We start from the raw sequence: 137,685 nt of genomic DNA on the forward strand, positions 1-137,685 counted from the left end.
TTTATTATGTGTAGTATTGATTGAATTAATTGGCCTGATATTTAGTAACTCCCTACTTTAGTGCGGCTGTATAATGTTAAAAGTGCTACATCAATATTATCACTATTCAGTAAAGATGCATATTACTGAATAAAAGATCTCATATTGATATCGGAGAAAATCTAATTCCATAGCTAATATCTGGCCTGATAATTTATAAGTTGTGTTGCCATACTACCCGATATCCGAGATTGGTCATAGTTTGAGCAGAGCAAGGGTTCGTATCTACCTTAATCAATGTTAAGTTTATTGTGTATATCTCATAATTGTCGTCGGGACGCTTGTATAACATTTTTATGTTTGAAAAGTAATAAGGAACGCTGGTATTTGTGTTAGAGCCATCTAGTTGGAATTTAGGGCACTGCATATACCTGTGTATTATTGCATATTAAGTATTTTCCATTGATTAAGCTTTGATTGTATTTTAAGTTATTGTATAATAAATCATTTATATTTTTGCATAGATGCTTGTACCTTATTTTACTGATTGCACAATATAATTAAATTAATGATGATCTCTTTTTGAGGTGTTTTATATGTCCACCTCTAGGATCAATTCCCTTTGAAATTTTTCCGTTGATCCTTTCTTTTATATAAAGCATTTGCTTTATATCCCCGACAATGCCAGTGAAAATGAAATACAAAATGTTGTCCTTCTGTAGCCGTCAGCACAAATTATAAGGCCTTTTATATAGATGGGCAATCTTTTGTCAGTTTACCATTGCTGTGAGAAGATGTTATCTGACAGGTAATCCTCGTGATAATAGTAGGTAAAGAATTTGTATGACAGTATGACCGCTCTGTTGTTTTCTTGATAGGCTTAGATATTGATGCTCACAGAAGAGCATTGCATGGATCAGTGTAATGTGTAATACTCTTAAGGAGTCACTACAGTGATGGCCTCTGTGATGGTCTGACTGAGAGCGTTAAGTGAGACTGTCTGCCCTGCTAGAAATCTCCCCCAAAAAAGGGGACGTTGAGGAGCTAGGACAGGAAGGAGAATACATGGAGTGACTTAAAAAAATGATATTCACAAAACCATTTTTCAAAAAAAGAATTACATTGAATATTCACATATAGGCCTCATGCACACGACCGTTGTTGTGTTCTGTTCCGCAAAATGGGGTTCCGTTGTTCCGTGATCCGTTTCCGTTTCCGTGTGTCTTCCTTTATTTTTGGAGGATCACCAGACATGAAGGAAAGTAAAAAAAAAGTCTAAGTCAAGTTTGCCTTGCAAATGATAGGAAAAAAACGGACGCGCGGGCGCGGATGACAATCTTGTGTGCCTCCACGTTTTTTCACGGACCCATTGACTTGAATGGGTCCGCAAACCGTTTTCCATGAAAAAAATAGGACAGATTATATTTTTTTGACGGACTGGAACCACGGATCACGAACGGCGGATAACAAACGGTGCATTAGCCGAGTTTTTAACGTACCCATTGGAAGTCAATGGGTCCGCAGAAAATCACGAAAAACGGAACAACGGACACGGAATGAAACAACAGTCGTGTGCATGAGGCCATAGGCTGTTAAAATGTGATTAAAAATTATGGAATTATTTAAAGGGATATTAAAATCTCAGTCACTAAGGCTGAGATTCAAGTACCTGCCCTATGTGGTGGCAACGTTTACGGAAACAGCAGAGCAGACTGTCACCTTGGCCGCCACATAGGACATAGGGCATGAATGGCAAAGATAGGAATATCCCTTTAACCTTTTTCACTGTTCCCGGCCAGTGTATGTATGTACCAGAAAAATAATGTGAATCTCTCAGATGGAGACAAGGAGTAGATCCTCATCTTATAAGAGGGTGGGTTGACCGTCACAGTTATAGATTGACGCCGTATTTAGCTTATTTAATTAGTCCCTTTAAGAGGAGCAAGTAGAAATTAACCTCTATGGAGAGGAAGAGTCTATAGAGACCCTGGAGATGTGCATAACCGCAGAAATGACCCCGGGCTGGGATTTTACTTGTATGGTTAGCAGTTATGTGGTTTCCTTAGAGGGCATGTCCACCTACCGCACTATTTAAAAAAATGAGCAATACATATCTGGAACTCATCCTGTGGCTGTCGGGCATGCTGGGAGTAGTAATCTCACAACCGCTTTTGAAACCCAGGTTGGAAACTATTGCTTTGTGCATATTTGGCTCCCTTAATAGAAGGGAAAGCTTTCAGCTTAAAAAAAGCTACCAGTAGTCGCCACTAGAGGGAGCTTGCTGCATATATCTATATTACTTCTACTGACTTCTAGATGAGCTGGGTAAACTGCGTGCAGTGAGCGCCCCCTAGTGGCTGTCAAAGGCAGTCAGAATTTTATAATTAAAGGGACACTGACAGGCCCAATAAGCATATTTAGGTATACATATGACAGTACAGGTCTTCCAAAGTGTATTAAAATCATTTAAGTATACCCCCTGTCCACCTTATAAATGCAGTAAACTGAAGTTTTATAACCTGGTAGAATCGTCTTCATTCTGCCGAAGGGGCGGCGTTTCATCTCCACTTGCGCCCAGCCAGCCTCGCCCCCAACTGCCGTTTTGAAGCGCCGCCCAGCGTCATTAATATTCACTTCGCTAGGCGGCTACTACTGTCCCCGACTTCACAAGATCCGGCGCATGCCCAATACAATCCTATGGGCATCGGCCTCCGTCCCATCTTCAGCGCATGCGCCCGGCACCCTCGGCCTCTAAGATGCAGACTGTACGCAGGCGCGATGTGATCCCGGCCAGTGAGGGTGCCGGGCGCATGCGCTGAAGATGAGACGGAGGCCAATGCCCATAGGATTGTATTGGGCATGCGCCGGATCTTGTGAAGTCGGGGACAGTAGTAGCCGCCCAGCGAAGTGAATATTGATGACACTGGGCGGCGCTTCAAAACGGCAGTTGTGGCGAGGCTGGCTGGGCGCAAGTGGAGATGAAACGCCGCCCCTTGGGCAGAATGAAGACGATTCTACCAGGTTATAAAACTTCAGTTTACTGTATTTATAAGTTGGACAGGGGGGATACTTATATGATTTTAATACACTTTAGAAGACCTGTACTGTCATATATATATATATACCTAAATCTGCTTATTGGGCCTGTCAGTGTCCCTTTAAGTTTCTATGAGAAGCGCAAGATTTATCTGAGTTTATCCGATTCTGGCCAAGTATGACTTTGTCTCCACAGAATATATGCTGGGAGCTTTTGTCAGTGTACCTGGTGTCAGGGCCGGCATTAGGGGGGCAAACTAGGCTATTGCCCAGGGCCCCTATTGTCTAAGGGGCCCCCTGCTTTAGTGCTGCTGTTCAGCTGAACATCCGAGGAAGCAAACGGGCGGACAGCTGAACAGCTGCACTTTACAATGCAGTGTACGGTCTCCTCCCTCACATATAAGAGAAATCATTACCACAGTGCTGACAGGACCTGCGATAATGTCAGATGCAGGAGGCGGAGCTCAGCAGAGAAGAGGGGATGAAGGACCTGCGATGACCTTACCATCATGTGATCAGAACAGGAGGCGTAGCTCAGCAGAGAAGAGGGGATGAAGGCCCTGCGATGACCTCACCATCATGTGACCAGAACAGGAGGCGGAGCTCAGCAGAGAAGAGGGGATGAAGGCCCTGCGATGACCTCACCATCATGTGACCAGAACAGGAGGCGGAGCTCAGCAGTGCAGTAATGTAATGAAGAAGACCAGCCATGCATGTGAAGAAGTATGGATTCAATGTAAGTGCCAGGAAAATGCTGGGAGTTGTAGTCCTCTCCTCTTATACCTCCTGTTATGTAATAACAGAGTACATTACAAGAGGAGGTATGAGGAGAGGACTACAACTCCCAGCATTTCCAGCTTGTTATGTAACATCAGAGTACATTACAAGAGGAGGTATAAGAGGAGAGGACTACAACTCTCAGCATGTCCAGGCCATTATTATATAATATCAGGGTACATTACAACACCCTGGATATGCTGGGAGTTGTATACCTCCTCTTATAATGTACTCTGATATTACATAACTGCCTGGACATGCTGGGAGTTGTAGTCTTGTCTTATACCTCCTCTTATAATGTACCCTGATATTACATAATAACGGCATGGACATGCTGGGAGTTGTAGTCCCATCCTCTTTTATGTCCCCCTGTAATGTGCTCTGATATTAAATAATAGACATGCTGGGAGTTATAGTCCTCTCCTGTTATACCTCCTGCAGTAATGTGCTCTGAATTAGGGCCTGGACGATGGATAGGGGAGGCTAGTCATCCTCCTAGGGTGCCACTTCGCTACCCATAAAGGGGGGCACACTCATGGCGGCCCAACTTCACAAGCCTCAGACTGTGAGGCATTAGAACAGTGCAAGAAGCCGAAATGACATCACTGCAACCTCCTGCTCTGGGTCTCGCATAATGACATCATCATGTGAGACCCGGAGCAGGAGTGTTGATGTCATTGGGACCGCATGCATCAGGACGCAGCAACACAAGCCACAGATAAAATTGTGGTCTGCATAGCAGAAAGCGGCGGGGGGCGGGAGGGAGGCAGTTTTTTTTTTATACAAAATGTCCACTCTGATGGGGGCACCAGGGATGGGGGGAAGGACATCATTATATATACTTGGCACTACTGGGGAGGAATGGAAGAGCATTATATACATACTGGCACTACGGTGGAACATTATATATATATATTGGCACTATGGGGGGACATTAGAGCCACTGGGAGTATTATGGTTATATTATTACTACTAGAATACTGTAGGGGCGTTATTATTATTTGATACAATATGGAGGGCATTGCTATTAATGGGGGCTATCTTTCTTCGGGAGTATTATCACTATTGGGGACACCATTACTAATGAGGGCAGTCTGGGTGTATAGTATAGTGTTTGTGGGCATGGGTGGGGGCAGAACAGGCTCAGTATTGGGGGTAGCAGCTTCAAAAAGTTCTCCGGGTTTTTTCATATTGATGACCTATCCTTGGGATGGGTCATCAATATTAGATCGGCGGGGGTCTGACACCCGGCACCCCTGACGATCAGCTGTTTGAGGAGACGTTGTGCGCTGTGCCCACGTGCCGTCTGCCTTCTCTCTTCCGGCTCTGCTGCTGTATGTCTATGGGACAAACCAACAGAAACAATGGCGCGGTGTTAAACAGGCAGGACGTGCTCAAACCCATATGCAGTTGTGCATGTATATACAGGGGAGAAAATCCTGCACTTGTAGCCCGTTGCTAATGACGATACCCAGCAAAAATGCATACAGTGGAGGATGCCCGCAGCGGACCACAAGTACCACAATAGACATCCTACACAAGATAGCAATTATGTGGATGTGATAACCAAAATAACAATATAATAACATTTGCAAAGACAGGTGCACTCTGCGGTCGTACTAAACCCTCATACTGATGTTAAAATTGAGAGATTAGCCAACATATCCTACTGTGGAGGACATGTCTGAGCCCAGCACCGCACCAAGGTTTCTCAAGCAGCACTATGGAGTGTTAGGTCCCGAGCTACTTGCGAAACCTTGGCGCGGTGCTCAGGCTCAGACATGTCCTCCACAGTAGGATATGTTGGCTAATCTCTCAATTTTAACATCAGTATGAGGGTTTAGTACGACCGCAGAGTGCACCTGTCTTTGCAAATGTTATTATAATGTCTATGGGACTGCAGTGAAGCGCATGCGCTGTCTCTTCAAAGAGCTGATCTGCGGGGGTGTCGGACTGTGATTTTGGCACATTATTACAAGATGTGGGCCCCCTCTTTTAATTTTGCCCAGGGCCACATTTTGTCTAAAACCGGCCCTGCCTCGTGTCTTGCTCCATGCGTTCCTTCTCCTGTTGGAGCGCTCACGGCATACTATGCTCCTGTAAATGGGTTAAGTGCAGATTACTATGACTTCTATATAATCCACAGTGGAAAGATTGACATTATGCAATATCCATCTGCATATAAAACCGTTCTCATCAATCTCCTCCGGTTTAATGAGCAGCTTTTCTTAAAGGGAATGTATGATATTATATTTTTTTTTTAAAAGGTACCCAAGGCAGCATTTGTCCTCCCACCTGGCAGTGTTTGCTTGACTTTCCCGTATACTCCTTGTGACCACTGCAGCCAATTACTCTCTTCACTCGTCATATGCCAGTGACTGGATGGCTACCGTTGCTGATGATGTCATATGATCAGTAGGATGTGTGAAATGCGTTTTTTAATAACTCAGACAACCCCTTTAATACATATCTTCTTTTCCTGGGAGTAAAATGTGGCTGGTGGGACAAAGAGGTGGTAGAACTAATCTGCCAGGTGCAAGAGAGCAATTCACATGGAGAACCCATAGAGAAGAGCGGTCAGTCTTATTCAAGTATTGAAGCCAAAGGCAAGTGAATCGAGCTCAGCTGCAATACCAGACCGGGCCCAGGGGTGGCGCTGTGTCTTTTTTTTCTATTTTCACAGATGGTATACATAGCAATCACAGGGTCCCATAGGAAAAGTCTAATTTACTGCCACCCCCACTAGTCACAGACTGCGCCCCATCTACTGTGTTTGCTTCTCTCATCTCAGTGCTTGCCTTCAAGGGTATGTTTACACTCCAGGAAACAGAAAGAAGTCGGTACACAGGCTGCCTGAGCAATAGGTTCTACTTCACTAGTGTACAGGTGTACTGTTATGCATTTGTCTGTTTCCCACAGGGGAAAGATTTTGCATAACAGTACATGCGCCCTTTAAGAGCCGGAGGAGATTATTATTATTATTATTATTATTATTAAAGCGCTGTACATATGATAAGCGGTGCACATACATAATACAGACAATTGTACTAAGCATGAACAAGACGGGTTACAGACTGGTACAGAAGAAGAGAGCCCTGCCCGTGAGGGCTTACAATCTACAAGGTATGGGAAAAGGACACAGTAGGTGCGGGTGAAGCTGGTCATGGCGGTGTAGAGGCAGCAGGGTCACTGGTTGTAGGCTTATCTGAAGAGGTGGGTTTTCAGGTTTCTTTTGAAGGATTCCACTGTAGGTGAGAGTCTCATATGTTGGGGTAGCGAGTTCCAGAGTGTGGGGTCTGCACGGGAGAAATCCTGGAGTCGATTGTGGGAAGAGGCAATAAGAGGAGAGAAGAGAAGGAGGTCTTGTGAGGATCGGAGAGTGCGTGTGGGGGTGTATCGGGAAAGTAGCTCAGAGATGTAGGGAGGGGACAGGTTATGGACGGCCTTGTATGTATTTGTTAGTACTTTGAAGTGAATTCGCTGGGCAATGGGGAGCCAGTGAAGGGATTGGCAGAGGGGAGAGGCAGAGGAGTAATAGAGTGAGAGGGGGATTAGTCGGGCAGCAGAGTTGAGGATAGATTGGAGGGGTGCGAGACTGCTAGATGGAAGGCCACAGAGGAGAATGTTGCAGTAGTCTAGGCGGGAGATAATGAGGGCATGTGCAAGCATTTTCGCTGATTCAAAATTAAGGAAAGCGCGGATGCGGGAGATGTTTTTGAGTTGGAGGCGGCAGGTGGTGGAAAGGGCTTGGATGTGGGGTCGGAAGGAAAGGGCAGAATCCAAGGTCACTCCAAGGCAGCGGGCTTTGTTGACTGGGGAGAGTGTGCAGCCATTGATCATGATAGATAGGTCTGTTGGGGGGGTTGAACAAGATGGGGGAAAGATTATGAATTCTGTCTTATCCATGTTAAGTTTAAGAAAGCGAGAGGTGAAGAAAGATGATATAGAAGATAGACATTGTGGGATTCTTGATAGTAAGGTGGTGATGTCTGGACCAGAGAGGTAGATTTGTGTGTCGTCAGCGTAGGAGTGATACTGAAAGCCATGGGACTCTATGAGATGTTCCAGGCCGAGGGTGTAGATAGAGAAGAGCAGGGGTCCTAGGACAGAGCCTTGCGGGACACCAACAGAGAGGGAATGAGACGAGGAGGTGGTGCGAGAGTGGGAGACGCTAAATGTCCGGTCTGTGAGGTATGATGTGATCCAGGAGAGGGCCAGGTCAGTGATGCCAAGAGATGAGAGAGCTTGCAACAGAAGGGAGTGGTCAACAGTGTCGAAGGCAGAGGACAGGTCAAGGAGAAGGAGGACAGAGTATTGTTTCTTTTTTCACAAGTCCGGCGAGGCACAGGAAAGTCCTTACCTGTGCCTGTGCCGCGAGCCGGTCTGAAAACAAGTGCGGTCAGCGGGAGCAGGTAGTTCCGAGAACAGCCCGATGAAGGCCCCCCGGTGGCTGTTCTCGGAACTGCCTGCTCCCGCTGACCGCACTTGTTTTCAGACCGGCTCGCGCACAGGCACAGGTAAGGACTTACCTGTGCTTCGCCGGACTTGTGTAAAAAGATGTCAGCCAGCATATGTTCGCGGGCAAACAATGCAAACTGGCCATCACTGCTCAAGAGCTTATTCCCCCAAATTGGAGTAAGCATATTAATCATCTGATCCAAGAAAGCGCTTGAATCTCTGCCGTACATGGTAATTAGAGAAAAGAGTAAGGAATAATTTAACATGGACTTTATTCTTTTCAAGGGCCTCCATCAGATTATTTTTCCCAATAATATTCCTATCCGAATCCCAGTAATGTCACCTAGGATGCAATAAAATCCATCTGAAGAATAGGAACTTTCCATCCACCTTCATCAACTCTCTTCTAGAGGATATTCAACTTAAAGGGGATGTCCCATCTCACATTTTGGTGGCCTATTGCTAGGATATGCCTCCAATGTCCGATAGGTGCAGATCCCACCTCTGGGACCCTCATCTATTTCTAGAATTGGGTGCATGGCCCAAGTGGGGCCACCTTACATTCACTTCTATGGGTGTGCTGGTGCTGTTATTTCCGGAACTTCCATAGAAGTGAAGGGAGAGACGGCTATGTATACGTGGTGCGTTCACCCAGGGGTGCACCTAGCCTTTCTGCTGCCTGAGGTGAAAACTGAAACGCCCGGCTCAGGCAGCGTGATAATGATGACACCGGCCCCTGATAGGCTACAGGAACTAGGACTAAAGCCTATTAGAGGAAACTGTGGGCCAGGAAGACATCATTCCCGTGCCCCGTCGCAGAATTCAACTGTATTGCTGTCCTGATTACAGCGATGCAGTTGAATATTTAGAGATGAGCGTTTCCACAATGAAAGCACTCATTGCCCATGGCCCTTCTGCTGCCCCCTGCTTGCTCCTACCTGGTGCTGCCTGAGGTGATCGCCTCACCTGGCCTCATTGGTGGTGCACCCCTGCGTTCTTCTTCGCTTGGGGGGCCCTGTTCTAGGGATAGGTGCAGGTCACAGAGGTGGGACCCGCACCTATCAGATATTAGGTTAGCGATATGCCACCAAAATGCAAGATGGGCCAACCCCTTTAACACAATATTTTTTTTCCCCTCATGACTAGAGTTGAGCGAACACCTGGATGTTCGGGTTCGAGAAGTTCGGCCGAACTTCCCGGAAATGTTCGGGTTCGGGATCCGAACCCGATCCGAACTTCGTCCCGAACCCGAACCCCATTGAAGTCAATGGGGACCCGAACTTTTCGGTACTAAAAAGGCTGTAAAACAGCCCAGGAAAGGGCTAGAGGGCTGCAAAAGGCAGCAACATGTAGGTAAATCCCCTGCAAACAAATGTGGATAGGGAAATGAATTAAAATAAAAATTAAATAAATAAAAATTAACCAAAATCAATTGGAGAGAGGTCCCATAGCAGAGAATCTGGCTTCACGTCACCCACCACTGGAACAGTCCATTGTCAGATATTTAGGCCCCGGCACCCAGGCAGAGGAGAGAGGTCCCGTAACAGAGAATCTGTCTTCATGTCAGCAGAGAATCAGTCTGCATGTCATAGCAGAGAATCAGGCTTCACGTCAGCCACCACTGCAACAGTCCATTGTCATAAATTTAGGCCCAGCACCCAGGCAGAGGAGAGAGGTCCCGTAACAGACAATCTGGCTTCATGTCAGCAGAGAATCAGTCTTCATATCATAGCAGAGAATCAGGCTTCACGTCACCCACCACTGTAAGAGTCCATTTTCATAAATTTAGGCCCAGCACCCAGGCAGAGGAGAGAGGTCCCGTAACAGACAATCTGGCTTCATGTCAGCAGAGAATCAGTCTGCATGTCATAGCAGAGAATCAGGCTTCACGTCAGCCACCACTGCAACAGTCCATTGTCAGATATTTAGGCCCAGCACCCAGGCAGAGGAGAGAGGTCCCGTAACAGACAATCTGGCTTCATGTCAGCAGAGAATCAGTCTGCATGTCATAGCAGAGAATCAGGCTTCACGTCAGCCACCAATGCAACAGTCCATTGTCAGATATTTAGGCCCAGCACCCAGGCAGAGGAGAGAGGTCCCGTAACAGACAATCTGGCTTCATGTCAGCAGAGAATCAGTCTGCATGTCATAGCAGAGAATCAGGCTTCACGTCAGCCACCACTGTAAGAGTCCATTTTCATAAATTTAGGCCCAGCACCCAGGCAGAGGAGAGAGGTCCCGTAACAGACAATCTGGCTTCATGTCAGCAGAGAATCAGTCTTCATGTCATAGCAGAGAATCAGGCTTCACGTCACCCACCACTGTAAGAGTCCATTTTCATAAATTTAGGCCCAGCACCCAGGCAGAGGAGAGAGGTCCCGTAACAGACAATCTGGCTTCATGTCAGCAGAGAATCAGTCTTCATATCATAGCAGAGAATCAGGCTTCACGTCAGCCACCAATGCAACAGTCCATTGTCAAATATTTAGGCCCAGCACCCAGGCAGAGGAGAGAGGTCCCGTAACAGACAATCAGGCTTCACGTCAGCCACCAGTGCAACAGTCCATTGGCATATATTTAGGCCCAGCACCCAGGCAGAGGAGAGAGGTCCCGTAACAGACAATCTGGCTTCATGTCAGCAGAGAATCAGTCTGCATGTCATAGCAGAGAATCAGGCTTCACGTCACCCAACATTGGAACAGTCCATTGGCATATATTTAGGCCCCGGCACCCAGACAGAGGAGAGGTTCATTCAACTTTGGGTAGCCTCGCAATATAATGGTAAAATGAAAATAAAAATAGGATTGAATGAGGAAGTGCCCTGGAGTACAATAATATATGGTTAAGGGGAGGTAGTTAATGTCTAATCTGCACAAGGGATGGACAGGTCCTGTGGGATCCATGCCTGGTTCATTTTTATGAACGTCAGCTTGTCCACATTGGCTGTAGACAGGCGGCTGCGTTTGTCTGTAATGACGCCCCCTGCCGTGCTGAATACACGTTCAGACAAAACGCTGGCCGCCGGGCAGGCCAGCACCTCCAAGGCATAAAAGGCTAGCTCTGGCCACGTGGACAATTTAGAGACCCAGAAGTTGAATGGGGCCGAACCATCAGTCAGTACGTGGAGGGGTGTGCACACGTACTGTTTCACCATGTTAGTGAAATGTTGCCTCCTGCTAACACGTTGCGTATCAGGTGGTGGTGCAGTTAGCTGTGGCGTGTTGACAAAACTTTTCCACATCTCTGCCATGCTAACCCTGCCCTCAGAGGAGCTGGCCGTGACACAGCTGCCTTGGCGACCTCTTGCTCCTCCTCTGCCTTGGCCTTGGGCTTCCACTTGTTCCCCTGTGACATTTGGGAATTCTCTCAGTAGCGCGTCTACCAACGTGCGCTTGTACTCGCGCATCTTCCTATCACGCTCCAGTGCAGGAAGTAAGGTGGGCACATTGTCTTTGTAGCGTGGATCCAGCAGGGTGGCAACCCAGTAGTCCGCACACGTTAAAATGTGGGCAACTCTGCTGTCATTGCGCAGGCACTGCAGCATGTAGTCGCTCATGTGTGCCAGGCTGCCCAGGGGTAAGGACAAGCTGTCCTCTGTGGGAGGCGTATCGTCATCATCCTGCCTTTCCCCCCAGCCACGCACCAGTGATGGACCCGAGCTGCGTTGGGTGCCACCCCGCTGTGACCATGCTTCATCCTCATCCTCCTCCACCTCCTCCTCATCCTCGTCCTCCTCGTCCTCCAGTAGTGGGCCCTGGCTGGCCACATTTGTACCTGGCCTCTGCTGTTGCCAAAAACCTCCCTCTGAGTCACTTCGAAGAGACTGGCCTGAAAGTGCTAAAAATGACCCCTCTTCCTCCTCCTCCTCCTCCTGGGCCACCTCCTCTTCCATCATCGCCCTAAGTGTTTTCTCAAGGAGACATAGAAGTGGTATTGTAACTCTGATAACGGCGTCATCGCCACTGGCCATGTTGGTGGAGTACTCGAAACAGCGCAACAGGGCACACAGGTCTCGCATGGAGGCCCAGTCATTGGTGGTGAAGTGGTGCTGTTCTGTAGTGCGACTGACCCGTGCTTGCTGCAGCTGAAACTCCACTATGGCCTGCTGCTGCTCGCACAGTCTGTCCAGCATGTGCAAGGTGGAGTTCCACCTGGTGGGCACGTCGCATATGAGGCGGTGAGCGGGAAGGCCGAAGTTACGCTGTAGCGCAGACAGGCGAGCAGCAGCAGGATGTGAACGCCGAAAGCGCGAACAGACGGCCCGCACTTTATGCTGCAGCTCTGACATGTCGGGGTAGTTGTGAATGAACTTCTGCACCACCAAATTCAGCACATGCGCCAAGCAAGGGATGTGCGTCAAACCGGCTAGTCCCAGAGCTGCAACGAGATTTCGCCCATTATCACACACCACCAGGCCGGGCTTGAGGCTCACCGGCAGCAACCACTCGTCGGTCTGTTGTTCTATACCCCGCCACAACTCCTGTGCGGTGTGGGGCCTGTCCCCCAAACATATGAGTTTCAGAATGGCCTGCTGACGTTTACCCCGGGCTGTGCTGAAGTTGGTGGTGAAGGTGTGTGGCTGACTGGATGAGCAGGTGGAAGAAGAGGAGGAGGAAGCCGAGAAGGAGGAGGTGGCAACAGGAGGCAAAGAATGTTGCCCTGTGATCCTTGGCGGCGGAAGGACGTGCGCCAAACAGCTCTCCGCCTGGGGCCCAGCTGCCACTACATTTACCCAGTGTGCAGTTAGGGAGATATAGCGTCCCTGGCCGTGCTTACTGGTCCACGTATCTGTGGTTAGGTGGACCTTGCCACAGATGGCGTTGCGCAGTGCACACTTGATTTTATCGGATACTTGGTTGTGCAGGGAAGGCACGGCTCTCTTGGAGAAGTAGTGACGGCTGGGAACAACATACTGTGGGACAGCAAGCGACATGAGCTGTTTGAAGCTGTCTGTGTCCACCAACCTAAATGACAGCATTTCATAGGCCAGTAGTTTAGAAATGCTGGCATTCAGGGCCAGGGATCGAAGGTGCCTAGGTGGGAATTTACGCTTTCTCTCAAATGTTTGTGAGATGGAGAGCTGAACGCTGCCGTGTGACATGGTTGAGATGCTTGGTGACGGAGGTGGTGGTGGTGTTGGTGGTACATCCCCTGTTTGCTGGGCGGCAGGTGCCAACGTTCCTCCAGAGGCGGAGGAAGAGGCCGAGGCGGCAGCAGCAGAAGAGGCCGAGGCGGCAGCAGCAGAAGAGGTAGCAGGGGGAGCCTGAGTGACTTCCTTGGTTTTAAGGTGTTTACTCCACTGCAGTTCATGCTTTGCATGCAGGTGCCTGGTCATGCAGGTTGTGCTAAGGTTCAGAACGTTAATGCCTCGCTTCAGGCTCTGATGGCACAGCGTGCAAACCACTCGGGTCTTGTCGTCAGCACATTGTTTGAAGAAGTGCCATGCCAGGGAACTCCTTGAAGCTGCCTTTGGGGTGCTCGGTCCAAGATGGCGGCGGTCAGTAGCAGGCGGAGTCTCTTGGCGGCGGGTGTTCTGCTTTTGCCCACTGCTCCCTCTTTTGCTACGCTGTTGGCTCGGTCTCACCACTGCCTCTTCCTCCGAACTGTGAAAGTCAGTGGCACGACCTTCATTCCATGTGGGGTCTAGGACCTCATCGTCCCCTGCATCGTCTTCCATCCAGTCTTGATCCCTGACCTCCTGTTCAGTCTGCACACTGCAGAAAGACGCAGCAGTTGGCACCTGTGTTTCGTCATCATCAGAGACATGCTGAGGTGGTATTCCCATGTCCTCATCATCAGGAAACATAAGTGGTTGTGCGTCAGTGCATTCTATGTCTTTCACCGCTGGGGAAGGGCTAGGTGGATGCCCTTGGGAAACCCTGCCAGCGGAGTCTTCAAACAGCATAAGAGACTGCTGCATAACTTGAGGCTGAGACAGTTTCCCTGATATGCATGGGGGTGATGTGACAGACTGATGGGGTTGGTTTTCAGGCGCCATCTGTGCGCTTTCTGCAGAAGACTGGGTGGGAGATAATGTGAACGTGCTGGATCCACTGTCGGCCACCCAATTGACTAATGCCTGTACCTGCTCAGGCCTTACCATCCTTAGAACGGCATTGGGCCCCACCATATATCGCTGTAAATTCTGGCGGCTACTGGGACCTGAGGTAGTTGGTACACTAGGACGTGTGGATGTGGCAGAACGGCCACGTCCTCTCCCAGCACCAGAGGGTCCACTAACACCACCACGTCCGCGTCCCTTACTAGATGTTTTCCTCATTGTTATCGTTCACCACAACAACAAAAATATTATTTGGCCCAATGTATTGTATTCAAATTCAGCTGAATATAAATTTGAGGCCTAGTATTTAGGCGCTGGGTGACCGGTATGGATTTACTGACAGAATTAGACTTGGAAATGCACAGTAGCGTGTGTGTGAAGTTATTCTGAATGACCCTATGTGCACCTTGAATATTATATACCCTTTTAGGGATAGATTTCAAATAGCTCTGATACAGCAGAAACCACTAAATTATGAAATTGCTAAATTGGGAATTGTATTTCAACCCAGAACAAGAAATGTGCTTTGACGGACACTAAATAACTTGCTCAGCCACAACAGTACAGCGGTAACGAGAGATTTAGCGGGATATAAATTTGAGGCCTAGTATTTAGGCGCTGGGTGACCGGTATGGATTTACTGACAGAATTAGACTGGGATATGGCCAAAAAATAACCACACTATTGCTGGTTAAATGCACTTGGTGTGACAGCTTGACCAACCACACTACTGAGGGTTAAATGCACTTGGTGACGGGCGCAGCTTGCCCCTGATGTAGTATATGGCCAAAAAATAAACAGACTATTGCTGGTTAAATGCACTTGGTGTGACAGCTTCACCCTGATGTAGGCTTTAGCCAAAAAACAACCACACCATTGAGGGTTAAATGCACTTGGTCGCAGCTTGTGCTGGCGCACCACAAGACACAAAATGGCCGCCGATCACCCCAGAAAAAAGTGACTGACAAACGGTCTGGGCAGCCTAAAAACAGTGAGCAATTGAGTATCAGCAGCTCAATGACCCACAGCTGCAGATCGATCAATAATCAAGTCCTTTGGAGGAGTTAATCTGCCTAATCTCGCCCTACACTGATCAGAGCAGAGTGACGGGCGGCGCTATGTGACTCCAGCTTAAATAGAGGCTGGGTCACATGGTGCTCTGGCCAATCACAGCCATGCCAATAGTAGGCATGGCTGTGACGGCCTCTTGGGGCAAGTAGTATGACGCTTGTTGATTGGCTGCTTTGCAGCCTTTCAAAAAGCGCCAAGAAAGCGTCACAAAAGCGCCAAGAAAGGGACGAACACCGAACCCGAACCCGGACTTTTACGAAAATGTCCGGGTTCGGGTCCGTGTCACGGACACCCCAAAATTCGGTACGAACCCGAACTATACAGTTCGAGTTCGCTCATCCCTACTCATGACCCCATCTATAGTCTTTAAGACTATAGTCGGTTGGGCACTGTTCATATGAGGGCAGCAGGGAGTGTCTTGGAGGACCAAATGCATGGTATGCACCAGGAGTGGTGGTGGAAAAGCGGTGGAGCCATCTTGGATGGTAGAAGAGGAGCCTGGAAACCGATGGAAAGGATTTTTCTTGAACTGGAGGGTCACTTTAAGTCTAATGGTTTTAGTTTTCCACATTTTTAATAAACTCCATGATGGCATTTTTTATTTTTGTCAGTTTTCCGCTCGATCCTCACCATTTATCCTCGGGCTGTCGTGTGGAGGACCCTGGACCCGGGAGCACAGAGTTACATAACGGGGAAAGAAAAGCGCGCTGCGTGCCGATATTCAGCTGCGCTGTCACTTCTCAGTCTCGTCGGCATTAGAGGTATTGCAGAGAGGAAGGTCAATGGGGACAAGTGAGGAATGACAAAGCTGCAGTCAGGCGTGAACTCCGGGCCGGCGCTGCGTTTCAGGCCAGAGAGGATCACAGTGAAGAGTGAAATCAGGACGACAGTCTGACCTATATGTACTAAACACCGCGCATACAACTCCATGTCCTGGCAGCAGAGGTACAGAGCGTGCCGGCCCAAATGTGCTACTAAAGGGCTTCTCCAGGGAGTAATGACCCCCCTATTGACAGTCAGAATGGATAAAGGTTCACATTTTATTAAAGCGGATTTCTAGGTTCTACTGGATAGGTCGTCAATATCAGATCGTGGAGGTCCAACACTCGGCGCTACCACCAATCAGCTGTTTGCAGCTGGCGCCGGAAATAACACACAAAAAAACGGAGCTAGAAGCAGACTGCTCCGAGTAGTGGCCGCGCCGAGGTACTGCAGCTCAGCCCCCATAATTATATATAAGTTGATTATATTCCTTTCAGGGGTATTTGTTTAATGGGGGTGTTCCTTTAAGGTGGGTGTCCTCTAAGGGCTGGAAGTTCCATTCCGCAAAATGCAGAACACACACGGCCGGTATCCGTGTTTTGCGGATCGCAGAAATGGCTACGGCCATGTGCATGTGCCCTAAGGCTGATCTGATGGGACGCAAAGACAATATTTCTCTTTATATTTCTTGGTTTTTAATAAACTATGAGATTGGAGGAAATTAAGGATGAACGTGTTGGGATACGTTTTTTTTCTGAATTTGCTGTTCAGTGTGTCTTTAAAGAGCACCTATCAGCAGAATCAACCCCATTAAATCTGGTAGGGTTGATTCTATTGATTAATATGATACCTGTCTTGTAAAAATCGGTGGCAGCGTTCCTGAGAAAAATAGATTTTTATTCTCTATGCAACTGAGGTTTTAGGTGTACCAAGGGGCGGGGCCAGCACTAGAACGCTGCGGTGCTAGGCCTCGTCCCTCAGTGCACTGAAGCCCTCATTTGCATAAATAATAAAAGTCTTATTTCTTAGGAACGCCTCAACCGATTTACACAAGACTCGTATCATTTTAACCAGCAGGATCACATCAACCCTACCACGTGGTGTCCCTGGTGTAACAGGGTTGATCCTGCTGACAGCTGCTCTTTAAATCATGTTTACTGACCTGCTGATTGGTTGACGCTCAGTGATAATTCTGCACCTGTCTCTATTCAGGCTTTATCCGTATAACAAAGAAACCCGCTGAACGAGACGCAGACATCACCGCGTGTTGGTGTCAAGTAGATTTCAACACAGAATTGCAGTGTTAAAGGGTCTCAGCTGGCGAATGATTTCTCAGAACACGAGCTTCAGCAAACATATCACAGAAGTGTAAGAAAGAAGCGGAAATCTCTGAGCGCGAAGACGCCTGGGGTGGGATATCAGCTTCATACTTACCATCAAGCTGTCATAGCAGGGAGGCCGCCCCACGGGCCATGCTTTATAGGCTAAATGGAGAAAAGGCGTCAATCTAATCTGCGAGCTCAATATACACACTTATGTAAAACAATCCAAAATGTTGAAAAGAAAACACAAATTTGTCCTTGGCTCACTCCATCGCCGGCTGTAGACACGCAGTAGATGTAACGCAGTCAGTGTTTATATTGTCAGCATCAGGCCTCATGCACACGACCGTTGTTCGGGTCCGCAGTTTTTGCGGCTCGGGTGCGGACCCATTCACTTCAATGGGGCCACAAAAAAGGCGGAAAGCTCTCCATGGGCTGTCCGCATCCGTTGCTCCGTTCCAAAGCCCCGCAAAAAAAATATAACCTGTCCTATTCTTGTCCGTTTTGCGGACAAGAATAGGCATGTCTACAATGGAACGCCCGTTCCGTTCCGCAAATTGCGGAAGGCACACGGGCGGCTTCCGTTTTTTTTGCGGACCTCATAAAACGGAAAGGCCGCGTGCATGAGGCCTTACAGACAAGGATAGGACGGTTCTATCAGAGGCCGGCTGTTCTGTTCCGCATAATGTGGAATGCACACACCCGGTAGCCATGTTTTGCGGATACGCAATTTGCAGACTGCAAAACATCCAACGGTCGTGTTCATGAGCCCCTTACAGTGATAACAGAGATAATAAAGATGACGCATGATGGCCGACACTCACAGCAAAATGCACAAACACACATGTGGCAGAATTGACACATATAGGGATATCCTGCACATAAGACAGTCAGAAAGAAGACACACGCAGCGCACACCGATCACTCATTGGACACATGTGGCACACAAGACACTGATACGTGGCTCACATGCTGCACATACACCACTGATACATAGAACATATATAGCACACGCCAATCACACATAGGAAACACGCAATGCACACACCAAGACATTTATGCCTAACCCTATTAAGTGTAGCACACAAAGGGGTTAAAGGGGTCCTCTAACTTTAGCAATTGCCATTTATCATGTGGAGAAAGTTAATACAAGGCACTTAGGCTACTTTCACACTCTCGTTTGGGGCGGATCCGTTCAAATAATACAACTGCCTGCATCCGTTCAGAACGGATCCGTTTGTATTATCTTTAGCATAGCCAAGACGGATCCGTTTTCTATTGTGCCAGATTGTGTCAGAGAAAACGGATCCGTCCCCATTGACTTACATTGTGTGTCAGGACGGATCCGTTTGGCTCAGTTTCGTCAGACGGACACCAAAACGCTGCAAGCAGCCTCCAGAGCGGAATGGAGACGGAACTGAGGCAAACTGAGGCATTCTGAGCGGATCCTTTTCCATTCAGAATGCATTAGGGCAAAACTGATCCGTTTTGGACCGCGTGTGAGAGTCCTGAACGGATCTCACAAACAGAAAGCCAAAACGCCAGTGTGAAAGTAGCCTTACTAATGTATTGTGATTGTCCATATTGCCTCCTTTCCATCACATTATACACAGCACGTATCCGTGGTTACGACCACCGTGTAATCCAGCAGCGGTGGCCGCGCTTGCACACTATAGGTAAAGGTGTTGGCCTATGCGCACTTCCGGCCTTTCCCTATAGTGTGTAAGCACGGCCACCACTGCTGGATTACACGGTGGTCGTAACCACGGATAAGTGCTGTGTATAATGTGATGGAAAGGAGGCAATATGGACAATCACAATACATTAGTAAGTGCCTTGTATTAACTGCATGACAAATGCCATTTACTGAAGTGAGACAAACCCTTTAACCCCTTTAAACATAAATGTCTGGCATGAAATTCACCAAATCTTAACCTCCTCAGATTGTACATAATCTACATTATAATTAAAAGGGTTCTCCTACCATAATGACCTGTTGCCCATCTACAGGATCGGTGATAAATGTCGGATTGCTGGGGTCTGACTGCTGGGACACCCACTGATGAGGAAAAAAGGGGTCCTGAGACATTCAATTACATTACCGCCAATCTATGTACACAAGGGTCCTAAGACCACCTTTCCTTGATCATGGGGGGTCCCAGCAGTCAGACCCCCACCAATCAGACACATATGTCGTGTCATAGCTGTTGGACCTTTTCACATTCCCTGTCCTTAAAGGTTTTCTTTGGGTGTAAAATAAAAAAAAAATTTAAATCTGGCCCAAAATATGAGTCAAATTGAAATAGAAATGCTCGCCTGTTAAAGGGCCGGTGTCCACTTTTCTAGTTATCCTCTATCCACAGGATCGGGGATAACTAAGTGATAATGGGGTCTGAACACTGGAGCCCCCACTGATCCCCCTTCTTGACTGAGCAGCATATGCCCGGCCTCTCCATCCATTCTCTATGGGGTCGCTGGAGATGGCGGAGCACAGCGCTGGCTATTTCCATTGCTCCCAAAGAGAATGAATAGAGCAGCAGGGCGTATGTGTGGCCTGCCCGACCATCAATAAGGGGAACAGGACCCGTTCCTGGGATCAGTGGGGGGGTCGCAGAATCGGACCCCACTAATCATATAGTTATGCCCTATGGTGTGGAGAGGATAACTTGAAAACCTGGGTTACCCCTTTAAAGCCTCCACCACCAGTATCTCTTTACATGGCAGCAGTGATGCCTGTAAATACGGAATATCATCACTGCCGCCATGTAAACCGTACGTGTCAATACTGGAGAATGTGACGCACTGGGCAGAATTTTTCAGTCATAAGGTCAACCCCCTTTGCAGGTCACAACCTTTAACAAAGCCCAAGCAAAGGCGCTAGAGGAGCAACGTGAGCAAAGGGCGCAAACGGAGGGTCGTAACTGAAGCAAAGGCATTAGGGTCACCTGAGGCAGGGTAATAGTGGGGATCCTGGAGCAGAGGTATTAGGGGGGCCACTGGAGAAGAGGCAATATTAGGGGTGCATTTAGAGTGGGGGCATTAGGGGGCATCTGGAGCTGTGGCACTAATGGGGGTGCACCTAAAGCAGAGGCATTGGGGGGACCTAGGGCACAGTCTGTAGAGAGCAGAAGACATTCATAGATCTGAGTCTACTATAAACAAATCCCCTATTTCCCCCTTACAATCTCCTTCAGCTCACGGCTGTCACACACTGTCACGGCCACGGTTATGGTCGTGACTCCTTAACCGCATGCGGTTGCCTGCAGCTTGGTTTTGTTGTTCAATCACAGGTGAGGGCCGCTGGTTGTACCCTTACTTGTGGTTGCCGCGGGTAACTAGTTGTATGGTGTTGGTTTTCAGCAGAGCAGCCTGAGCGGTGCTGGGCAGCTTGCTGCTTGGCATGCGTTTGCACCTAACAACCTTCATGTTGGGTGTTGTGTTTGTTTGTCTGGTGTGCACTGCGTTTTGTGTTGTGTGTGCACTAGGACTCTTCCCTTCACTGTGGCTGCCCGTGGCAACGTTTGGTTGGATGTGTACATGTGGTGGCAGTGTCCCGGCCTTCGGGCTGACTTCCAGGACATGGTTGCCACCCATGTCGTTGCCTGCGGCAACAGCCACAGTGTGATCTTGGTTTGGACACTTCCCCTTAAGTGGTGTTTTCCCTTCCCTGGTGTTGGAAGGGTTAACTCCCTTTCTGTGTGTGTGAGACACTGGGTGTGTCTGTGTGGGTGTGGCCTCTTAGGCCTATAAAGCCTCAGTGTTTGGCATGTGTCAGTAGGTTGCTTCAGCCATGCTTAGCTGGAGCAGCCTCCTGTGTATATCATCTGCCAGTGGGGGCCACCCTTGTGGTCATAGGTTTATCTGTGAAGTTTATGTCTTGATGTTCAGTTGATGTTTTCCTTTGTCTCTGTTTATTTGCAACTACGGATGTCCTGGTTACCTGTGTGTTATGTGTGCTGTGTCCTCTAGTTGTTCTGCGGACATTAGTAGTGCATGCATGGGTTCCAGTCAGCGTGGCTGTGACAGGTACGTGTGGAACTAGTAGTTCGCCTGTCATATCTGTATGTTGTATGTGTTTCCCCATTCCTTGTAGCTTGGCCAGTGAGACCCCTGTTCCTCCGTGTCCAGAAGGAACAGGCCGTCTTACCTTGACTCCTAGTTCAGGGACCGGTCGGAGGGTGAGTTAGGGATCCGAGGTTCCTGAGTATGGGCCCTCCTACCTTCAAGGTCGGCCCATGCAGCTAGGAGTTAGGGTCAGGTTAGGGACGCTTTAGGAGGTGACCTGCTCCCTAATCCTGTCGTCCTAGCCGAGCAGCCTAACATCTTCTGGCATCGCACGCCGGAGGGTTTTCCCCATCCTCAGCCGTGACACACACCTGAGAAATCAGCCCAGTACAGCAGAGGAGTCCTTCTCTCCAGCAGCCACAGTTTTCTGACAGCAGGGAGGGCAGGAGGATGGCCAGACATGTTCTCTCCTCCTTCACTGCCAGCAGCCGGGAAGTTTAGAAGATACTGCGGGGCCTCCTGTACAATTTACACCAGTAGGAGGCTGTACAATAATTGTCTGAGAAACAAGAGAAATAATTACTCCTCTTATCTCCGGGCGCAGGAGACTGGGGGCCTACCGAGGAATCCCCCACCTCCCCGGTGGGCCAGTCCGAGCCTGAAAGGAGGAACTACAGGCAGCAGGAGGTTGAGCAAGATATCACTAATTCTTAAAAATATAGTACAGATTGCATATGTTCACAAATGTACGACTGATTTAGGTAACACAATTGTAATGATAATGTTCTTTAACAGCTATGAACACCTCTAACAGGGAAAAAAATCTATTTACTTATGTAAGTGTGTGTGGTTGCCTTGAGTTATTGATGACAGAATCTCTGTACTGTGTTTATTACCTCTGTACTGTGACATCACTGTGTTTATTATCCCTGTACTGTGACATCACTGTGTTTATTATCCCTGTACTGTGACATCACTGTGTTTGTTATCCCTGTACTGTGACATCACTGTGTTTATTATCCCTGTACTGTGACATCACTGTGTTTATTATCTCTGTACTGTGACGTCACTGTGTTTATTATCTCTGTACTGTGACATCACTGTGTTTTATCTCTTTACTGTGACATCACTGTGTTTTATCTCTTTACTGTGACATTACTGTGTTTTATCTCTTTACTGTGACGTCACTGTGTTTATTATCCCTGTGCTGTGACATCACTGTGTTTATTATCCCTGTACTGTGACATCACTGTGTTTATTATCCCTGTACTGTGACATCACTGTGTTTGTTATCCCTGTACTGTGACATCACTGTGTTTATTATCTCTGTACTGTGACATCACTGTGTGTATTATCTCTATACCGTGACATCACTGTGTTTATTATCCCTGTACTGTGACATCACTGTGATTGTTATCTCTGTACTGTGACATCACTGTGTTTGTTATCCCTGTACTGTGACATCACTGTGTTTATTATCCCTGTACTGTGACATCACTGTGTTTATTATCTCTGTACTGTGACGTCACTGTGTTTATTATCTCTGTACTGTGACATCACTGTGTTTTATCTCTTTACTGTGACATCACTGTGTTTTATCTCTTTACTGTGACATTACTGTGTTTTATCTCTTTACTGTGACGTCACTGTGTTTATTATCCCTGTGCTGTGACATCACTGTGTTTATTATCCCTGTACTGTGACATTACTGTGTTTGTTATCCCTGTACTGTGACATCACTGTGTTTATTATCTCTGTACTGTGACATCACTGTGTGTATTATCCCTGTACTGTGACATCACTGTGTTTATTATCCCTGTACTGTGACATCACTGTGTTTATTATCCCTGTACTGTGACATCACTGTGTTTATTATCTCTTTACTGTGACGTCACTGTGTTTATTATCCCTGTGCTGTGACATCACTGTGTTTATTATCTCTGTACTGTGACATCACTGTTTATTATCCCTGTACTGTGACATCACTGTTTATTATCTCTGTACTGTGACATCACTGTGTGTATTATCTCTATACCGTGACATCACTGTGTTTATTATCTCTGTACTGTGACATCACTGTGTTTATTATCCCTGTACTGTGACATCACTGTGTTTATTATCCCTGTACTGTGACGTCACTGTGTTTATTATCTCTGTACTGTGAGATCACTGTGTTTATTATCTCTGTACTGTGACATCACTGTGTTTATTATCCCTGTACTGTGACATCACTGTGTTTATTATCCCTGTACTGTGACAGCACTGTGTTTATTATCCCTGTACTGTGACATCACTGTGTTTATTATCTCTGTACTGTGACATCACTGTGATTGTTATCCCTGTGCTGTGACATCACTGTGTTTATTATCCCTGTACTGTGACATCACTGTGTTTATAACCCCTGTACTGTGACATCACTGTGTTTATTATCCTGTACTGTGACATCACTGTGTTTATTATCTCTGTACTGTGACATCACTGTGTTTATTATCCCTATACTGTGACATCACTGTGTTTATTATCTCTGTACTCTGACATCACTGTGTTTATTATCTCTGTAATGTGACATCACTGTGTTTATTACCCCTGTACTGTGACATCACTGTGTTTATTATCTCTGTACTGTGACATCACTGTGTTTATTATTCCTGTACTGTGACATCACTGTGTTTATTATCTCTGTACTGTGACATCACTGTGTGTATTATCCCTGTACTGTGACATCACTGTGTTTATTATCTCTGTACTGTGACATCACTGTGTTTATTATCCCTGTACTGTGACATCACTGTGTGTATTATCCCTGTACTGTGACATCACTGTGTTTATTATCCTGTACTGTGACATAGTGGCAGCTGCAGGAAGCCATTTTGACAATGTCATGGCAAGCAGGGAAGGCAAATCAATGCCGAGCCCTTTGCCCCGCAGTCACATGCCCAGTCTGCATGGCACTGAATTTAGCATCATGTTTCTTGTCCTGGAGACAATGCCAGCGTACAGTAGATGATAGGCAGCCCGCTGTGTTGAAGATTTTCAGATACACCACTCTGGTTTTATAACATTGTTTGCATCACACCTTTCCTCATTATTGGCCCCAGACTTGCATTGCGTGTGCCAACAGCTCTGAACATCTGAGCCCGGCCGTGTAAGACGCGGTATAATCTGCTCTTTCATTTATTTTTCTTCTCAGCTTCTGTTGTGTCCGTTCGTCGCACTCTCCAGACACCTGGTGACACTGCTGATTGTGTTCATCATTTATATTACGGCGAGGTCTGGACAGTAATGGGCTTTGCCGGGTAGATAATGGGCACTGGAACCTACAGCAGACCTATTCATTAAATCTGCATTTTACAGCATTTTGCATTGAGCCACTCTTATTATACTTTGCTTTACTGTACTCATTTTTTATCATCTTGTGTTTTCTTCTCTGTTCACATCCAAAGCGGTGCCAAACTTTTAGTCTTGCTAAATATTTGGAATTTGTTCCGCTTATCTCCACCCCCTGAAAGTCATGTGATCCAATAGCGGAGTTCTAACTGGGCAACCGGCCAGCAGGATTGTGGAGTAAGCTTTGGATGTGAACAGAGATGAATATGTCCTAAAACAAAATCTTCAAATGTAAATTTGTCTTTGACATGTCTCCTCATATCTAGTGTTATCATAGGGTTGTGAGGGGGACTGACTGGGAACTTACTGAGCACTATATTTACAGCTGCCAGGGGGGGAAGAAGACTAACTGGGAATTTACTGGGTATTACACTTACTGCTCCTAAAAGAGGAAGGGGACTGGGGGAAGAAGGAGAAGATAACTGCCTGGGAACCTACTGGACTATATTTACTGCTGGCAGAGAGGGAAGAAGACTGAGTGAGAACTTACTGGGACTATATTTACAGCAGCCAGAAGGGGAAGGCAACTGACTGGGAACCTACTGGGGACTATATTTACTGCTGCCTTAAATCGAAGGGGACGGACTGGGAAACTGCTTGGGACTATATTTACTGCTGTCTGAGGGGGAACGCGACTGACTGGGAACTTACTGAGCACTATATTTACAGCTGCCAGGGGGAGAAGAAGACTAACTGGGAATTTACTGGGTATTACACTTACTGCTCCTAAAAGAGGAAGGGGACTGGGAGAAGAAGAAGATAACTGCCTGGGAACCTACTGGGCTATATTTACTGCTGGCAGAGAGGGAAGAAGACTAAGTGGGAACTTACTGGGACTATATTTACAGCAGCCAGAAGGGGAAGGCAACTGACTGGGAACCTACTGGAGACTATATTTACAGCTCCAAACTGGGAAGCTACTGGAGACTATATTTACAGCTCTAAACTGGGAACCTACTGGAGACTATATTTATAGCTCCCTTAAGGAGGGGAGCCAGACTGGGAACCTACTTGGGACTATATGTACAGCTGCCTGAGGGAAGAGGGGAATAACTTGAAACTTACTAGGGACTATATTTACTGCTGGCAGAGGGGGAAGAGGACTGAGCGGGAACTTACTGGGGACTATATTTACAGCAGCCAGAAGGGGAAGGCAACTGACTGGGAACCTACTGGGATCTATATTTACTGACTAGGATCCTATTGGGGCTATATTTACTGCTGGCAGAGGGGGAAGAGGACTGAGCGGGAACTTACTGGGACTATATTTACAGCAGCCAGAAGGGGAAGGCAACTGACTGGGAACCTACTAGAGACTATATTTACAGCTCTAAACTGGGAACCTACTGGAGACTGAATTTACAGCTCCCTTAAGGAGGGGAGCAGGACTGGGAACCTACTTGGGACTATATGTACAGCTGTCTGAGGGAAGAGGGGAATAACTTGAAACTTACTAGGGACTATATTTACTGCTGACAGAGGGGGAAGAGGACTGAGCGGGAACTTACTGGGGACTATATTTACAGCAGCCAGAAGGGGAAGGCAAATGTCTGAGAACCTAGTGGGATCTATATTTACAGCTGCCTTAAGAGGGAGGGGACTGACTAGGATCCTACTGGGGCTATATTTACAGCTGCCAGAGGGGGAAGGAGACTATTGGTGATGATGTGAAGCAAGGGGAGTGAAAGACACACAAAGTTCATGAGAAGGATTTTGGTAGATGTAGGTACAAAACTGAGAAATGGGTTATGTCAACCACAGGAAGTAGGTGTACCAGATAGCAGACAGACAACAAAGTACAAAGAAAAACATAGCCTTAGGGTCGAAATCAGAGGTAGTTATGTGTGAAGTGCAACAGATCGGAGCTAGAGACTGGCGAAAGACACCGGCAGTGCAGGTCAGGATCTCAGGGATTAAAGGGGTCTCCCCACGGCCGATTCTTTGGACTAATGGAGTTCTGACCTTTGGGACCTCTGCTGGCCAGCACAGTGAAGGTCTGCAGTGTGGCTTCCCCTTCATTGTTTACACAGGAAAAGCGCCATGCATATGAGTGTGTCTGTGTCTGGTAATGCAGATCAGTCCAGTCCATGCCCATGAATGAGCTGCAGTACCAGGGACAGTCACCTGCCTGAACGAGCCGCTGTACCTGTGTAAACAGGGTCCTAGAGGTTGGGCACCTGCCAATCAAATATTGATAGCGTATCCTAAGTCTTGCAAAATCTCTTCAATGATGTCATCAGTAACTGCAGCAGCGGTAGAGCCAGGGCTAGAGGAGGGGAGATCAGTGTCAGATCAGGGAGAGATGAGCAACGCTCTTATATTCCAATACACGCCTGAAGAATGAGAAAAGATTGTATCATCCATTAAATACTATTATCTCCTATGTGCAGCCTTCTCCCTAGAGTTCCCACGATGCAGTTCTGCTCCCGTGTAATAGAGATAATGTCCAATGTGACGGGCGCAGTAATGAGCCGCAGCTCCTCTTCTTGTTTTACAGTCTCACTTCAAATTTATTGTGGTCGGAAATGAATTGCTCTGGAACGTAATGTATTGTTCCCGCCGTACGCTGGCCTCCTCCACGGAATTACCAGTGTAAATGAATGCATGGAATATAAAGAGATCCTGTGCTACTATTTCAGTGCCGTACAGCAAGGGGGCAATTGTTTTTCCTATTTTTTTTGTTTTTAATCTAAAAAGATTCAAATTTCTCTGCTGATTTTTTGATAATGTATCTTTATCAGGGTCGGAACCCCATTTTTTATGCTGCAGAGCTCCAAATACTTTGCATTGTAAACTGATAAAAGTCTGCATTGCTGCCACCAGTAGAGGGAGCTAGCTGCATAGGGATTGATACAGCTCCCATTAAACTCAATATTAACACAGTATGTATTGAGCTCCCTCTAGTGGTGGCCTCAGGTAGGCAGAATTGTATCATTCAACTCTATAGGTATATCGGGAATTTGGAGCTCTGTATCAAGAAAAAGGAGCCTTGTGAGATCCATTATGAAATTATTCAGCACCCAATTATGAACCTATGTATTATCCCTGTGAATATGAATGGTATAGCCCATAGGGGGTTGTAGTTTTAAAATAGCTGGAAAGGCATAAGGTGGCAGGCACTGGTCTATGTAACATTGCAGAAGGGGTTAATAATTACTTTTACCTTCTCTAACATCATGAAAAGCTATGCATTTAACTTACCACAAGATACTGTACATAGGGATGGGGGGTGATTTCAAGATGTAGCTCCACCTTTGGATGCATATATCAAAAATGTAAAGGAAGGAAGCCATCAGCAATCTGTTATTGATGCATCTCAGTGTTCATGTTAACTGTGTCTATGGAAACCATCAGCAAGCTGCTATTCATGTGCATATTATATGTAGCTTTGTATTTAAGTCTTATCTGTATCTTATGATCTTAAAGAAGCTGGGTCACCTTCCTGCTTCTACCAAGAGGCCCCCTAGAAGGCTTTAAAGAGCACCTGTCAGCAGGATTAATCCTAATAAACCAGGCATACTGCCTGGTAGGGTTGAAGCTGCTGATTAAAATGATACCTGACTTGTGAAAATCGGATGCATCGTTCCTGAGAAAAAAAAGACATTATGCATTATGTATTATTTGCATTATGTATTATTTATGCAAATGAGAGCTTCAGTGCCGGCCACGCCCCACAGTACACTAAAGCTCTGAATTGCCCAAAACATAAAAATATTTTTTCTCAGGAATGCCACAGCCGATTTTCATAAGACAGCTATCATTTTAACCAGAAAGATCTAGCCTACTAGGCAGTATGCCCAATTTAATAGGGTTTATTCTTCTGACTGTTGCCCTTTAAGAATATTTCTAAGCCATACCAGGTTCACTATTGAACTTTGCATTAAGACCTCAGTCCGGCTTTTTCCTCTGAAACAAATCATTCAGATCTCGTGGATCAATTAACTCCTGCAGTGTGGCTCAAACTGCGGGGAGAACTTTAATTGTGTTGCAGTGTTGCAGGTAGGCAGAAAATCCATAACCCCCCTGGTAGATCATTGACTTGAATGGTTGGGATTTCTGTTCTATGCCTCCCCCAAGGCCTCTTCAGTCTGACTTCATTCAAATATTGCACATAGCGGAGAAGGTAATATAGGAGGGCAGATTTATGACCCGGGAAGGGCACTCAAAATGAGCATCTTTTATTTAGTGCTCTGTTCAATATTATCACTTAAGGAAAACTGCTGAGATATGTCAAGGAGGCTTCTACGATTTCTACATAATTAGGTGTGACATTATTCATCTGTAGACTCCATGGTAGAGTCACCTTGGGTGTTTCGATGCCTTCTATTAATCATGGTGCTAAAGAAATGTTGTATTCTAGATTCTGTTGTATTCTTCCATATTCTGTTCTAGATTCTGTTGTCGCAGCCTTCACCGGTCCTCGCATGTCAATGTAATATTGGCTTACACAGGCTGAATGACCTGAGCAGAAGGTTATATACCGTCTCAAGGTCAGATTTTTGATTGAAAAATGCCTTTATTACAATCAAATCGTCAACCCCACATACTTAGTACTGCGACGCAGCGCAGGCAACGGGGCAGCACTTAATAAATACTTACAATCGTCTTTTCCTAGCATGGTATTGTTATGTAAAGCACAGGCTAACCTACACTATACATCACAATGCATGCTACACTAGCATTCATATTCAATCACAAATGAACACAAACCTTCCAACAAAGCATTTAGACAATGATGACGGGTGGTGGATGGGAAGGAGGGGGTAGGGAGGGTAAATCACATGCCTGAAGGTTTATTGAAAGGACAGACACAAACGGCGGTTGAGGGGTTTAGTCCTCTGCTTCTTCGTCGACGTCCATGATGTTGTAGTCCCGCAACAGGCTGTGGATAATCCTGCGGCAGTCTAGGACAGACATGCTCTCCCTCCTGAGGATAAGCCGGTTCTTTAAAACAGTTCATAAGGGGCCAGGCCTCCTGGATGGCTTCAACAGAAAATAGTTCGTACAACACCGAGGTGTGTTGCAGGCTGTTCCTGGGCACAGAGTCTTTGAGTTCCTGTTCCAGGGCATTCAACAGGCCCTGCGCAAAGGGGCACTGCGAAAACAGGTGATAAGATGTTTCCTCCATGAAAGGGCACCTGGGGCAGTACCGGGTTTTGCACAGGTTTCGGGCGTGCATGAATGGCCAGATGGGTAAGCCTCCCTGGATGGCCATCCATGACAAGTCCTTGTGCCCATTGGTTAACTTGTCTGAAGACACATTAGTCTATACCGTCTCTGCAGTGTCATCAGGCAGCCTTGGAATTGACTCCACCAAGTCGTTTGCTCTGATTAGCTTGTGAATCGTCTTGGGTTTCCACAAGTCGGGCTTGAGGCCCTCCAGTTGATGTTCCCTCACAAACCTGACGACATCTCCGTAATACTAGGGAGCGTGCCAGTTGTAAGGGATAGAGCTGTCCCACTTGTCCCAGCATAGACCCCTCCAGAGGGGCAGGAGGAAGAAGCGAGACATGGCCTTGCCCGCAGAGCCGTTTGCGGTTCTCAGAGTCCGGCGAACGCTGTCACAAAGACGGTCCGCAGAAAGGTGGGCAGGTCTAGAATGGTTCACTTCACTCTGTCCATTTTGGATCCCCAAACAAAGTGAAACAATGTCCTGGTGATGGCCCTAGAGACGGTGGCAAGAGGAAGCCATGCCTGTGCAGTGTACTGTAGCACAGGAAGGACTTCGTTATGCAGGATGAGTGCTTTACCCTCAATAGTGAGCTGTCTGAGGCTCCACAGTCCAATCCTTTGGTTAACCTTGGCCAATCGTTCTTCCCAAGACTTGAGGACTGCGCCTTCCTTCCCGAACCAGACTCCCAGGATCTGGATGAAGTCCGATTTGATGGTAAATGGAAAGGGGGCTGAGGAAACCAGTTGCCAGTCCCCAAAGCGCATGGCTTCCAACTTCCCGCAGTTGACTTTGGCCCCTGAAGCTTGTCCAAACTCCTCGCAGGTCTGGACGAGTGCAGTCAGCGCAGAAGACGGTTACGTCGTCCATGTTCAGCGAGCACTTGACCTCGTAGTGTCCTGGTCCTGGTGTGGTGATCCCTCTGCTCTCTATTCTGCCGGATAGACTCCGTGAAGAGTTCTATAGCACAAACAAAAAGGAGAGGTGATAGAGGGCAGCCTTGTCTGACCCCAGAGAGAATCGGGAAGGGGTCAGTCTTCCAGACTTTCACCAACACCGTGCTGTAAATATTAAGGTACATAAGGCCTCGTTCACACTTCAGTGTTTGGTCAGTGATTTCCATCAGTGATTTGCGAGCCAAAACCAGGTGCAGCTCTAAACATAGAACAGGAGCAGATCTTTCCCTTCTACCTAATGTCTATGGAGGCTCCACTTCTGGTTTTGGCTCACAAATCACTGATGGAAATCACTGACCAAACACTGAAGTGTGAACTAGGCCTAAGGTTAACAAACAAACAGAACCTCCTGCCCAGACCCAGCTTGCGCAAAGCCTTGCCCATGAATTCATGAAAGACTCGGTCAAATGCCTTTGTCACGGCCTTTGCTGTGTGCGCCGTGACACTTGTGCCATGCTTGCGGTTGCCGGTGGCAACGTGTTGCTGTTATGGCATGTGGTGGCAGTGTCTTGGCTTTGGCTGTGTGCACCGTGACATGGTTGCCACGCATGCTGTTGCCGGTGGCAACGTGGTGGCTGGTGTGTGCACTTCCCCTTTAAGTTGTAGCCTTCCCCTGTCTGGTGCTGTAAGGGTTAACCCCCTGATTGGGTGTGGTCACTAGGTGCTTCTTATACCTATGGCCTTTGGCCAGGAGTCAGTTGTACTCCAGCCTTGGTGTGTGCTGGAGTTATGCTCCTTGTCTGGATGTTCCATCTTCCAGTGTGAGGGCCACCTAGTGGGACATCAATGTCTCCAGCGATGTCTTCCCGATGTCTCCTCCATTTTCCCTACCTTACCTGTGGTTATGTTTGGTGTGGGTATATGTTCTGGGATGGTTGTTCGTCTAGTTGTTGTTCTATGTTTGGTGTATTATTCTGTCCAGCATGGATGCTAGATGTTCCCCTGTTTGTCTGTCGTGACCTTCGGATGGGGGTCTCATGGTTTCCCGGAGGGGTGAACCAAATGTCAAGTCTGTGAGCTGTTGCTGGAGTGCTGGTTCCTGTGTGTCAGTACATACTGCATCTGTTTGGTGTTTGGATTGCAGTATGTTTTTATGGGTTCCAGTTTACCTTGGTGTGGTCTTCTGTTGTGCCGTCCAGCAGCTGCCAGGGGTAAGTTACCATGCCTTCCTGGGTTCTAGGTTCAGTGGTTATCCTCACCACTGGAAACTTACCTGCTGTTCCACTTGGCATTTCTCTGCAACTAGGCCGGTTGAGACTCCTGTTCATCCGAGTCGTGGAAGAACAGGTCGTCTCTCCCCTGCTCCTATGTGAGGGATTATCAGGGCGACTCAGGGTCCTAGGTATCCTGGGTATGAGCCGTCCTACCATCCAGGTCTGCTGATACGGTGAGGAGTTAGGGCGAGGATTAGGGACTCTTTAGGAGGTGACCTGCTCCCTGATTCCGGTATCCTGACCTAGTTGCTTTCATTATCCCCCACTCCCCACCGTGACAGCCTTCTTCTGATCGAGGCTGACCAGGACCGTGTGTACACGGCGGTCTTTGATGTATTGTACGGTGTTTCTCATGAGAGACTGTCGGCGATCCTGTGGCCAGGAATGCCGCAGGTCTGATCTGGGTGGACGATGCCGCCGATGACAACCTTCAGTGGGTTGGCTAGTACCTTGGCAAGGATCTTGTAGTCCACATTCAGGAGAGAGATGGAGCACCAGTTTTTCAGGTCACATCTCTCCCCTTTCCGCTTATACAAGATAATGATCATTCCTTCCCTCAACGATGGGGGCATTCTACCATCCACCACCATCTCCTCATAGAGTTCCAGCAGGTCCAGACAGATCAGATCCCCCAGCGCTACATAGAGCTCTGCTGAAAGACCGTCACTGCCCGGGGTCCTAAAGGATCTAGCGGCAGAGAGCAGCTCCCCCACCGTCAGAAGGTCATCCATTGCCTCCGCACCTGCAGGATCAAGGTGGTTAGTGATACCTGACAGGAATTTATCGGTGGCTGTCGGGTCGGTGTAGTAGAGGAGTAGAGGTCTCTGTAGTAGTCCATGACGACTCCCATCACTTCCTCCTTCCCATCACATGTTTCCATCCTTGTCTCAAAGTTCGTTCAGGGGTGTGTGGTCGGCGTGGAGTTTCCTTAAAAAAGAACGAGTTGCATTTCTCACCCTTCTCCAGGTTCTCCACTATGGAACGGAAGATGATTCGCTTGGATTCCTCCTCAAAGTGCCTTTTCTGGCTCTTTTTGGTCTTTTCCAGCTCCTCTCTAACGCTCCAGCCGCACAGGTGAAGGTCTTGCAGGGATCACAGCTGACGCTGCAGCTCTCTGAAGTCCCTCTTCTTCTCACACACCTGTTGTTGTTGCTTGGCCTGAAAGAAACAAGGACGCTTCGGTCACCATCTCAATAAGCAGTTTGGAAGTGACATCTAACTTGCTTGAAGTGCCAGAGCTGCGTCCGTCCTCCTTGATCGGGCAGTTGAAGTCCCCGGCCATCACTACGGCCCTAGTGGTAGCGAGCTGCAGTCGCAGGGCCTGAAAGAGCTCCAGTCGCTCACCCTTGTCAGGGGAAGCATACACATTGATGAGCCTAACCGGCTCTCCCGTCCAGGAGCCGTCTACGACAAGATGTCTGCCGCAGAAGAGCTCCTGGACGGAGTCAAGTGTAAAAGCACTTCCCCTGAGGAGGGTGGCAACCCCAGCCGACTTACAGTCACCACCATGGGACCAGTAGGACGGGCCATGGGACCACTGCCTGGCCAGATGGTTGTGAGACCTAGAGGGGGACAGTGCACACTCCTGCAACATGTACACGTCGGTGACCTGAGTAGCAAGAAAAGCTAGCACAGTCTGGCATCTAGACCTATCCCTAATACTCCTAACATTAATGGAAAAAAGGTTAAAATTTGCCATCATGAAGGAGAGAGAAACAGGTTAGTGGGAACGATACAGCTTACCGCCTCGGTCGTCGAGCGGCTTCTCTTCGTCTTGCCCGCTGTCTGTGGGTTGCCCTATCAACATCAGACACTGGGCGTCGAGTTTATCGAGGAGTGCGGAGGTCTGGAGATCGTGTAGCTTGGGGGCTTCACTGCCGGCTACCAGTTCCTCCACAAGCTGGTCCATTTCCTCTGCGCAGGGCAGGGAATCTTCCTCCACCTCCATCATCTTCTTCTTGAAGTGGTCGGCAACAGGGTTGTCCCTCTCCTTCCTCTTTCTTGGCTGGACTCCTGGGGGCAGAAGAGCGGGAAAATTAGTGCTGCTACAGCGGTGGCAATGGGGCCGGTTGGGCTGGGGGAGAGGGGAGGTGCCACTGAGGTAATTGGCAGGTGGATTTGGATAGCCTCAGTGGTGGTGACAGGGAGGGGAGGACTTGGGAGCATGGCCAGGGGCAGAGGTCAGGGTCAAATTAGTCTACCAGCTTATCTTCCAGTGGGCCTAGGCTATGACACAACAATGGCCTCCAGTGGACCAGTAGAAGACAATGAACCTCTAATGGCCTCCAGTGGAACAGTAGAAGACAATGAACCTCTAATGGCCTCCAATTGACCAGTAGAAAACAATGAACCTCTAATGGCCTCCAGTGGACCAGTAGAAGACAATGAATCTCTAATGGACCAGTAGGAGCCAATCTCTCACTCCCACAATTCTCCCGAATCAAATTATTCTATAGAATTTGAATATTTTCAAAAATCCAGCTCAAATTTTGTTTGTGTAAAATCCATTTGCTCATCTCTAATTATTTGTATTATTTTATATTGCATTGCTTCTCTATTTACTACGCAGATACATTTGTGGTTCTTAGTGCACATTTTGACCAAATTGTGTGAGCCCAGTACTGCAGGAGTCTTAGGCTACTTTCACACTTGCGTTCAGAGCGGATCCGTCTGGTGTCTGCACAGACGGATCCGCTCCTATAATGCAGACGATGGGATCCGTTCAGAACGGATCCGTCTGGATTATAGTTTAGAAAAAATTCTAAGTGTGAAAGTTGCTCAGACGGATCCGTCCAGACTTTACATTGAAAGTCAATGGGGGATGGATCCGTTTGAAATTGAGCCATATTGTGTCAACTTCAAACGGATCTGTCCCCATTGACTTACATTGTAACTCTGGACGGATATGTTTGCCTCTGCACGGCCAGGCGGACACCCGAACGCTGCAAGCAGCGTTCGGGTGTCCGCCTGCTGAGCGAAGCGGAGGACAAACGGTGCCAGACTGATGCATTCTGAGCGGATCCGCATCTGTAGTGTACGGGAGAGTAATACCCCGTCACTACAGAAGGGTCACTTGGGTATTGTCGTTCCCCCTGTATTTTTGGGGAGGTTGGTATAGAATATCTTATAATGTCATGCTATGTATTTTCCTGTTACTGTGAAATGTGCATTTGCAGGCCGGCTAGGGTGTCATTCCAGCTCTGAGTCACTAGAGGGAGCTAGGGAACCCTAGGTTATATAAGGCCCAGTCAGGAAGTAGTAGCAGGAGAGTCAGACAGTGGGAGCAGAGGTCAGAAATGATCCTGTGTCTGAGAGAAGGCAAGGCTATGGGCCTGTGAGAGCATAGCAGGCCTGAAGTCTGCCGGCTAGGAGAGGGTAGTAAAGGCCCTGTAACCGGGTTCCGGATCCAAGGAAAAGGTTCCCCTCCTGAGTCACCATCCGTTCAGCTGAAGCAGCATAAGCGAGCCACAAGCCAAGACACAGATTACCACAGAGGCCGATCAGATAAAGCGAGAGGTACTCAAGATAACAGAGGAGGTACTAGATAAGGACAGCTTCAAGGGTACGCCAGATAAAGGGCATTAGACCTTGGAGGAAAGTCACATGTAGCAGGACCAGTCAGGAATAGTGTGCAAGCCGCCTGTACTGCATCTCCTGTAATCAACACTCTGTATAATTCATCGCTAAGACCGGCCTTCCTGTAATGTCAAGAACCATCTGTATTCTTCTAAAACCAACCGTCTTTTATGGAACTGTGCACTACCAGTGTCCGTGCATTATCCTGACTGATATTCAGTAAATGTTCCAGTTTTTGTTGGCTATCCTGTGCTTGCTTCATTCTTCTACAATACCATACACGGCGTGTCACTGTTTAATTGACACTGGCGTCACGAACTGTTAAATACCTGCCTGTTCCAGTATTTGCCCCAATTGAAGACGACAGTGGATCCCAGGTTAGTGAGTCGATCTGCACTACAAAGCCCAGCATACACTACTGACCCCCTGGGACACTGCATCGCTCTTTTTGGCGTCACGAACAGGATCCGCATACTTCTGAAGTGCAGAGAAGTGTGAACTGTGTGCTTTAACTATTCCACCACCGTATTGCAAGGACTGTACCCTTTATTTCCAAGCCGGTGGATTAAAATTGTGCCTGGGAGGAATCGGAGACGCTGTACTGTGTTGCGCTACCCCCAGAGAGAAAAATCGTATTTGTGGACTGTGATTTATTGGACTTTTCATTATCCTGCTTGCTGTCATTGAATTGCGGCATCCGGACACTTAAAATGGCCGCCGACGCCATGAGGCTTTTTACTGCGCCATCAGGATGTGCAGAGGCGCGAATATTTGGCGCCGAAACCTTCCAAGAGGAAGGAGGAGACGACTGCCCTGGAGCGCCGCCCACCTTGAGGAGTGGCGAAGCGGCTAACTACTTTGAAGAGTTACGCCTGGTAGGCGGGGCTCCGATGGAGATAGACTGGCCCAGTGCGTGGGAGGAGTCAGAGTCGATGCAGCAACCAGGAAGAGAAGAGATGGCGTGCGCTGCAGAGAGCGAGGATGAGACCACGTGCGAGTGGGGCGCCACTCCACCGGACTTTCCGGAGTTGGGGCCGTGGGATCCTCTAGCCTGGACGGCCACCCCCTGGGCCCAGGCCATGGACCTAAGCATCACCCGACCCGAGTCCCCACAGATCCGTCGCCGGCATGCAGAATGGCCGGCTATTATGGAGGAGTTGAGAGCCGCGGTGGCGAAGAAGAACACCAGCCGGAAGAAGCGGTTCGAGGAGATGGCTAAGTCCATACAGGGAGACTCCTTTCCGGGTAAGCCCCAGCTAGAAAGGCGCCGCGGGATCGTGGTGTCCTTTGATAAGGACAAAGGCTATGGGTTTATCCAGGAGTTGGGGACTGGCCGGGACTTCTATGTCAACCGGCGATCGGTAAAGCGGCACTACCTCCCGGAGCATCTCCACAATCTGACCATAGGGGAGATTGTAGAATACACCCCAGCCGAAAGTCTAAGGGGCCCCTACGCCACCGCAGTGACTCGCCCGAAGGCGCCGGCTGAGAACTGGGACTCTGGAAAAGAGAGGTCAGAACCGGTTGAAACAGCTAGAGCGCACGTGGAAAAGGGCCAAACCACCCATCTTCAAAGTCAGGCCTACCTCAGTCCAGACGTCTTCTGGGAGCCTATCGTGCTGCAGGGGCTGGAGGAGCGGTATCCCCCTCCGGATGCAGTGAGACGAGAGGAGGAGAAGGAGCGGCAGGACAGCTGCTGGAGAGCCGAGGAAAGTGCTGAGGCCCGGCGCCAAGCAACAGCTGCCATTGTTCCCCCAGCGGCCGGACCCCCTGGACCTCCGGTAGATCCGACCACCTGTAGCAAAGCAGAACTAGAGACCCTACGAAAGAGGGTGTATTGGGTGGCGGACCTCGGCTGCGCTGGAGGCGTGCAGTGGTTTCCATTCCCGAGGACGGAGGCTGAAATGGAGGCCGTGAAAGACAAACCTCCCCCTCTAAAAATTGTCAGGGGAGACGGGTTCCAAATGTGGCCGGCCTTGCCAGAACAACTGCTGCAGGTTCCCTATGTCGACTCGTCATCTGAGGAAGAACATGATACTCGTCTGTGAGTACTTCTGCCCTCTTGTCCATCTCCTTAATGGCCGTTTTTGTCCCTCCAGTTGGCAGAGCTGGTGAAGCTTGCTGCCAGTTACCCACGGCCGGTGGCATCCTAGTTAAATAATGTGCCACTGTGTATCAATGCTTCCAGCTGCCTTTGTTTTGTTTGGGACATCCGGTTTGCTGCTGAATTCCCGGTTGTGCCTTGAAGTTTTTGCACAAATTTTACCCCTTTTACCCCCATTTCAGGTTGAAAAGACATTTTTATGTCAGCACTATTTTAAAGGGTAAGCAGGACTTGCCAGGATAACAAGGCCCTGGTATTGTCAGAGTCCTGTATTGTCATTTTATATATGTGCTGCTGACAGTATTTAATAACCGGTTTTTCTATTCAAGTATATGTGCCCAGAGATGGACTTCCTATGTGCAAGCCTCTGAGAGGTTAATTTATTATGGACTTATTTATTGTCATGGACTATCCTGGTTCTTTCAACATCCGCTGTGCCAGGTCAGCGCCCCCGTTCCACTCACTATCCTGTGAAAAAGAGAACGACGCCCCTTGTCACCAGACTTCGCCATTTCCAATTGGGTCTGATAAGAGTGTAATTGACATATATGTATGCATGCATGTGTCTTTCTCTATTTCAGGTCATGATTCCAGTTGGGCGGGCCCTGATGGAGTACGAGGTCGTACTCATCTTAAAGCAGCGGGGTATGTAGTGTACGGGAGAGTAATACCCCGTCACTACAGAAGGGTCACTTGGGTATTGTCGTTCCCCCTGTATTTTTGGGGAGGTTGGTATAGAATATCTTATAATGTCATGCTATGTATTTTCCTGTTACTGTGAAACGTGCATTTGCAGGCCGGCTAGGGTGTCATTCCAGCTCTGAGTCACTAGAGGGAGCTAGGAAACCCTAGGTTATATAAGGCCCAGTCAGGAAGTAGTAGCAGGAGAGTCAGACAGTGGGAGCAGAGGTCAGAAATGATCCTGTGTCTGAGAGAAGGCAAGGCTATGGGCCTGTGAGAGCATAGCAGGCCTGAAGTCTGCCGGCTAGGAGAGGGTAGTAAAGGCCCTGTAACCGGGTTCCGGATCCAAGGAAAAGGTTCCCCTCCTGAGTCACCATCCGTTCAGCTGAAGCAGCATAAGCGAGCCACAAGCCAAGACACAGATTACCACAGAGGCCGATCAGATAAAGCGAGAGGTACTCAAGATAACAGAGGAGGTACTAGATAAGGACAGCTTCAAGGGTACGCCAGATAAAGGGCATTAGACCTTGGAGGAAAGTCACATGTAGCAGGACCAGTCAGGAATAGTGTGCAAGCCGCCTGTACTGCATCTCCTGTAATCAACACTCTGTATAATTCATCGCTAAGACCGGCCTTCCTGTAATGTCAAGAACCATCTGTATTCTTCTAAAACCAACCGTCTTTTATGGAACTGTGCACTACCAGTGTCCGTGCATTATCCTGACTGATATTCAGTAAATGTTCCAGTTTTTGTTGGCTATCCTATGCTTGCTTCATTCTTCTACAATACCATACACGGCGTGTCACCGTTTAATTGACACTGGCGTCACGAACTGTTAAATACCTGCCTGTTCCAGTATTTGCCCCAATTGAAGACGACAGTGGATCCCAGGTTAGTGAGTCGATCTGCACTACAAAGCCCAGCATACACTACTGACCCCCTGGGACACTGCACATCCACTCAGAATGCATTAGGGCTGGACGGATCCGTTCGGGGCCGCTTGTGAGAGCCTTCAAACGGAACTCACAAGCGGAGCCCCGAACGCTAGTGTGAAAGTAGCCTTACCTTTGTCTTCAGGGCCTAGGGCTGCAAATGAACTCAGGATAGGCAGGTAGAGCAGTAGAAATCTTGGATCAGTACCTTTAGTCTTTGCAGCTAAAGTAAAAAATTAAGCAATATCGCAAATGTTCCTGATTTCTGCCTACAGGTCCTATCCAGATTTCTGTGTCTTCAGTGCAAACAAATTCTGTAGAGTCCCAAAATATTCTCTCTTCCATCTGGACTTCAGCTTTAAGTCTGTATAAGAAAGAGAAATGATGGCTTTATTATTTTCTTTAGGGGGAGTCTGTCAGCAGTTTTGACCATGCTACGCTGCTGACATCACTAGGTAGAGGAGAGCAGTACAAAGATACCTGTGGTGGAGCTATTATTATCAGGAGTAGTGTGAATATGATGTTTTATTTTGCTAGGTTCTGTTTCTGTCCTCTAAAGCCCCTGCCCTCTGCTCTGAGTGACAGCTGTTAAATACAAACAGAAGACCACTACAGCTGTCACACAGAGCACAGGGAAGGGATTGAAAAGCAGCTCAGAGCAGAGAGCACTCGAAAGTAAGGGCTCATGCACACGGCCGTTGCTCAGCCGTTCCGTGCATTGGGGACCGCAATTTGCCCAATGCATGGGCAACATCTGTGCGGATTCCGCAGACGGATCCAGACCCATTCAACTTGACAGAGTCCGTGATCCGTCTGCACTACAAAAAAAAAATAGAACATGTTCTATTTTTTTTGTGGTGCGGAGGCACGAAGAGAAAGCCCATGGAAGCACTCCCTAGTGCTTCCGTGGGGTTCCGTGCCTCCGTTCCGCAACGGACCTTCCATTTAAGTGAATGGGTCCACATCCGTGATGCGGTGAGCACATGGCCGGTGCCCGTATATTGCAGACCCACTGTTTGCGGGTCGCAATACGGGCATGGCCGGGCGATGGTCGTATGCATCTTCGTTCTTCGGGCAGAATAAAACCTCATAATCACACTACTCCTGATAGTAAACGCTCTACAAAAGGTATGTTTGTAACGCTCTCCCCTGATCCAACTTAGTATTGTCAGCAGTTTAGCAGACAAAACTGCTGACAGATTCCTATTAACGTGATAACTATAATTTTTTTATTTGTGATAACTTCCCTAAGGGTGGCCATATATGATTAACACCCTTCCTGTATTGTCTGTATAAACAGTACAGCAAGATGTGCGTGCTTTATGACAACTGCAAAGAATGATAGTTAATGGTCAGAGAAATATCATCAACTGGCACAGTCTCCAGAGACCCAAGAGTGACAGGGGAGCTACATACAGATTTATGTCTCTGTATATAGTATTACTATCTTGCCTCATCTAGGTCTCAACAGTTACTATAGAGCTGTCATGAAACCACCTGCTGAAAATGAGACGACTCTGCTGAAACTGTTCCAGGCTACACAGCAAAGCAGCAGGAAACATCAGCTTTACCGTGTTTCCTCTAGTGGCTAGAGCGAAAACAGCAATATATCAACATTTTTTTATGTGGATGATCAAATATAATATAAAAAATATATATATTACAAATATAGGTAAACTAATATGCAGTAGACTTTACCTCTGTTGGTGTTTATGTTATACCTGGGTCCATTATCATATGGCTAATAAATTCCCGTATAGTATGTGAAGTGACACTATCTATGTCACTTCCATGGATGTACAGTTGCATGAAGATTTTGGACCGCAGTGCAAAATCTGTACCAGGACCTCAGGCAAAGGGTACCATAACTTCTGAGAGTCTATTGATTGACTAGAGCTGTATAAAAAGTCCTGACAATGATCTCAATGAAGTCTTGGAGTCTAACAACAGGGTCATAGCTTCTTCTGGGGTAGAGGCTGGGTCCAGGGTCCACCTGTACAGTAGGTTCCCTCTTTATTATATCTTCAGCCTTCTATTCCTCCTCAGCAGAACTCACAATACAGTAACATTACGTCCCTGATCTACCAGACACAAAGCTTCCAGCAGGTTTTTAAGCTGCTGGGACATTCCTGATGCCAGTTACGTAACATTTCGTGCTGTGGCGTTGGCATTGATTAAGGGCTAGAGTCTAGTAAGCAGGGCCCCGCTGATTTCCCATCACTTGGCCTCGAGCAGCGGGTTTGTAGCTTACGATGCAGAATTTCTTTCTTCAGTGTCTTGTTCCTGCAGCACATAAATCTTACGTGGATGCAGAATAAGCAGAAGAGACGTCTGTGCGCTGCAGAATCGAGAAAAAGTTCCGTTCTTGGTATTTGGGTGGTTATGGAGATGGTACATTAAAGGGGCGTGAGGGATTAGCTCTATTTTGGGGGTCATTCTCACAATTATCTTCACAACAGCCGGATTGCAGGTCCAAACGTGAGATTTATTTTCATAGCATCAAAACATAAATGAAACAAAACAAACACCTGCCCGTCCGGGCACTTGCTAATACAAAAACACAAGCCCTGACTCACCTAGATCGAGTGCTGTTCACATGTGGAACATAAATGCGGCTTTCTACAGCCATACAGTCCAGGTGATCCTACAACACCTTTTGGGGGGATTGTGGCCCAGTAGTCCTCCCCACTCTGGCCTTGTGACCCTTGTTCCCAGGCGTCACGGCGTCCCCCAACGTCCCGGATAGCACCTAGCCCCGTGGCCCCTCAGCCAGCCTGAGACCGCTCGAACATAGCCTACAGCAGGACTTTCTCTCCTCTGACTGACAGTCTGGGCTGGGCTCCAGACTGATTGTGGCACCTGGTGCTGCCTCAGACCTTATGACTGACGGGGGAAGACATGGAAACTCCCGCCATAAATCTCCCCTAGCAGCTTTGAGGCCTGTCACTGCCTCACAGGGGGTATCTGGTTTGGAAAACCACATTTTAAATTCCCTATTAGCAAGTTAATAAAGGGGGGGTCCCAGATTCAGGATCGTCACCTATCAGCCAGAGCGGCTACAAAGAGTGTCTATCCATCTGGAGGACCCGGCCTAACACAGTCCATTGGTTTTAAAGAGAATTGTGCAATGCTTCATTTCTCCTGTTGTGGCGCTGCAGGAAAACTGTGCACTTGTTGCAGGTTCCCATCACAGATTAGAGAAGATCTCTGTGATCAGCTGATTGTTTGGGATCCTCCTAATAAAACTTGGGATCGATTTAAGCGGACAGCCCTGATTGAAGGACTTATATATGGAGTATGAATAATTATAACGCCATATTTTATACAAACGCATCTAGTTTTAGGGCGAGTTCCCTTTTTTTTTTGCTGCCATTTTTCAACAACGATGCTACATTTGGACTCACTTGTGGCCTTGCCGGCCAAGTGCGCAGTGCAGAAATTTTGTTAGAAAAAGTACTTTTTTATCTGAGAATCCTCAACCTAGTAGAGCAGCAGGCATGTTCCTAATGTGACAGGCAAAGGTTGGGGAGGGGAGGTGGCTGGATAACGTCCCTTACCATAGCTGTGGATTCGGTTTGGTGCTGGGGTGTGGAGTCTAAGGGATCTCCCTGTTCTTCACCCTTAACCCCTGCAAGGAGATATGGATATTCCGAGGTTACGGTAGAATAGTCACCCATTGATGGCAGTAGGTGTGATGCTGCAGTAGTGTAGTCAGGAATGGAGTCAAGGGTCATCACCAGGAAAGCAGTCGGGATGTCAGAGATCAAGAAAGTTATCAGTATCTGATCGGTGGGGGTCCGACACCCGGGACCCCTTTCGATCAGCTGTTTGAGGAGGCTGCAGCTCTCTGCTGAGCACTGCAGCCTCCTCACAGCTTACCAAGTACATACATTGTATAGTGGCTGTTCTTGGTATTGCAGCTCAGCCCCATTCACTTGACCAATGAACGTGACATCACTGGCCTACGTAAACCGCACGAAGGCCACGTCGCTCAATAGAGTGCCACGCACTCCTCATATAGCTGATTGCTGGGGGTCCCAGGTGTCAGACCCCCACTGATCAGATACTGTTAAAAACAGTCAGAAAACCCATTTAACATCCTCTTTTGCTGGAAAGTAGTGAGTGATACCCTTGGATCAAACCCATTCGCCTTTAACGGAGCTGCAATACCTGACACAACCCATGGACAGGTGTGGCGCTGTTTTTGGTAGAAAGCAGCCATGTTTTTTTAAACTTCTTTAAAGGTATGGACCAGGCAAAGGTTCTTTCATTCATGAGAGAAAGATGGAAAACTCACGAAAGGCTTTTTCCCGGCCAGAGTTGATCTTTCTTTAAAATCGCAGTTTCTTTCTATCGTGCGGGCATCAGCGGAGCAGTCTGTTTCTTGGATAAATGATTTATTTTTATCTACTTGTAGATATTGATTAGGAGTCCGTGTGGGCCGGAGCGCGCTGTCAGAGCCGGTCAATACTGTTATTGGAAATGCCTTTCTTCTCATTCAACAGAACATTCTCGTTGGGGAAATCTCACTTTTCATGCGGCGCTCCCTTCACAAGTCGATGATTGTGCCTGCAAACACAGAGCGAGCGAGGCTCCGGGGGATTCGGCTGCAAATCTACAGCTCCAGAGGATTGATGGAGCCGCACGAGGCCCCTTAAAGCGCAGCTTATGGAACTGACCCGTAGCTGTTTGTAGCCCGAAGGCACCGAAAATGCTGCCAATCGTTTTTTAAAGGAGTTTTCTGAATGTTTAAAACTGATGATCCATCCTTCAGGATAGGTCATCAGTATGTGATCTGTGGGGGTCTGACACCCGGGACCTCCAGAGATCAGCTGTGATGTCAACTAGGCCAGTGATGTCACTTCATCGGTCACATAGGCGCAGCTCAGTCCCATGGGGTTATCCCATGTAAAAAATGACAGAAATCATCTAGTACATGGCAATCTCTTTCTAACAAATCTAGAACCAGCCCTGAACCTCACATGGATCCAGAGATCTCCCCATTCATTGCTCCAATTGATCTGCTATATTAATTTCAAGCATGTTCTTTCTGCTGCAGCTCATTGGGCATGCCCTTTCTGCTGCAGATCTCTCCCTAGCACAGCTCAGGAGGCATTTGTAGGATGGAACTGAGTAGGTGTGTCCACCTCAGCGAGAAGTAAGAAAAAGACAAAACAGCAGGTGGCGCTATACAGGTACATTTTATTGAATAACTCATTGGCTATACAGAATGTATAATTATGTGAAATCATAAAAGTATTCAGATCCCAGGTTCTGGCTTGAAAACCGCAGAATATTTTTGTGGGACAAGCCCTTTCAGTAAATAGGGCTGAGCTGCAATACCAGTCATGGACACTAACTAATGGAGGGCACAGTGCTTTGTAAGCTGAGAGAAGCACTGCTGCCTCATGAAACAGCTGATTGCGGGGGGTGGCGGACTCCCACCGATCAGGTATTGATGGACTATCCTTAGAATAGGACTTCCGTTTTAAAACCCCTTTAAGTGGGACTCCAGCCCCAAGATTTATTTATGTAGCATTTACCAGTTAGGAGTGGGCTACCAGGTCACCTGCTCTGGCTGTTGGATGCCGGAAGGGGTGCTAACAAGCCTCGTTGTAAGGGCCATGATGTTTAGTTACGGTGCTTTGGTTGCAGCCTAAACTTTTCCCCTAGCTTTGTCTCACTACCTAAAATCGGTGGCTTAGTCACTTATACGTAGTTTTAAGACCATTCTGTCCCTTACCAAAATGCCAACCAGCTTTCCATCTACAGACTTATAGTGGGACATCAATCAGAGCTCCAAGAGGGATGGACAGAGGAGCCACTTTAGCCAATGACGAGACGGGTTTTTGTTGCGGCATTATGCATCCAGCGTTTGTTTGTTTTTTGTCCAGTATTTTTGCTGGAATCTGCAACAGAGGCTCCTGCCAGAACCTCCACTGCAAACATGAATCTGGCCTTGTGATGGTTACCGGTCTGCCAACATTGATCAGTATGGCCACCTTAAAAACCACCAGTCGGCAGGATCCACCCCACTAAACCAGGCATACTGCCTGGCAGGCCAGATCCTGCTTATTAAAATGATACCAGTCTGGTGAAAATCGGTTGCAGCATTCCCGAGAAAGAAAATACTTTAAATATTTATGCAAATTAGGGCTTCAGTGCTGGCCACACCCCTTAGTACACTGAAGCCGGGAGGTGCATAAACATTTTTTAAGGAATTTCTCGAGAAAGACACAACCAATTTGCACAAGGCAGCTATCATTTTAATCAGCAGGATCAACCCTACTAGGCAGTATGCATTCTTCAATAGTGTTCATCCAGCTGACAGATGCCCTTTAAAGCTTCCAGAGTATTGTTGATGTGGAGCAACATACAATGGATATATTTCCTCCTCAATAGTTTATTTGGTTTAATGTTATCCTGAGCTTGCTTGGTTGTTACATTTCCCACAAGGACCGTAGCTCCTCACTGGTGATCAGCTGCTCATTAAAGGGGTTATCCCATGAATATTATAAAAATGAAAATCAGACATCATATAGTACATGACAATTTTTTTCTAACAAAGCCAGAACCAGCCCTGTACCTCACATGGATCCAGAGATCTCCTCATTCATTGCTCTGCTAGATTTATATCAAGCTGGCAGCTCAGGGGGGTGTCTTCTCTGCTGCAGCTCAGGAGGCGTGTCTTCCCTGCTGCAGCTCAGGGGAGTGTCTTCTCGGCTGCAGCTCAGGGGAGTGTTTTCTCGGCTGCAGCTCAGGGGAGTGTCTTCTCTGCTGCAGCTCAGGGGGCATGTCCATTCCACTACAGCTCTCTTCCTATCATAGCTCAGGATACATTTTATTGAATAACTTAGTAACTAGACTACATTTTTAATCACATGCAATTACAAAAGTATTCAGATCCAGGTGCTGGGTTCAAAACTGTAGAATATTTTTTTGTAGGACAACCCCTTTAATATATTCAGAGCCCAGGGAGTTTAGTGGTCACTCATAGACTGTCCTTTTCCTGGTGTTAGCAGAATCTCCTACTAACTGATTAACCCGTGAGATACTAGGATTTTTTTTATGACAACCTCTGGTCCACCAGGACTCATGAATGGCCAGAATTTGTCAAAATGCTTCATCCTCCATCACTGTCCGATCCTGCCCACCCTCCTGTTATTGCAAAATATGTATGTGAACCCCCTACAGCAGCTCAATATGCAGTACCCCAGAACATATCTGCAAATAGTTTACTCTTTAAAGGGATTCTGTCATCAGATTTTACCCCTATAACCTAAAGATATCCTCATGGCCGGACTAAGAAGAAGAATCCTAAGCTGGCCTTATTAAACCTCACTGAGGCTCTATTTGTCCAAAAAACAGGTTTTTATAACCTGCCAATCACTTACTTAAGGTGCCCAAGGGGAGGTCCGTTAATACAGGGTACTCATCCGCACCCCTCGCCGTCCGGTGCCCAGCGCCGCCTTCCGTCTTCATCGCCGCCTTCCCTGTCTTCAGCGCCGCCTTCTACAGCTCAGCACCGCCTCCGCAATCCTCCCCGTCCCTCTGCCAGATCCCGCGCCTGAGCACTAAGCACAGCCAATCTGCAGGTCATATTAGGGTTGAGCGAAGTGCGCATCACGCCGGCGCATGCGCACTTCGCTCAATGAAGCTGCTGCCAGGAGTCCGCACGGGCGCATCAGGCCGAGCCTAGTGCGCAGGCGCGGGATCTGGCAAAGGGACGGGAGGATTGCAGAGGCGGCGCTGAGCTGTAGAAGGCGGCGCTGAAGACGGAAGGCGGCGCTGGGCACCGGACGGCGGGGGGTGCGGACGGGCACCCTGTATTAACGGACCTCCCCTTGGGCACCTTAAGTAAGTGATTGGCAGGTTATAAAAACCTGTTTTTTGGACAAATAGAGCCTCAGTGAGGTTTAATAAGGCCAGCTTAGGATTCTTCTTCTTAGTCCGGACATGAGGATATCTTTAGGTTATAGGGGTAAAATCTGATGACAGAATCCCTTTAATGTAATCTTATGTCATGCATTGTTAATGCCTTGTATATTCCCAACATGGCTCTTGTATGGTAGTGTCGGAGTTAACTAACTCTGACACAGCCCTTTGCAGGAAGTTGCTAAGTGGTGGCTGGCTCCACCTAGCTCTAGAGCAGTGCTCCATTCATTTGTATAGCCAAGCAAGTTGTAGTTTTACCACAGCTGGAGTGCCGGAGGTTAGCCATCACCGCTTTAGAGGGTTCTATTCAGGCCTCTTTCATGCAGCCGTTGTTGTTCCATTCCGTGCATTGGGGACCGCAATTTGCACGTCCGTGCAGTGGCCGGGACAGATCCAGACCCATTCAACTTGAATGGGTGCGTGATTTGTCTGTTCCGCAAAAAGATAGAACAAGTTTTTTGTGGAACGGAAGCACGAATCGGAACCCCACGGAAGCACTCCGTAGTGCTTCCGTGGGGTTCCATTCCGTGCTTCCGTTCCGCACAGCATCTCCGGATTTGCGGACCCATTCAAGTGAATGGGTCAGCATTTGTGATGCTTAATACTCACAGCCGGTGCCCCGTGTATTGCGGTACCACCGTATGCGCCCCGCCGTGCCTAAATCTATACACTTTTATCTGGGAGACAATTGCACTGTGTACAGTTGGAACTGGGTTTTGTCATAACTGGATGTTCTACAACTCGACTACAGTAAAGAGAGACGTTTATTCTGTGTAATCTTACACCCATCCAGACACTTAAGATCATGGCACCCCAGCTACCATCAGACAGGAGCCTAAAAACCAAGGTGTGCCCCGAAGGAAAAAAGGGTGTGTCCTCCTTGTGCTAAATTGGCTCTACAGAGAAGAAAACCACTGTGATAGACCGCGTTATAACAGAAGCCACTACCACGCTCATCCTCCACTCCGGCTCCTCACGGACCGCCGCAAATACAGTAGAGCTAATTCTATATTACAGCTTTGTGTTCCCAGAAAGGACAATTGCGTCTGACATTTATTGGCCTTTACTAGGTCTAATCAGGCGTTTTCTCGCTCGTGTGTCCATATTTAAGACTTGCACGCGATGTAAAGGGCAAACTGGGTTCATTTCATAAGTCACGGACAGACAGCAGCTGCTTCCCGCGCGGTCATCGTTTTCTGCTGTTCTGATCAGTGGAGCAGACGAAGAGAAAAACAGAGATGAAGAGGCCGAGGGGATGATACTAATCCATTATATCAAATGGATATCCAGATTTATCCACCTTAGGTTATCCTCAAAGATGACAAAAAATTCTTAGGAATATTTTTTTTTTCTGGAGCTATGAGCTTAGCAAGTGTTCATATCAGACTGAGCAAGTCTTGAGCAACATGCTTGTTCTCCAGCCCAACCTGACACATTAAAGGGGCTCTCCGGGAATGATCAGCCCGATCACTTGAGATTGTACCGTGGGGAACCCCTCTGAGGATGTTTTTCCTTCTAATAGTCCCATTTTTGTGGGACTGTCTTATGAACAGGACTAAAAAGGGGCAGGGCTTATTACATAATTAGCATAAATTAACATACATTGTGGTACTTGTATAGAGGAACAAGAGGCAGGGCTTATCACTATTTACATAAAAAGTGGCATTTGCGGCATTTCACACGGGGCAGGATTAAAATGTTCTTGCTGCAGTTTTTACGCTGAGCCTTCACAATAGGCCGACACTTGCTATCACTTTTCAGCTGGTGCTGTGTACACGAGAGCAGGGTAAGCAGTCGTCTTATTATCACAGGCAGGATTACAATGGCAGGTAACACATCTGTTCTAAAGCAGGAGGCAGATAACACAGGATCACATCATAGATAAAGAACAGAACAGCACAGAGCATGCTCACTACTGTCTCCTGCAGAAGTCAATAGGCTGTTTCTAATAATTTGGTTCTATCATGTGACCAATCATAATCATGCATTTTAATTTTTTTATGTTTATTAGGGTTTGATGACATCAGCTCTTGCCCTGTTCTGGACGTTCCTGAAAATGGATACAGGACTCAAATCAAGAGTGTCTCTGAAATCGCCATTGTTCGGTTCCACTGTCAGAGTGGATACAGACTCAAGGGTCCTTTAAAGAAGACGTGCGTGCGCCTCAATAATGGCTCTCTGTCATGGCGGCCGAGTGACACACCAGTGTGCCTAGAACAAGGTGAGACAAGAAATACTCATTGCCTTCAGGGAGTAGGCACGGTCTGTAGGTCATATTTATTTAAAAGATCATTGAATTGAATAAATATATAGATAGATAGACATAAGAGAGGTAGATAAAACCAGCCTGGATGGAGAGGTTGGGTGTGGTAAACCGCTAGGTTCTCAAGTTGGTGGAGGTCCTGTTTGCCTTTTCCATAATCAGGCCTTGACTAGAAGTAAAAATTGAGGTTCTGGCACAGATGGTGCATCTAGGCCTAGAGCAAATTTTCCCACCAGAACAGACTAAATAACCTGACACCTCCTTTTTCCTGCAGCTCAATTGTTAGCTTTGTAGTATAGACTGGGACAGATTAGGCAGAGTCATCTCAACATCTTTAGTAGGACAGCAAATTAATAAGAGCTTTATTATACTGCTGAAAATCTAGATAAGGCAGGATGGTAACACAAGGTACACAGATTAGTCTCTGTATATAGCTCCCTTTAATCAGGTCTTGGCTTAAAATAATGGTCAGGGCCCTGGTGCAGATAATACCTTAGGACCCAGAAGGTTCAAACACAATCTCTGATACCAAGATGTTTTCACATTAACCACTGAAGCGCATACAAAAGGCCTGTTTTCTGCAGCTGTCTTGTCAACTCTGTTGCATAGTCTGGGAGGGAATAAGCAGAGTCATCTCATGATCATTAGAAGGGCAGCAAATCAATGCTATATTTATGGCACTGCTGGAGGCCTAGATTAGGCCGGGCAGTAAGGCTATATATATAAATTAGACCCTGCATGCAGTTCCCCTCTCACTCCCTGGTTTCTGGAGAAGGGGCCGTACATCAGCATATTGTGATATTATAACCAGTATGCAGTAATCTCCCCCTAGTGGTGGCTGCAGGTAGTCAGCATTTTATCATTTAATATACTCTAAAAGAGGTATTCAAGTTTGTACAAGTTATCCCCTATCCACAGCATAGGGGATCATTTTAAGATCGGTTACAGGGCCTCAGTGACCATGTGACATGTATAATACTGGCAGAGGGGCCTATGTTAAGAGTATCATTTATTTTTTCCATTGTTCTGGTGATTACAGATAATACGCCTTATAAATCTTTGAAAACAAAATCTTAACAAGCTCCGTCCATACCAATCTGTGGCCGGAAAGTCTTGTACAGCCGCTAATGGGGGAGTTCTGCTGTATTAATCTTAATTAGTTGAGAATAGATTTTAATTATAAACTCCTATTATCTTTGCTGCGATCCTGTACAAAATCCAAATTAAATTTCCATTCTATTATGTCGTGAGGAAAATAATGTTCTCCTTGTGCCAAGAAAGGAAAATAGGTATATTGATCCCAGAAAAATGCTTCATAATGAAATAGCCGGAGCTCAGGGGTCTGCAAATCTCCATGAGCACAAAGAGAAATCTGACTGATTGAGATAGATAAATAGATAGATATGAGATAGATAGATAGATATTAGATAGATAGATAGATAGATAGATATTAGATAGATAGATAGGAGATAGATAGATAGATAGATAGATAGATATGAGATAAATAGATAGAGAGAGATAGATATGAGAGAGAGAGAGAGATAGATAGATAGATATGAGATAGATAGATAGATAGATATTAGATAGATAGAGACATAGGAGATAGATCCATACATAGATAAAAAAAATATCTAGACGACATCTAGACAAATACAAAGTGAATGAATGCAAAAATGTGCAGCTCACTGCTAACCCTCATTGCTTTACATGTCTCCTCTGGCTTGTGCCCCGGGGCATTGAAATTGCAGAGTTCCTTAGTATTGTTTAGTATGTTGTATTTTTTCCTGAAGACGTTTCGCTAGTCATCCAACTGGCTTTCTCAATTAGAATTACTTGTATATGAATTCTCCTGCAAAGCCAAGGAAAATGGGTGAAGAACTTGCAGGGTAGGGTTCCTCCCCAGCTGGAGACAGACGTCCTAGACCTTACAGGGAAATTTCCCGGCGGGCCGATGCCCAGGGGGCGCCTAGGCCCTCCTCAAGGCCGGCAAGTGGAAATTTTTGGAGATGTATTTTGTGCTTGACTGTGGTATTTGGCTCTGTTGGGGTGGTATAATGTGCTACAATAGGGTATTGCTGGCCCTTTAAGTTCCCAGTTCGCCCCTGGACGTCCTGGCTAAAAGGTTTGAACTGTGTGATTGCCCCCATTACCATCCCAAGTGTGGATATTATCTCAGCCACAGAAGCCTCCATCCATGACAACAAAATGGCACAAGATGAGGCTGAACAACTTCATCTTAAAGTGTCTGCAGCCTTACCCAGCGCTAACCCCCCCCCCCCCCCCATCCAACCTGACTACACAAGAAAGGAAGGCCATTACATCCCTCAAGAAAGATCCAAACATCACCACCCTGCCCGCTGATAGAGGAAGATGCACGGTTGTACTTAATCCGTCTGACTACCATGTCCATGCTAAGGTGACCACACTTCTTAGTAATAACACAGATCAAGCCTGTCACGTTCGGGGGTCCCACGGGGGGGACCTCTGGGACGTCATGCGAGCTGGACAAGGCAAAACAGGCCAAGGACCCCTGGACACATAACCAATACAAGGAAACAAGACACGTGACAATGATTACAACAGAGGCCTCAATGTAATGAACCAGATCAGTGGGTGGGAACCCACTGCGCCACTGACTAGCAATACTCTGGAGGGGCGTAACTAAGCAACACCTGGTCTTCACTAGAGCCTCAGATGGTGAGGATAGGCTTGAGCCACGGTTGTTGCCAGGGGCTACTCCAAAGCATAAACCGAGTCAGTGGCAGCAGGAACAGGCGGCAAGGAGATACCAGACAAGGTACTGACAGTACATTGAGTCCATAGACAGGCAAGGCATAGCATAGGAAGACGCAATTACCTGCGCCGCCAGCAAAAGAAGCTAAGCAGCCCCAGGCAGAGCTGCACACAGACAGAGAATGGGCATTCCCCCTCCGGGGAACACAGGAACACTCTTCCGAAGGCAGACATGGACAGATAAGAACAGAAGCAGACATGAACGGAACACCAGAAGCAGTAAGGACTTCCAGACAGACAATAACAGGAACATAGATCAGATAAGCTCTACTAGGCTATAGAGATACAGGAACATAGATCAGATGCAGATAAGCTCTGCTAGGCTATACAGATACAGGAACATAGATCAGATGCAGATAAGCTCTGCTAGGCTATACAGATACAGGAACATAGATCAGATGCAGATAAGCTCTGCTAGGCTATACAGATACAGGAACATAGATCAGATGCAGATAAGCTCTGCTAGGCTATACAGATACAGGAACATAGATCAGATGCAGATAAGCTCTGCTAGGCTATACAGATACAGGAACATAGATCAGATGCAGATAAGCTCTGCTAGGCTATACAGATACAGGAACAGTACAAGGCAAGGTACAGGGCCAGAAGACAGCAATGCAGAACCAGGCGGAACCTACCGAGACGTAGATGGCCGGACCCCCTGGGTCAGTAGCAAAGGGCAAAACCTGGCAAAGCAAACATAGACAGACCTGACAGAGCAGAAGGGTGAAACACCCACAAGACAAAGACAGACTGACCTCAAATGCTCCGGGCTCAAAGGCAGAAATAGCAGCCTAACGAGCGCACCTGAAAGGACACACCCAGAAACCTCACAGGGGAGATTAACCCCAACAGCACCAAACAGGGAGGTACCAAAACAGGTCAGGGGTAACCAGAAACCACAGCAACCCTAGTTGCGACACAGGACATTGCCCCTAGCAACCAGCATTCACGGAACACCACAGCCAGTACGCAAGAGCGCAATAAACCTTAAAATACCCACAGGGAGACAATACAGCCAAAGGGGGATACACACACACGCGGGCAGGAACACACAAGATACCGCAGCCAGCATGCAGCCAAAAGAAACCAGCCTACACGGGACACCGCAGCCAGTACGCAAAAGGCGTGCAGCCAGCCTGCACGGCCATCCACGTCACGGTGGACCGCACCGTGACAAAGCCCTAAGAAGGGACCCAACCGGCGGTTACAAGAAAAAGGTCTTAGAACTCTTACAACAGTTAAAAATAGGAGCAAGCTAATGATTGGGCCAAGTACCATCACCTCGACCCTGTGAAGGCCCCTCTTCTATATGGACTTCCTGAGATACGCAAGGAGGGGACCCGTCTCAAGCCTATTGTCAGTAGCATCAACATAGCCAAATACTTAGCCAACATACTAGCCTCTTTGGTTGAAAATATGGAGCACCACATCCAGAACTCCAAGGATTTTACCTCCAAGTCCAAGGCTTGATACTGGGTACAGAGGAAGCAATGGTTTCCTAGGACGTCTTCACAAGCATACCCAGAAAAGAACTGATCAGGCATATCCCCATGCATTCTGAATGGAGAGCAATCTGTTCAGGATGCATCAGGATGTCTTCAGTTCAGTCATCTGATCAGGACAGAGATAAAACCGCAGCATGCTACGGTTTTATCTCCGGCCAAAAAAACTGAAGACTTGCCTGGATTTTTTTCCATAGGAATATATTAGTGCCGGATCCAGTATTCCAAATACTGGAATGCCGGATCAGTCCTTATGCGCAGACCGGTAAAAATGTGAAAAGAAATCGAAACGGATCAGTTTGTCCGTATGACAGACGGACAGACGGATCTGTTCTTGCAATGCATTTATAAGACGGATCAGGATCCTGAAATCCGTTGGCATACGTTTTGCCGATTCCTCTGCCGCAAGTGTGAAAGTAGCCTCTGACTTATTACTACTGATATCTCTACCTACTTCCAGTCTTGTAGTTCTTTTCATTTTAGCTCCAGCAACATATGAGCCGAAAAATAAATAAATTCCGGGGGGGGGGGGCACATAAGGAGGCAGAGGGAACGGGGCTCGGCTGGCCAGTGAGCGCAGTCCCCGCTGTCTCATCGGCAGAAATTATGTAAATGTGAGATTATAGAAGAGGGGCTTATAAATAATATTTCAGAACGGAGAACAAATCCAATTAAACTCCAGTTGGGCACATTACCTGCGTGACTGAGCCGGGGATCACATCTGAGAACCGAGTGAACTTTCCGCAGATTATATTAGCATGTTATCCACGCGCCGCAGCAGCAAACGGCCCTTCTGTTACCGAGAGCTGCTCAAAGGAAAAGCCTTCAAATATCAGCAAAATAGCAAAAAATCCCTAAAGAGCTTGTGTGCTGGAGATAGAACCACAATGGTGTACGCCTCCATCCGTTATAGGGGCCCAAGACTGTCTGACATGTACGTTCCCTGTACCCAAAGATAGATATTAGACAGATAGATATGAGATAGATAGATAGATAATAGATAGATAGATATGAGATAGATAGATAGATAGATAGATAGATAGATACGAGATAGATAGATAGATAGATAGATAGATAGATAGATAGATAGATAATAGATAGATAGATATGAGATAGATAGATAGATAGATAGATAGATAGATATGAGATAGATAGATAGATAGATAGATAGATAGGAGATAGATAGATAGATAGATGATAGATAGATAGGAGATAGATAGATAGATGATAGATAGATATGAGATAGATAGATAGATAGATAGATAGATAAATAGATAGATAGATATGAGATAGATAGATAGATATGAGATAGATAGATAGATATGAGATAGATAGATATGAGATAGATAGATATGAGATAGATAGATAGATATGAGATAGATAGATAGATAGATAGATAGATAGATAGATAGGAGATATAAGATAGATATATAGATATACGATAGATCAGTATGCAGATACAAATGCAGTGACGCAGCAGATCACTGCTAAAGAGTTAATTTCATGCTAAAGAGTTCAATGTTTTTTTTACTGCCCAGATAGATTGATAGATATTTTTCTTACTATTCCTGGAGAGAGGATCACTGCTAAAGAGTTAGTTTCATGCTAAAGAGGTAAATGTTTTTTACCACCCAGATAGATTGATAGATATTTTTTCTCACTATTCGTGTAGAGAGCTGCCTTTTTTGGATTAGATAGATAGATATGAGATTAATTTTCCTAGCTCAAAGGAACACTAAACACCAAAAATGCACAAAAAATGTAAAGAATTTCCCAGCCGTTCCTCTCTTTATTTTCTCCTTTCCTATTTTGTCTTGTATTATAATTATAACTGAGACTACATGAAGACATCTTCCCTCTGTGTGCTCCAGGAGGTCTTCCATATGTCCCCTCCTCACTATTCTGTATCTGACTGTAAGACAGGGGGCTGCACCAGGAGCCTCCCCCTCTGCCCTGTCTGCATAAAGATTATTAAACCCCGCCTCTCAGCCACCACCCACCAGCCTGAAATGGAGCAGATCGGCAAGAGATTAACCCTTGTGTTCTCTAAAGGACTTCTACAAGGACAGCTGTGTTTCCTGCTCCCTTGTGCCTTTCATTTCTAGGGTTAGTGTTCCTTTAAGAGAGGCGCCTCATCTTATATACCTTTTGCATTTCGGAGCTGCTTTGCGAATCCTTCTGCGATGCTGGTGAGCCTAGACTAGGAGATTAACCATTGTATTAACACGTTGGGATCTGCTGGGAGTAGGGATCCATCCGACTGTTACCACAACGAGATTCACGCCATTGTATATTGGAATTAGTGAACGCCGTTTCTGGTCGTACCGCCATCTGATAGCGGGATTAGCATCGGATGAACGTTATTATCACTCTGTAATTAATATGTAAAATATCTGAGGACTCTCTAATCACTTTCTTCTAATCTGAGAATTTAACACTCGGTCTGACATTGGAACAATGCAGGGAATAAATATCAATTCAGGAAGCCATTTTTCTCTTCTGACTTTAAAATAATCTGTTAATAACTTCCCGCACCTTTATATAACGGTACATGAAGGGCTTCAGCAATTTGACGTTAAAGGAGTCCTCCGGGAAATAAGAAAATGAAAATTCCTAAATATTACTTTATAATAAATATATTCTCAAATACCTTTCATTATTTATAATGGCTCATTTTGTCTGGGGAGAAATCATCAGGGGAAACAAAATGGCCGCTGTCCTATTAGTGCACACAAAACCTGTCCTAATCACACAGCAGGACAAGTTACTTCACAACACTGAGGTAAAGAGCTGCCTCATCCTCCTCTCTGCTCTGCTTGTCAGGGATTATGATCCTGAATACAGCGGATAATAACTTTAGCCGAGTCTCTGGTGAATTTAGTACAGAGAGGATGGACAGGGCAGACTGTGGCTGTGGTAATAGAGACTCCATACAACTGCTGCTGCTCATTAGCCACACCGCACAATCCTCTCATGTCTCCTCATCATCTCCATTCCCACAGAGATTCACCTGTATTCAGAATCGTAATCCCTGACAAGTAGAGCAGAGAGGAGGATGAGGCAGCTCTTTACCTCAGTGCTGTGAAGTAACTTGTCCTGCTGTGTGATTAGGACAGATTTTGTGTGCACTAATAGGACGGAGGCCATTTTATTTCTCCTAATCATTGCTCCCTAGACAGTACGAGCCATTATAACTAATGAAAGGTATTTGGGAATATATTTATCATAAAGTAATATTTAAATATTTTCATTTTCTTAATTCCCGGAGAACCCCTTTAATGTGAGGCTGGGTTCCCATGTGATCTGCCATGGAGTGGGATTCAAGTATTTTTGGTTTGCTGTCCCTTTCTGTCACTACTGGCGTCAGCACTGTAGAGGGGCGTTATAAGTACAAGGGGCAATACTGGGGCGATACAGGGGGTTATTATAACTACTGAGGGCACTGCAGGTGGACACAACTATGGGGGCACTACAAGGGGACATAACTACTGAAGCACTACATGGGGACATTATAACTACTGGGGGCACTACAAGGGGACATTATAACTACTGAGGGCACTACATGGGTATCTTATAACTACTGAGGGTACCACAAGGGGAACAATATAACTACTGGGGGCACTACAGTGTAACACTAAACTACTGGGGGCACTACGGGGGTGATATAACTACTAGGGGCACTACAAGGGGACATTATAACTACTGGGGGCGCTACAGGGGGACATTATAACTACTGGGAGCACTACAGTGTAACACTAAACTACTGGGGGCACTACAAGGGGACATTATAACTACTGAGGGCACTACATGGGTATCTTATAACTACTGAGGGTACCACAAGGGGAACAATATAACCACTGGGGGCACTACAGTGTAAAACTAAACTACTGGGGGCACCACAGGGGGACATTATAACTACTGGGGGGCTCTACAGTGGGACATTATAACTACTGGGAGCACTACATTGTAACACTAAATTACTGGAGGCACTACAGGAGGAATATAACTACTGGGGGCACTACGGGGGTGATATAACTACTAGGGGCACTACATGGGGACATTATAACTACTGGGGGCACTACAAGGGGACATTATAACTACTGGGAGCACTACAAGGGGACATTATAACTACTGAAGGCACTACAGGACACATTATGATCACTGGTGAAATACAGGGGGTCATTATAACTACCAGGGGCACTACAGAGGGACAGAACTATAGGGGCACTACAAGGGGACATTTTAACTACCGGGAAATTATAGAGGGTATAATACCTGGTAGGGTTGAACCTGCTGCATAAAATGATACTTTATTTATATGTGACTGCACCACTAATGCTCCTGTGCTGGCCCAGACTGATCCCTTTGGGTATCACTACAAGAATATAATCTGATTCGCACACATACTGTTGCCTCCATTTCTGTATTGTTTGTTTTTTGGTCCCCTGATGAACTGACCCCAGAGAACGGTTACGAGAAACGCGTCGGGACAAATTTTGCATTCCTGGGACATATGGCATGTGCTCCTTTTTTTTCTCACTGGTGATCGAAACCTGGACGCCGCTGGTTCACTTGGGAGCATATATGTATTGTGTGCGATTATTTTTGTAACTTTATTATTTTCTGATACATGCATTGACTTATGACATTACTATTGGACTGCAATCATACTAGGTCTCCTCTCGGGTGGCGGTATCTATACCTGGTCAGGGACATGTCGGGCCTATCAGGAGGTTCCTGACACGGGATCGCCCGTTCCGTTTTGCTAGGCGGGGCCTATAGTTTGATAGGGCAAGTGTGAGGGTGAGTAAATTTTCCTTTCCTTGTCCTGCCCAGCCTCAAGGTTAATTGCTTTTTAAGGGCACAAATTGGGTGATTTTTAATGATCATCAGTAAAGGTTACGTTTTACACTAGTGAAGGTACATCTCGCCTGGCCATGTCATCTCACTCCTACGCCGCAGTTTACATTCTCAGCGCATGCACAGTAGTCATCTGCGTGGCTAAGGAAGCAGAGGCAGATGCTCTGTGCATGCGCCGACTGTGTCATCTTTGGCGCAGGCGCGATGTTACAGGGCTAGGCGCTTTACCTGGCCTTGTAATCTTGCACATAGGCCATGGTGCATACTATCAGCACATGCGCAGTAGTCATCTTTGCTGCTGATTAGATGCAGGGTTAGATGCTCTACACATGCATTGATGGTGTCCTCTACGGCGCATGTGTGAGATTACAGGCCCAAGCGAAATTCCTGGTCCTGTCAATCAAGGGGTGGGGGAGCTCTGGTGCTCCGAGAAGGTCTGGCCCACCCCTCAGTGCACCAAAGAGCTAATTTATATATAAATATGTTCTGGTAATGGCGCCACAGAGACAGATATATAAGGTATCGTTTTACCCAGCAGGATCAACTGTGCCGGGCATTTTTAATAGGGTTGATCCTGATGAACATGCTCTTTTTTGCGGACCCATTGCAATAAATGGGTCGGCATCTTATCCGCAAAAGAAACTGAATGGACATGAAAACAAAATACGTTCATGTGCATGAGCCCTTACTTGAATAAACTTGCATCCAGACACTGGCAGGTGATCTCGGACACTTTGCTTTGCCTTTCCCTGCTGTACTAATCTCTCTCTTCAATCTGGTATCTGCACCTTTTAGCAGTTCTGGTAGCTTTGATTTGGGTGCCTTTGGCTGTTGACCCCCTCGTAATATGCAGTCTATGAACTGCAAGAAGTTGGGGTGCTCTACAAGCTGCTTCCCCTGGAAGACTCCTGCTGCAGGAAGGGTTGGGGCCCTCCGCTCTCCTTCCACTCTCAACTCACTCTGAACAGGCAAAACACCCCTCCCCTTGGAAGATCCGGGTGAGCCCACTCCTCCAAGGAGGGGGAGAGAATGAGATGGTTAGTCCATTCTACCTATAGCTCACTGCAGGATACACTGCCACCTGCTGGTAAACCAGGCACAGCGCATGAAATACAATAAATAACAGTTACATAGCAGCTTCTGAGCAGACCTGGAATCAAAAGGCATGGGGTGGTGTCAGACATTGGTTAGGCTTTAGAGACAGTAGCAGGTTGTAGGAATAGCAGTGCACGCTCTGGGGTACTACAGCACCACCCATAGTATGGCGCACTATAGGCACACTATGATGCCAGTTTATTTTTAAAGACTTAGTTTTGCTCATTTATAAGGTTATATATTGAATCGGCAATCCTCGGAGCTTCTCTTCTCCTGACTATAAGACGACTTAATGTGTAAATGTGACCGCCTGGTAGAGAATGAGATTGTTGTCACTATGGTCAACTAGGAGACGTTCTTGGACCGGTGCACAATGACTCAGAAATGACAATTTTAGATCCGCTGCCAGCTGAACTTTGCAATTTCGCACAGAAAAGTGAAGAGTCTTCCCTAAAGTTAAGGAAAATCAAAAAATAATAGTTTCCTGACAAAAATAAAGAAATGATATTTCTCAGGGCTAGGCTTTGGAGCTTTATCTACGTGGCGGGAGCAGCTGAATCCTCTGTGTGCCATTCAGAGCCCAATAGTACATGTACATACAGTAACGATCACCTATCATGGTAGCCGGTGTCCTACTGGTCTTCATCACTCAGTGTGCGGGTCACGAGCAGGCGCCAGCTCCCAGTCTTGTAAAGAACCAGTGCATGCAAATCACCCCTGACCACATGGTGTCTGCAATGGCCAAATATTGTCAAAGAGTGACCAGGTAGTGTCATAAGGTGCCAAGATAGTGTGAAAGTTACCAGATACTGTCATATAGTGACCATACGGTATCATATAGTGACCAGATAGTGTCATATAGTGACCAGATAGTGTCATATAGTGACCATACGGTGTGATATAGTGACCAGATAGTGTCATATAGCGACCAGATAGTGTCATACAGTGACCATACGGTGTGATATAGTGACCAGATAGTGTCATATAGCGACCATACAGTGTGATAAAGCGACCATACAGTGTCATATAGTGACCAGATAGTGTCATACAGTGAGCATATAGTGTCATATAGTGACAAGATAGTGTCATATAGTGACCAGATAGTGTCATATAGCGACCATACAGTGTGATAAAGCGACCATACAGTGTCATATAGTGACCAGATAGTGTCATATAGTGACCAGATAGTGTCATATAGCGACCATACAGTGTGATAAAGCGACCATACAGTGTCATATAGTGACCAGATAGTGTCATATAGTGACCAGATACTGTCATATAGTGACCAGATACTGTCATATAGTGACCCTACGGTATCATATAGTGACGAGATAGTGTGATATAGTGACCAGATAGTGTGATATAGTGACCAGATAGTGTCATATAGTGACCATACAGTGTGATATAGTGACCAGATAGTGTCATATAGCGACCATACAGTGTGATAAAGCGACCATACAGTGTCATATAGTGACCAGATACTGTCATATAGTGACCAGATACTGTCATATAGTGACCAGATAGTGTCATATAGTGACCATACGGTATCATATAGTGACCAGATAGTGTGATATAGTGACCATACGGTATCATATAGTGACCAGATAGTGTCATATAGTGACCATACGGTGTGATATAGTGACCAGATAGTGTCATATAGTGACCATACAGTGTGATAAAGCGACCATACAGTGTCATATAGTGACCAGATAGTGTCATATAGTGACCATACAGTGTGATATAGTGACAAGATAGTGTCATATAGTGACCAGATAGTGTGATATAGTGACCAGATAGTGTCATATAGCGACCATACAGTGTGATAAAGTGACCATACAGTGTGATATAGTGACAAGATAGTGTCATATAGTGACCAGATAGTGTGATATAGTGACCAGATAGTGTCATATAGCGACCATACAGTGTGATAAAGTGACCATACAGTGTCATATAGTGACCAGATAGTGTCATATAGTGACCAGATACTGTCATATAGTGACCAGATAGTGTCATATAGTGACCATACGGTATCATATAGTGACCAGATAGTGTGATATAGTGACCATACGGTATCATATAGTGACCAGATAGTGTCATATAGTGACCATACGGTGTGATATAGTGACCAGATAGTGTCATATAGTGACCATACAGTGTGATAAAGCGACCATACAGTGTCATATAGTGACCAGATAGTGTCATATAGTGACCATACAGTGTGATATAGTGACAAGATAGTGTCATATAGTGACCAGATAGTGTGATATAGTGACCAGATAGTGTCATATAGCGACCATACAGTGTGATAAAGTGACCATACAGTGTGATATAGTGACAAGATAGTGTCATATAGTGACCAGATAGTGTGATATAGTGACCAGATAGTGTCATATAGCGACCATACAGTGTGATAAAGTGACCATACAGTGTGATATAGTGACAAGATAGTGTCATATAGTGACCAGATAGTGTCATATAGTGACCATACGGTGTGATATAGTGACCAGATAGTGTCATATAGTGACCATACGGTGTGATATAGTGACCAGATAGTGTCATATAGTGACCATACGGTGTGATATAGTGACCAGATAGTGTCATATAGTGACCATACGGTGTGATATAGTGACCAGATAGTGTCATATAGTGACCATACGGTGTGATATAGTGACCATACGGTGTGATATAGTGACCAGATAGTGTCATATAGTGACCATACGGTATCATATAGTGACCATACGGTGTGATATAGTGACCAGATAGTGTCATATAGTGATCATACGGTGTAATATAGTGACCAGATAGTGTCATATAGTGACCATACGGTATCATATAGTGACCATACGGTGTGATATAGTGACCATACGGTGTGATATAGTGACCATACGGTGTGATATAGTGACCAGATAGTGTCATATAGTGACCCTACGGTATCATATAGTGACCAGATACTGTCATATAGTGACCAGATAGTGTCATATAGTGACCAGATACTGTCATATAGTGACCAGATAGTGTCATATAGTGACCAGATAGTGTCATATAGTGACCAGATAGTGTCATATAGTGACCCTACGGTATCATATAGTGACCAGATAGTGTCATATAGTGACCATACGGTATCATATAGTGACCATACGGTGTGATATAGTGACCAGATAGTGTCATATAGTGACCATACAGTGTGATAAAGCGACCATACAGTGTCATATAGTGACCAGATAGTGTCATATAGTGACCATACAGTGTGATATAGTGACAAGATAGTGTCATATAGTGACCAGATAGTGTGATATAGTGACCAGATAGTGTCATATAGCGACCATACAGTGTGATAAAGTGACCATACAGTGTGATATAGTGACAAGATAGTGTCATATAGTGACCAGATAGTGTCATATAGTGACCATACGGTGTGATATAGTGACCAGATAGTGTCATATAGTGACCATACGGTGTGATATAGTGACCAGATAGTGTCATATAGTGACCATACGGTGTGATATAGTGACCAGATAGTGTCATATAGTGACCATACGGTGTGATATAGTGACCATACGGTGTGATATAGTGACCAGATAGTGTCATATAGTGACCATACGGTATCATATAGTGACCATACGGTGTGATATAGTGACCAGATAGCTTCATATAGTGACCATACGGTGTAATATAGTGACCAGATAGTGTCATATAGTGACCATACGGTATCATATAGTGACCATACGGTGTGATATAGTGACCAGATAGTGTGATATAGTGACCAGATAGTGTCATATAGTGACCAGATAGTGTCATATAGTGACCCTACGGTATCATATAGTGACCAGATACTGTCATATAGTGACAAGATAGTGTCATATAGTGACCAGATACTGTCATATAGTGACCAGATAGTGTCATATAGTGACCAGATAGTGTCATATAGTGACCCTACGGTATCATATAGTGACCAGATAGTGTCATATAGTGACCATACGGTATCATATAGTGACCATACGGTGTGATATAGTGACCAGATAGTGTCATATAGTGACCATACAGTGTGATAAAGCGACCATACAGTGTCATATAGTGACCAGATAGTGTCATATAGTGACCATACAGTGTGATATAGTGACAAGATAGTGTCATATAGTGACCAGATAGTGTGATATAGTGACCAGATAGTGTCATATAGCGACCATACAGTGTGATAAAGTGACCATACAGTGTGATATAGTGACAAGATAGTGTCATATAGTGACCATACAGTGTGATATAGTGACAAGATAGTGTCATATAGTGACCAGATACTGTGATATAGTGACCAGATAGTGTCATATAGCGACCATACAGTGTGATAAAGTGACCATACAGTGTGATATAGTGACAAGATAGTGTCATATAGTGACCAGATAGTGTCATATAGTGACCATACGGTGTGATATAGTGACCAGATAGTGTCATATAGTGACCATACGGTGTGATATAGTGACCAGATAGTGTCATATAGTGACCATACGGTGTGATATAGTGACCATACGGTGTGATATAGTGACCAGATAGTGTCATATAGTGACCATACGGTATCATATAGTGACCATACGGTGTGATATAGTGACCAGATAGTGTCATATAGTGACCATACAGTGTGATATAGTGACCAGATAGTGTCATATAGTGACCATACGGTATCATATAGTGACCATATGGTGTGATATAGTGACCAGATAGTGTCATATAGTGACCAGATAGTGTCATATAGTGACCAGATAGTGTCATATAGTGACCAGATAGTGTCATATAGTGACCCTACGGTATCATATAGTGACCAGATACTGTCATATAGTGACCAGATACTGTCATATAGTGACCAGATAGTGTCATATAGTGACCAGATACTGTCATATAGTGACCAGATAGTGTCATATAGTGACCAGATAGTGTCATATAGTGACCCTACGGTATCATATAGTGACCATACGGTGTGATATAGTGACCATACGGTGTGATATAGTGACCAGATAGTGTGATATAGTAACCAGTGTGATGTATTGACTAGATAGTGTCATACAGTGCTAAATGAGTGTCCTGCAGTGCCCAGCTAGTATCATGTAGTGCCCATTTCTGGGACCCACATCTATCTCTAGAACGGGACCCCCAAACTGAACGAGAGTGCATCGTGTATGTACGGCGTGATCTCCATTCCCTTCTATGGGAGTGTGGTCGGCTATTTTCAGAGATCCCATAGAAATGAATGGAGAGTGCAGCGTTCTTTCACTTCTATGGGACTGCCGGAGGTGGCCGAGCCAGTGGAGCTTTCATAGAAATGAATGGGGGGCGCTTGTGCAGTGCGCTCTCGTTCACCTTGGGGAAACCTCTGGGACCTGCACCTATCTGACATTGGTGGTACAGGCGAGACAACCCCTTTAAGCTCTGTTTGCTGCCTGCTGCTCCGGTATTATATTTGGTTCTGACGTTCCGCTCACACACTGCCCCAGGGCCGTGAGGCCATAACTTCTCCTCCTTTGACTCCAGTTCTCCGGCCTGGCTGCGCTGGTGCCCAGGCTGCACGCACGTGCACGCACTGGAGCAGTACTCCCTGTCCTCTAGACTGAATCACCTTCAATGGCTCTTCTGGGCATGGATGTGACAGTCATTCACCTGATAATATAATTAACGGTTCATCCTCTGTATGGTGCCGGGCCACTTCAATCAATGTGTCTCATTTCTGAAGTGCTCAGTGTCGTCCAGTCACACAAATGTTTATATATTTAGCGGAAATATAAATTACAGAGCCGCATCTGGTCCTTATTCACATGGATGCAGCAATCTCTCTCTGTCATTAATTAGACTTTCAAAGGGACTGTTGAAGATGGTGAAACCTAGGATGAAACATAGCGATGATTATAACTGGATTGTTGTAGGGTTTGAATAAAGCCGCACTTCGCTGTGAGCTGTTGTATATGGTACATCTGAACGGAATGCTAGACCTGAGGAACTGCTCTACAACCCGACACTGGAATAGGTGTGGCATTCATTAGGGTGTATAACGTCAATTACTGTTCTGCTGGTGCCGTCACTGTGTACATACATTACTTATCCTGTACTGACCCTGAGTTACATCCTGTATTATACTCCAGAGCTGCACTCACTATTCTGCTGGTGGAGTCACTGTGTACATACATTACATTACTTATCCTGTACTGACCCTGAGTTACATCCTGCATTATACTCCAGAGCTGCACTCACTATTCTGCTGTTGCAGTCACTGTGTACATACATTACATTACTTATCCTGTACTGATCCTGAGTTACCTCCTGTATTATACTCCAGAGCTGCACTCACTATTCTGCTGGTGCAGTCACTGTGTACATACATTACTTATCCTGTACTGATCCTGAGTTACATCCTGTATTATACTCCAGAGCTGCACTCACTATTCTGCTGGTGGAGTCACTGTGTACATACATTACTTATCCTGTACTGATCCTGAGTTACATCCTGCATTATACTCCAGAGCTGCACTCACTATTCTGCTGGTGGAGTCACTGTGTACATACATTACTTATCCTGTACTGATCCTGAGTTACATCCTGCATTATACTCCAGAGCTGCACTCACTATTCTGCTGGTGCAGTCACTGTGTACATACATTACTTATCCTGTACTGATCCTGAGTTACATCCTGCATTATACTCCAGAGCTGCACTCACTATTCTGCTGTTGCAGTCACTGTGTACATACATTACATTACTTATCCTGTACTGATGCTGAGTTACATCCTGTATTATACTCCAGAGCTGCATTTACTATTCTGCTGATGCAGTCACTGTGTACATACATTACTTATCCTGTACTGATCCTGAGTTACATCCTGTATTATACTCCAGAGCTGCACTCACTATTCTGCCGGTGCAGTCACTGTGTACATACATTACATTACTTATCCTGTACTGATCCTGAGTTACATCCTGTATTATACTCCAGAGCTGCACTCACTATTCTGCTGGTGGAGTCACTGTGTACATACATTACTTATCCTGTACTGATCCTATGTTACATCCTGTATTATACTCCAGAGCTGCACTCACTATTCTGCTGGTGGAGTCACTGTGTACATACATTATATTACTTATCCTGTACTGATCCTGATTTACATCCTTTATTATACTCCAGAGCTGCACTCACTGTACTTTTATTACAGGGATAATAAACAGTGATGTCACAGTACAGAGATAATAAACACAGTGATGTCACAGTACAGCGACAATAAACACAGTGATGTCACAGTACAGAGATAATAAACACAGTGATGTCACAGTACAGAGATAATAAACACAGTGATGTCACAGTACAGGGATAATAAACACAGTGATGTCACAGTACAGAGATAATAAACACAGTGATGTCACAGTACAGAGATAATAAACACAGTGATGTCACAGTACAGAGATAATTAACACAGTGATGTCACAGTACAGAGATAATAAACACAGTGATGTCACAGTACAGAGATAATAAACACAGTGATGTCACAGTACAGCGACAATAAACACAGTGATGTCACAGTACAGAGATAATAAACACAGTGATGTCACAGTACAGAGATAATAACACAGTGATGTCACAGTACAGAGATAATAAACACAGTGATGTCACAGTACAGAGATAATAAACACAGTGATGTCACAGTACAGCGACAATAAACACAGTGATGTCACAGTACAGAGATAATAAACACAGTGATGTCACAGTACAGGGATAATAAACGCAGTGATGTCACAGTACAGAGATAATAAACACAGTGATGTCACAGTACAGGGATAATAAACACAGTGATGTCACAGTACAGAGATAATAAACACAGTGATGTCACAGTACAGCGACAATAAACACAGTGATGTCACAGTACAGAGATAATAAACACAGTGATGTCACAGTACAGAGATAATAAACACAGTGATGTCACAGTACAGAGATAATAAACACAGTGATGTCACAGTACAGAGATAATAAACACAGTGATGTCACAGTACAGAGATAATAAACACAGTGATGTCACAGTACAGGGATAATAAACACAGTGATGTCACAGTACAGAGATAATAAACACAGTGATGTCACAGTACAGGATAATAACACAGTGATGTCACAGTACAGAGATAATAAACACAGTGATGTCACAGTACAGAGATAATAAACACAGTGATGTCACAGTACAGAGATAATAACACAGTGATGTCACAGTACAGAGATAATAAACACAGTGATGTCACAGTACAGGGATAATAAACACAGTGATGTCACAGTACAGAGATAATAAACACAGTGATGTCACAGTACAGGGATAATAAACACAGTGATGTCACAGTACAGAGATAATAAACACAGTGATGTCACAGTACAGAGATAATAAACACAGTGATGTCACAGTACAGAGATAATAAACACAGTGATGTCACAGTACAGGGATAATAACACAGTGATGTCACAGTACAGAGATAATAAACACAGTGATGTCACAGTACAGGGATAATAAACACAGTGATGTCACAGTACAGGGATAATAAACACAGTGATGTCACAGTACAGGGATAATAAACGCAGTGATGTCACAGTACAGAGATAATAAACACAGTGATGTCACAGTACAGGGATAATAAACACAGTGATGTCACAGTACAGAGATAATTAAACACAGTGATGTCACAGTACAGCGACAATAAACACAGTGATGTCACAGTACAGAGATAATAAACACAGTGATGTCACAGTACAGAGATAATAAACACAGTGATGTCACAGTACAGAGATAATAAACACAGTGATGTCACAGTACAGAGATAATAAACACAGTGATGTCACAGTACAGAGATAATAAACACAGTGATGTCACAGTACAGGGGTAATAAACACAGTGATGTCACAGTACAGAGATAATAAACACAGTGATGTCACAGTACAGCGACAATAAACAGAGTGATGTCACAGTACAGAGATAATAAACACAGTGATGTCACAGTACAGAGATAATAAACACAGTGATGTCACAGTACAGCGACAATAAACACAGTGATGTCACAGTACAGAGATAATAAACACAGTGATGTCACAGTACAGAGATAATAAACACAGTGATGTCACAGTACAGCGACAATAAACACAGTGATGTCACAGTACAGAGATAATATACACAGTGATGTCACAGTACAGGGATAATAAACACAGTGATGTCACAGTACAGAGATAATAAACACAGCGATGTCACAGTACAGAGATAATATACACAGTGATGTCACAGTACAGGGATAATAAACACAGTGATGTCACAGTACAGAGATAATAAACACAGTGATGTCACAGTACAGGGATAATAAACACAGTGATGTCACAGCAGCGGCAATACAGACAGCAGAGGGCCCCTGTGCAAAGAATGTGCCTCCCCCCAAGTCAAATTCTCAACCTAACCTATTCCGTCCTAACATTACGTATAGCAATACAAAACATACAGGGTAAGGCTACTTTCGCTCCTGCGGCACTGCGCTCCGGCCACCTGATCCGGCAGAGAATGCAAGGAATTGGCCGGACACAAACTCAGGCATGCAGAGGTTTGTGTCCCTCTGATTCTCTTTTTTTTCCCCAGATTGTGGCCGATCTATGCCGTACCCCATTATAGTTAATGTGGCCGGCGGACATTCTGTCTGCATCCAGCAGTGGAGGCTGTTCTCTGCTGGAACAGACTGCCAGAATCACCAACGCAGATGTGAAGGTAGCCTAATACAGGTCCACATACCTCGTACATCCAGTGACGTCTCCTTTGATGTAGATGTTCTCTGTCCTCATCTTCTCCTTTCAGACCAGACCGCCATGCTGATTTATTTCAGCCATCTCTTCTCTCTGCAGAGTTTGACAGACAGACATCTTAGTTTCCTACTTTTCCATCATCCTCCCACCTTCTGAACACCCCATCCTGCCACCCCCAATACTGTGCCCGCTGTGCTCCCCATACTAGTTACACACAGATAGTTCCCCTTCCATAATTACTGGCACACAGTGTCCTAAAAAATAACTGCGTCCAGATAACAGTGTCCCTGACACTAATAGTGTAAACATAATGTTCCCCAAAAATAATTGTGCTAAGCTGAACCGTGCCAGGGTGCCCCCCACAGTAACAGTGCTCCCCAAAGTCCCACTAATAGAAGTAATTATCTACCAGACAACACATAGTGATAATAGTGCCCCTACAGTAATAATGACCCCACTGTGTCCCAGAAGTAATAATACTCCCATAGTGCTCATACTAGTATTCAAGTTCCTCATAGTCCCTCAACTGCAATAAAGCCCCCGGTAGTCATAATTCTCTTTATAATGTGCGCCAGTACATAATAATGCCCTGTTGTGTGTCAGTATAAAAAATACCTCCTCTTAATGCCCCCTGTATAGCCAATGTCTCCATAGTACCTTCATAATGTGTGCCAATGCCCCCTACTATGTGCCCAAAAAACCTTATTAGTGCCTCCTGTTGAGCCAAGGTCCTCATAATGCCCTATCATTTGCGCCAGTATAAAATATTCCTATATCGTGCACCTCCCTTTGTCCCCATGGTGCCTGACAATGTGCCAATATAAAATGCCCCCATAATGTGTGCCAGTATAATGCACCTATATAATGACCCCAATAGTGCTCCTATTCCCCCATTCTCCATAGTGCCCCCATATCTGCCAGTATATAAGACAGAGCCCCAGAAGATGCCCCCATAGTGCTCATTTCCCCCTTCTCCATAGAGGCCCCCATGTGTGCCAAAAAATAAAATAGGGACCCACAAAGTGCCCCCCATGTGTGCCAGTTTATGAAATAGGGCCCCAATAGTACTCCCCCCCTCCATAGTGCCCCCCATGTGTGCCAGTATATAAGATAGGGCCCCCCACAGTGCCCCCCATATGTGCCATTAACTAAGATAGGACGCCCCATAGTGCTCCTCCCCCTCCATAGTGCCCCCCATATGTGCCATTAACTAAGATAGGACGCCCCATAGTGCTCCTCCCCCTCCATAGTGCCCCCCATGTGTGCCAGTATATAAAATAGGACCCCAATAGTACTCCCCCCTCCATAGTGCGCCCCATGTGTGCCATTATATAAGATAGGGCCCCCCATATGTGCCATTAACTAAGACAGGGCGCCCCATAGTGCTCCTCCCCCTCCATAGTGCCCCCCATGTGTGCCAGTATATACAATAGAGCCCCAATAGTACTCCCCCCCTCCATAGTGCCCCCCATGTGTGCCAGTATATAAGATAGGGCCCCCCACAGTGCCCCCCATATGTGCCATTAACTAAGATAGGACGCCCCATAGTGCTCCTCCCCCTTCATAGTGCCCCCCATATGTGCCATTAACTAAGATAGGACACCCCATAGTGCTCCTCCCCCTTCATAGTGCCCCCCATATGTGCCATTAAATAAGATAGGACACCCCATAGTGCTCCTCCCCCTCCATAGTGCCCCCCATGTGTGCCAGTATATAAAATAGGACCCCAATAGTACTCCCCCCTCCATAGTGCGCCCCATGTGTGCCATTATATAAGATAGGGCCCCCCATATGTGCCATTAACTAAGACAGGGCGCCCCATAGTGCTCCTCCCCCTCCATAGTGCCCCCCATGTGTGCCAGTATATAAAATAGGGCCCCAATAGTACTCCCTCCCTCCATAGTGCCCCCCATGTGTGCCAGTACGCAAGATTGGCGTACTTGTTTCCAATATATAGTATGCTTTATTTCATAATAAAATGACAAAATCACTGGACGCGTTTTGGCCCGTCCAGCCTTCCTCAACTGCAGTGAAGAAGGCTGGATGCGCCGAAACACGTCCTGTGATTTTGTCATTTTATTATGAAATAAAGCATACTATATATTGGAAACAAGTACGCCTGCTAGGATTATCCTTTGAATTTTGATATGGGGATTACCCTTTCCCGTGCAGCGTAACAAGAGGACCGTGAGCTGTCTGATTTGGTTTCGACAGTACATAAGATAGGGCCCCCCACAGTGCCCCCCATGTGTGCCATTAAATAAGGTAGGTCCCCCCATAGTGCTCCTCTCCCTCCATAGTGCCCCCATGTGTGCCAGTATATAAAATAGGGCCCCAATAGTACTGCCCCCTCCATAGTGCCCCCCATGTGTGCCAGTATATAAGATAGGGCCCCCCACAGTGGCCCCATGTGTGCCAGTAAATAAGATAGGGCCCCACATAGTGCTCCCCCCTCTCTAGTGCCCCCCATGTGTGCCAGTAAATAAAATAGGGCCCCAATAGTACTCCCCCTCCATAGTGCCCCCATGTGTGCCAGTACATAAGATAGGGCCCCCAGTAGATGCCCCCATGAGTGCTATATAGGGCCCCTAGCAAAGTGTAAATAAAAAAAAAAAACACATATACTTACCTCCTTGCTGCTTTCAGCGATGCAGGCCTGTGTCCCGCTCTGACGTCATCGCGCCGCCTGCGCCGGCCTCTGATAGGCTACAGGTACTAGAGTGAGAGTACAAAATAAGGAGCAGGTTAGGCAGAGGAGTGCCGGCCTAAGACTGCAACAGAGGAGGAGAGCACTGGACACATGGAGTGCAGCGGGTGACAGAAGAGGGCACCTGGGTCCAGACCGCCGGTTAAGTGGTGTGCAAGGCCAGGCCAGCTCCCCTACTTTCCCTCACACAGCCGTAGTAATAAATAACTAAATTCTAGCTTCCTTCAGCTGCCACCAGAGGGAGCTCACAGATTTATTCAGCTCCCAGTGAGGTCAATGGGAGCAATCCAATACACACTTAGCCGACTTCCCCAAGTGGTGACTGTTAGCGGTCTTCACAGGAGACTTTCCTGGGGGTTCGAGTCAGGGCAGGTGCTGAGTTCTGGGGCAGAGGGTGCCAGTCAACCACTTTGCCTTGGCCCAGATATTTAGATACAGTGATAGGGAAGCAAATTGAACCTTTGTCCTGAGTGAAAGGAAGAAAGCCTCACTAAGGGTACTTTCACACTTGCGGCAGGACGGATCCGACAGGCTGTTCACCATGTCGGATCCGTCCTGCGGCTATTTCGCCGTGCCGCCGGACCGCCGCTCCGTCCCCATTGACTATAATGGGGACGGGGGCGGAGCTCCGGCGCAGCACGGCGGTGCACGGAGAAAGGCAGCCGGACTAAAATTACTGCATGTCAGGCTTTTTAGTCCGGCGGCTTTCTCCGTGCACCGCCGTGCTTCGCCGGAGCTCCGCCCCCGTCCCCATTATAGTCAATGGGGACGGAGCGGCGGTCCGGCGGCACGGCGAAATAGCCGCAGGACGGATCCGACATGGTGAACAGCCTGTCGGATCCGTCCTGCCGCAAGTGTGAAACTAGCCTTAGGCTCTGACCCCACATTAAAAATACATGCGGAAATGGGCTAAAATTAAATATCATAACTGGTAAATGGAGCTACTAGAGTCACATAACATTCCAGAACCATATATTGTTACAGCCTGGCCCCTATATACTGTAGGTCCTGCACAGTCTGACACTATCCAATCAGTTCTACCAGTGACAGACTGTGCAGGACTGCAAAAAAAAGGGGGTCAGTCAGCACATCCCAATGCGCAGGCGCACACTGCCATGGCTAGAAACACGAAGAAAAAAAGACAATGCAGCAGCACCCTGCAAACACAAATAAAGTACAATAATGCCATAATTATAGAAAACATTCTGGTGCTAATGCATATTTAGCAAATTTGAGATTCTTGGCGAGTACTGTACATTTTGGAAGAAATTATTTGGGCCCGTCTGCCAAACGTCAAGGCGATCTCTGTAAGACGGGAACCTAACACTAAATACTACCTGTTATGTGCCATAACGGCCACCATAAAATTCAGGGAGTGCAGACTGTGCAGGGACACGCCCCTCACTGGTAACACCCAATTGGATCTTGCAACCTGCTACAAATTCATTCATAACTTCTAGGAGCTATAATAAAGAAATGGCACATTATCTATCTATATATATATATGTAAAGGACGTATATATGTATGCACTGTATGTATGTTCCACGATCACTCAAAAACGCAACCATCGAAACTTGGAATACACATCCCTTGCTACCTGGAAATAAATCTTGTGGGGGGGTCACAGCTCTCTAGCACGTACCGTTCCTGAAAAATGCTAATATGGCACATCACATGACCTACATTAGCCAGTAGGTGACTGCAGGTCTTTCTCTTCATATCCTAACTGCCATACACGGTCACATGCCCCTTATCAGCCAATCGAATCTTTCAGGGCCACGTCCCCGATCTGGTTAGACCACGTTCCCCAATCCACAGCCGACAGGGATTTTAAAAAATGAAGGTAAAAATCAACTTTTGTCAGCTGCAGGGGTGGGAGGGTGACTTTCTCCCTGCAGATCATGCTCAGGCAGCACAGTGCTGCTGTCTGAGAGTGAGCTGTTCAACGAACATTGCTATGTCCGTCCATGCCCTGCGCCGGACTGAGGACAGGGAGTCTGAAAGCCAGATTGTCCGGCCTAAAACCGGACCTCTGGCCACCCTAGAGGCAGGCTGCTGTGGAGGTCACCGTTAAGGAGGCAGTCTGCTATAGAGGTCAGTGTTAAGGGGCAGGGTGCTGTAGAGGTCACTGTTAAGGGGGCGGGGTGTTGTGGAGGTCACATTTTAAGGAAACAGAGCTCTGCAGAGGTCACTGTTAAGGGGGCGGGTTATTGTGGAAATTACTGTGAACAAGACAGGGTACTGTGGATGTCACTAATAAAGGGGCGGCTGCTGTGGAGGTCACTGTTAAAGGGGAGGGCGCTGTGGATGTTACTGTTAAGGGGCAGATCGCTGTGGAGGTCACTGTTAAAGGGGCGGGGTACTGTAGATGTCACTGTTATAGTGGATACTGTAGATATCTTTTAATGACATACGCAAACATTAAATGAAATAGATAAAATATACCCGTGCGAAGCCGGGTCCTTCTGCTAGTAGTGTCAAAAGAATAGAAGATCCATACGTTCTTACATAGGGAATGCAATTAGTTGCTAAAACAGACATGTCAGTAGAGGTGACGGCTCCTCTTTAACCCCTTCCTAACATGTTGGGACTTTAAAAATGGCGACCACTCTGGAGCGGAGAGGCGCCATAGCCACCGGATGCGTGCTGTTTTACACAGCAGACACATGAAGCTAATGTCTGTGATCGGCAATAACATCAATCACAGACATTCAACTGTCAATTGTGATCATGGCATCTGAGTGGCTTTTCCCCGGGGCCCGAACGACTCCCCCAGCGTTCGTTTACTGTGGTAGCCTTAAGAAGGCTCCGAGGCTTACTGCCTGTGGCAGAGCTGCACAGAAACATAGTAAATCTCCCGTAGACGGCAATGGTAATTCATTGCACTCTATGGGAAAAGTGAGCTAAAGATCAAATGTTCAAGTCCCCAAAGGGGGCTTAAAGTAAGTTGAATTTATTTATTTTTGAAAATTTCAAATAAGCCTCCTTTCATAATAAAATAGACAAAAACTAAATAAAGATCATTTGTACCACCGCATTCCCAAAATGCCCAAACTATTAAAGTATGAATGCTGTAACGGAGAAAATAAATATGGGGGTCGAAAAAGTTATGGGATAAGAATATAGTGATGCAATGAAAAAACATCTTTTTAACTACTGAAACCCAAAAATAAATATATAAATGTGAGATCGTTGAAATCCTACTGACCCACAGAATGAAGGTAACAGGTCAAATAAAAAAACTTATAGGGAGTGAAAAATCAGGAATTGATTAATAAAGGTTTTTTTTATATTAAAAAAAAAATCTTTCCCTATTCATTAGATCCAAATATATTATGGTACTAATAGAAGCTACAACTCTACAACCCTGCAAACAAACAAAGCCCTCACATAGCTCCATCGATAGGGAAAAAACAACAACTATGGCTCATGATGATGCCACAAAACTTGGTTTGGTCTTTAAGGGGTTAATGAACAAATTCATTGAAAGAGTCTCATTGGAAAATATCTGCATCTTAATATGCTCAATAAAAAATGAATAACTATATAAAGACGTAAAAAAATGAATATATAAAAAAAAGAAAAAGAAAAAAAAGAAAAAGTTCAGGTTAAAAAGAGCGCCTCACCTGGAGCTGTTAATGCTGTCTCCTGTGGTCACGCTGCATGCTGTGGGCGGACAGGAGAAAGACTCATTATGTTAGAATGGCTTTTCTTAGAACGGCTTCCTAGATTTTTTTAAAGTTTAGTTTTTAATTTTAATTCGGTAATCAGCAGTAACTCGGGGGCTTGTTCTGTCTCTGCTGGCAGAGCCGCATCAATAAAGGGACGGCGCGTGGAGAAATTCAGCAATTATAAACTTAGTATCGATTTCATTTTCATTTGTTTGGCTGCTGCCGCTCTGCTCTATTTATGTAACAATCCATCTCGCGCTCACCTAGGATCGGAGACAAAAAGTTCCTTCCCGCTAATCTTTCTGCCAATTAATTTGGCTCAAATTGGTCCATTCTGCAGGAGCCGTTCACGTAAAATGGAAATATAAGAAAAGCGCACAGAAGAACAAAACCATCAATCGAGGCGGGTGCTTTCTGATAATTATGTTCTAATTTTCTAAAACAAGAAAAAAATATTTAAAGGGCCTTTGTCAGCAGATTTGTGCCTATGACACTGGCTGACCTGTTGCATACGTGCTTGGCAGCTGAAGGCACCTGTGTGGATCCCATGGTCATATATGCCCACGCTGCAGAGAAAAATTATATTTTATTAATATATGCAAATTAGCCTCTAGGAGCAACGGGGGCGTCGCCATTACACCTAGAAGCTCTGCTCTCTCTGCAACTGCTGCGCCCTCTCCACTTTGATTGACAGGACCAGGTGTGATGACGTTTTCACTGCCGGTCAGGGGCGTTGCTAGGGTCTCAAAAGATCCGGGGCCCAAGCCCCAATGCATATGGCCCAATTCTCTAAGTCGACCAACCGACCCCTAAGCCCGCTATAGCTATACAGCAGCACATACCTCTCACATCTAGAGCCTCCCAGGTGACGTCTCCTCCGATGTAGATCTTCTCTGTCATCATCTTCTCCATTCTGTCCGGACAACTTCTCTCAGCCGCCTCCTCTCTACAGAGTGTGACACACACACATCTTAGCTTCCTCATTTTTCTGTACCCCCAAATACTATCCTGAAGAAAAATGAGTGCCCCCCATAGTAATAGTGCTCCTCATAGTCCCACCAATAGTAATTCCCTTCTAGAATGCCCTCATTAGTAATACTGCCCCCTACAGTGCCCCCAACTGTGTTAATGCTCCCCAAGAGTGCCCACATTAGTAGAAGAGCCCTCCAGTATTAATAATGCCCTTACAGAGCCCCTAGTAGAAATAAGGCCCCCCTATTGTTCCCCCAGTGGTAATAAAGCTCTCTACATACCCCTCAGTAGTAATAAGACCCCCACAGTGCTCTTAGTAGAAATAATGCGGATCTATAAGTCCCTCCTATAGAGCCCCCAGTAATAATAAGAACGCTTAATGTCTTAGTGCCCCCAGTATTTATAATGCCCCCTACTGTTATAATGCTCACCCTGAAGTGCCCCAGTATTTATATCACCCCCTACTGTTATAATGCTTGCCCTGAAGCCCTCCCAGTATTTATAATGCCCCCTGCAGTGCCCCTGTAGTTATATTTCTCAGTTTACTGTCCTCAAAAATTATAATTCCTCAGCCCTCCACCATACAGTCCCATGTAAATAACATTATTCCCCTTCTCCGCCATAGAGTGCCATGTAAACACCATCACACCATCTTTCCAGCCCCCTCCAATATACAGTCCCATGTAAATAACATCCCTTTCTATCTACAGCCTCCTCTAAAATACAGTCCCATGTAAATAACATCACACCATCTCTCCTGCCCCCTCAATATACAGTCCCACATAAATAACATTACCCCCTCCCCAGCCGCCTTCAAAATATAGTCTCATGTAAAGAACCTAACCCCCTCCCCAGCTGCCTTCAACATACAGTCCCATGTAAATAACATCACCCCCTCAATATTCAGTCCCATGTAAACAACATTACTTCCTCCCCCAGTCACTGTCAACATACAGTCCCATGTAAATAAAATCACCCCTCCCCAGCCACCTCCAACATGCAGTCCCATGTAAATCACATTACCCCTCAACATTCAGTCCCATGTAAATAATATCACTCCCTCCCACAGCCGCCTTCAAAATATAGTCTCATGTAAAGAACCTAACCCCCTCCCCAGCCGCCTTCAACATACAGTCTCATGTAAATAACATTACTTCCTCCCCCAGTCACGGTCAACATACAGTCCCATGTAAATAAAATCACCCCTCCCCAGCCACCTCCAAAATGCAGTCCCATGTAAATCACATTACCCCTCAACATTCACTCCCTCCCACAGCCGCCTTCAACATATAGTCCCATGTAAATAACATCACCCTGCCCCAGCCACCTCCAACATGCATTCCCATGGAAATAACATCACTCACTTAACTTTCAGTCCCATGTTAATAACATCACTCCACCCCACTGTCCCATGTAAATAACTTCCCTCCATTCAGCCCTAGCATACAGTCCCAGTTAAATAACTACAACTCCCAGCATTGCTCTGCCTCTCCCTTCACCTACCTCTCCTCATGTAGCAGACCTCACCACAGCTTCTTCCCAGGACTTCTCTTTACTGCTCAGCCGTCCTCTCCTGCACTGGTCACATGACGGTGATATCATTGCAGGTCCTTCTCAGCTACTGCATTTAGCACTGATCACATGACCTGTGATGTCATCACAGGTCCTTCACCTCTTGCAGGACATTAGATTGTATTGCTGTCCTGAGGATGGCAATACAATTGTATTTAGCAGGCAGGCAGTATATTCAGGGCCTGGGACAAAACATAAGGGGCCCAGGCCCCGAATGTTTTAACCTAGCAACGCCCCTGCTGCCGGTCCTGTCAATCAAAGTGCAGAGGTTGCGGCAGTTGCAGAGTGTAACAGCAACGCCCCCATTGCTCCTAGAGGCTAATTTGCATATATTAATTAAACATCATTTGAATCACGCATCCACGCGACATGCACTGATTCACCATCTCCCAGAACAATTTACATTGCTCCGCTGCATCATTAGTAGTATTTTCTACTTGGTTTGAGTTAGCTTCTGAAACCACATGGAGAGGTAAGTTTTTTGAGATCTGTTCATATGGGGCAGTGCTGCATGGTGGCTGTTGTTGCTGTGGCGCTGTGTATGTGTGCTGGTGTAGCCCAGTGCCATGGGAGGCTTAGCTTGACAGCAGGGGTGATGTTCGGCTGCTGGGTTGTGCTGCCTGCGGGTGTGATGTTGCGGCGACAGGCTCTGCACCACTTTAGAGTAGGGACCCACCCGAAAGAGGTCACCTTGACGTAGTGAGTGGGCTTATGCATTTTGATCAAAAAATATACAAAGTACCTTATGTACAGTTTATAAATTATGCTGAGAAGCAATAAATCAATGCATGGCATGTGGATGTGCGATCCATGATTTTTTCTTTTTGTTAGTGTAGCGCACTGGAGCAAGAGTACTTTGGAGTCTGTGAATTTTTGGACACTTACGCCTATTGCCACTATGCAGTGCCAATAACTCCCTAATTTATTGCACTTTGAAGGGTTAACTTGCACTGTGATTTATGTTGTTGTGTCCTTTATATTGTTGAACTGCATTTTATATGTTTATTGTAATATATCCTGATCATTTTCCCTATTGCACTGTATTTGCACTGTACTGCTGTGGTTAACCCTTTCATGACCAAGGGTCATTGATGCCCCAATGTCCAGGTCAAAATTTTCAAATCTGACATGCGTCACTTTATGTGGTAATAGCTTTGGAACACTTTTACTTATCCATGCCATTCTGAGATTGTTTTCTCGTGACACATTGTACTTCATGATAGTCATATATTTGAGTCAATATATTTCACCTTTATTTAGGAAAAAATCCCAAATTTACCAAAAATGTGGAAAAATTCACAATTTTCCAAATTTCAATTTCTCTGCTTCTAAAACAGAAAGTGATACCTAATAAAATATTTATTACTTAACATTCCCCATATGTCTATTTTATGTTGGCATCATTTTGGAAATGTCATTTTATTTTTTTAGGACGTTAGAAGGCTTAGAAGTTTAGAAGCAATTCTTATAATTTTTATGAAAATTTCCAAAACCCACTTTTTAAAAGACCAGTTCAGGTCTGAAGTCACTTTGTGGGGCTTAGATAGTGGAAACCCCCATAAATGACCCCATTGTAGAAACTACACCCCTAAAGTTACTCAAAACTGATTTTAAAAACTTTGTTAACCCTTTAGGCGTTCCACAAGAATTAAAGGAAAATGGAGATGAAATTTCAAAATTTCACATTTTTGGCAGATTTTCCATTTTATATATTTTTTTTCTTTAACACATTGAGAGTTAACAGCCAAACAAAACTCATAATTTATTACCCTGATTCCGCGGTTTACATAAACACCCCACATGTGGTCGTAAACTGCTGTACGGGCACACGGCAGGCGCAGAAGGAAAGGAATGCCATATGGTTTTTGGAAGGTAAATTGTGCTGGATTGGTTTTCTGAACGCCATATGTTTTTTATTTTTGTGCCGATCGTCTTGTGCAGGGGCTCGTTTTTTGCAGAAAGTGTTGAGGTTTTTATTGGTACCATTTTTGGGTACATAGGATTTTTTGATCATTCATTATTACACTTTATGTGGCAAGGTGACCCAAAAATTGGCTGTTTTGGAACAGTTTTCATTTATTTATTTTTACAGCGTTCATCTGAGGAGTTAGGTCATGTGATAGTTTTATAGAGAAGATCGTTACGGACGTGGCAATACCTAATATGTATACTTTTTCTTATTTATTTAAGTTTTACACGATAATAGCATTTTTGAAACCCAAAAAATGATGTTTTAGTGTCTCTATAGTCTGAGAGCCATAGCTTTTTTATTTTTTGGCCGATTGTCTTAAATAGGGTATCATTTTTTGCAGGACGAGGTGACGGTTTGATTGGTACTATTTTGGGGGTCATACGCCTTTTTGATCGCTTGCTGTTGCACTTTTTGTGATGTAAGGTGACAAATATAGCTTTTTTGGCACAGTTTTTTTAATTTTAATTTTATGGTGTTTATCGGACGGGGTCTATCATGTGATATATTTATAGAGATGGTCGTTACGGATGCGGCGACACCTAATATGTGTATTTTATTTTATTTTTTCATAGGAAAAGGCAATTTCTTTTTTCTAATTTACATTTTTATTTATTTATTTATTTTTACTTTTATTATTTTCACTTTTTTTTTTATCAGTTCCCTCTTGGATCTTGAAGATCCAGTGGGGCTGATAGTTGTACTATACTTTTCAATGCTCTTGCATTGCAAAGTATAGTACTTCCAGATTGCCTGTAGGTGGCAGCACTGGATGCCTTTGCCATGGCAACCAGACGCTTTTGCAAAGCGTCAGGTTGCCATGGCAACCATCGGGTGCTGCAATCACAGCGCTGCAGCCCCGATGGTGGAGAGAGGGAGCTCCCTCCCTCTGTTAACCCCATGGATGCCGCAACCGCGGCATCTATAGGGGTTACAGGAGAGTGTCAGCATAGAGCTGACACTCTCTGCTGATGGCGGCGGCTCAGTAATTGAGCCGCCGCCATCGCACACAGCAGGGGGATCGGGGGGGGATGGGGGGGCAGCGCAGGAAAGAGGAGGGTTCCGGGAGGCTGCCCATAATATCGAGGGAGGCTGGGGCAGGAGGGGCGGCTTGAAAATTAATGCAGGGGGCGGGGAGGCGGCGGACCGCATAAGTGCAGGAGATGGGCACAGATCAGCGGGGCACAGATCAGCGGGGCACAGATCTGCACTAAGTGCTTGGAGGGGCACAGATCGGGGGCATGAGGAACACTATCTGCTTTCAGACTCTGATCTGCAGAGCGCAGATCAGAGCCTGAAACCGGCATTTAACACTGCCGCGATCCGATTGGTTAGTCTGCACAGACTAACCAATCGGATCAATTGCCGGCAAGGGGCCACTCTGATTGGTCCCTTGCCGGCATTACTGCACTGTATGCTGTCCGTGACAGCATACAGGGCACGGGCAGAAGCTTTAATCCAAGCGCTTTGCAGCGCTTGGATTAAAGAGCTGCCAGAACGTTTATATACGTGGTAGCTGCACGGGGTATGTGCAGCTATCACGTATATATACAGATTGCAGACGTGAAGGGGTTAATGCACAACCAGCTAATACTGAGAGACTTTGGGATGTTCTGTCGATGCACTGAGAAGTTAGAAATCTCTCACAGTTAGGGCTCATGCACACGACCGTTGTTGTTTTGCGGTCCGTTTTTCACGGATCCGTTATTCTTATCTGAGGTTTTTTTCTCTGATTTAAGTCCTCTTCCGTTCCGTTATTCCACAAAACATATCCGTATGGTTTCCGTATGCGATCCGTTTTGTGCGGATCGAAAAACTGAAACAGTAACTTATTAATCACTAAACACATGAGCAATATGGGTTGGGCATAGCATTTCTACAGTATGGATCGGCGAAATATGGATGACATACGGATGTGTTCCATGTGAGTTCCGTATTTTTTGCGGACCCATTGACTTAAATGGGGCGTTGGACCATGATTTGCGGACAATAATATGCATGCAATACTTTTTTGCGAAATGGAAATACGGAAACGGAATGCACACAGAGTACCTTCCATTGTTTTTGCGAACCCATTGAAGTGAATGGTTCCGTATACGGTCCGCAAAAAAACGGAACGGAAGCGGAAGGAAAATATGTTCGTGTGCATGAGCCCTTATACAAAGTTTTGGAAGGAAAGTTACAGATACTGGCCTTTTATCTGTCTGGTTCAGCTCTGTTGTTTTATGTTTGAAGACTTGTTTATGTCTGGAAGAACTGCTTAGTCTGAGTTCACATCTCAGCTGCCTGATCCAGCACAAATGCTGGATGTCGTCCGGACCAAAAATCTCATTAATGGAGATCTGGCGGTGAACTATAAAATCCGGCAAAGCTGAGTCCAGTGAAATCCAGTAGGCTTCTCTTTGCTGGAAAAACCTGCTGGATCTGCTGCGGGAGATGTGAACGCGGCCTTAGGCTTCATTCACACTGGTGGCATGGAGATCTGGCCGCCTGATCCGGAAGGAAATTCTGGGAATCGGCCGGACACAAACCACAGCATACACCGATATGTGTCCAGCCGATTTTCTGTATTTTTGCCGAATGCAGCCGGATCTCTGCTGGACCCCATAATAGTTAATTGGGTGGGTCGACGTTCCGTCTGCATCCAGCAGTGCCGGATATGGTGATCCACTTTCACTAAATGCAGATGTGAAAGTAGCCTTAGTCATTCCCATAGATTTGTATTGAAACTATTTACAAGTCTATGGCAAACAAATTCCAACAATGTTTCTGTTTAGGCTATGCTTCATCACTCCACCCCTCCCACTAGAAGGTTCTAGTTCAGCTACAAACTGTATAGGGACCAATGTTTAGTAGAAGAGACTCTGCCAGACTGCACGAGTGACCATAAGATGATGCTGAGACTGGGATACTCTGCCACAGACCCTGTGTCACCAGCCTTTGAAAAGAGGGCCACAGTCCCTAGGCCACCATATCTTTGGCCAGGATCCAGGAGCCTCTGAAGCAGAAGAAGATCCTGCAGACTAACAAACAAGTTTTCCTTCTGTTAATTTTAGCATTATTCAAGGTAAAAAAAAAAACATCTAGAGTTAAACATTAGAGAGGGAGGAGGGGGGTGAAGCTGCAGTTTCATTCTCTGTGTCTGTGATTGCATGCTGTGAGAGGGGAGGAGGGAGGAGCAGAGGTGAGGAGATACCTGAGGAAGAACCTGCCCCTCAGTAGTTATGGTAAGAGAGATATGTCATCAGAGGGCAGGGTCTGGAAATAATAGCGTCATCTTTCTTCCCCACACAGTCACAGATTGCCTTGCTCCTTATATTGAAGATGCCAATGTTCATAACAAGACATACAAGTCTGGAGACAAGTTGATAGTGAGCTGTCGAGACGGGTTCCAGACACGCTATCCTGATTTTGACAACATGGCTTCGATTTGTCAAGATGACGGAACTTGGGAAAATCTTCCTATGTGTCAAGGTAAGGTGACCTACCGTATGATGTTACATGAATGGGGTCCTTAGACTATCGAGCTGGTTTACTCATCCTAGAAGTGACACTATTAGATAGTCGCCCATCGAGGAGCAGGAGACACACATGTGTTTTTGAGGACATAGACAACAGAAGGCCCCTGTATAAGAAGGGTATGTGAGCATGTGACCCCTGTCGGTGGGCTTCAAGATCGGACGCATATCATGACTTACTGTCGTGGGAAAACCCCTTTTAAATGCTAAAAAATTGTCTGCTTGCGCTCACCATTAGGTGGCGCTCACTACATGAAATTTTAAAGCACTCCATTCAATGAGAGCTGTATATATATGCAGTGGGCTCCCCCTAGTGGCAGCTGCAGGCAGCAAGAAATTTATCAATATGACAGTATGAGCGGAAGCATAGCGATTCTGATCGACCCTCTCCCGAATTGTGAAGAATTTTGAACCAAATTGGAATAATGAAATTTGATGATGGGGTCCTTACCTACTGGGACCCGTCAGAGTCAGACACTGGAACCAAATTACCCATCACAGTGAACGTGGGCCATAACCTTCATGAATGGAACAAACTGCTAGAATTCTGGCTACCACTAGAACGAGAGGCCACAGATTCTACTGGGGGTACAAAGGGTCCCCAAAACCTCTGGGACCATGGTGGTTATTTTGGAATTTTCTGCATCTTGCCAAAGGGGCCACAGCCCCTAGCGCTCAGTGCTGGCCCCAGTGGCTGGACTCCCATGGATAAGTCTAGTAGGCTGGGTGGTGACAGTATGGTTTCTGCACTGTAGCACCTCGATGCTGTAATCTCCACCAGCGCTTTCACAGGAATACATGAAGTTACAGAATGCAATGGGGAAAACACTAAAGAGGTTCGAAAGTTTTCAAGACCTGACCCGACCTCCTAGTAAAAAGGGCACTGTGGGACATTTTCCTAGTGCCACTGTCATTTCTAGAAATTGGCAAGGGGTCATAGCTGCCGGACTCCCACAGTATAGACAGTGATGATATAGAGATCAGAAAAAAGTAAAAAATTCCTCATGTCTTTGATTGGTATTACAGCTTAGTCCTATTCACTTGAAATGAGTTGTAATACCAGCTCTGGCCAGTGGACAAAGGTGGCGCTGTTTTTGGGGAAAAAAGAAAAGTTCTTATTTGTAATCTTATTCGATGCTACGTGCAGTCTACTCGGCGTAGATACCTTTGAATAGAAATCCAGCGATTTCAGATTTTACAAGCCGCTCAGTATTATATGTAATTCCTCCCATTTGGAGCAGTGAAAAATCCAGAATATGAGGCAGTTTCTTGGTGTGCAGGTATGTGAATAATCACGACTTGTTAAAATGCTTTTACTGTGCACTACGCAATCCTGCCAACGGATGTTACCCACGCAAAACATTACATTCATACGCAGCTATGAAAGGGACATCTCGCTAATGCACGAGAGCGCTGACGATTATGCAAATTACCATTGAGAGGCGCGGGGAAATAGCTTTGTATAAACGCCCATTAAATTGCAATACATTCTTTTAAGGGTAAACACTTTTAAAGGTAAATGCCTTCTTCCCTTATTCCAATGCAAAAAAAAATAAAAAATTATAATTACCGTTTTGTGTATACAGCTCCTATGAAGAGTTATATGTCTCCATGGTTACAGACCGTAAACAAATCCTGCTGTCATGTTCTCTTCTGCCGCTTCTAGTATCAGTAAACCAGCAAGGGGAGAGGGCAGAGAGAGCACAGTACTGTGCAAAGGGTTTATAGCTAATTAGACACATAGTTCTACATAGGAGCTGTATACACAAAACGGTAAGGATTCAAGTTGCTTCTTTTTTCTTTTTCTTTAGATGTATCGGATGGGGTGCAGAAATCTGCTTACCCTTTATTAACCAAAGGTTCCTCCTAAAGGGGTTGTCCCAAAATACAAATGTATCTCCTGTGGGTAAGGGGATCATTTCTGATCAGTGACGGTCTAATCGCTGAGACTGCCACCGATCCTGAGTTCCCAGAATGTGTGGAGCGGTGGTTGACCTTGTGCGCTGTACTCAGCTATCTCTGCCAGCTCCATAGAGAATGAATGGAGTCACAGTGCACAAGGCCAACACCCTGCTATAATTATTCGTGAATGGAGGGGATCCCACAGATTATATACTTATCAACTATCCTGTGGATAAACAACCCCTTTAAAAGAACTCTTTGGAATAATTTAAAGAGAACCTATGAACCGTCAAATCAGTCATACTTCCCAGTAAGGTTGATCCTGCTGATCGAAATGATACCTGTCTTGCGAAAATCGGTTGCGGCGTTCCTGAAAAAAAAGGCTTTTATTATTTATGCAAGTGAGAGCTTCAGTTCTCTGAGGGGCGGGACCTTGCACCCTCACCACACCTCAGACTTCCACTGCTGGCCCCGCCCCTCTGTGCACTAAAGCCTTCATTTGCATGAAGAATAAAAGTATTTTTTTCTCAGGAACGCTGCCCTCAATTTTCACAAGACAAGTATCATTTTAATCAGCAGGATCAAGTCTACCAGGTGGTACGTCTGGTTGAATACGGTCGATTCTGCTGACAGATGACCTTTAAGACATCGACTGTCTTTCCTGTATTGATAGGACCAGTCCATAGAGGGTCCTGCTGTAGGATGTGCGCACTGTGCGGAGCTGGAATGTCTTGCCATTAAACCAATGTGTATTGAGTACGGAATGTGCAGTTGTATACCCGGGAAGATGGATGCTGATGAGGTTATTGATCCAGACATAACTCTGCCAGGAATTTATCGTATTTGTCTTCCTCCCGTGTTTGGCTTTCCTTGGGGTCAACATAGATTATAATGATGGCTCCAAGCACAGTACAGTGCCGTGTACAAAAGGTAGATCCAATAAACTAGTGTCAATCCTTTCTTCCCCCCCCCCCCCCCACACCAGAAGAGAGTCAGGAGACCCTCCATAAACCTTAGATTGTCATCAGGTCCTGCTGTAATCGGCAGGTTTGGGCAACTTTTATTTTATATGTGAGAGGGCCTTAAAGGGGGTTTCTAGCAGGAAAAAAATGGCATTGGGCTCAGAGTGGGTTAAAAAAATTAAAGAACCAATACTCACGGCGGGCATGCACTCAGACTCACAGATAACCCACCAACCAGGCTCTGGGCGAGAGACAGGGGAAGGGTCACCTCCTAGCTAATCCCTGACCTCTTTCCTTTCACTGCTCAGCCCACATGCAGACCTTAAAGGTAGGTATGATGTGTCCCTGAGCCTGCGCTGAAAAAACCCTAAATTCCCTGAGTTGGTGAAGAGGGGAAATAGGAGCAGCCTGCTCGCACAGAACCTGGATGGGAGAGATGACACAAAACAACCAAACTTGAAATCACACTTATCTTTCTGAGCTGGAACAGACAACCTTCCTTCCTAGCTTCCAAGACCACAATGATTCCTATAATCCGCTCAGAGCACTGGACTGGTGTGCTATTTAAACTAATGACCCCACCCAGTGCACCTTGTGAGAGGCGGATCCAGCACGGCTCTAAAACAAACACTAAACTTGTGCTGTTATCCTGGCCGACCTCCGCACATCGTCAGAGTGGGGCATGACACCTAGCCAATCCCTGACCACTCCCCTTCCGACACTGACCACGTCCTCGCTGCTCTCTACTTCCTGCTCCTGTCCTGACACACAGGAAAAGCTTGGAAATGGACACTCAGCCAATCACAGGCTGCAGTGGTGACCCGCCTCAGCCAGTGATTGGCTAAGCAAGCATTTCCTGTTTGTTGAGTGGAGACCATGGCAGCATCAGAACAGGAGCAATGAGGGATGGGTGAGGTGAGCATAAAATCTAAAAAATTTTAACTCACCACTGCCACCAATTTATTCATGTTGGAAAAATGTTTTGCTTCAGTGGAAGGGTTGTTTTTTGGAGGCCATGATGCAGACCTTAAACCATACAACTATATTTTGACTACATGAAACCTACCTTGCAGAATGTTTTGTTGTAATAAACTTTTTGATATTTTTTTATATTTCCCCTCTTTGATCCATCGTTTTTGATTTTGTCCTCTCCAGGTTGCTTGAGGCCTTTGGTTCTTCCTCACAGCTACGTGAACATCTCAGACTTTGACGCCTCGTTTCCGGTGGGACGGGTGGTCTCCTATCAGTGTTTTCCTGGGTATAAGCTGGAGGGAGCAGAATACCTGGAGTGTATGTATAACCTCATCTGGTCTGAAGAACCTCCCAGGTGCCTTGATGTGGAAGGTAAAAGTCCTTTTATGTGCTTCTTTTGTCCTTTTTTGTGAATTTAAGACCTTGATAAGCTGGCGGCATGGGCAAGAACATGGCGGATAAATTTTATTGTTGATAAATATAAAGTAATTGACCGCGGCCACAGTAATCATATGGCTGCATACACAGTACATGGAATACAACTGGGGGCAACAGAACAAGAGAAGGACTTGGGTATTCTGGTTACAAGTAAGCTGAGCAGCAGGGCTCAATGTCAGGCAGCAGCTGCAAAAGCAAATAAGACTTTAGGGTGTATAAAAAGAGATAAAAACCCTCAGCCCAATGTAATGTCACCCCTTTATAAATCCCTTGTGAGGCCACATCTTAAATATGGGAGTCAGTTTTGGGCTCCAAATGCTTTAAAGGATATAGGAGAGCTGGAAAGGGGTCAGAGACGGGCAACCAGATTATTACATGGGATGCAAGGTCTCAGTTTTAAGGAGAGGCTTAAAAATTGGGCTTGTTCAGCTTGGAGAAATATACTAGGAGATATACTAGAAGTGGTGATCTCATTTACATCTACCATACATACAGGGAGTGCAGAATTATTAGGCAAATGAGTATTTTGACCACATCATCCTCTTTATGCATGTTGTCTTACTCCAAGCTGTATAGGCTCGAAAGCCTACTACCAATTAAGCATATTAGGTGATGTGCATCTCTGTAATGAGAAGGGGTGTGGTCTAATGACATCAACACCCTATATCAGGTGTGCATAATTATTAGGCAACTTCCTTTCCTTTGGCAAAATGGGTCAAAAGAAGGACTTGACAGGCTCAGAAAAGTCAAAAATAGTGAGATATCTTGCAGAGGGATGCAGCACTCTTAAAATTGCAAAGCTTCTGAAGCGTGATCATCGAACAATCAAGCGTTTCATTCAAAATAGTCAACAGGGTCGCAAGAAGCGTGTGGAAAAACCAAGGCGCAAAATAACTGCCCATGAACTGAGAAAAGTCAAGCGTGCAGCTGCCAAGATGCCACTTGCCACCAGTTTGGCCATATTTCAGAGCTGCAACATCACTGGAGTGCCCAAAAGCACAAGGTGTGCAATACTCAGAGACATGGCCAAGGTAAGAAAGGCTGAAAGACGACCACCACTGAACAAGACACACAAGCTGAAACGTCAAGACTGGGCCAAGAAATATCTCAAGACTGATTTTTCTAAGGTTTTATGGACTGATGAAATGAGAGTGAGTCTTGATGGGCCAGATGGATGGGCCCGTGGCTGGATTGGTAAAGGGCAGAGAGCTCCAGTCCAACTCAGACGCCAGCAAGGTGGAGGTGGAGTACTGGTTTGGGCTGGTATCATCAAAGATGAGCTTGTGGGGCCTTTTCGGGTTGAGGATGGAGTCAAGCTCAACTCCCAGTCCTACTGCCAGTTTCTGGAAGACACCTTCTTCAAGCAGTGGTACAGGAAGAAGTCTGCATCCTTCAAGAAAAACATGATTTTCATGCAGGACAATGCTCCATCACACGCGTCCAAGTACTCCACAGCGTGGCTGGCAAGAAAGGGTATAAAAGAAGAAAATCTAATGACATGGCCTCCTTGTTCACCTGATCTGAACCCCATTGAGAACCTGTGGTCCATCATCAAATGTGAGATTTACAAGGAGGGAAAACAGTACACCTCTCTGAACAGTGTCTGGGAGGCTGTGGTTGCTGCTGCACGCAATGTTGATGGTGAACAGATCAAAACACTGACAGAATCCATGGATGGCAGGCTTTTGAGTGTCCTTGCAAAGAAAGGTGGCTATATTGGTCACTGATTTGTTTTGTTTTTGAATGTCAGAAATGTATATTTGTGAATGTTGAGATGTTATATTGGTTTCACTGGTAAAAATAAATAATTGAAATGGGTATATATTTGTTTTTTGTTAAGTTGCCTAATAATTATGCACAGTAATAGTCACCTGCACACACAGATATCCCCCTAAAATAGCTAAAACTAAAAACAAACTAAAAACTACTTCCAAAAATATTCAGCTTTGATATTAATGAGTTTTTTGGGTTCATTGAGAACATGGTTGTTGTTCAATAATAAAATTAATCCTCAAAAATACAACTTGCCTAATAATTCTGCACTCCCTGTATACACGTGTGGTCAGTGCAAAGAACTGGGGCAGGATTTATTCATTCCAAGGAGGGGGGAGCAGGAGGATGAGAGTGGTTGTGGTAGTGACAATGATGGGGTGGTAGCTCTCAGGGTGGCAGTCCTCACCCTTGCATATCCTGGCCCATTCGGTGATGGGAGAGTGCACCCTTTCTTCCCTCAGGCCACACCGTGGGCTTTTATTGGGAGGTCCTGCCTAGTGGTAGTTGGGGTGCCATTGATGATGGATGGTTGGCAGGGTGCGAGGCAGGAGGGCAGGCGTAGGACCGGCGGATAGATGGTGGAGTCATTGACCAGGCCCATTGGTTACAATAAATAAAGTCTCTCTATACTGAATAGATCATAGGAGTTGTAGTACATATAGCAGCAATAGGCACAGTGCTGAGGCATATTACAGAGTAGGTTTTTCCCAATAGCTGTGTATAGGCAGTGGTAATGATGGTGGTAATACTCCCTGAGTATCTCTCTCTAGAAACACTTTGCAATCTTCCCAAATAACCACAGGCGTGCAATTCCATTCCCATTAACACATTCTGCAATTCCCAGTCTGAGTGGTGCAGATCTTAGATCAGATGCCCAGTGCAGTGTGCTGAGTGCCAGAAGCCATAAACCCTTTCCACATGCAGTAAAGTCCTTTGTTATAAACGAGTATTACTTTACTGTATTTTTCCAGCACAGTCGTGGTTCTCAAGCATAAATGCCTGTTCTCTTCTCTCAGGGGTAGTCTCTCAGTTCAATTGCTTTTCTTGCAGCTTTTAGTCTCAGTTATAAGGGTTCCCTAGGCCAAGCTGTCTGCAGCTTACATATAGCATGTCCTCACTCCATGCCTGCTCAGCTACGACTCTCCAACCAGGGGGTGGGACAAGCCCATCCCCAGGGCAGCTGCATGATAAAGCTGCCATTCACTAATTTTTTGCCCACACAACTATTAGGGATACATAGTGCATAAGTAAAAGAGAATAATTTAATTTAACTTTAGAGTGCTTAGGCAATAAATCACAACATTTAACTCTTTAGCAGTGATCCACTGGGTCACTGCACAAGGACTTTACACAGGACCAGGGAGCATTTTTTGCGCATGGAGAAAAGACAATTCAGACATTGATACATGAAGGGATTCTTTAGGCCCCTTTCACACGAGCGAGTTTTCCACGCAGGTGCAATGCGTGATGCGAATGCATTGCGCCCGCACTGAATCCGGACCCATTAATTTCAATGGGTCTGTGTACATGAGCGTTGTTTTTCACGCATCACTTGTGCGTTGTGTGAAAATCCCAGCGTGTACTATATTCTAATAATACAGATGAGGGGGCTCACTGGAATATAGCTCAGCCTGCTATTCCACCTAGCTATTGCAATAAAATTATTTGGCCGGCTCTATAATATAATACATTTTAATCCCTTTAAAAACAATACACATATCATTATATACCATACATTAATTACGATAAATCCCTATTTCATAAAACACAATTTAAAATGATACTATAGTAATATAGGCTTTGTATATAATTACATTTATCATAACACAAATATAGTCACGGTCTCGGTAATTGCCATCAGTGCGGAGCTCACGCGCTGGCAAAAAGTATTTATATTCCACAGCAATATATAAGCAAGGTGTAACGGATCTCCTAGCACCCCGACCGGGTACCTCCGTCGATGGAGTGCTTCCCGAGGACTCCAAGCACTCAGCTCTACTTAAAACCACCACAGGAGCCAGGAACAGCTCTTACAAGAGCTAGTAGTTATAGCCAAGGGAGAATAGCAAATCTTCAGTGTATAGCAATCCCCACACACATGAGACAAGGCTCTATGTTGAATGTAAAACAGCAACTCTTTAATAGGTTATTTTTCAGCCTTTTATGCAGGATGCAGGTCTCCTAGCAAGGGACACTCCCCCTGGGGCCCTTGTAGAAGACTGTGACAGTTTATATTTTAGTCAATCACATGCATTTACAGTATTGACACCTTCCCAGCAATTGTACACAAAACCCCCTTCCCTCTGTCTGTAACGCAATCAACAAAATACAATGAGCATTGTCTTTGACGCAATTAACTAACACACTGGCATTGTCTGAGACGCAATTAACTAACACACTGGCATTGTCTGAGACGCAATTAACTAACACACTGGCATTGTCTGAGACGCAATAAACAAAATACAATTACCAAACATAATGGGCTAACTTAATCACTCACAGACAGAAAACACACATTTTTCCCAACACACAGAAAACACCTTAAAACCCCACATATCCCCATAATGTATACATCCATGGATAGCTCTGATCTGGGTGAACAACATATCCAAAAATCACCCAGATCTGAGCAGGGGTTCCCGAATTCCATGGAAGTCACATTTGGCCGGCCGCAAGCATGGCTTTCCTGCCCAAAACAGTTCAACAGATTTAAGCTGTGTGGCCGGTCTGTCTTCTCCTTCAAAGTTAGTATGGGCCATAATCCTGAGGCAAGAGGCTGGCAAACAGGCCCCTCCAAAACCCAGTGGCGAGGTTGGTTTCGCCACACAAGGTAACTTGCTGTTGCTAAGTAAGGTCCATTCACATGTCCGCAAAATGGGTTCGCATCCGTTCCGCACTGGCCCATAATTGTTCCCTACCCTGTAACGGCCGGAAGTGACGAGGGTAGGGAAATTTTATAAAACACCGGCACCTAACACCTGGCGCATGCGAGTTGTAGGTCTTTGAGAAGCCGATGGTGCTCCGTAGCCTCAGGATTACTCCTTTTTTATCTCTCCCAGACGCATTTCGAAACCTTCATAGGTTTCTTCCTCAGTGTTCTATATTCTTCCTCAGTGTTCTATGTTCTATATTCAGCGTTTTTCTGCCCCATAGAAGTGAATGGGGCTGCATTAAAAACGCATCGCATCCGCAAGCAAGTGCGGATGCGATGCGTTTTTCACTGATGGTTGCTAAGAGATGTTGTTTTCAAACATTCAGTTTTTTATCACGAGCGTTAAAAATGCATTAATGCGCATTTCAACCGCGCAATAAAAACTGAACCACTGAACGCAATCGCAGACAAAACTGACTGAAATTACTTGCAAAATGGTGCAAATTTTCCGGAACGCGCCCTGAACACATCCGAACCTAATCCATATCATTCGTGTGCAAGAGACCTTACAGTTAGAGCAGTCACACTGTGGAATACCCCAAGAGGTAGTAATGGCAGATACTATGTCAGCATTTAAAAAAGGGGAAGATAATTATCTAATAGCAAACATCGAGGGTTATAATTAAGCTAACAATTAATGTTGTACAATTGGTCCTTGACGAACCTGTGTCTTTTTTCAACCTGTGTAACTATGCCCCATGTCTTCTGGGAATGACCCCTAAAAATGCCATTTTGATGAAAATCTCTATAAGCCCTGCTTTCCTGCTTTTTGGTAGTCCCAGGCCTGTTACCTAAAGTATTCTAAAGCATAGTTAGTTACTTACCAACAGTCCTGAATTTGCACGGACCATACCTAATTTTCAGACAGAGTTTGTGCAAATTTGTGCAATCCCAGGCCGAAGATGGGTGCGGTTTGTGTAATTCCCACCTATATGTGGATGGACCTAGTGGGTTTAGGATGTTCCTTGGGGGATGGGCTTAAAGGCTATGGGGCAATTTGTTTTATTATTGCATTGTACTCATTTTGAGCTAAAAATCTTTTTTTCAATTGTTTTTTATTAAACATGTTGAGCCTGTTTCTCTGTACAGCCTTGAGATTCTCTAGTAACAGGCTCTGTATTTTTACTGTGTTCCGTCAGACAGCTCCTTATCTCTGACTTCCTAAACACTGCCTCTAAACGTGAATTCAAAAGATTTGAGAATGAATAAGTGAATAAATATATTTCCTAAGTGTGATTAAATATAAGATAAAACAGACAAATCACATACAGAATAGTAAAAAGTAAATCATCATCACTGGCCTACATATGCAATATGGGGTAGGACTCCGGTCGCCATGTCATAGCACATGGTCCTCACCCCAGGGTGTACAAGAGATAGGGCAAATCAATACTTATATCCTACCTAATTGTTGGTGCAAACCAGAGTTATACCTTTCAGCCCCTCTTCCAGTGTGCAGCATGGATGTCTCTGAGATCACTCAGGAATGTGGTCTGATCAGCACAATGGGATGTTAAGGATACAAAATGAGTAAAATGGAATCATAAAAACAAATTGCCCACGAAGGTGTACATAGCCTATAAATGCCCCAAACTTTCCAACAAGAATGTTGGTAAGTATTCCTTCAGTTATTATTGAATGTTACTGTTTATGTCATCTTAAAGTCTGAAGGGAGAAAGTGCTTCCAATATTTTTTTTAGAAATATGACCCTCCCCTTAACATATAGGCAACGCCCCAAAACACACCCTAATCACAATTGATTCATGAATGGTATACCTGAAGTGTACAGAAAAACATGGTCAGTTTTGACGTTATGTCTGCCACAAAACCTAAGATACTAGGATCTAGTATCTTAGGTTTTGTGGCAGACATAACGTCAAAACTGACCATGTTTTTCTGTACACTTCAGGTATACCATTCATGAATCAATTGTGATTAGGGTGTGTTTTGGGGCGTTGCCTATATGTTAAGGGGAGGGTCATATTTCTAAAAAAAATATTGGAAGCACTTTCTCCCTTCAGACTTTAAGATGACATAAACATGATGACAGTCCTCGGAGGCGGAGTCACCATCTGGATGCCAGGATCTGGCATCCAGATGGTGACTCCGCCTCCGAGGACTGTCCACTGTACATTCCGCCCCTGCGGAATCTATAATATAGATTTTACATGAACAAGTAGGTAGTACTGGTTTATATTATATCCATATATTTCACCAGATTACCAGAGCATCCATCAATACATGAGTGATTAGCTATCAGTGCTTGATACAGCTAATACACCAGATCTACTAGTGACTAATTGTATGCAGATCCATCAGGACAAACCTCAGATCAGAGTTTCCTTTGAAAATTATTTCTGTTCTGTTGAACAATATCCATTTGTATATTTTCTGCATAGGCCATGTTTCCCATACAGAGAATCTCCACATGTATGTGCAAAACATGGCTGCTTTCTTTAAGAATAAGTGACACACATGTCTACAGGTCATATGTGGTACAGTGCTCAGCCCATTCACATAATGCAAGATGTAACGAAGAATCAGTACAGGATAAGTAATGTAATGTATGTACACAGTGACTGCACCAGCAGAATAGTGAGTGCAGCTCTGGAGTATAATACAGGATGTAGCTCAGGATCAGTGCAGAATAAGTAATGTAACAACAAACTGTAGCATCATGAAGCCACCACAGAGTCTTATATATAACATTATGTATACCTACATCGCTATAGAATTTACTATGCCTCGTGACTGATTGCAGAGGGTTAACATCCCCCCCCCCCCCACATTACTCCATATGGCCACTTAATAAACAACTTGTTTTTGAAGCCGAAAAAATTTAATTCTAGCAGAACAAACAAGAATTACGACAATCTTACACACATCTGTGGTGGCACATGTCACGAGGGGTTTATATAGACACTGGCAGTAATATGGGGTAAGGATCACTATGTGAAATGTTTGAGAATTCTTCCAAAATGCACCCAATACATGCGATTGTGGACAAGAATAGGACATGCTCCATATTTATTGCGGGGCCGCGGAACGGAACAACGGATGCGGACGGCACACAGTGTACTTTCCACACCTTTTTCGGCCCCATTAAAATGAATGGGTCAGCACCCGTTCCACGAAATTGCAGAACGGATGCAGACCCATTCATACGGTTGTGTGATTGAGCCCTAAGATCTTGACTAATGAATGTCAGACAACAGAATTGTCTGGTTCAGAAGATATCTTAACTTGAATGTTTATCTTTTCTCGTCATGTCATCTTGGTTCAACATTCTTTGCTGATTTTGTTACTGTACCATATCTTTATATAAGTTGGAGCTCCTTTTTTCTGATACATGACTCCAAATCCCCTGCTTAGACATAAAAATACATGATATATTTCTGTCTGCGTGCAGCCACCACTAGGTGGAGCTCAGGAGCTTACTGCATACTGTATTATTATTATGGAGCTCTGCATATAAATGTATGCAGTTAGCTCCCTCTAGTGGTGGCTGCAATAGAATATGTTTCTCATTTGGAGCTGACTGAAATTGCTTTCGAAATGGAGCGAGTTTTCCTGAACGCATGTTGTCAGGTATCAAATATTCTGGATTATCAGACAGTCTGACAAAAGCAAAAAAATCTCCTAGCGTAATATAGTAAATAGTAGACAGGGAGGAGGGCAGAGGAGGGAGATGCAGCTGCAGTTTCTTTCACTGTGGCTGTGCATGCTGTGAGAGGGGAGGGGGAGCAGCTGGAGGGCAGATATTAGAGCATGGCACTAAGAGGAGCGCGTCCACTCAGCAGGCATTGAGAGAAAGAATATGCAGAGGGAAGAAGACCCCAAAAATACCGGTTAGACACACATATCCGAAGGAGCAGCTGCAATAGTCCTGGTGCTTGGCTGGCCACCAACACTTTCATCTCGGTATTATTAGTACTGCCCAGTATGATTATATATACCGCTTCCTATTTAGTGTGCCATCTGTGTAAGGTACTGTAGCCGTCCAAGTCACCATCCTCACGCTGCAGGGCTTGGCAGGGGCGGCGGGTATTAGAAGCACAATAAACAGTATTATTATGTTATACCATACATGCCAGTCACTTCACATCTGCTGCATCTGACCAGGTTCCAAGAATGCTCCAGTTTCATGCTCAGCAGATTTCCACGCTTTTTCATGATGCTCGGGATTACTTTCGCTGTTGGAGTGTGTCTCACCGAATGGTTTGGAATCTTCCAAACAACCAGATTACCAAATTTAGTAGATTTAAAGGGCCTCTGTCATCTGAAACATGGACCTAAACCGTCTCACCTGAGACCTTGACAGCTGAAGATCATGGTCTTGGTCCCATCGGCCTCCGTTTCTGCGTTCCCAAAAAAACCGCAGTTTTGTAATATGGAAATGAGCCTCTAGGAGCAACAAGGGCGGGGCCATTGTGCCTCGCTGCTCCCAGAGGCTCCGCCTTCTACCGCTGCCAAATGCATGGAACCATTTCCAAGGCCATGGCTGTGTGCCACCACCCATAGACTGGAAATCTGCCAACAGTGCAGCTGCAGCAACATGGAGGCCAAGCTATAGCCACCAATAGTGCAGCATTGCACCGCACAGCATACTATTAAAGGGGTTGTCTCATCAAAGCAAGCCACCTCAAGCAGTGCAGGCCTGTGCTGTCACAGAGGGCGCGTCCTCTCCTGCTACAGGAGCAATGCAGATCTTCTGATACATGAGGTGTTTATTTTGGTATCATTTAGATGCTGTATATTGGCATTATTGGGACATTGAATGTTGGTATTATTTGGTCACTATATGTTGATATTATTTGAGTACTATATGGTGGTATTATTTCAGCACTGTATGTTAGTTTTATTTGCACATTGTATGTTGATATTATTTGAGCACTATATATTGATCTTATTTCGGTACTGTATGGTGGTATTATTTGAGTACTGTATGGTGGTATTATTTGAGTACTGTATGGTGGTATTATTTGAGTACTGTATGGTGGTATTATTTGAGTACTATATGGTGGTATTATTTGGACATTGTAAGTTGGTATTATTTGGGTACTGTATGGTGGTATTATTTGGGTACTGTATGGTGGCATTACTTGGACATTGTATGTTGGTATTATTTGCATATTTTTTGTTGGTTCTGTTTGAGAACTCTATAGTAGGGCTCATGCACATGAATGTATTTTCTTTCCGCTTCCGTTCCGTTTTTTTGGGTGGACTGTATGCGGAACCATTCACTTCAATGGGTCCGCAAAAACAACCGAAGTTACTCCGTGGGCATTCCGTTTCTGTATTTCCGTTCTGTAAAAAAGTAGTGCATGTCCTATTATTGTCTGTAAATCACGGTCCGAGGCCCCATTCAAGTCAATGGGTTCACAAAAAATACGGAACGCACACGGAACACATCCGTATGTCATCCGTATTTCATCTGTATTTTGCGGATCCATACTGTAGAAATGCTATGCCCAGCCCATATTTCTCATATGTTTGGTAATTAATAAGTTACTGTTTCCGTTTCTGATCCACAAAAAACGGATCAAATACGGAAACCATACGGATATGTTTTGTGGAATAACGGAACTGAAGAGGACTTATATCAGAGAAAAAAAAACCTCAGATACGGAACAACGGATCCGTGAAAAACAGACCGCAAAACAACAACGGTCGTGTGCATGAGCCCTTAGCATTATTTGGGTACTGTAAGGTGGTATTATTTGAATACTGTATGGTGGCATTAGTTGGACATTGTATGTTGCCATTATTTGAGTACTATATAGTGGTGTTATTTTGTACTGTATGTTGGTATTATTTGGGCATTATATGGTGGTATTATTTGAGTACTGTATGGTAGTATTATTTGGGCACTGTATGGTGGTATTATTTGAGTACTGTATGGTAGCATTATTTGAATACTGTATGGTGGCATTAGTTGGACATTGTATGTTGCCATTATTTGAGTACTATATAGTGGTGTTATTTTGTACTGTATGTTGGTATTATTTGGGCATTATATGGTGGTATTATTTGAGTACTGTATGGTAGTATTATTTGGGCACTGTATGGTGGTATTATTTGAGTACTGTATGGTAGCATTATTTGAATACTGTATGGTGGCATTAGTTGGACATTGTATGTTGTCATTATTTGAGTACTGTATAGTGGTGCTATTTTGTACTGTATGTTAGTATTATTTGAGTACTGTATGGTGGTATTATTTGAGTACTGTATGGTGGTATTATTTAAAAAGGATAACTGTCATATATATATATATTTTTTTTGAAGTATTGGATTGTGGTGATTAATATCTCCTTGGTGGCCCTATTTCAACTTTTCACTGTGTATTCAGTTTCCCCTTAATTCCACAGTTTTGTTTCCTGTACTGCCTACTTTTACCTGTGCTTAAAATCAGGTTGCTAGGCAGGTCCGTCTATCTGTTGCTAGGCAGGGTCCGTCTATGTGTTGAAGGACGGAGGACGCAGAAGCACGCTGCGTGCAAGGTCACATTACTGACAGCCAGGGACTGTAAGTAAATGATTAGAGCCAGGTCCTCCCCAGCAGCTGATACCAGTGCCTGGGCTGTGTGCACTTCTCCCTGTCCCTGCGCTTGGCAGACGCTCCCTCACTCAGCAGACTGGGACAATGCAGAGCTGAAGCAGCGCAGAGCAGGGAAGGGAGATCTGCCGTCTGCTCTGTGTATAAATGAAAGAAACATGTGGTAAGAGGACCCCTTTGTGCTGCAGGAGATTAACCCTTTAGGGGGAGGGCTCTGGTTACTGACACTTTTGGGGGGCTATTGTTACTGGCTAGTGAGGGCAGACGGGATTAGCCTCAGGGTGAGGGCAGTGGCGGCCATCTTAACTAAATAGTGAAATTGCAGTTTTATGCAGACTGGTTGCTAAGGGCTGAATCTTATTAAATATTGGGTAAGTCAGTCTAATAGTAACTGATTCTGGAATATCATGTTATTAGTAACTACATATATGAAAATTGAAATTAGGGTCTAAATTTGACAGTTATCCTTTAAGCACTGTATGTTGGCGTTATGTTTGACAGTTATCCTTTAAGCACTGTATGTTGGCGTTATTTGGACATTGTATGTTGGTATTATTTGGGTACTGTATGTTGGTATTATTTGGGTACTGTATGTTGGTATTATTTGGGTACTGTATGGTGGTATTATTTGGGTACTGTATGGTGGTATTATTTGAGTACTGTATGGTGGCGTTATTTGGGTACTGTATGGTGGCATTATTTGAGTACTGTATGGTGGCGTTATTTGGGTACTGTATGGTGGTATTATTTGTACTTAGTATGTTGGTTTTGAGAATGCTATATTAGTATTATTTGGTCACTGTATGTTGATATTACTTAAGGTATCACACAGGGCCCAATCCAACATCAGGTCAGCCCGGCCCTTTCCGTTACTCTTTCAGCATGGGTCAGACTTTGAGCGTTTATACTGTATACCATGTAATATGGGCAGACTCGCTTTTTGTTACCTTTGCTCCACTCTGCACCCTCTAAGTGATCCTTCACATAACAGGTCTAAATAGTTGTCCAAGTAGGACAACCCCTGTATGTCATTCCATTGCTCCAGAGGTGGCTGTGCTCCTGCTGTGGACCATGTGTGGTGCCTGGCGGCCCATCATTCTGCATGTTACCTTCTAGCTTCTAGCCCGGCTCCCGGGCTACACGCTGAGTGATAAAATACCCGCTCCCTCCTAGAGGTATACAATCTACATATAAACAGGATTTATACTCCACGCCCCCCCCCCTCCTCGTATGTAAAGTAGGATAATGGCCCGGAATAGCAGCTATTGAAGGCATCTCAGCAGAGCGGCATCAATCTGAGACGCAATCGTATCCTCCGACGTCCCATGATTGCTCCCCATTTTCACAGCTTGTCATCGGACGTGTCCTGTCGCTTTCGCAACGCGCCGTAAAGATTTACAAAGCGAACGTTCCATTCCGACGCTTTCTACTCTTCGTCTGTTTAACAGAGCGAGGAGGTTCATCTGTGCTCATTGCGGAGAACAGATGCCTCTTTTGCAATCGGAGCGTGTCCTCGTTTTACACGCAGTAAAATCTCAGCCAAGCGCGGCCACTTTTTTTTGTTTTGTTTTTTTGTTTCTCTATTCGCGAGGATCTCTTCGCTGCTTTTTAAGCCTTTGCTAAACTATGGCAACAACCCATTTGGCAAGGGGCGGAAGTGGATTTGGCATGAGGTACAAGGTACGAGGCTCTCAGCGCCGAGACGTCCCCTCCGGATGAGTCTTCGAGTTGCCTCGCACCTCTCTTCGGCAAGCCCCGTTCCATCAGCAGCAGATGCTTCTTGTCCGACGCACCAGACTGAAGGGGACGGCGCCTATGTAATGCCCATGTAGCCCGGGTACCGTACCGGTTAACCATTTCCAGGTGGTGGTATGCCAGCTGTCTGGTGCCCAGGATATTTAGAGCGCACCGAGGAAATGTGCATGTCTGCAGTGCCTTTGTGTGTCTCATTATTGAAGTGTCGCCGGAGAGTAGATTAGTGGGATGCCGGGAGCCAGATTAATGGTGTCAGATGGAAAACACAATATGCCAGTGAGTGCATGATTCATGGCAGGACTGAACACCATAAATCTAGAGCTCAGGAACATTTTACTAGGAGATTTGTCACAAAAAATCAGGCCAAATTAGATTGTACCAACAGGTTGTCACCATGCATCACAGCAGCTAAATGGGTGTAAAGAAAAGTAAAAAATCAGACATCATATAGGACATGACCATCTATCTCTAACAAAGCCAGAACCAGCCCTGGACCTCACATGGATCCAGAGATCTGTCCGTTCATTGCTCTGCTAGATTTATATCAAGCTGACAGCTCAAGGGGAGTGTCTTCTCTGCTGCAGCTCTCTCTCCTCAAGAGAAGAATAAAACTGAGCATGTGCGACCATCTCAGTGAGCAGGTCAAAGAAATAAGAAAAAGAACAAACAGCAGGTGGCGCTATACAGATACATTATACTGAGTAACTCAGTGGCTAGGCTAAATAATTAATTACATGCAATTACAAAAATATTCAAAACTGTAGTTCATGGGACAACTCACGGGGGGGGGGGGGGGGGGCTCAGTTAAAGGGGTTTTCTCATCTCAGGCAATCGCTAGGATATGCCCTCATTGTCTTATAGGTGCGGGTCCCACCGCTGGGACCCCACCTACAGTCCTGATCAAAAGTTTAAGACCACTTGAAAAATGGCAAAAAAAACTATTTAGCATGGCTGGTTCTTAACAAGGTTCCAAGTAGAGCTTCAACATGCAACAAGAAGAAATGGGAGTGAGACAAAACATTTTTTGAGCATTCAATTTAATGAAAACAACGAATAAACTGAAACAGGCTGTTTTTCAGCTGATCAAAAGTTTAGGACCACACCTCCAAAAAAAAACTAAACCCCCCAAAACTTAAATCCAACTTTCAAACATGAACTCAGTAATGAGTAGCTCCGCCGTTATTGTTAATCACTTCAAAAAAATTTTTGGCATGCTTGATGCAATCGTTTCCATGAGGTGAGTGGGAACATTTCTCCAAGTGGTGAAGACGGCCGCACGAAGGCCATCTACTGTCTGGAACTGTTGTCCATTTTTGTAAACCTACCTTGCCATCCATCCCCAAAGGTTCTCAATTGGATTTAGATCAGGGGAACACGCAGGATGGGCCAAAAGAGTGATGTTATTCTCCTGGAAGAAGTCCCTTGTCCTGCGGGCATTGTGTACTGTAGCGTTGTCCTGTGGAAAAACCCAGTCATTACCACACAGACGAGGGCCCCAGTCATGAGGAATGCTCTCTGCAACATCTGGACATAGCCAGCGGCCGTTTGACGCCCCTGCACTTCCTGAAGCTCCAGTGTTCCACTGAAGGAAACAGCACCCCAGACCATTATGGCGCCCCCTCCACTGTGGTGCGTAGAAAACATCTCAGGTGGGATCTGCTTGTCATGCCAGTAATGTTGGAAACCATCAGGACCATCAAGGTTACATTTTCTCTCATCAGAGAATAAAACTTTCTTCCACCTTTGAATGTCCCATGTTTGGTGCTCTCTTGCAAAGTCCAAACGAGCAGTTCTGTGGAGTTCAAGGAGACGAGGTCTTTGAAGACGTTTTTTGTTTTTGAAGCCCTTCAGTCTCAGATGCCGTCTGATGGTTATGGGGCTGCAGTCAGCACCAGTAAGGGCCTTAATTTGGGTCGAGGTTCGTCCAGTATCTTGACGGACACCCAATTGGATCCTCCGGCTCAGTGCTGATGAAATTTTTTTGGGTCTTCCACTTGACTTTTTTGTTCCATAACCCTCAAGATCATTTAAGAAATTCCAAATGACTGTCTTACTGCGTCCCACCTCAGCAGCGATGGCGCGCTGTGAGAGACCCTGCTTATGCAGTTCAACAACCCGACCATGTTCAAAAAGGGAGAGTTTTTTTGCCTTTGCCATCACAACGTGTGACTACCTGACAGAGAATGACAATGAATCCACATCTTTGCACAGATTTGGCCTTTTAAAGGCATGTGGTCCTAAACTTTTGATCAGCTGAAAAACAGCCTGTTTCAGTTTAATCGTTATTTTCAATTAATTAAATGCTCAAAAAATGTTTTGTCTCACTCCCATTGCTTATTGCTGCATGTTGAAGCTCCATTTGGAACCTTGTTAAGATCCAACAATGTAAAATATGATTATTTTTTTTTTAAACTTTTGATTAGGATTGTATATCGAGAACGGAGCCCCGAAAGCGAAGGAGAGAGCACTGCGCATGCGCAGCCGCCCTCCATTCATTTCTATGGGGCCGCCAAAAATAGCTGAGCGCTGGCTCGGCTATTGCCATCTGCCCAAAAGAAATTAATGGGAGCATGGGCCGCGCATGCGCGGCACGCTCCCATTCACTTCTATGGGAGAGGCAGGGATTAGCGCTTGGTGGTGGACGGACCCTGGGAAATCTGGGGTCCTCCAGCCACAGCGCTCCCGCTCCATTTTCGATATATCAGACAATGGGGGCATATCCTAGCGATATGCCCCCATTGTCTAAGATGGGAATACCCCTTTAATACAGAACACCAAATTCTTTAGCAGAGAGTTAAATGATAAAAAAAAATCTGGTTATTAGAGGCCACCACTAGGGGGAGCTCACTGCATACAGCTCTACTTAAAGGGGTTGTGTCATCTCAGACTTGAGTGAAGTAACATTCAGTGACATCTTACTGAAGATTTATCATTAACTTTAAAGGGGTTTCGTCATCTCAGACTTTGATGGCGTATCACTGCGATAGGCCATCAAAGTCAGGTGTGGGTCCCACCTCCGAGACTCACACCTGTCTCCAGAACCGCACCCACAAAGTGAATGGACAGCAGCCTCGCATTCACATTCATTTCTATGGGAGTATATAGCATGCTTGGCTATTTTTGGCAGTCCCATAGAAATGAGTGGAGAGTGCACCACACAAGCGTGGACGCAGCTCTGTTGACTTCTATGAGGAGTCTTATAGGATGATCATGTTACTTGGCGGTATTATACATGGCGGTATTCAGGTAAACCCAGACACCTTGGGGGAACTGCATATATTGAGATGTACCCCATTTTCATGTGATGAGATCGGGCTGGCGCGCACACTAGAGCGCAGCAGAGAGGAATGTGCTGCGGGAGAGCGGCTCTGCTCGCCGCGCTGTTACTAATCTGAAGATAATTCCCGCGCGGCGAGACGCATTGTTTTCTGTTTGTGATGCAGGAAACACGGGAAATAGAGAAACATTTTATTTGGGGAATGTTTACAGAAAACTGAAGCGTCTCCGATGATTATTGAATCAGTTTCGGTCTGATGCTCCAGAACCTCTGATCCCGACACGTTTAACCATTTAAATGCTGCAGTCAATAGCGACCACAGCATCTAAAGCAGGCATCCTCAAACTGCGGCCCTCCAGCTGTTGTAAAACTACAACTCCCACCATGCCCTGCTGTAGGCTGATACCTGTAGGCTGTTCGGGCATGCTGGGAGTTGTAGTTTTGCAACAGCTGGAGGGTCACAGTTTAAGGATGCCTGATCTAGAGGGTTAGACTGAGAGGGGGGAGGTAGGTGGTCATTTAGAGGCGATAACCACCTAGATGCCGGCCTAATGGACTGCTGGACAACACAGATTACAGAAGCAATCATTGTCCCTTAGCAGTACTAAAAATATAAATACTGTAGTAAAAAAAAAAGTGCAAAGTAAAAAAACAAAAACAAACGCAAAGGTAAAATTATTATTTTTTTCCATAAAAAGTGGTTGTGTTTTGCAGAACTGTTAAAAACTATGCCCCTGTGGTATCGGCACTATCGTGGTGACCCTTGTAAGTTACCAGGGAGCAATGCACGGTGCACAATGTAAAAACAAAAAAATGGAGGAATTTATGGGTAATATATATTTTTTTAAATGGTGACATGAAATTGTTTTTTCCATATCCACATTTATGACATATTATTAAGTTATGCCAAAAAAGTCCACTAGATGCGAGTCCCACCTCTGGGGCCCATTCCTATCTGGGAGAGCAAGCTGCGAATGAGCAGCCACCCCACCCCCTCGATAAACCGCTATGGGGCTTCCGAAAACAGGCGAGTTCTATAGCAGTGAATGGGGGGCTGACCGCACATGGGACTTTTCGGAAGTCCAATAGCAGTGAATGGAGAGAGGATGCCGCGCATGTGCAGCATGCTCTTCATTCACAGAAGGGCCTCATTCTTTAGATAGCAGCGGGTCCCAGAGGTGAGACCTGCACCTATCAGACGTTTATGGTGCCTCCGAGCGATATGCTGTAAATGGGCAGATGGGGCAACCCCTTTAACGCCAAAATAGCCTTGAGGACTAGGTCAGCTCTGATTTCCCAATGCACGTGATATACAGCGCAAGTGAGGGCTCCAGTGCACCGAGGGGGTGTGGCCAGCACAGGAAAGATGAGGTGCACTAAGCGGATAAGCCCCGCCCCTGAGGGCATGGAAGCCCTCGTTTACATAAATAATAAGTCTTTATTTTCTCGGGAACACCCCAACTAATTTTGACGAGCCAGGCATCATTTAATGAGCAGGATCAACCCTACCAGACAGCATACATGGCTTGATAGGGATGACCCTGCTGATAGGTGCTCTTTAATCCTTCTGGCTGGGCAAGGGACCTCGGACATTGGCCTAACGGTGAGTACACCTCTGATTTGGAGTCATGCCTGCGAACAGTCTTGAAGTCAATGGGACTTTCTTAGGAACAGGATTTTGGGGGGTCGTTCCTCAGTTGACGAGGAAGGTAGCTATGACGTCTTTTTACAATTTTTTGTAAATTCAAGCCGGATTCCTCAGACTTGAAAATAAGGGGCAAGTCTTACCAGCAGTGCGCCACCAGAGGGCGCTGCATTATATCACGACAGCGCCACCTGGTGTGAGGAGGGCTGCACTGTGGGGAAATGTGACTGCAACTGTTAATATAACATCGCTCAGTATTTAAGGGGCACTGACGTCTGTTACACACACCTTCTTCAGAGGATGTGAACGTACATAAGGGGTTAAAGGAAGTCAAAAATCAAAAGCGTGTTGACCCCTTTAGATTCAACAAAAAAGACCCCAGGGTAGTAAGGCAGCAGCACCAAAGCAAAAACTGTGTACCCCCAAATTATAGGATCGGGGTCCACGTACTTGGTACAGATGAAGTTTTGTAATGTAATCTTAAAGGGTCCATTTGGTGACAGATTCCACGATTCCGCTGGTGTACCCACCATGGAGGCACACCTTGCAACTGCTATGGGGCCCTGGGGGAGAGGGGGCCTGATGTTGAACCTCTTCTACTGCTCCCCATGTGGATTCATAGCATTTTCCTGCAGCGGCCACTAGGGGGAGCTGAGTACATAGATATTTTACAGCTTCCATTGAGTGTAATGATGACTATAAATTTTTATGTGCTGGGCTCCCGAGAACAGGAAGATGTTGTCAAATTATGGCACGATTGCGTATTAGTGTACATATAGGTTACTGATTTTTTTATTTATTTTTGCGTTCTCTTTTAGTCTGTCCCCTTCCCCCGATGGTGGCGCATGGAGATTACATTTGTCACCCTCAGCCCTGTGAACGGTACATACACGGGACTGTGATCGAGTTTTACTGTGACCCCGGGTACATGCTTTCCAATGATTACAAGTACTTCACCTGCCAGTCTGGAGAGTGGTTCCCCTCATCTCCGCTCTACTGTGAGAAGACAGGTAGGTTGTCAGTAAAATGTACTTCAAATGTACATGTACAGTACCGTGCAAAAGTTTTAGGCAGGCGTGGAAATGGAAGTGTTAACAGTTTCTTTTAATAAATTAACAAAGTGCAAAAGTAAATGAACAAAAGAGAAATCTAAATCCAATCCATACTCGGTGGGACCACCCTTTGTCACCTTCTAGATACTTGGCAAGAATGTTGTTCCTTAAAGGGGTTATCTAAGACCTATAATGCTCCCCCATATGCCCGGGCCCCTCACACAGATTGTACTTACCTTGTGTCGCTTCTTATGCCGCTGCATGTCCCCATTACGTGGATGAAAACATTTGGGGGGGGGGGGGAGCCAATAGCTGCGATGGGGACAAGCCTCCATAGAGTCACCTGCGATGCTAGGGAGGCTCATTCCCGTCGATGGATATTTTCATCCGCGTGACGGGTAGATGTAGCGGGCAGCAGAAGCGACGCAGGTGTCGGGGAGCGAGGTAAATACAATGTGTGAGGGGTCCGGGCGTATGGGGAGGCATTATAGGTCTTGGATGACCCCTTTAACCACAAATCTTCTTGGATGTAGGCTTGCTCAAATCCTTCTGCCTCTTCATGTAATCCCAGACATACTGGATGATGGTGAGATTAAGGCTCTGTAGGGGAGGACTCCTTTTAGAACAATTTAGTATCCAGATCCTTCCCTCCTTATTATCCACTGTGCAGTTATCATCCAGACTTGCACATAAAAAAAATCTGACCCGAACCTGTTTAAAAAATTTAAATGCAGCTCACATTGTGGAGGTCAGCCAACACATTCTCATGTTCCTCCTACCCTCAAGGAGTAAAAGGACTTGTGTGAGATCCATTTCTTATTACCTGCCTTTTATTTTATAACTGTTTACAGTTTTTTTTATATTTAAAGGGGTTGTCCAAGTTATGGAAAAAAAGATATAGCACTGTAAATCTGATGGTCAGCGATCTATAACTAAGCTAAGCAATTTTTTGGCAAAAAAATATCTATTTTCTCATTTCCCTGGTTCTCTTCTGGCCCTTTGTTTACCTGCAATAACAACAATCTCTGCCCCTCCCCCTGCTCTGCTAAGGGAGTGGATACAAGAGCTGCCCTGAGTGACATGTCTGCCTGCTGGGAGACTCTGCAGCATGTTGTATGTGTAGGACTACAAGTCCCAGCTGTATAATGACACTGCTAAGGGAGTGGATACAAGTGCTGCCCTGAGTGACATGTCTGCCTGCTGGGAGACTCAGCACCATGTTGTATGTGTAGAACTACAAGTCCTAGCTGTATAATGACACTGCTAAGGGAGTGGATACAAGAGCTGCCCTGAGTGACATGTCTGCCTGCTGGGAGACTCTGCAGCATGTTGTATGTGTAGGACTACAAGTACCAGCTGTATAATGACACTGCTAAGGGAGTGAATACAAGTGCTGCACTGAGTGACATGTCTGCCTGCTGGGAGACTCAGCAGCATGTTGTATGTGTAGAACTACAAGTCCTAGCTGTATAATGACACTGCTAAGGGAGTGGATACAAGAGCTGCCCTGAGTGACATGTCTGCCTGCTGGGAGACTCTGCAGCATGTTGTATGTGTAGGACTACAAGTACCAGCTGTATAATGACACTGTTAAGGGAGTGATTACAAGAGCTGCCCTGAGTGACATGTCTGCCTGCTGGGAGACTCTGCAGCATGTTGTATGTGTAGGACTACAAGTACCAGCTGTATAATGACACTGCTAAGGGAGTGAATACAAGTGTTGCCCTGAGTGACATGTCTGCCTGCTGGGAGACTCTGCAGCATGTTGTATGTGTAGGACTACAAGTCCTAGCTGTATAATGACACTGCTAAGGGAGTGAATACAAGTGCTGCCCTGAGTGACATGTCTGCCTGCTGGGAGACTCAGCAGCATGTTGTATGTGTAGAACTACAAGTCCTAGCTGTATAATGACACTGCTAAGGGAGTGGATACAAGAGCTGCCCTGAGTGACATGTCTGCCTGCTGGGAGACTCTGCAGCATGTTGTATGTGTAGGACTACAAGTACCAGCTGTATAATGACACTGTTAAGGGAGTGATTACAAGAGCTGCCCTGAGTGACATGTCTGCCTGCTGGGAGACTCTGCAGCATGTTGTATGTGTAGGACTACAAGTACCAGCTGTATAATGACACTGCTAAGGGAGTGAATACAAGTGTTGCCCTGAGTGACATGTCTGCCTGCTGGAAGACTATGCAGCATGTTGTATGTGTAGAACTACAAGTCCTAGCTGTATAATGACACTGCTAAGGGAGTGGATACAAGAGCTGCCCTGAGTGACATGTCTGCCTGCTGGGAGACTCTGCAGCATGTTGTATGTGTAGGACTACAAGTCCCAGCTGTATAATGACACTGCTAAGGGAGTGGATGCAAGTGCTGCCCTGAGTGACATGTCTGCCTGCTGGGAGACTCTGCAGCATGTTGTATGTGTAGGACTACAAGTCCCAGCTGTATAATGACACTGCTAAGGGAGTGAATACAAGTGCTGCCCTGAGTGACATGTCTGCCTGCTGGGAGACTCTGCAGCATGTTGTATGTGTAGGACTACAAGTCCCAGCTGTATAATGACACTGCTAAGGGAGTGAATACAAGTGCTGCCCTGAGTGACATGTCTGCCTGCTGGGAGACTCTGCAGCATGTTGTATGTGTAGGACTACAAGTCCCAGCTGTATAATGACACTGCTAAGGGAGTGAATACAAGTGCTGTCCTGAGTGACATGTCTGCCTGCTGGGAGACTCTGCAGCACGTTGTATGTGTAGAACTACAAATCCCAGCTGTATAATGACACTGCTAAGGGAGTGGATACAAGAGCTGCCCTGAGTGACATGTCTGCCTGCTGGAAGACTCAGCAGCATGTTGTATGTGTAGAACTACAAGTCCCAGCTGTATAATGACACTGCTAAGAGAGTGGATACAAGTGCTGTCCTGAGTGACATGTCTGCCTGCTGGGAGACTCTGCAGCATGTTGTATGTGTAGGACTACAAGTCCCAGCTGTATAATGACACTGCTAAGGGAGTGGATACAAGAGCTGCCCTGAGTGACCTGTCTGCCTGCTGGGAGACTCAGCAGCATGTTGTATGTGTAGGACTACAAGTCCCAGCTGTATAATGACACTGCTAAGGGAGTGGATACAAGAGCTGCCCTGAGTGCTGGGAGACTCTGCAGCATGTTGTATGTGTAGAACTACAAGTCCCAGCTGTATAATGACACTGCTAAGGGAGTGGATACAAGAGCTGCCCTGAGTGCTGGAAGACTCAGCAGCATGTTGTATATGTAGAACTACAAGTCCCAGCTGTATAATGACACTGCTAAGGGAGTGGATACAAGAGCTGCCCTGAGTGCTGGGAGACTCTGCAGCATGTTGTATGTGTAGAACTACAAGTCCCAGCTGTATAATGACACTGCTAAGGGAGTGAATACAAGTGCTGCCCTGAGTGACATGTCTGCCTGCTGGGAGACTCAGCAGCATGTTGTATGTGTAGGACTACAAGTCCCAGCTGTATAATGACACTTCTAAAAGAGTGAATACAAGAGCTGCCCTGAGTGACATGTCTGCCTGCTGGGAGACTCAGCAGCATGTTGTATGTGTAGGACTACAAGTCCCAGCTGTATAATGACACTGCTAAGGGAGTGAATTCAAGTGCTGGCCTGAGTGACATGTCTGCCTGCTGGGAGACTCAGCAGCATGTTGTATATGTAGAACTACAAGTCCCAGCTGTATAATGACACTGCTAAGGGAGTGGATACAAGAGCTGCCCTGAGTGACATGTCTGCCTGCTGGGAGACTCAGCAGCATGTTGTATGTGTAGGACTACAAGTCCCAGCTGTATAATGACACTGCTAAGGGAGTGGATACAAGTGCTGTCCTGAGTGACATGTCTGCCTGCTGGGAGACTCTGCAGCATGTTGTATGTGTAGGACTACAAGTCCCAGCTGTATAATGACACTGCTAAGGGAGTGGATACAAGTGCTGCCCTGAGTGACATGTCTGCCTGCTGGGAGACTCAGCAGCATGTTGTATGTGTAGGACTACAAGTCCCAGCTGTATAATGACACTGCTAAGGGAGTGAATACAAGTGCTGCCTGAGTGACATGTCTGCCTGCTGGGAGACTCTGCAGCATGTTGTATGTGTAGGACTACAAGTCCCAGCTGTATAATGACACTGCTAAGGGAGTGAATTCAAGTGCTGCCCTGAGTGACATGTCTGCCCGCTGGGAGACTCTGCAGCATGTTGTATGTGTAGGACTACAAGTCCCAGCTGTATAATGACACTTCTAAAAGAGTGAATACAAGAGCTGCCCTGAGTGACATGTCTGCCTGCTGGGAGACTCTGCAGCATGTTGTATGTGTAGAACTACAAGTCCCAGCTGTACAATGACACTGCTAAGGGAGTGAATACAAGTGCTGCCCTGAGTGACATGTCTGCCTGCTGGGAGACTCAGCAGCATGTTGTATGTGTAGAACTACAAGTCCTAGCTGTACAATGACACTGCTAATACACACAGGACCTTCCCCCTACCTGCAATGCTCTGCAGAACTTCTTTCAGTTCCTGTGCCCAGCATTTGTCTCCTCACTGCCTGCAGCAACACAGTAAACACTTCAGCCCTGAGTCTGTGCAGCTGAAGGGGTTAAGAATCCTGGGAGAGAGCAATAAGCAGCAGCTGGCAGTGCAGGGGGGGCGTCGCCAGCACAGTCAGGTCTGGTGTACAGATCTCTCAGGCTTGTGCACTAACATTATCAGAGCAGGGAGAGAAGCTGACATCACAGGTCATGTGACCCTCAGTGAAATCGGAGAAACCAGCCCCTGGAGATAAAGTGAGTTAATTGGAAAGCTGTTACATTTGCCTAGTTAGAAACATAGAAAGAATAAAAAAAATAACTCGGACAACCCCTTTAACCGTTACCTTGTCTCTCTTTTTTACTTTTGTAACAACTGTACCTTTTCGGGTAAAGCTTAAAACCTCAATATGGTTGATCCTTGTATGTGCTAAAAGAATCCATGGCCTTTCTAAGTGTATTTAGCTGTTTGACTGTGTGTTGGGTCATCTATCGGGCCTTCAAAATTCTATAAATGGTGACTTAAAGGAGAAATGTTCCATAGTTTTTTTCTAAAAAGAAGATGGATCCCAGATCTAATCCCAGTTTTAGCAAAAAGAATGGATAGGATCATAGACCTCAGTTATAGACAAAGTAGATCTCCTGATTGTCTCATGTGTGACCTCGATATTGGCGATTGCTGCTCCTTGCATTACATTCAGCGGTTTCTAGGATTCGGCTACCTATATCATTATTATTATTATTATTGTGCTTTAGCCCCCTTTTTCTTTTTTTTTTTTTTTTTTTTGTCTTTGAGTAGAACAATCCTGGCCGAACAGTCAAGAGACAATGCTGACAACATGGAAGATTGTTGCTTTCACAGCGAGCAGCGTTCTCCTCGTCCTCCTGTTGGTCATCATCGCCAGAAGTTTCCAGACTAAGTTCAAGTCCCATTTTCTCCCAAGGTGTGCCCCCGTCACTGCAACGTCTCATACAGGGGGGCATAGTCTGAGATGTAGGGGGTGGAAGGAAGAGGGGATGCTCCAGACTAAACTACATATTGCCATTGCCTGTATTCTTTAGTTCAATCACATTGAAATCTAATGATGTGTCAAACTTTTTTTTTTTTTTTACCTTTTTTTTTTTTTGTTGTAAGCTCATTTTGTTCCGCACTCCCTGCTCGTTCAGGGTCTATACAGAAGCTGCTGTTCTGCATTGTGGATGATGGAGCAAAACTGTAAGGCTGGCCTTACACATTCAAGATCTGTCAGCCGACATCTATTCCTCCTGCTAAATGGCCAGATTTTTTTATGCAGTTTTTTAAGCCAAAATATGGAGCCGATCATAAAAGGAGAGAAAGTATAAAGGACAGATGTAACTTCTCATTTTTTGAATCCGCTTAAAAAAATAGATAGATAGATAATGTGGTAGATATTGATGTGGAGATACTACATACAGGTACTTTAGAATGAATATAACTATTTCATTTCCTCCTCTAGAAGTCCCCAGGACAGCTCGGCTGAGCCGGACTTTGTGGTGGTGGATGGTGTCTTGGTCATGCTTCCCTCCTATGATGAAGCGGTCAGCAGTGGTGTCAACGTCACGCCCCCTGGCTACATGTCCTCTGCTGGCCAGAGGAGCCCATCTCACACAGAGGAATCCCACCCGCCCGCTTATCCTGGTAACCCTAACACAGACAGTCTATGTGAGGAGTCAGAGACCTTTGACAGTTTGTTGGAGTCTTCTGACCTTCCTCATACATTACATTCCTCTTCCATGACACATATGAGGACCCCGGGCACACAGAATATGAACAGCGAAACAGCAACCACAAGTCCCAGCATAGACATTGCAGATGGTAAGGAAAATTTAAAGAGTGATATCACCTGGCAGACTATTAGAGACTTAAAACTCATGGATATACTAGGCAATACCCCGAAAATCCCAATGACCAATATACCCATCACTGTGTGGGGTCAACGCCCTCTCTGAGATGGATATATCCATCTCTGACCATTAAAGGGGTTGTCCCATTACAACAGTAGTTGTTAGAGGGGACAACCTTCTCCTGTAGATGAAGTAAGGATATAGCCAACCAGTCATTTCTACTTCTCCATTCAGCAGGCTGCTGCACAGAGCACAGTCTCTCACCTCCCCTGTGCGTCTGACCTGCATCTGTGTTCCTCCAACTTCCTGCTCATAATTTTGAATGTTCTTCATACCTAGAGCTTCTGATAGATGGGACCCATCCTCTTGATAACCATGTTTGTTTTCCTCCTGACAGAAATCCCACTGATGGATGAAGAGGTGGTGGAAACATAAGGACAGTATCTTGGCAGCGACTCTCATTTTCTGGCTTGTTGATTCCTTCTAGACTTAAGCTTATATATTTTGGTAACTGTTTCTTCCATTAAATCTGCAATAATACGGGACATGAACCGAGACATGGGATCTCGATGTACTTTATGGATTTCAAAGCTGGATGGGCAGAAGACGGCAGGACGCTTGCCCAAAACTGACAGGGACAGTTTTCTACTTGCATTTGACCAAGGAACTTATGTAGTGACTGAGACGTCCCCCTAATGTTGATGGCAATAAGGATCTGTCTGAAACCGATCTCATTCTTTACCTTCTTGGTTCTTCAAGGCAGATACAGGGATTCCATAAGGGTTTCTAGACCGTAGATCTGAACTGGCGGAGATCTTGATATAGTCCACAAGTACCTGTAACTACATATGTGCCTTCCCCCCACAAACCCCCTGCTACCTAACCATGAAATATCTACTCTATTCTGTTGTGACTTTGCAAATAAACACTGAAATCCGATGCTACCAGGTCACCACACCGACGTCTTCAGAGGTGGAATGGATGCCTTTATAGATGTTGACAGGTTCTCGATCTACAGTCTCATAAATATCAGTATTTAGGACCCACCTTGAAGAGCACCTGTCCCCTGTCCTGACATGTCTATCTTAGTAAATGTGTGTTTCTCATAAAATAAACCTAGAGGATATTCGATTAAGCTTCTGCATTGTGTCGTTCCTCTGTCATTCCTACTAGAAATGTATGCATAAATTGGAAACTGGGTGTTACCAGTTGGGGGGGGGGTGTCCATGCCAGGTTTGACATTGTCCAATCAGCGTGGATGGTGTCAAAGTGTGTAGGGACACACATGTTTTACAAGGAGGGATGGTAACACCCAATTGTCAATTTATTTATAGGTTTCCAGGAGGAATAACAGAGAAATAGCACAGTGGATAGGAAAGATGATTTGGTAGGGAATACAAGGGGGATGACAGATCTTCTTTAAAGGCCTCTAGATGCAAATTTTTAGTCCACGTCGTAGTCCACAGTGGACTTTGCAAAGGTTTAGTACAATTCTGAGGTGAGCTGTAATCCACAGCAAGAAGTTCAGCTCACTGATCTCCAGTAGAATCCCAGACCTTCTTACATGGAGCTTCTGTAGTTAACTGGTGGCCCAGGGAGTAAGGTGCTGTGGTTCACAATTTGTGGAAGGCTGGCATCCCCACAGTGCAGTCTGAGGCCAAGGTGAGGTGAACCAACAGGGACTGACGGCAGGAATGTTTTTTAGATTGAGAATGGCAACCGGATTACAAAAACACTCAGTATAGAGGCAGGTTACTACAAGCCTCATCTGTAACATAACGCTGCCCCTATATAAATAAGTCACTGTGTAAATATATTACTTATCCTGTACTGATCCTGAGTTACAGAGCTGCACTCACTATTCTGCTGGTGGAGTCACTGTGTACATACATTACATTACTTATCCTGTACTGATCCTGAGTTACATCCTGTATTATACCCCAGAGCTGCACTCACTATTCTGCTGGTGCAGTCACTGTGTACATACATTACATTACTTATCCTGTATTATACTCCAGAGCTGCACTCACTATTCTGCTGGTGCAGTCACTGTGTACATACATTACTTATCCTGTACTGACCCTGAGTTACATCCTGTATTATACTCTAGAGCTGCACTCACTATTCTGCTGGTGCAGTCACTGTGTACATACATTACTCATCCTGTACTGATCCTGAGTTACATCCTGTATTATACTCCAGAGCTGCACTCACTATTCTGCTGGTGCAGTCACTGTGTACATACATTACTTATCCTGTACTGATCCTGAGTTACATCCTGTATTATACTCCAGAGCTGCACTCACTATTCTGCTGGTGCAGTCACTGTGTACATACATTACTTATCCTGTACTGATCCTGAGTTATATCCTGTATTATACTCCAGAGCTGCACTCACTGTTCTGCTGGTGCAGTCACTGTGTACATACATTACTTATCCTGTACTGATCCTGAGTTACATCCTGTATTATACTCCAGAGCTGCACTCACTATTCTGCCAATGCAGTCACTGTGTACATACATTACTTATCCTGTACTGATCCTGAGTTACATCCTGTATTATACTCCAGAGCTGCACTCACTATTCTGCTGGTGCAGTCACTGTGTACATACATTACATTACTTATCCTGTACTGATCCTGAGTTACATCCTGTATTATACTCCAGAGATGCACTCACTATTCTGCTGGTGGAGTCACTGTGTACATACATTACTTATCCTGTACTGATCCTGAGTTACATCCTGTATTATACTCCAGAGCTGCAGTCACTATTCTGCTGGTGGAGTCACTGTGTACATACATTACTTATCCTGTACTGATCCTGAGTTACATCCTTTATTATACTCCAGAGCTGCACTCACTATTCTGCTGGTGCAGTCACTGTGTACATACATTACATTACCTTTCCTGTACTGATCCTGAGTTACATCCTGTATTATAATCCAGAGCTGCACTCACTATTCTGCTGGTGGAGTCACTGTGTACATACATTACATTACTTATCCTGTACTGATCCTGAGTTACATCCTGTATTATACTCCAGAGCTGCACTCACTATTCTGCTGGTGCAGTCACTGTGTACATACATTACTTATCCTGTACTGATCCTGAGTTACATCCTGTATTATAATCCAGAGCTGCACTCACTATTCTGCTGCTGGAGTCACTGTGTACATACATTACTGAATATAGTCTTGTGAAGATGTTAGGACAGGGCTGGATGTGGCAGGGTCATGATGTGAGGAGAAGATTGGAGATAAATGGAAGGTCACAGACTGTGAGTCACACAGGGGAAGCAGCAGACACCCCAAAACTATTGGATCCCTAGTGGTCAACTCATTTTTTACTATATATGATTTTTTATGTTCTGTTGCCATCTAGTGGTAGGTTTAGATAATGCGGTGGACTGTACTGTTACATCGGTCTATTGCGCGGCCTTTCCTTTCATGTGACAATACTGGTGCAGGTCTGCTAAAAAAAAAAACCCCTGTCACTCTTTCCCGGTACGTCTCCCATCACAGTCTGGCTTTATCCTTGGAATGATCACGTGTTCAGTAGAATAATGAGAGCAGAACGATGAAACCGTTTCAGTAGGTAATTATTTTCTTGGGCCACAGAAAGCAGTTTTTAAGCAGCAGCCTCGTTTGCATCTTATGCCACCTGCTCACAGGCGCAGGTGGACGCACATAAGTTCTGCACGAATTTCTGTGTTGATTTCTGTGCGATTCAGCAGCATATCCGCCCCAAAATCTGCAATGTCTAATTGAGGATTTTAATGTGGATCTTACCCTTCCATTTAAAAGGGTGAAATCCGCAGCTAAAACTGTAAACATAATTGACATGCTGCGGATTTGGAAATACGTAATGCAGGTCAATTTCCGCACTGAAAAAAATCCATAGAGTGTATGTAAGATTTGTGGTAGTGTAATACGCTGCGGAAAAACCATGTGTGTTACGCAACGTCTGCAAATGGCCTTAGGAGACCAATGCAATCTGTGACAACCACACGCCAATCCCGTCATACTATGCCACCGTTGCCATTCAGGTGTCGTCCACTAGAGACCTCTGGGGGCGAATCCACTGTGAGCACAGAAAACGTTTAAGATTGGTTGGTGTGCCCATACATGGTACAATCGTGATTGTACAATCTGTTAAAATAAAATTATCGATTTCGCACTGAAATCAAATAACTTTGCTGCCAGCCCTCTTCGTATTGAATCGGGGAGAAGAGACCCCGGCTAGCTATTCCTAAAGGTAAGGAACAGTTATTTGCAACCTAGCTAATCAACAATGTATAAAAATAAGACACTGCGGCAGTATGTCTCCTCTGAGGACAGACCAGATAATCAGGTAACAAGGGCAAAACTGGAACGATTAAACCGTTAGTTTTATTATAAAAACTACACACAGAAATAAACATTAAAACTGACGGGTAAATATACCTGCCAGTCGAACAGATTGGTTGGATAGAAATAAGAGATGAAAGGGAATAGAATGTCTGTAAGTTCAGGATTACCGTGGTAGAGTCCAGTAAAAGATAAAGTCATTGCAAGAAATAATCCAAGATGGCGGTGTTCCCATGTCCAGCGGGTGGTCGTGATGTTATTCAAATTCAGATGGTAGATAAAGGACCCCCCCGACCTGAGTGGGTCGCTGTGTTTTGCCCACTCTGAAGAGGGGAGTGGTTATGACACTAACAAGTCCAGCCTAGTGTAATTGGAACAGGGGGCAGTTCTTGCCCCAGAGAGAGAAAATCTGGCAGAATCCTTGCTTTGCCAGTTTCTCCGTACCCGTAGGTCAAATTAAGAAAAATAATTCATATTTATGATCAGTAGAACTTTACGAATCATCTGCTACCAAATATGACTGGAAGACAATACCGTGTGCCTGAGAACCTTTATATCTCACAGCAGGAATCTCCGATTTGCTTGCGGATTGTGTTAGAATAACCCCGACAATTTCGGACGATATTGTTCATTTCGTATTTTCCTAACCCATGAAAAAGAATCCTGATCAGTTTTATCCTAATGCATTCTGAATGGAGTGAAATCCGTTCAGGATGCATCAGGATGTCTTCAGTTCCGGACCGGAACGATTTTTGGCCGTAGAAAATACCGCAGCATGCTGCGCTTTTTGCTCCGGCCAAAAATCCTGAAGACTTGCTGCAAGGCCGGATCCGGAATGAATGCCCATTGAAAGGCATTGATCCGGATCCGGCCTTAAGCTAAACGTCGTTTCGGCGCATTGCCGGATCCGACGTTTAGCTTTTTCTCAATGGTTACCATGGCTGCCGGGACGCTAAAGTCCTGGCAGCCATGGTAAAGTGTAGTGGGGAGCGGGGGAGCAGCATACTTATCGTCCGTGCGGCTCCCGGGGCGCTCCAGAGTGACGTCAGGACGCCGCACACGCATGGATGACGTGATCGCATGGCACGTCATCCATGCGCATGGGGCGCTCTGACGTCACTCTGGAGCGCCCCGGGAGCCACGCGGACTGTAAGTATACCGCTCCCCCGCTCCTACTATGGCAACCAGGACTTTAATAGCGTCCTGGCTGCCATAGTAACACTGAACGCATTTTGAAGACGGATCAGTCTTCAAATGCTTTCAGGTCACTTGCGTTTTTCCGGATCCGGCGTGTAATTCCGGCAAGTGGAGTACACGCCGGATCCGGACAACGCAAGTGTGAAAGAGGCCTTAGGGGGTGTTAAGACCCTGCTGTGCTGGGGCGCTCAGACTAGCGAGAGGGCACTTTTACAGGGTTTTGTCAAGATAATATCAGATGGATACTTAACCTGGCAGGGGGTGCTCCTAGGGCCAGGAAGAATCTTTTGGCAAGGACTTGCTAATTTTACCTCTGCTCTGTGAGCTATAGCTGGAAAGGTGAATTAACTTCTGGGTTGAGAAAGTTTTAACTCTTTGTGTGAATGAGAGGGCTCTTGTGATTCTGTAATTTTAAAACAGGATGCATTCGCGATTTCTTCGGTAATCGATATTGTCGAGATCGCAAAGCATCATACAATACAGTTAACCAGTTGCCCATCCCTTCCTGTCATCAGGCAACCAAAATAGAGTGCACCCCGCTATGAACAGAGGTGTCCCTACTATCAGGTTACATCCCATATCCATGTCACACTTCCTTCGCAGGATTGTGTAAAAGAGGGGTTAAAGGGGATGTCCGAGTTATATAGAAACCTGTGCAACCCCTGTAAATGGCCTAAAATAATTAAGGAATGGATACTCTGTTTTCTACTGTTTCTTCAAGCGCTGCGCTCCAGTCCTCCTGCTGCTGATGTCATCCTCTTAGCTGCAGCAGTGATGTTTGGCGCACAGGTCACCACTGCAGCCAATCGCTGACCTCAGCCGTGCAGTGAACATCTCTGCTGTATAAAAATTCATATATATTTTGTTTGCTGTATTATGCCGGGTAGCCTGCACCTGCGATTTGTCTCAGGAGGTGCTGTTCCGTTTTTTTATATATATAGTATAGAGGACTAGGCATCCTCTGTGGAACTTAGCACTCCCCGCCCATCCCCCACCCCTTGGTGCTTTTAATCAGAGAAACAATGGAGCTGGACATTCCGTGTTGGAGTGGGTCCCACCTGATGAGAGGCGACCTTGCCGTCTGGTGGGTGGGCCCGACATATTTTTGATCAATAATATGCGCTAAGAGCTTCTCCACTGCTTTGCAGTAACTATATGGCGTCATGTATTTGACCCTGTTCACACATTTACCTGTTCACTTAGTCTTAGCGCATATAGTGGTGTGCTGCTACTGTTTTTTGTTTGCTGTATTATGCCGGGTAGCCTGCACCTGCGATTTGTCTCAGGAGGTGCTGTTCCGTTTTTTGATATATATATACACAGGTCCTTCTCAAAAAATTAGCATATTGTGATAAAGTTCATTATTTTCTGCAATGTACTGATAAACATTAGACTTTCATATATTTTAGATTCATTACACACCAACTGAAGTAGTTCAAGCCTTTTATTGTTTTAATATTGATGATTTTGGCATACAGCTCATGAAAACCCCAAATTCCTATCTAAAACAATTAGCATATTTCATCCGACCAATAAAAGAAAAGTGTTTTTAATACAAAAAAAGGCAACCTTCAAATAATGATGTTCAGTTCTGCACTCAATACTTGGTCGGGAATCCTTTTGCAGAAATGACTGCTTCAATGCGGCGTGGCATGGAGGCAATCAGCCTGTGGCACTGCTGAGGTGTTATGGAGGCCCAGGAGGCTTCCATAGCGGCCTTAAGCTCATCCAGAGTGTTGGGTCTTGCGTCTCTCAACTTTCTCTTCCCAATATCCCACAGATTCTCTATGGGGTTCAGGTCAGGAGAGTTGGCAGGCCAATTGAGCCCAGTAATACCATGGTCAGTAAACCATTTACCAGTGGTTTTGGCACTGTGAGCAGGTGCCAGGTCGTGCTGAAAAATGACATCTTCATCTCCATAAAGCTTTTCAGCAGATGGAAGCATGAAGTGCTCCAAAATCTCCTGATAGCTAGCTGCATTGACCCTGCCCTTGATAAAACACAGTGGACCAACACCAGCAGCTGACATGGCACCCCAGACCATCACTGACTGTGGGGACTTGACACTGGACTTCAGGCATTTTGGCATTTCCCTCTCCCCAGTCTTCCTCCAGACTCTGGCACCTTGATTTCCGAATGACATGCAAAATTTGCTTTCATCCAAAAAAAGTACTTTGGACCACTGAGCAACAGTCCAGTGCTGCTTCTCTGTAGCCCAGGTCAGGCGCTTCTGCCGCTGTTTGTTCAAAGGCTTGCTGGGAATGCGGCACCTGTAGCCCATTTCCTGCACACGCCTGTACACGGTGGCTCTGGATGTTTCTACTCCAGACTCAGTCCACTGCTTCCGCAGGTCCCCCAAGGTCTGGAATCGGTCCTTCTCCACAATCTTCCTCAGGGTCCGGTCACCTCTTCTCGTTGTGCAGCGTTTTCTGCCACACTTTTTCCTTCCCACAGACTTCCCACTGAGGTGCCTTGATACAGCACTCTGGGAACAGCCTATTCGTTCAGAAATTTCTTTCTGTGTCTTACCCTCTTGCTTGAGGGTGTCAATGATGGCCTTCTGGACAGCAGTCAGGTCGGCAGTCTTACCCATGATTGCGGTTTTGAGTAATGAACCAGGCTGGGAGTTTTTAAAAGCCTCAGGAATCTTTTGCAGGTGTTTAGAGTTAATTAGTTGATTCAGATGATTAGGTTAATAGCTCGTTTAGAGAACCTTTTCATGATATGCTAATTTTTTGAGATAGGAATTTTGGGTTTTCATGAGCTGTATGCCAAAATCATCAATATTAAAACAATAAAAGGCTTGAACTACTTCAGGTTGTGTGTAATGAATCTAAAATATATGAAAGTCTAATGTTTATCAGTACATTACAGAAAATAATAAACTATCACAATATGCTAATTTTTTTAGAAGGATATATATATATATATATATATATATATATATATATATATATATATTTATGTACACATACACACACATACACACATACATATATACACACACACACACATACAGACCAAAAGTTTGGACACAGCTTCTCATTCAAAGCGTTTTCTTTATTTTCATGACTATGAAAATTGTAGATTCACACTGAAGGCATCAAAACTATGAATTAACACATGTGGAATTATATACATAACAAAAAAAGTGTGAAACTGAAAATATGTCATATTCTAGGTTCTTCCAAGTAGCCACCTTTTGCTTTGATTACTGCTTTGCACACTCTTGGCATTCTCTTGATGAGCGTCAAGAGGTAGTCACCTGAAATGGTCTTCACTTCACAGGTGTGCCCTGTCAGGTTTAATAAGTGGGATTTCTTGCCTTATAAATGGGGTTGGAACCATCAGTTGCGTTGTGGAGAAGTCAGGTGGATACACAGCTGATAGTCCTACTGAATAGACTGTTAGAATTTGTATTATGGCAAGAAAAAAGCAGCTTAGTAAAGAAAAACGAGTGGCCATCATTACTTTAAGAAATGAAGGTCAGTCAGACCGAAAAATTGGGAAAATTTTGAAAGTGTCCCCAAGCGCAGTCACAAAAACCATCAAGCGCTACAAAGAAACTGGCTCACATGCGGACCGCCCCAGGAAAGGAAGACCAAGAGTCACCTCTGCTGCGGAGGATAAGTTCATCCGAGTCACCAACCTCAGAAATCGCAGGCTAACAGCAGCTCAGATCAGAGACCAGGTCAATGCCACACAGAGCTCTAGCAGCAGACACATCTCTAGAACAACTGCTAAGAGGAGACTGTGTGAATCAGGCCTTCATGGTAGAATATCTGCTAGGAAACCACTGCTAAGGACAGGCAACAAGCAGAAGAGACTTTTTTGGGCTAAAGAACACAAGGAATGGACATTAGACCAGTGGAAATCTGTGCTTTGGTCTGATGAGTCCAAATTTGAGATCTTTGGTTCCAACCACCGTGTCTTTGTGCGACGCAGAAAAGGTGAACGGATAGACTCTACATGCCTGGTTCCCACCGTGAAGCATGGAGGAGGAGGTGTGATGGTGTGGGGGTGCTTTGCTGGTGACACTGTTGGGGATTTATTCAAAATTAAGGCATACTGAACCAGCATGGCTACCACAGCATCTTGCAGCGGCATGCTATTGGACCATCATTTATTTTTCAACAGGACAATGACCCCAAACACACCTCCAGGCTGTGTAAGGGCTATTTGACCATGAAGGAGAGTGATGGGGTGCTGCGCCAGATGACCTGACCTCCACAGTCACCGGACCTGAACCCAATCAAGATGGTTTGGGGTGAGCTGGACCGCAGAGTGAAGGCAAAAGGGCCAACAAGTGCTAAGCATCTCTGGGAACTCCTTCAAGACTGTTGGAAGACCATTTCAGGTGACTACCTCTTGAAGCTCATCAAGAGAATGCCAAGAGTGTGCAAAGCAGTAATCAAAGCAAAAGGTGGCTACTTTGAAGAGCCTAGAATATGACATATTTTCAGTTGTTTCACACTTTTTTGTTATGTATATAATTCCACATGTGTTAATTCATAGTTTTGATGCCTTCAGTGTGAATCTACAATTTTCATAGTCATGAAAATAAAGAAAACTCTTTGAATGAGAAGGTGTGTCCAAACTTTTGGTCTGTACTGTACAATATATATTGACACACATACAGTGGCATGCAAAAGTTTGGGCACCCCTGGTCAAAATTTATGTTACTATGAAGAGTTAAGCAAGTTGAAGTGATCTCCAAAAGGCATACAATTAAAGATAAAACACTTTTTAACATTTTAAGACATACGAGTGTATTCATTTTTTTATGAAAAACGGAAAGGAGTATCTTGCAAAAGTATGGGAACCCAAGGAGATTTGAGCACTCATAAAACTTTCACTGAGGTCTCAGACATTAAATAGACCCCGTCAGGCTTAAAGAGGACCTTTCACTACTCTACAAACTAAAAACTAACTAGATCAGTGGGCAGAGCGGCGCCCAGGGGTCCCCCTGCACTTACTAGTATGCCTGGGCGCCGCTCCGTTCGCCCGGTATAGGCTCCGGTGTCTGCGCTCCCTCTGACTGATTTCTTGTAGGAGGCGTGTCCCTTGCTGCACTGCTGGCCAATCGCAGCGCACAGCTCATAGCCAGGCTATGAGCTGTGCGCTGCGATTGGCCAGCAGTGCAGCAAGGGACACGCCTCCTACAAGAAATCAGTCAGAGGGAGCGCAGACACCGGAGCCTATACCGGGCGAACGGAGCGGCGCCCAGACTTACTAGTAAGTGCAGGGGGACCCCTGGGCGCCGCTCTGCCCGCTGATCTAGTTAGTTTTTAGTTTGTAGAGTAGTGAAAGGTCCTCTTTAAAGCTTGTTAAAGCTTAATTATCGTTAGAAAAGGCCAGGTGATGCAAATTTCAAAGCTTTATAAATACCAAGACTCCTCTGACCTTCTCCCAAAAACCATCAGCCATGGGTTCTTCTAAGCAGCTGCCTAACCCTCTGAAAATGAAAATGGTTGAGGCAGGAGAAGGCTATGAAGAAGATTGCAAAGTGTTTTCAGTTTGCCATTTCCTCAGTTCGAAATGTCATTAAGAAATGGCAGTTACCAGTAACAGTGGAGGTCAAGAGAAGGTCTGGAAGACCAAGAAAAATTTCAGAGACAGATGCTCATAGGATTGCTAGAACGGCAAATCAGAAGCCCTGCTTGACTACAAAAGACCTTCAAGAAGATTTTGCAGACTCTGGAGTTTGCAGAAGAACATCTAAACAAGCCTGATGCATTTTGGAAATAAGTCCTGTAGACCAATGAGGTTAAAACTATTTGGCCACAATAAGCAAAGGTATGCTTGGAGAGAAAAAAAAAAAAAAAGAGCCCAGGATAACATGACAAGAACACCTCTCCAACCATTAAGCATGGGAGGTGGATCAATCATGATTTGGCATTGTGTTGCAGCCAATGGGATGATGAACATGTCACGGGTAGAAGGAAGAATGGATTCAATGAAATTCCAGAAGATTATGGAAGCAAATGTAACACCAACTGTAAAAAATATGAAGTTGAAAAGAGGATGGCTTCTACAAATGGATAATGATCCTGAACACACACAAAACAGACCACCTCAAAAGGTTTTACCATGGTCATCACACTCCCCTGATCTGAACATCATTGAAAATCTGTGGATAGACCTCAAAAGAGCAGTGCATGCAAGACAGCCCAGGAATCTCACAGAACTGGAAAACGTCTGCAAGGAAGAATGGATAAAAATCCCTCAAACAAGAACTGAAAGACTTTTGGCAGGTAGAAAAAGCGTTTACAAGCTTGTGTTACCTGCTAGCGGTGCTACTAGCTAATTATATGCCTTTTGGAGTTCATTTCATCTTCAACTTCTCACAGTAACATTAATTTTGATCAGGGGTGTTCTCCGATGGTTTTCTTTATGGTTAACAGGACTGTGGTTGGTACAGAAGGACAAGATTGCTTCAGCCAAAAGTGATCTGAAGATGCTGGAGCTGGGAATCTCAACCTTCTCAATCCCTCCCCCCCCCCCCCCTCCCTCCCTCTCCAATGTAATGCCCCCCTTTCACCAGCAGATGGCAGAGCAGCATTAATTACAGATTATACAGACTGTCTAAACGGTGATGGATAGCGGTGAGATGAGCTGGGGAAGGAATGACCCCCATAACTGTCTCCTTGTGTACACCCACGCTTCCTGCAGCATTACTCCGTATTATTAGAGACATGATGAGCCATGAGGTGATAAAAGGTAATTAACATGCCTCAGTTTGGATAACTATGGACCTCCAGGTGCCCAGGGGGTGCTAGCTTCAGATTAGCCCTTTATAGTGGGTGAGATCAATGTTGTCTCCTCAGATTTGATATCTCAGTTCTCTTTGGAGTCTGGCCCGGGGTCTCAATGAATTTTAGGATCTGATCTAGTTTGTAAAAATATGGCCAGCTTCTAGAAATAACTTGTTGACCCGCACGCCCACTACATTATTCAAAAGAGCCGAGTCTTAGCATGGGACATGTAACTCTGTGATCCTGAGTACCCAGGACCTCCATCACACGACTTCTTTAAGGTTTCATAAAGCATATAAGCAATTAAAACTAAATTTTCTTGTTTGAAAATACAAACCGGATTCCAAAGAAGTTGGGACACTATACAAATCGTGAATAAAAACTGAATGCAATGATGTGGAGATGCCAAATTCTAATATTTCATTCAGAATAGAACATAAATCACGGAACAAAAGTTTAAACTGAGAAAATTTACCATTTTAAGGGAAATATATGTTGAATCAGAATTTCATGGTGCCAACAAATCCCCAAAAAGTTGGGACAAGGCCATTTTCACCACTGTGTGGCATCTCCCCTTCTTCTTACAACACTCAGACGTCTGGGGACCGAGGAGACCAGTTTCTCAGGTTTAGAAATAGGAATGCTCTCCCATTCTTGTCTAATACAGGCCTCTAACTGTTCAATCGTCTTGGGCCTTTGTTGCACCTTCCTCTTTATGATGCGCCAAATGTTCTCTATAGGTGAAAGATCTGGACTGCAGACTGGCCATTTCACTACCCGGATCCTTCTCCTACGCAGCCATGATGTTGTGACTGATGCAGAATGTGGTCTGGCATTATCTTGTTGAAAAATGCAGGGTCTTCCCTGAAAGAGATGACGTCTGGATGAAAGAATATGTTGTTCTAGAACCTGAATATATTTTTCTGCATTGATGGTGCCTTTCCAGACATGCAAGCTGCCCATGCCACACGCACTCATGCAACCCCATACCATCAGAGATGCAGGCTTCTGAACTGAGCGTTGATAACAACTTGGGTTTTACAGCAAGACACGGAGGCTCCTATTGCTATCTCCTTCTTTACTGTCCACCAATAGCAGCAAAGAAAAATTTTTACATCACATAACGTAACCATAGTAACATCACCCTCCCCTCACAGTCCATATAACAGACGGCTCCTCCTCTCAATCCTCCTCTTTCTTTGCTGCTGACACCAAGATAAGTACATGTTTTTTATGGCAGCTCATTTATGTTTAATCTAATTGTGCCTGTTCTATAGATTTGGCTTATTTTAACGTGTTTGGGTTTTTCTGCACGTTCCCTGTGCAGTTATTGTGTTGTGGCCTCTTGAGGGTTTCCTACCCTGGGGCCGTTTTTATTTCTGGGGGTATTTATCCTATTTTTAATTTCGGTTTGATCCTTTGGTCTCCCCCTCTTTTGTGCCGCTTGCGGTGTCTCCGGTTCTCCCTCTGTTCCCCTTCCAGTGGATTTTTTACCTGTTCGGGCGCATCGTTCCCGCGCTACCGTCTTCTCTATGGCCGCGAGATCTCGCGAGATCTCGGCGGCCATCTTGGTACCCCTTTTCGGCCGCCTCCCGCTTGTTCTCGCGGGATTTCGGCGGCCATTTTGGTTTTAGTCAGTGCTTGCCGCCGGGTCTCGCGAGACTTCGGCGGCCATTTTCTTTCATCGCTTTCCTCCGGCTGTGCGGTCGCATCGTTCCGGAGCTCCGGTTTGACGGGTGACTAACCCTGCTTCCTTGCCCTGCTGTCGGCCCATTAGCTTGCCTACCCTCAGCTTCTTGCCCCTGCTCCCTCCTAGACCCTGAGGCTAGTTAGCGGTCCCTGCAGTTACCCTATATATATTACTACATCCCTACCATGCCGCTCTCAGACCCTACCCCTGAGGCTGCAGCTCCTTCATCCCCTGTGAGGGATCTTCAGATTATGGATGACACCCAGGCAGTAGCGCTGCAGCGCTCTGTCTCTGCCGCAATTTCTGCTGCGATGGACTCAATGTCCTCTGTGCTGTCGCAATCGATAGCACAGGCACTGGCTGGCCACCCTGCTTCAGGGCCTGTGCTGCCTGCGGCTCCTTTGGCTCAGCAACCTCCAGTTATGAAACCTCCTGTGCCACAGGACCAATTGACTGGTGCGCCTCCGGCCACCCATGAACACGCGCATAGATCGCGTAAAAGGGCCTATCCACGCCAGGCAGAACGGGCGCGGTCTTGGAAAAGCGCTAGAGCGCAATTGATTAGCGATTCTGACGCCGAACTTGGGTCAGATGAGGAGGCTTTTGCTGGAGCCAGTGCAGGTTCAGAGGAAGAGGCTCATTCGGGGCCCAGTAACGCCCCTTGCCCTACCCCTTCTACTTCCCAAGTGAAGGATGCCCCTTCTGTATCTGTTCCTGCATCTTCCCTTATTGACCCGTTGGGAGAACCCATGTTTGACCCTGACGTCCTCCACCATCCCAGATCGGCGGAATGGCTTCCTGCAGATCATGTGGGGAAATATCTGGAGTATTGGGTCCGCCGCCCCCTTAGTAAGGAGGCGCGCAATAAAATGAGGGCTGAATGCCCCAGGCCTATTGTGCCTAACAAGGTGTGTGACACACCCGTGGTTGACCCCAAAGTCACCCAATTTCTGGCCAAGTCGGGCTGGAACCCCCGCAAGGGTCTGGACTCAGCTCTCCGTAGCTGCCAGGATAAGCTCCTGGATATCTTTGGTCCCCTGGCCAAGTTGTTTGAATTGGCGGAGAGCGCCAGATCGGATGGGTCCCAGATTGACCCGGAAGAGATGAGGGGCTGGGTTCAGCGTGCGATCTGCATCGCTGGGAATACCAACACATCTCTATCAATAGAGAGGCGTAAGTCCATCCTTTTTAAGGTGGATCCCAAATTGGCCAACCTGGCTCTTACTGAGTCCGGCGCAGACGCCCAGGGTCATCTGTTCGGCGACTCCTTTATTAAGGACCTGAGCCGCTTCGTAGGGGCTTTTACGGCCCTAGATAAGGCCCAGTCCTCCATTAGGAGAGTGTTTCAGGGACGGGTCTCCACCAGGGCCGGCAGTACTAGGGGCCGTCTGTCCGGCCGTTCCAATTTCCAAGCCCGTAATGCGGGCAGAGGCTCCTACCATCAACGTCCCGCATTTCAGGAACAGAAGTTCCCATCCCCCTTCTTCCCGGCCAGAGGTGGACAATGGCGTGGCAGATCCTATCGAGGAAATCAATCTTCACGACGCCCTTACGGTAAGTCCTCCCCCCTCGGGGGATTCTTTGGCTCATTGCATAGGGGGCAGACGCCGTCGTTTTTCCCCCGCTTGGGCGGAGATAACGTCCGACCCTTGGGTGTTGTCCACGGTGGAAGGTTTCCACGTGGAACTGGTGGGATCTCCAGACCTCATTGCCCCACCTCCCACCTCCCGTTTCTCCCACCCCGGCACCGCCCAGGTGGATCTGGAGCTCCTTTCCCTCTACCACAAGCGGGCCATCGAAAGGGCCCCGCGGGGTTCACGGGGGGTGCTCAGCTCCATGTTCTTGGTCCAGAAGAAGGGGGGTCAGATGCGCCCGGTCATCAACCTGCGGGCTCTGAATGCGATTGTCCGATATCGCCACTTCAAGATGGAGGGCATCCATCTACTTCGGGATCTTCTCCTGCCGGGCGACTGGTTTGTGAAGCTGGACCTCAAGGACGCTTACTTGACGGTTCCTATTGCCGCTCCTTCCAGGGACTTACTGCGTTTCCTGTGGAACGGGGAGATCTGGCGATTCACGTGTCTCCCGTTTGGCCTGTCCTCGGCCCCGTGGTGTTTTACGAAGTTGATGCGTCCGGTAGTGGCATGGCTCCGCAGTCGCGGGGTCCGCCTCATAATCTACCTGGACGACATGCTTCTCATGCATCAATCGGCCCCGACCTTGCTGGTCCATCTGCGCTGGACGACGGACCTGCTCTCCCGTCTTGGGTTCCTGATCAACCACGAGAAATCGTGTTTGACCCCGTCTCAGAGGATGGAGTTCTTGGGCTTTACGGTGGACTCCGTACTGACCTCCCTCTCTCTACCCACGTCGAAATTAGTCTCCATTCGCAAGGAACTCAGACGTGCCCTCGCCTTACCGCAATTATCCCTCCGCCATTTGGCCAGGATCATCGGCCTCCTTGCCTCCTCGATCCAAGCGGTGTTTCCGGCCCCTCTTCATTACAGGGCTCTTCAACGGTTGAAGATCGCGCACCTCCGTGCTGGCGCTTCCTTCGCAGACACTCTGATCCTGGACCCAGAATCAAGGGAGGAGCTCGTGTGGTGGATCGACAACCTGAGGGCGTGGAACGGCAGGGCGATTTTCGGTCTCCAGCCAGAACTCACGATCGAGTCAGACGCCAGTCTCCACGGCTGGGGGGCCCACTGCAATGGAATCTCCACGGGCGGTCGGTGGTCTGTGGACGAGACTCGACTGCATATCAACGCGTTGGAGCTCCTGGCCGGTTCGTTTGCCATTCGGAGTTTCACCAGTGGTATGGCTCACGCGTGCATTCGGTTGCGGATGGACAATGTCTCTGCCGTGCGATACATCAACCGATTGGGAGGAACACGCTCGGCGACTTTGGCCCGGTTGGCGAAGGACTTCTGGTCGTTTTGTCTCTCCCGGGAGGTCATGGTTCAGGCGGAATATCTCCCTGGCCTTCACAACGGCCGAGCCGATTGGGGCTCTCGCTACCTGAAAGACAGCAGCGATTGGATGCTGGCGCCAGAGACCTTCTCCGTGTTGTCCGGATACTGGGGTCCGTTTGGGATCGACCTGTTTGCCTCACGCCTCAATACCCAACTCCCGCGTTTTTTCAGCTGGCGTCCGGATCCGGCGTCGGAGGCAGTGGACGCGTTTCTCCAGTCCTGGTCCGGGTTCCTGATGTACGCATTTCCCCCGTTCGCGATGATCCCGAGGATGCTGTTGCAGGTGCGTCGTCAGCTGGCCGAGTTGGTGGTGGTGGTCCCCTTTTGGGGGACTCAGGCTTGGTTCCCGTCTCTCCTGGGTCTCCTGATCGATGTTCCTCTTCTTCTTCCGTCTCGGGCGGATCTCCTCCAGGACCCTCAGGGTTTTCACCACCCTCTTCTGTCGGACGGGTCCCTGCGCCTGGTGGCATGCCGAATCTCAGGACGCCTGGAGAGGTCGTCGATATTTCTGAAGCAACTAGACGCCTTTTGGACAACGCGTGGGCTCCTGGCACCAGAAAATCTTATCGGGCAGCCTGGCGATCTTGGGCTGTTTGGTGCGTGGAACGGGACTTGGATCCCGTTTCGGCCCCTGTGATTCGTCTTTTGGACTTTCTTACTTCTCTTTTCGAGGCGGGGAAGGCCTATCGGACGATTAATTTGTTCAGGTCCGCGATTTCGTCCACGCATCAGGGTTTTGAGGGCGTCCCTGCGGGACAGCATCCTTCTGTGTGCCGTTTGCTTCGCGGTTCCCGCATGTCTCGTCCTCCCCGGCCTCGCTTCACCACGACCTGGGACGTGTCAGTCGTCTTGTCCTTTTTGTCCAACTGGCCTGGTAACCCTGATCTCACTTTGAGGCAGTTGTCGGCCAAGTTATTGGTTCTTTTTTGCCTTATTTCCTGCAAGCGGGTTTCCGATGTTCGAGCGCTTGATCACGACGCCAGGTCCTTTACTCCGGAGGGGGTCACCTTCAATATTTCCAGACGTACGAAGACCAACATTAGGTCGGTGTCTTATCAGTCTTTTCCTTCTTCGCCGGCTCTTTGCCCGGTGGCTTGTTTGAAGGAGTACGAGTCCCGGACGCGTGCTTACCGGTCGTCTTCGGTTCCTCAGCTTTTCTTGTCCATTCGGCATCCGTTTGGTCCTGTCTCCAGCCCTACTTTGGCTCGCTGGATGAAGTGGGTTATGTCATTGGCAGGAATTGATACTTCCATATTTACTGCTCATTCCGCTAGAGGCGCGTCGGCTACCGCTTTGGCTGTTTCGGGTGCTCGTTTGGAGGATATCCTACGTCTGGCGGACTGGTCTTTGGCGTCAACGTTCAGGGAGTATTATTTTAGACCGCCTCCTCATTTGTTTTCTGCGGTTATTGCTCAACTTTAAACTTAGCAATAGGAGCCTCCGTGTCTTGCTGTAAAACTAGGTGATTTTCCTAGTCTATGACGGAAAGTCATGGTTTTATTAAAGACACGGAGGCGAGTATTGCCCGCCCTGGGGTTCCCTCCCTTACTATGTATTTCTGTGGTTTACAGTATGATTTGCATGCTATGTATGCTGTGTCGATTCGAGATGTTTATTCTGGCGGAATCGCGTTTGACTTGCGATGTTTTGTTCTGCCCATTACTTAACCTGTCTATTGCTTTCAGGAGGAAGTTGATTCGCTTCGGGTCTCCATTGACCTATTCCAGTTGTAGCCATGTTGGCTTTCGTTAAAAAGAAGATCCGGTGATCCGAGTTGCTGGTTTTCGTTTGGGATGTTCCGGTGGTTCCGTGCTGGTCGTTTCCCGTTTCCAGGTTCCGGTTTCGTGTTCGGTGGTTCCGGTCATGGTGTCAGGCTCGTAAAGAAAGAGGAGGATTGAGAGGAGGAGCCGTCTGTTATATGGACTGTGAGGGGAGGGTGATGTTACTATGGTTACGTTATGTGATGTAAAAATTTTTCTTTGCTGCTATTGGTGGACAGTAAAGAAGGAGATAGCAATACTCGCCTCCGTGTCTTTAATAAAACCATGACTTTCCGTCATAGACTAGGAAAATCACCTAGTTGTCCTTGTCCTCTTTGGTCCGGATGACATGGCGTCCCAGATTTCCAAAAAGAACTTTGAATCGTGACTCGTCTGACCACAGAACAGTCTTCCATTTTGCCAGACTCCATTTTAAATGATCCCTGGCCCAGTGAAAACGTCTGAGCTTGTGGATCTTGCTTAGAAATGGCTTCTTCTTTGCACTGTAGAGTTTCAGCTGGCAACGGCGGATGGCGCGGTGGATTGTGGTCACTGACAATGGTTTCTGGAAGTATTCCTGAGCCCATTCTGTGATTTCCTTTACAGTAGCATTCCCGTTTGTGGTGCAGTGTCGTTTAAGGGCCCGGAGATCACGGGCATCCAGTATGGTTTTACGGCCTTGACCCTTACGCACAGAGATTGTTCCAGATTCTCTGAATCTGCGGATGATGTTATGCACAGTTGATGATGATAGATGCAAAGTCTTTGCAATTTTTCACTGGGTAACACCTTTCTGATATTGCTCCACTATCTTTCTGCGCAACATTGTGGGAATTGGTGATCCTCTACCCATCTTGGCTTCTGAGAGACACGGCCACTCTGAGAAGCTCTTTTTATACCCAATCATGTTGCCAATTAACCTAATTAGTGTTAATTGGTCTTCCAGCTCTTAGTTATGCTCAAATTTACTTTTTCCAGCCTCTTATTGCTACTTGTCCCAACTTTTTTGGGATTTGTTGACACAGTGAAAATTTGAATCAACATATTTTTCCTTTAAAATGATACATTTACTCGGATTAAACGTTTGATCTGTCATCTACGTTCTATTACAAATAAAATATTGACATTTGCCATCTCCACATCATTGCATTCAGTTTTTATTCACAATTTGTTTAGTGTCCCAACTTTTTTGGAATCCGGTTTGTACATGAGGATACATAAGCATCACTGTAGGCCTATTAGGTATACAGAAACATTGTCTGGACAAGATCAGCAAAGTAACATCAAAGCATTTGGAAATGAATTCTAACAACGGCTGCAAACATTGACGTAAGAACAGATCAGGAAAGTGAAGAAGAGAGAAAAAAAAAAGCTGTAGGAGGGTGGTGCACACTATGATGAAGCAAAGAGAAGGCAGGTGTCTTAGGAAGAACATGAGTAGTGAATAGTGTTGAGCGAACTTGTGTTTTAAGTTCGGGTTATCGAAGAATCGCGTTAAGGATTTTAAATTCCGCTACGGTCCGTCTCAGCGGAATCAATAACGCGATTCTTCGATAAAACACAAGTTCGCTCAACACTAGTAGTGAATTTAGAGGACATGCGCCATACCTCTTCCCAATAGCCGCGAGCACAGTACACTCCCGAAAGACATGCAAGATTGATCCCCGTTCCCTTCCACACCACCACCACAAAGGGGAGGCGGGTGGGAAGAGAGAGTGAAGTTTAGAGGGCACCCGATACCACCTGGAGAGGACCTTAAAACCCACCTCTTGGGTTCTGCTGGCAATTGAGGTCTTATGTGTCAGGGTGAAGAGATGATCCTTCTGTTCTGTTGTGAAAGTGATTCCCAAATCCTGTTCCCAGTTGTATATGTAAGAGGGGATCGGTTGGATGGAGAGTTAAAGGTGACAGTAAAGTTGGGAAAGGGCATGTCTTAAAATTCCCGTTGCGTTACAGATATTTGAAGGATCTTTTATCCAATCTTGTGTATAAAGGCCAGCAGAAGTGATTGGAAATTTAGTTGTTATATTTGCCGCGTTGAGAGGGGCAGAGGCTCCAATATGTCACTAAGAGCCCGAGTTGTGAGCCAGCCAGCCAGCTGTTATCCAACGCCGGAAGGAGCCCTGTTCCAAACCGGAGGGCAAAATAAGGTAACCAAGATAGGGGACAGTGAGGATGGGGAGATAATGGGATGAGCAAAAACCGATGCCACCGAGTAAAGCGTTGGGATACAGTGGGATGCATATGAGCCACCAGTGGTATATGAGGGGGTTGCAGATAACAGGGTGGGCAGAAAGGATTGCACTATCACCACCCATTGCTTATGTGACCGATGATGGCCCCAGTCCACCACCCTCAGAAGTGGTGATAAGAAATAAAAATCGGAGAGACCTAGACCTCTTTGATGTTTAGGCCTAAACAGAACTGAGCGGGCTAGTCCTGGGGATTTCCCAGCCCAAATGAACAGTGTCAGAGAGGATAGCAGGGTATGGAAGAAATGATGGGGGATTCGGATAGGCGTGGTCTGGAATAAGTAGGACATTAGGACATTGTAGGGAGAATGTTCATTTTGAAGATAGCGATTTGGCCAAATCAAATAAATGTGCCCTTATTCCAGCGGTCGAGGTCTGCCTTAAAAGCTCTTAGGAAAGAGGGGTAGTTGGCCGAGTAAAGATCCTTCTACAGGAATTGTGTAATACTTAATTTCTCCTGAGGAGGAGCTGCAGGGAAACGGGACACGTCTTGCCGGGTTCGTCTGACACTGGGGGTTCAGCAGGATACACTATTATAAGTTTATTATTGGTAGACTCATCCAAGAAGAAGAAACTGTCCAAAGTGCAGGACCCCTTTAAGTTGGCCTTGTGTTCTGTCTGTCAAATCCAGTACAGCCTGAATCTCCGGAGTCTGGGCTGGAGGTCGAGGTTAATCTAAACATACAAGACTTAGAATATACAGAACTAAAGAATTTTATTCACATGTCGACATTCCTGGAAAGATGCCAACCCGCTGGCCGGGTCACTGATTATATTATGGAGGAAATATATCATGTATAGGATTACCCAAGACTTCTTCCATTCATGGTCATCAGAAAATTCTGCACTTCACAACCTCTGAAGATGGAAATGTTCAAGGATGAAGTCACTAAATCTTCATGTTCTTCTTTAGTTATTTTTTTATTTTTATTTTTTCTCCAGGTTGCACCAACTATCTGCAGTAAGTTAAAGGATCTTCCAGAACTACAAAACTCCTGGCTTATACTTAGGATGGGTCATCAATATCCGATATCGGTGAAGGTCTGACGCCTGTTCACGTTGACGATCAGCCGAATAAAGGGGCTATGTCCACTTCATTGTTTATCAGGCACAGCGCCATGCAGGTGGTAGTGACCTGGTACGGCAACTCTGACGTGTTCAAATGAATGGAACTGAGCTGTAATACCAGGCACAGCCACTACCACATGCATGGCACTGTGCCATGTAAACAATGAAGTGGATGTGGACCCTTCATTCATCTGATCTGAAGGGGTGCCGCGGTCGGACAACCACCGATCTGGTATTGGTAGGATTGGAAATTAACTTTGTTGTCCTGAAAGACCCTTTAAGGGCACCAGGGCATATTAGGGACACATAGCAGTTCCCTGTGGTATGGACACGGTGGTAATCTTACCTTATAAAGGTCTGCATACTCCATCAAATGATTGATTGAACCAAAATGCAGAGATGACAGAAGGGCCAATGCCCACTCTGGTGGACCCAATCAAGTTTAACACGGTCGTTCTGCCCTTTGAATGGGCAATGTGTATATCACGCTTCGGTGTTGGAGGAAAACACCACACCGAGCATCGGAGGGAAGGGGGAATCAGGCCTGAGAACTAGGGAAAGGATGGACACCTCCTAGTAAAAACCTTTACCAAAATCCTGACCGATTACCAGTATGAACAGACCCCAACGGCAGGTGAGTTCATACGCAGAAATATCTAGAGTCCTATAGGACCCTGGTACTAATGGCAGGGACGAGACTACCTTTTCCTCCAAAAGGAAGGACGAACAGGAGTCTCCTTCAGGCCTAATACAAACAATAGGGAAATGCAACACACAGAACCCAAACAAAATACAAAAGGGAAAGGAAAGACAACTTCAAATGGCTATGGAAGAACCAGGAACTCAGCCAAGATCCAACCACAAACTATCCACAGGCACAGAAGCAATAAACCGCACAGCATTGTGGGAGAAGCAACTATAAATAAGGAAGGTTAAATGATCACATTAGCAACACCTGGAGGCAAGGAGTGTGGCCATTACCAGAAACAACACAGACGTCTATTGATCCACAAGGAAAACCTGTCAGATCAAACCACGTGTTGCCAGTCTCACAGATCTCCTGCCACTCACTGTCGCCGGGATGTCCGTGACAGTGTAATACTACATTTCCCCAGTAGAGGAGCTGTTTGGATCCCTGTGACATTACTCTACAAGCCAACCTAATGGGGTCCACTTTTGGATAACCCCCTTTTATTGGTAGCAGCCCCTTTGATTAAGCCAATCAGAGGGTGTCTTGCTGCTGGGACCCCCAATGATCTGCTGTAATCTGTGGTGTTTGAACCTGGCAGCAATTGCTCAATTTTACTGCAGCACCACCACTGGAGAAATGAGGTATTACATCTGAAACATTAAACACAATGGGCTCTCCACATAATGAATGGTCCTCCAGCGAGAGAGGTGCTCTTTGTAGCGGCTGCCTCCAGCGATGTGATAGAAGGTCTCAAATTAGGAACCCCATCTATAAATAACGAACGCCCTACGTCTCTGAAAATAGGATCGCTCTGTAAAAGCTGGCATCCGATTGGCTGATAGGATTTAACGCTACATTATCAGTAAATACACCTGTTTGCACTCACACAGCCCACGACTAAAGGAATTTCCATCACAAGCAAATGGAATTTACCAATTTTTTTTACTAATATGACATAAAGAAATCACATTGATATTTGCAAAATTATTAATTCAGAATAACAAAATTATGCGATTATGAGGCATCAGTTCAAAAGTTTAGGAATTCTAGAAAAAAATAAAAAAAATTTAACTTTTATACAAATGTTAAAGTAGGGTGAGACCAGAGAAGTTAGGCT

At 45.8% G+C, this 137,685-nt stretch overlaps 1 protein-coding gene across 1 annotated transcript; it reads left to right on the forward strand.

The window, feature by feature from the left end:
• Nucleotides 1-43,424: 43,424 nt before the first annotated feature.
• On the forward strand, nucleotides 43,425-114,270 carry SUSD4 (sushi domain containing 4; the record flags this gene model as incomplete). The annotated part of the gene is made up of 8 exons (XM_044291303.1): nucleotides 43,425-43,434; nucleotides 49,436-49,648; nucleotides 83,920-84,099; nucleotides 88,163-88,351; nucleotides 107,177-107,368; nucleotides 112,769-112,913; nucleotides 113,448-113,806; nucleotides 114,233-114,270. Coding segments are annotated over 8 exons (1,326 nt in total), but the record flags the coding sequence as incomplete, so codon positions are not given.
• Between the last annotated feature and the right edge of the window lie 23,415 nt (nucleotides 114,271-137,685).

This window comes from Bufo gargarizans, chromosome 4 (genome assembly GCF_014858855.1).
Source record: "Bufo gargarizans isolate SCDJY-AF-19 chromosome 4, ASM1485885v1, whole genome shotgun sequence".
Classification (NCBI taxonomy): Eukaryota; Metazoa; Chordata; class Amphibia; order Anura; family Bufonidae; genus Bufo; species Bufo gargarizans.